The sequence below is a fragment of the Hyperolius riggenbachi genome, chromosome 6 (assembly GCF_040937935.1).
Source record: "Hyperolius riggenbachi isolate aHypRig1 chromosome 6, aHypRig1.pri, whole genome shotgun sequence".
NCBI lineage: Eukaryota > Metazoa > Chordata > Amphibia > Anura > Hyperoliidae > Hyperolius > Hyperolius riggenbachi.
The window spans coordinates 71456272-71600450 of NC_090651.1; the positions used below are offsets into that span (position 1 = coordinate 71456272).

General features: G+C 44.6%; 1 protein-coding gene across 1 annotated transcript; it reads right to left on the reverse strand.

Annotated features, from left to right (window-relative positions):
* Positions 1-24411: 24411 nt before the first annotated feature.
* On the reverse strand, positions 24412-89115 carry LOC137522455 (G-protein coupled receptor 54-like). The gene is made up of 5 exons (XM_068242519.1): positions 88324-89115; positions 40649-40773; positions 32505-32640; positions 30723-30961; positions 24412-25219 (listed from the first exon to the last, which is right to left on the reverse strand). Exons 1-5 carry the CDS (start codon positions 88586-88588, stop codon positions 24845-24847), a joined length of 1140 nt encoding a protein of 379 aa, XP_068098620.1. The 5' UTR covers positions 88589-89115; the 3' UTR covers positions 24412-24844.
* Between the last annotated feature and the right edge of the window lie 55064 nt (positions 89116-144179).

Consider the following 144179-nt stretch of genomic DNA (forward strand, 5'->3'; position numbering starts at 1 on the left):
CAATTTTCACCGTGGCATCACAAATCATCATCTTCCAGGTCCTCCACATGGGTCTCACCTGCTCCCTATCCTACCCTCCACATCATAGTCAACAACAGATGCTGTAGGCAAGAACCAGGCACAATGAAATGAAGCACTAAAACTGTAACGCTTGGTGGTGTATTCTCCACAGTCAGCATGCAACGCATGAGCTGGCGTGGAGGAGGTACACACACTAGCACCAGGAAACAGGCTATCCCTAGTATAGTGGAGGGGAGGACTGACTCCAATAGAAGATTGTGGCGCACAGAGCCGGTACAGATCTGACAGCCACAAACAATGCTTTCGTTATAACGTCTCAGCGCAAAGTAGCGCTGAGCGCATAAACCAGAACTGAGGAGATCAGGACAGGTAGACAGAATGAACGCTTGCTAGCTAGCGGCTACTTAGCGACAGCAAGCGTCCAAAACCAGACAGACTGGAATGAGGCAGCCAATGCGATGCGGCGATGGCGTGCCTCACAAAGACAGGACAGGATAGTCAGAAAATAGCAGGATTAAGATAGATGAACGTAACACAGATAAATATACAATAAGTATGTTTTCCTAGCGCATTACAATTACAGCTATCAATGAAACTATTTGTAACGTCTGACTAACATATGTATATATCGGCAATGAACCGATATATGACATAAGCTGGAACACTGACTTAGACTGGAGCAATACAGGGAACAGGACTCAGAAGGATTCGCTATCTCTTCGCAGAGATGAACGCAATCCACAAACGGTAACAGAACAGGATTCAGAAGGATTCGTTATCTCTTCGCAGAGATGAACGCAATCCACAAACAGTAACAGAACAGGATTCAGAAGGATTCGTTATCTCTTCGCAGAGATGAACGCAATCCACAAGCAGAACCAGGAGCAGGGTAACTACCTCAGCACGGGTGGTCACGGTACGCGCAACCTACCAAAACGTGCTGGAAAGCTGACTAACTGCACACAGGATATAAACAGTTCGTGTACGTATACATCAGCGACACTGATGTATTAACGTAACACAAATACAAGGAAAATAATAAACGTGCTGGTATGCATATATATTGGCAATGAACCAATATATGATGCAAAGACCAGCAAAGTATCTTTATAACAAGAAACACGATCGGGGGCTAAAGCGACAGCAAGGCAGGCTTAAGCTGAAGCTATGAAAACCCAAGGAAACCCTGCAGGAAGCAGATCTTTATACTGAGGTCATCCAATGGGAGCAGACATGCAGATTCCCACACAGGTGAATGATAATCAGTCACAAGCTGACAGCAGGGAAAGACAGACAAAGCTATGCAACTTGCATGGAAATAGATCAGAACTGCCTGAGCTGCAGCACTACTACTTCCAGTAATGGCTGCTGCAGCAGCGATCATTACAAAAACAAAGGCACTATAGTGGAGAAAACACTATAAATAAGGGCCTTATAAGCATAGATGGGTACTTGCTGGATTTGAAGACTCTAGCTGTAGCATGGTTTTGTTGGGTGTCATAGCCACTGCTGATACTCTCCAGATAGCTTCTGAATCCTTCCGCTCTTCTCCTTTCTGTTACTGATGCCGCCGCTGAGAGAGAAAACAAGAGAAGGAGTTCTGGAGACAAAACACATGTGCAGGAGACGTGCCAGCTGCAATTGGAATGGACAACTGTGTGAAGTCTTGTGGTGGGACCAGTGGCGTAGCTAGAAACCTCTGGGCCCCGATGCGGAATCTGGATGTGGGCCCCCCCCCTCCCGGTAACAACAGCCCCCCTCGCAACACCCGAAGCACACACATATCCAAATCCCCATAGCTGTGCATGGCATGGCTATATCAATTCCGCTTTCCAGCAGCATGGCTGCCACGTTCAATTTGCAAACATACGCAGCACCCAGAGGAAATAGGGCAATTAGTAGCAAGATGCCAGTCTGAAGGAAAATAATCGTTATGTGTGCAGCATTCACCCGATAATAATTATTATGTGCGCAGCATTCACCAGAAAATAATCGTTATGTGCGCAGCATTCACCAGATAAAAATTGTTATGTGTGCAGCATTCACCAGAAAATCGTTATGTGCGCAGCATTCACCAGAAAATAATCGTTATGTGCGCAGCATTCACCAGAAAATAATCGCAATGTGGGAGCATTCACCAGAAAATAATTGCAATATGGGAGCATTCACCAGTAAATAAACACAATGTGGGAGCTTTCACCAGAAAATAAACACAATGTGGGAGCTTTCACCAGAAAATAAACGCAATGTGAGGGCATTCACCAGAATATAAACGCAATGTGAGGGCATTCACCAGAATATAAACGCAATGTGAGGGCATTCACCAGAATATAAACGCAATGTGAGGGCATTCACCAGAAAATAAACACAATGTGGGAGCTTTCACCAGAAAATAAACGCAATGTGAGGGCATTTACCAGAAAATAAACGCAATGTGAGGGCATTCCCCAGAATATAAACACAATGTGAGGGCATTCACCAGAAAATAAACACAATGTGGGAGCTTTCACCAGAAAATAAACGCAATGTGGGGGCAGTCACCAGAAAATAATCGTTATGTGGGGGCAGTCACCAGAAAATAATAGTTATGTGGGGGCAGTCACCAGAAAATAATAGTTATGTGGGGAGCAGTCACCAGAAAATAATCATTAGGTGGGGAGCAGTCACCAGAAAATAAACGCTATGTGGGGAGCGGTCACCAGAAAATAAATACTATGTGGGGAGCGGTCACCAGAAAATAAACGCTATGTGGGGAGCAGTCACCAGAAAAAAAACGCTATGTGGGGAGCGGTCACCAGAAAAAAACGCTATGTGGGGAGCGGTCACCAGAAAATAAACGCTATGTGGGGAGCAAAAGTTGAAGAGAAATCGAGAGCCCAATATGGTGTAGTATGTCAAAATTGATTGGATAAATGAAACAGTGAGATGGTAATACTCACAAACACGGGTTACCACCTAGGTAACCACTCATTAGGCAGGTGAGGAGATTAGACCTGTCCTCACTCAGGATTAAGAAGTCGCTCTCTGTAGATAGGAAGAAAGGGGGTAGACCACCCCTCCACCTGGGGTGGACTCAAATATATTGGTAGGTGAACAGAGGCGCCAGAAGGATAAAAGTACATAAAATTTTTAAAAAATTGCTGGGAGGAAGTGGTGGACTCGCCTCCGTTAAAGCAGACACCCAAGGACTGTAAATGTATAGATATACACATTTATTGAAAATACCCCAAAGATGCAACGCGTTTCGCGGGCACAGCCCACTTCTTCAGGCAATAAGCAAGGGATAAACAACAGCAATTCAGTTATAGCAAGCAGAGCACCTCTGGCTATGTGGGGAGCAGTCACCAGAAAATAAATGCTATGTGGGGAGCAGTCACCAGAAAATAAACGCTATGTGGGGACAGTCACCAGAAAATAATCGTTATGTGGGGAGCAGTCACCAGAAAATAAACGCTATGTGGGGACAGTCACCAGAAAATAATCGTTATGTGGGGACAGTCACCAGAAAATAAACGCTATGTGGGGAGCAGTCACCAGAAAATAATCGTTATGTGGGGACAGTCACCAGGAAAAAAACGCTATGTGGGGAGCGGTCACCAGAAAAAAAACGCTACGTGGGGAGCAGTCACCAGAAAAAAAACGCTACGTGGGGAGCAGTCACCAGAAAAAAACGCTATGTGGGGAGCAGTCACCAGAAAAAAACGCTATTTGGGGAGCAGTCACCAGAAAAAAAACGCTATGTGGGGAGCAGTCACCAGAAAAAAAACGCTATGTGGGGAGCAGTCACCAGAAAAAAAACGCTATGTGGGGACAGTCACCAGAAAATAATCGTTATGTGGGGACAGTCACCAGAAAATAAACGCTATGTGGGGAGCAGTCACCAGAAAATAATCGTTATGTGGGGACAGTCACCAGGAAAAAAACGCTATGTGGGGAGCGGTCACCAGAAAAAAAACGCTACGTGGGGAGCAGTCACCAGAAAAAAAACGCTACGTGGGGAGCAGTCACCAGAAAAAAACGCTATGTGGGGAGCAGTCACCAGAAAAAAAACGCTATTTGGGGAGCAGTCACCAGAAAAAAAACGCTATGTGGGGAGCAGTCACCAGAAAAAAAACGCTATGTAGGGAGCAGTCACCAGAAAAAAAACGCTATGTGGGAGCAGTCACCAGAAAAAAAACGCTATGTAGGGAGCAATCACCAGAAAAAAAACGCTACGTGGGGAGCAGTCACCAGAAAAAAAACGCTACGTGGGGAGCAGTCACCAGAACAAAACCTGTACAAGTAAAAAAAAAATTTACTCACCTGGCCAGCCTCTGACGTGAGCTCCCTGACGTGCAGCCAGCCTCCCCCGTGCAGCTCCTCAGCGACGATCCTCTCCTGCAGCCAGTTTCTCCCGCGCTGACAGGCAGAGTGCAGGGCTACGGGAAGATGGCACCCGAAGCCCTGTACTGGAGACACAAATAGTCTCTAGTGCAAGGCTTCGGCAGCCATCTTGCCGTAGCCCTGCTCTGCCTCCGGGAGCCAGTCCCCGCATTGAGCTACGGGGATTTCAACACCTGGGGGGTCCAGTCCCCCGGGCCCCTCCCCCGCCTCTTTAGGAGGCGGCCCGGTCGCCACGGCGACCCCTGCGACCACGGGCCCTACGCCCATGGGTGGGACCAAAAGGATGGAGAACAGAAGAGTAGCTAACAGAAAAACCAAGTCTAGGTAAGTAGACGTGATTGACAGTTCCCCTACTTAAAGTTTACTTGCTAAAAGGTGCACTGAATTGTGGGGGCCATGCTGTATATTGTAGCTGCCATTCTGTATATCTGCGGGCCGAATTATATCTTTTAGGGATCATGTATACCAATGTGAGGGCCATGCAATCTGAGGGGCACGGTGCATATCTAGGGACAATGGTGCATTTGTAGGGGCTATGCTACCTGTATATTGTGGAGGTCATGCTGCATATTGTGGGGGCCATGCTATATCCTGTGGGGACCTTGCTTCCCATATATTGTGGGGCTGGTGATGTTTATATGTTGGGCCATACATATATATTGTGGGGGGTTGGTCACAGTGCCAAAGGCCACAATGCCTATATATTGTGGAATGTATGGTTGCCTATTTCATGTTGTGAAGAGTGGGCCATGCTGCTTTTATGTTATTTTGGTGAACATATTGCCTACTTATGCTTTTATGAGAACATGCTGCTTAAATACGTTATTTGGGGAACATTCTGTCTTACTATGTTGTTTGAGGGACTCATTATCTGATTGTAACGATTGGTGTCAGCAAAGGCAGAATCTGATTATTAGGTGATCTGCAGTATCACCTATAATGCTGGTATATCAGAAGGTGCCGTGACAACAAATACAGAAGGTGTAACAGGTGTAGCCACACACAGGAGATATATAATGAATAATGCTTGGTGCCGCATGAGCTTTAGGTGACCAATTATAGGTATCAGCCCCCTTCTTGGTAAGCTCCGTGAGGGGTGAAATCACAGAAGAAAAAACCTTTGATGAACTTTCTGTAATTATTGGCGAAGCCAATAAATCTCTGGAGTGCCTTCAGACCCAAGGGCTGTGGCCACTCCAGAACGGCAGAAACTTTGTTGGGATCCATAGAAAGACCAGTAGTAGAGATAATGTATCCCAGATAAAGAACCTCAGACACTAACTCTCCTGGCGGTTTGCTAAAAAATCGCCAGGGGGCAGCAAATCTTTTTTTTTTATTTTTTATTTTTTTCATGTAGCGAGACATAGTCTCGCTACATGATAGCCGCTGCTCAGCGGCATCCCCCCAGCCCCTCCGATCGCCGCCGGCGATCGGCGATCAGGAGATCCCGTTCAAAGAACGGGATCTCCTGGAGGGCTTACCCGGTCGCCATGGGGATTCCTATCCACCCCATAGAGCTGCCTGGCACTGATTGGCCAGGCAGCGCACGGGGTCTGGGGGGGCGGCTGCGGCGCGACGGATAGCGGCGGATCGGCGAGTAGCGGCGGCGATCGGGCACTGCACGCAGCTAGCAAAGTGCTAGCTGCGTGCAGCAAAAAAAAATTATGCAAATCGGCCCAGCGGGGCCTGAGCGGTGCCTTCCGGCGGCATAGCCCGAGCTCAGCTCGGGCTTACCGCCAGGAAGGTTAAAAAGGCATTTTTCCAACTTTGCATATAAAGAATTCTGCCTGAGCTTCTTTAGCACAAATCTCACATGCTTTCTATGTTCAGTCATGTTGGGGGAAAAATAAGTATATCATCCAAATATACCAATACAAATCGCCCCAGGACTTCTCTGAAAACCTCATTGATTAGTTCCTGGAAGACGGCTGGAGCATTACACAGCCCAAAGGGCATGACAAGATACTCGTAGTGCCCGTCGGGTGTATTAAACGCCGTCTTCCATCCATCATCCTCCCTTATCCTTACCAGGTTGTATGCCCCTCTCAGATCAAGTTTTGAGAAGATACAAGCATCCGTAACCTGAGAGAAAAAATCGTCAATTTAAGGAAGAGGGTAACGATTTTTTACAGTAATTTTGTTAAACTCTCTGTAATCGATACAAGGCCGCAGGCCACCGTCCTTTTTCTGAATGAAAAAGAATCCTGCTCCGGCCGGAGACCTAGAAGGACGGATAAATCCCTTGGCCAAGTTTTCCTTAATATACTCCTGCATAGCAAGCTTTTCAGGTCCTGAAAGGTTATACAAATGACCTCTAGGGGGCATACAACCAGATCTTAACTTAATGGGGCAGTTCTCCGATGTGGAGGGAGCTTGTCTGCCGCTTTGGGACAAAATACATCAGCAAAATCCGAATACTGAGCAGGCAAACCTTCCATTTGAACCTTGGTAGCACAAACCGTGATTTTCTCCATACAATGATGATGGCAAAAGGAGGACCAGCTAAGCAACTGTCTGGATCTCCAGTCGATCTGAGGGGAGTGTTTTTGCAACCACGGCATACCAAGGATCACTGTGGAAGTAGCCATCTTGAGAACAAAGAACTGTATCTGCTCTTTATGCAGTGCCCCCACCTGACACAACACTACAGCAGGCTGTGACAAAGGTTGTTTCCCCTGCAGTGGTGAATCGTCCACTGCAGTAACGAATATTCTGCAACCCAAGGAAACAAGGGGAAAACCAAACTTAGCAGCAAAGTCATAGTCCATGAAATTAGCTGCTGAGCCCGAGTCTATAAAGGCCTGGGTAGATAGGACTTGATCTTCCCAGGTGATAGAACACGGGAGCAATAACCAATTTTCTTTTAGAGGTAACAAAGGTTCGCCTAGGGTAGTACCTCCAGCTACACCTAGGCGATACAGTTTTCCGCCTTCTGTGGACAATTCTGTACCATATGACCTTTCTCAGCACAGTATAAGCAGAGTCTCTCAGTACGTCTCCTAGTTTTCTCTGCCTCAGTCAATTTTGATTGTCCGATTTGCATCGGCTCATCTTGAGGACGAGAAGAAGTAGGAGCAGAGAACGTGATGGAATTGGTTTTTACTGTTGCTTTACCTCTCATTAGCTTTTGATAGCGAACTCGTCGATCTATCCTTACAGCTAATGAGATTGCATCATCCACAGTTTTGGATTCTGGGTGACTCAACATTAGATCGGCAACAGCATCAGATAACCCTGACAAGAAACAATCTAAAAGAGCAAACTGTCCCCATCTAGCCGAGACTGCCCACCTTCTAAATTCTGCTGCGTATGTTTCAACAGTATTATGCCCTTGTCTGAGGGTTTTTAACTTCCTCTCTGCAGTCACTGCCAAATCGGGATCGTCATATATAATTGCCATAGTCTTAAAGAATTCCTGTACTGAATTTAAAGCCTCATGACCAGTGGGAAGACTGTAGGCCCATGACTGTGAATCTCCAGATATTAACGTCTTTATAAAAGTAACTCTCTGACTTTCAGAACCCGAAGAGGCAAACTCAAAATAGGAAAGGCAACGATTTCTAAAGATTTGGAAATCAGACTTATGCCCTGAAAACCTTTCAGGAAGAGGTATCCGGGGTTCCATAACAAAAGCGGATGACACTAGTGCATTAGGCGGTTGTAAAGTGCGCACCGTCTCAGATAGCTGGTCTATCTGTGTCTGTTGGGTGTTCACCGTGGTGGTTAAATTGTTTACAGCCGTTGTCAGGAGTTCAACCTGACTGCACAGTGTCTCCATAGACATTTTGGTCTGCTGCTCTGTAACGATTGGTGTCAGCAAAGGCAGAATCTGATTATTAGGTGATCTGCAGTATCACCTATAATGCAGATATATACCTGATTATAAGGTGATCTGCAGAATCACCTATAATGCTGGTATGTCAGAAGGTGCCGTGACAACAAATACAGAAGGTGTAACAGGTGTAGCCACACACAGGAGATTTATAATGAATAATGCTTGGTGCAACAGTAGTAAATGATAACTAGCAATTGCCTCACCAGAGGAGCTGGTGAGTATTATCAGTATAGAAACTTTCACCAGAGGAGCTGGTGGGTATATCAGTGCAGAAGCCCTCACCAGAGGAGCTGGTGGGAACTATCTGTATGGCGGCTTTCACCAGAGGAGCTGGAGGATGTAATTAGTACAGTAGCCCTCACCAGAGGAGCTGGTGAGCACTATTAGTACAGAAGCCTATTACCAGAGGAGCTGGTGGATAGTAACAATACAGTAGTCCTCACCAGAGGAGCTGGTGGGTACTATCAGTAATGAACCTCACCAGTGACAAGGGCTCACTGGTGAGTAGAGTAGTCAGACAGATTGGTTTGGCAACAGACAGGAAGATACAGTACAAAATTGGCAGGCAAGAGGATAAAGCTAATTCAGGCAGAGTTAGCAACAGGATCAGATGGGCTAAACTACAGAGACGTTAAGCGAAAGGGAAGTCAGAAGAGAGCCAGAGTCATACACAAGTAATCAAGCAAGATATCAATAACAATGATAATCCTAGTCTGTGTGAAATCCCCGGTATCCTCCTGGATCAAAGCACACCGGATCTATGTAAGGGTCTGAGTGGTAACACGTAGCATTCGCAACAGCAGACAAAGAAGGACTGAATCCTCCGGGCTTAAGAGCCCGAGGAGACCTCGCAGCACGCCCCCCTGCGTCCGGCAAATCAGCGGCGGCGGGCGCATGGCGTTACGTCAGCCGACCCGTAGGTCAGCTGAGCCGCCTCCTCGCCGCATAAAGTCCGTGATGGTGCACGTGCGCACGCGTCACAACAACCCTATGGGCTGCAGACTAACCCGTCCTCGGCGTGCTAGACGCCGGAGGCACGGGTGACATACTGGTCAGCGGAATGGAGGCAGCTGCGGAGGACGCCAGGCTGCTTCCTCCATGTTCCCCTCAGACATACTGGGCAGCAGAATGGAGGCAGCTGCGGAGGACGCTAGACTACCTGCAGCTGCTTCCTCCATATTCCTTATACTGATTATGTTATTTGGGACATATGGGACATATTTGGGGCATATACATGCAGATTGTCACTGAATGACTAACCATACTTGTTTCTTATTGGCTGCTACACTTCAACTCCCTCAGTCTTTAGAATGGCAAGCTATGCATACTGCCTTACCCTACCTCCCAGGTGTAACTATGGGGGAAGGGGGCACTATAACTGAAGGCACTATAAGTGGAGCAGGCAGTGAGCTGTTTTTCAAATATTTTGCTATTAGGCATCTTGCGCTATAAAGGAAGTGCCTTTTGCTAGTGAATTTTTGGACCTTGTTTAATTACCTTTCAAACGCTTGAGCCTTTGAGCAGTTGGAAGAAATGTGATAGGCTGCCAGTTTCCAAGCATTTCCTTTAATTCATTGAATTGCATTCAAAGGATGTACTCTAGAGTCTGATCCCACTGTAACCAAAGATTGAACTTCATCCTAATCAGTAGCAGATACCCTCTTTCCCATGATAAATCTTTACCTTTTCTCGAACAGATGATCAGGATGCTCTGTGTGGCTGATATTGTGGTGAAACCCCTCCCACAGAGTGTGATGTCAGCACCTAGGTACTGACATCACACTGTGGGAGCCTTGCTGGATTGTGGAAAATAACAGCTGTTTCCAACTGCCAAAAAAGCAGCATCTCCTTCCACAGACATCACCTGCCAGCAGTAAAGATGTCACCATGTGATAAATGTCAGAATGTAAATCAGGGAGAGGAAAGATCCATTTTTTATTACATTATTTTCACTGCAGTTTCTCTTTAAACAGTGGTTGATATTTTATTACTCTGCTGTCAGCTAATTGATAATTGCTTGATTGCATGGAAATTTGGATGGGAAGTCAATATTCAAGCTTATGTTTGCACTCCAGTTTCCTCACACATCCCAAAAACATACTGGTGGCAATAAACTGGCCCCCCACCCACGCCCAAAATTGGCCTTTGGCTATGGTAGGGACAGTAGCCTATGACAATGGTAGGGACTAGAGCAGTGGCTGGATGGTGTAATGGTTAAGGGCTCTGCCTCTGACACAGGAGACCTGGGTTCAAATCTCGTCTCTGTCTGTTCAGTAAGCCAGCACCTATTTCAGTAAGGAGTTTCTTGGGCAAGTCTCCCTAACACTGCTACTGCCTACTGAGTGCGCTCTAGTGGCTGCCTCGCAAGTGCTTTGAGTCCGACAGGAGAAAGGCGTTATACAAATACTGCAATTATTATTTGAGGAACAGTTAGCAAAGCACTGCACTGTCAATAATAATTTCTAATCAAAGGGTAGATAACACAGGCTGAAATAAAAATTAACTGTGTACAAGAAGATTAATTGTACATAGAAAAATATACGCGCGGATACTAGTATTGCCTTCTAACTCAAAAATCAACTTGAGAATAAAGTCCCTTTATAGTGGTATGAAGCTCTAAGAGATTGCTCTAAAAGATTGTTTACAGCATAAAAACTACTACACAAAAAAAAAACCTGGCCAATATCACATTGAAACGATCAGCTTTTTCAATTGAGCAGGATGGAAGCTATCGGTCGATTGTACAGGAATCAGCTCGTGTTCACATGATTTCTATTGACAATTAATTTATGTGCATGGAGGCACAGCTAAAATGTGAAGGAGAATCGCAAAGGATCTTGCTTGTAATGTGTTGGTTATTAGTCAATCGACTTTTAATCAACCACACTGAATATGATAGACCAATAAAGTTGATCGCTTTGTCAATCAAATCAAAATTGCTAGATTTATGGCTACATTTAGTTCCGATGCCGAGGTGGTGATTACATTGTCTTATGTTTACATTTCCTTATAAGCCCCAATTAGTAAGCATTCACAGCTGTGGTGAAACTCAGTGGCAGCTAAGCAGAAGTTGAGAAAAGAGACAAATGATCACTAGATACTTTGTAATATAATAAAGACAACAGCTATGCAATAAATGCAATGGCAGCTTTCAGAGCAGATAAACTGTACTGTACTTTGGGAAATTTGTAAACAGACAATATAACTTGTGCACAAAAGCAAATATGATAACCGTAGGTGTAATCAAAAGTAGAAAACACGTTTTTATTGAATGCTATGTCAGAGTTTTATACCGCTTTAAATTGTTAATTTCAAATTCTAACCATGGATGACTTGAGAATGTTGTAACGTCAGTTTTCTGAGATCTTTCTCACATAACATGAAATGAGGTCCTGACACAGCTTAACCCCCAGCCGCTTCCTTGTGTCATGTGACAGCGAAGGCTTAAGAGGAGGACACTGCGCCATATTATATCTTCCTTCAGCTCCATAGGGTCCTATTAAAGCATTCCTGCCGTGAGCAGATTGTGATCTCCAGATACAAAGTTGAGGGATTGTCTGAAACATTCTCAACCTCAATCCTCACCTTTCATTCTTCTAAAATGAAAATGACAATCTTGTCAGATGTGGAGGTTTTGGGATGATTGGGCATTGCCTGCATTGCTTTACAAAAAAAGCAAGAGATCGATTGTAACTTGGCTTTTGCTGTAACCTTTACCAGAGCCGGGCATTAACATGCGGCCCCCGAGGGCACGCTGTGAAAAATACTGGCGTTTTAATTTGTTCTGTGGAGACAAAGCACCGCGTTTATTAGGGAAAGGGTAAGGTCTGCTACGTGACTCACCAGCTGACTCATCTTGGCCGTTTAGGATCCTCCTTTCCTCTGTGGCAGATATTACTCAGGGCCCTGAACTTACTGCCAGCAGACCTATGCCAACCAGTATGCCTGCTGTCCCTGGCATGTGCAATCCTATAATACAACAACTTGCCCTGGGACAGCCGCTGCTGAATCTATGGCTCAGATTGTGCCAGTGTACCACCAAGAGATGAAACTCAACTGCTGGTGGTTATTGGGCAAGTATAAGAGTTTTACCAGCAGCAGCAGGTGATAAAAAACATGATTTTATAGAGAACATCAAATATAATTTAGAAGTAAACTATGTTGCAAAGAAGATGATCAGGATAGCTAAGTACTGTGTACATTTACATACAGGGCTGGATTTCTATAAAGGCCACAAAGGCCTGTGCTTTGGGCGGCTGCAGCCCAAGGGAGGCCCCTGGACATGAAAGAGGAGTTGCTACATATGAAAGGAGGCTGAAAATGGGGAGCAACATATGAAAAAGGAAAACTGATGCTCAAGGCAGATGTTCATGAGAGAAAAGTGCTGCTGCACATGGATGTGACGCATGGAAGAGGGAGCTGCACATGGAATGGGAGGGGTATTGCTGCACAAGAACAGGGAGCATGCATGGCCTAGAGGCACTATTTTATATATGTGTATAGAGCAAGAGGCAGTGCCCAAAAAATTTATATGTTACTGCCCAGGCCAGAAGTCGTTGAAAGTGGGAACTGGCTGGGCATTTCACCAAATCGGCAATTTAGCTGTAACATCACCGACAAAAGTCCAACATTGGCTGGCAAATGTGCAAAATGGCTTTTCTGTCGTTTCACTATTTGCCTGGTGCTCTGTCACTTTCTTGGACATGGCAAGCGATAGTCTGGCTGGCATGGATGCAGACTGGTCAAAGTTCAGGTAGTGTGCGTGACAAGCCTGGCGCCCAAAATCCTGGCTTGGCTGGTGTGTGTGTGTGTGTGTGTGGGTGGGGGGGGGGGGGGGGGTGTTAGAGGTGTGGCCGGACGCAGTAAATATTGCACCTGTGGCTACTGATATGGAGAGGAGGCGTGGAGCAGAGCTGCGTTTCTGCCTCTATTAGCCGGGGGCGAAGGGGGGGTGTATGGAGAGCTGCCTTGTCACCAGTACTGACAGCTGGTTTAAACAGCCCTGAAACTTCTGGTTTGCTGTGGCGCCGCCCTCTAAATACCACCGCCCTGAGCACGTGGTTAACTTTGCTGAATGGAAGATCTGGCCCTGAATGAACCAGTCTTATACCATGTTTAAATGAATGAAAGTGGACATTGTTAAAGAGAACCCGAGGTGGGTTTGCGAAATCATATTAGGACACAGAGGCACGCTTTCTATGCAATCACCTGCCTCTGTGTCCTTTTAGTGTGCTGCCAGTCCCCCCCCCCCCCCCCCCGGGCTATGCTGTCCCCCATTATAAAAAGCGCTAGGCTAACGACACACAGATTGTCGCTAGCCTGTTATTTACTTTAATGTTCCCACTCACCGCCGCTCCCCCTCCTCCTGTATAACGCGGCTCCCCACCTGTGTCCCTTCCCTCCCCGCCTCCGTAAGCTTCCTCCAATCCCCTAATGCAGATTGTCGCTAGTATGATGCTTTTTATAATGGGGGACAGCATAGCCCGGGGGGGGGGGGGGGGGGGGGATCTGGCGGCACACTGAAAGGACACAGAGGCAGATCATTGCATACAAAACGTGCCTCTGTGTCCTAATATGATTTCACAAACGCACCTCTGGTTCTCTTTAAAGTCTTATCTTAGTGTATGTATGTAAATTTAAATACAGTAGGGTTTTCTACTTTACTGAGTATTAGTGTAGAGATAATATATATAGTGGATGGCTAGTGGTGAAGAATGGATTGATTGATGGATGGAGGGATAAATGATTGAATGAGTAGATACGTGGTTAGATTACTGGTGATTACTAAGAAATCAGGTGTTGTGCTGTGTATATTTTTCAAGGATGCACCATTGTGAAAGCTAGCTTTTAGTAAAATGGACAAATGTTTTGGGGTGATGTCACAGTGTATTGCTGACTGCTTGCCAAGGCTTCCATCTGGTGGTCTAGGCAGAAATTCATTACCTGGTTCTGGGGCTTATATATCTTTGCAGGGCTGTTTTGTAGGTTTGTCTGGGCAATGCCAAAGATGTTCTTTGTACAGGACCTGCAGTGGCTGCCATGACAACCAACACTGTTAAGAGAATGTGTGTGCTTTAGGCTTAGTTCACACTGAAAAACACAATCTCAATTGGTAATCGCTTAGCAGTGGCAATTACGATTTTGCAATGCGATTTTTAGAGCAACTTTGGAATAAATGGATATTTTTGCACATTCCTTCAACCTCATTGGGTTAGATTTACAGAACACTTCTTTAATTGTCAAAAAGGGCCCAAAAGCGCTTGCAGCGTGAACCAGTGCAAAGCTTGCAGTGTGAAATGGGACAGGGGGTCAGAAGATATGCCTGGAGTTTGTTCTCAAAGTTTTCTTTGGTGAATTCTTGTGCAGAGACATTAGCTTTTGCAGAGTTTGTTTAGATTAGTTCATAGTCATCCATATTTATGAGACTCTTTTAACTGGGTCTAGGAAATGAATACAGTTTTTAGTGCTCTCTAGTGGCAAGCTGCCTGAAGTGCAGCTGTTCCACTATCCATGCTTCTAGTCCTGCTGCTCAATGTAGCTCAACACTCTGGCTCTGCATCATGGATTAAGACCCTTCAATATTTACAGGTATCTATATTTTACACAGGGACAGATTTACCATAAGGCACAGTAGGCACGTGCCTACAGGCCCTAGATGATGGAAAGGCTGCTCACTCCCCTCCCCAAGTGCCTCTCTTTTGCCTTACCTATGCAGAGCATTGAGCGGAGTGTAAATGAGATGTTACTCACCCGGGTCTCTGAATTCCACTAACCAGATCTCCTTTCAGTCGGGGGCACCTCTAGCTATCTAATACTTGGGGGCACCTCTACCTACCTAATACTGAGGAGCACCTGTTTCTACCTATGACGGGCAAGGGAAGTAAGGGAGAAGTGACAGCTGGGCCAGGCAGTACACTTGCGGTGCGGTTCAGTGGGGGTTTGTACATTCATAGAGGGTGAAGTCTAAGGTGCCAGGACATCAGGGCCTATAGGCTGCTGTGATGTAAATCCAGGCCTGATTTTACATGTTTACTTGAAGTGAAAGGGATATGGAGGCAGCCATATTTATTTCCTTTTAAAAATGCAAATGGCCTGGCTGTACAGCTGATTCCCTAATACTTTTAGCTATAGACTCTGAACAAGCATGCAGATCAGATGTTTGACTGGATTGCTTGTTTCAGGTGTGTGACTTTTTTTTTCTAGTAAAAGAGGGAATGCGACACAGTGGTTAACATACATCTCTCAACCCTTTCACTATTACATAAAAAAAAAAAAACATACTGTAGATTTCAAATGAGTGTGTATGTATGTATATATATATATATATATATATATATATATATATATATATATATATATATATATATATATATATATATATATCTATCTATCTATCTATCTATCTATCTATCTATCTATCTATCTATCTATCTATATATATATATATATATATATATATATATATATATATATATATCAGTTGACCTAAGCCCATTTAAAAACGAGCTCTAGGTCTTTTCACTCCGCCTGTTGCCTGTCAGTGCTACCATCCACTGCACGCACCTGTCCCCCCTACTCCCTGGCACCGTCCTCCTGTCCCAATGGCTGTCCGTCCTGCACATGCGCAGTAGCGCAACACAGGGACACATGGACAGGATGACGCAGGGAAACAGGGATATTATTAGATAGGATATATATATATATATATATATATATTGTGTGTGTGTACGAATGTGTATATATATATATATATATATATATATATATATATATATATATATATTTATATATATACATATATATACACCATATATTCTGGCATATAAGACGATTGGGCATATAAGATGAACCCCCAATTTTTCTATTTTAAATATAGAGTTTGGGATATACTCGCAGTATAAGACTACCCCTCTTTCAACGCACAACAAATAAAAAAAATAAAAAAATCATATTATGGTGCTATTGGATGAATAGATACTGGTGCTGTACTGTATGTGGTACCCAGTATATAACAGTATACAAGTGACTGGTTGGATTGGCCAAATCACCTTCTCCATAAGCGGATTGTTCAGCTCTCCTTGTCTCCCTATTTATCAGAGCGGTATGGAAGAATAGATTGCGCTGTGCCCATAAAACACGCCTCTTTCACCCATCCGGCCCGCCCTTGTATCCTATTTACCTCCTTCTCTGCCTCTCAGATCTCGCACATGCTCGCCTGCGCCGCTTCACTACAGTCTTCTGCAGCGAGATCTGAGAGGCGGTAACAGCATAACGCTGGCCAGACCGGTGGAAGAGGCGTGTTTTGTGAGCACGGCGTGATCTCTTTCTTCCATCCCCTGGGCGAGCCAGAGCTTGTAGCGTAAGCGATCAGCTCCCCCCAGCATATGTGGGAACCGCCGAAAATCACCCAGTAATTAATAATCAGCATGTCACGTATGCGCATCACTTATCAGCATCGTGTATCACCCAGCATCAATAACATCCGGCGTATAAGACGACCCCTGACTTTTCAGAAGATTTTCTAGGGGTAAAAAGTAGTCTTATATGCCAGAATATACAATATACAGTATATATATTTTCAACATTTGCTATGTTATATTTGGTCTATGTTTGATTGAATATAGGGCATACATGTCAAACTCTTGCCAACTTTGGTCCGCAGTGGCAGAAAATTTAGCCCACAAATGGTTTCCCCACTTTGCATTATATTTGGCCATTTGACATGAGCGCTAAGTTTATATGGCTAAGTGCTGAAACTATGAAGTCACGTGGTGAAGGGGGAGTGGGGGTCACTAGATACCATCAGATAGATTTCTGTCAGATGCCTGTCAGGTCGAATCTGACAGGAATCTATATGATGTGTGCCACACATTAGGAACAAATTTCCAATAGATTTCAAAATTAAATCTATTGGAAATCTATTGAAAATTGATCTAAATGATAGTTCCAATGCAACTCTATGGGCCATCAATCTGTTGCCAGCAGCAGATCCACCTAGTTTTTCCATCCTGTCAGATAGATCAAATCAATCTAAATTGGCCGCAAATCGATTGGCCAAGCAATCGTGCATCGATTTGCAGCCGATCAATCGATTTTATCGAATCAATTCGATCAATCGATGGCTGAAATCCACCAGTGTATGGGCCCCTTTAGATTACAGCAATGTGTGTTTATCATCTTTGCTTCTCTTCTTCTTCTTCTTCTAATAATGCCTCTGTAAACAGCGTTTCTCCCTCTCAGCACAGCACCACATAGCAGCCTATAAAGTAGGTGCAGCCTGGAGTGAAAAGTCACAAGCAAGCCAGTCAGTCAGGAATAGTGTATACACATCTCCCTGCTAGTTACATTACAGCAATATAACAGCACATGTAGTTACCTGTTACATCCTCAGATCAGCCCCCTCATGTCTCCTGCATGCTGTGACTCAGTAAAGTATATTTGTGAGCTGTGTGAGGAAGGAAGGATGATTTTTAAGCAGAGAGAGAGAACTGGGTGAATAAATAAAGTGCCCCTAGCACTAGTGGTAATGTGTACCCTAATAATAGTAAATTAAAAAAAGTAGTTTTAATCAATAGTGTTCCTTTAAATTTAAAACACAGAGTATGGGCATGGGAGGCCCCTGATACACTTGAGGGAACACTGGCCGGGGGTCTGCCAGGAATGCCATTACCGCTGTGCACCTGATCGACCCTTTGTTTCCGAGATTTTACCAGCATTCCCGACAGTGGTGTAGCTAAGAAACTGAGGGCCCCAGTGTAAGTTTTACATTGGGGCCCCCAAGCACTCTATACAAAACAATTGATATATGGTGCACCAAAACCTGCCAAGGACAATCCCAGTGTCAGAGGTGTAATAGGGTAGTGATGCTCGGATACTCCCAATCACGGATTCGATTAAATCCGGCCACGGCAGTCCCAAAATCCGGATAAGCCGTGATTGTGATCCTGATTTGAAACTGACTTACGAATTCGACTCAGATTTTTTCCGTAATTGCCTGTAAAATCCGTGATCATGGACGTGATCACGGATTATTATTTATTATTATTTATTTATTATTTAGTATTTATATAGCGCCGACATATTACGCAGCGCTGTACAATGTTTATATATATATATATATATATATATATATATATATATATATATATATATATATCTTGTCACTAACTGTCCCTCAAAGGAGCTCACAATCTAATCCCTACCATTGCCATATGTCTATATTATGTAGTGTATGTACTGTAGTCTAGGGCCAATTTAGGGGGAGCCAATTAACTTATCCGTATGTTTTTGGATTAGACTTTAACGTTAATAGCAAAGCCCTCATACATGCTACAATCATCAAATTTGCCAGGATTATAAAGGTGATCAGTGAGTACAAAATAAAAAAAAATTCAAAAAGACCTAACAGTTTTTGTGAAAATGTATTTTAAAATTTCAAATGAAAAAAGTATTTGTGATTAAAAACCGCCAAAACCCGCCGACTTTAGCGGTTAATCGCAAAGCCCCCTTACATGCTAGAAACACCAAATTTTGTAGGATATTTTAAGTAGAACAGTGGGAACAAGGGGGAAAATGGATTTCAAAAAGACCTTATAGTTTTTGATAAAAACAATTTTAAAGGTTCAAAGGAAGTTTTAAAGGAAAAAAGTATACATGTAAATGCGGTAAATACATTAATTTATTTAAGTATTTATATAGCGCCGACATATTACACAGCGATGTACAGAGTATATTGTATTGCCACTTACTGTCCTTCGGAGGAGATCCCAATTTAATCCCTACCATAGTCATATGTCTATGTATGTATCATGTAGTGCATGTATCATAGTCTAGAGCAGGCATGGGCAAACTTGGCCCTCCAGCTGTTCAGGAACTACAAGTCCCACAATGCATTGCAGGAGTCTGACAGCAACAGTCATCACTCATAAAGGCAAATGCATTGTGGGACTTGTAGTTCTGTAACAGCTGTAGGGCTGAGTTTGCCCATGCCTGGTCTAGAGCCAATTTAGGGGGAAGCCAATTTATCTGTATGTTTTTGGAATGTGGGATGAAACCCACACAGACACAGGGAGAACATACAAACTCCTTGCAGATGTTGACCTGGCTGGGATTTGAATCTGGGACCCAGCGTGCAAGGCGAGAGCGCTAACCACTACACCACCGCATGTAAATGTATACTTTTCCTTTGAACCTTTAAAATCAATTTTCTCAAAAACTATAAGGTCTTTTTGAAAAATAAATGTTTCCCTTGTTCCCACTGTTCTACTTAACATATCCTGCAAATTTGGTGTTTATAGCATTTAAGGGGGCTTTCCTATTAACCACTAAAGTCGGTTTAATCACGGATATTTTTCTGTGATCACGGGCCAAATACGTGGAATAATGGCTGAATCCATGATTGAATTCGGATCACGATGTCGGATAGTGAAAAACTGCTCGTGAATCACAGTTATGCCGTGATCACGGATTGTATCCGACCTACACTATAATAGGGTGATGGGGAACAGTTTGTTAGTGATTACTACTATTCAAAGCATCTATAGAAGCAATTATTATCAGCTCAGGACCAATAAAGAGTTAATACTGTGGTTAAGGGTGGGCCCAAGGGCCCCGGGGCGGTCTCAACCTCTGCACCCACTATTGCTATGCCACTGATTCCTGATCGATCCTTTTGATGTTGCAGCACAAATGTTTCCCCAATTCGATAAAATTATCCAAATTGGGCTGACTATCCACCTGCAAAATCGAGTGATCTTGTATTGGATGTGTATAAAAATTCTACACTGTTTATATTATAGATCTGTATGTGGAATGTGTAAACTGCAGTGCAACGAGCAGTATGCGGCATCGCATCATTTAAAGGAATACTGTAGGGGGGTCGGTGGAAAATGAGTTGAATTTACCCGGGGCTTCTAATGGTCCCCCGCAGACATCCTGTGTCCGCGCAGCCACTCGCCGATGCTCCGGCCACGCCTCCGGTTCTCTTCTGGAATTTCCGACTTTAAAGTCTAAAAACCACAGCGCCTGCATTGCCGTGTCCTCACTCCCGCCAATGTCACCAGGAGAGTACTGCGCAGGCCCAGTATGGTCTGTGTCTGCGCAGTACGCTCCTGGTGACATCAATTTTCCCCCCGAACCCCCCACAGTATTCCTTTAATGTTGTTTGCAACGTGTAAGCACTTCCAGCGGAGCTGAATGTAGAGGCCGGCACGGGGCGATGTACGTCAGTTCTGTAATATAATAATATCTCTTACAATTATGCTGTGACCTCACTTCAGTGACCTTCTATTAAATTAGATGGCGATGTCACAGAGCGTCTGTAATAATTGTGTCTCTAGAAGTCCCACAACACAAAATCGATAATAATTAAATTTTAGCTGCGACCTTTAAGCACAGATAAATCCTGTTCTGCTGCATACCAAGAATAATATACGGAACAGTTTGATTTGCCTCATGAAGCTGAACGATGATCTGTAAGATGAGATGGACCTGTGGCTATTCAGAATGAGTCAGAGCATCATTTCTGCTCCTGCGTAGGAGTGATGATCGCAGACCTCCAAAGCCGGTCGCTCACACTGTCCACCTGCAGGCTACACCGCCGCATCCAGCGGATCATCCTCCATTCTCACAAGAACTGGTGGGTTGGAGACACTGGGGCTCAGTCACAAAACTTTTCTCTTGAATTATCTCACTTTACTTGTTTTTCACCTTAATTATAGGAAGAGCTTGTTCATGAGATTACTAGATAAGGGAGTTAATTCAACAGATAAATACATTAGGGAGTTGATCCACAAAGCTTACTAAAAGTACCCATACATCAGATGATCAGAGGCGTAGCTAGGGTTTTCAGCACCCAAGGACAAAGACAGTTTTGCTCCCCCTCTGGACAAAATGGGCATGGCTACACATCAGAATGTGGTCGTGGTCATGGGTGGTGAATTTTTCTGCTGCTATTAATGCTTCTGCACTCCTCTGCAGAGGGAGGGATAGAAGTAAGGGCACTTTGGGCAGCCAGGGAGCCGCCTCTCACGCATGTGGGTTGCAGTGGTTGTGCCGAGCACCCTAATAGTGCTGCTCCCGGGGACATATGTTCCCCTTGCCCCCCCCCCCCCCCAGCTACGCCTCTGCAGAAGATGTATGGGCAGATCGACCAAGAGACAGATCTCTCTCTGATCCAATCTGATTGGAGTGAGATCTGTCAGCTGCCCATACATTGCAGACCGATTTCAGCATGAAACCTCTTGGGAGTTGGTCTTGTGGCGCCGTATCGCTACCCCTGCGCTGTCCCCCCTAATGTATAATGTTCCCCCCGGGTTCCAGTGCAGTATACTTCACCTGTCCATGTCCACCCACTGGCTCTGGGCTCTGCCCACAATCCGCATACCGGCGCGTTACGTGGTTGTCAGTGTATACATGGGCGTGTGTGTGACAACACACATGCGCCCACGTTACATCATTACTGCTGCGCACCTGATCGAGCATGTTGGCCCTACATCTTGCAGTATGTCTGATCCATACATGCAACCAATTTCAGCCTGAAACTGGTTGCATCACCGATCGGGCACACTGTTGACAGCACCAATTTTAATTTGATCCGATTATAATAATTGAATCGGATGGTTGATTGGCTGCCAAGTCGCCGGATATATGGCCACCTTTAGTTTTCACTAGTGATGGGCGAACACCTGGATGTTCGGGTTCGGGAAAGTTCGCCGAACATGGCCGAGATGTTCGGCATGTTCGGGCCGAACCCCGAACTTCCCGAACATCCTGCTTTTGGGGGCCCTATGGGGTCGCAGGCATAAGGGGGGAGCATGCCCCGATCGCGGGGGGGGGTCGGAAATTCCCCCCACCCCCTCCGCTAGTGCTCCCCCCTCTGCCCGCTTCCCCATACAAAAGTTTAAGCAAAGTACCTGTAATAGTGGATGGCCTGGCAGTGGCACTGTGGAGTGAGGAGGAGGAGTCCGGAGAGTGACGCGTTGAGGGAGGCCGGGCAGCGGGCGGTTCAGCGGTAGTACCCTTGTGGTACTTCCGCCCTTTCTCTGACCTCACGCTCGCTGCCCGGCCTCCCTCAACGCGTCACTCTCCGGACTCCTCCTCCTCACTCCACAGTGCCACTGCCAGGCCATCCACTATTACAGGTACTTTGCTTAAACTTTTGTATGGGGAAGCGGGCAGAGGGGGGAGCGCTAGCGGAGGGGGTGGGGGGAATTTCCGACCCCCCCCGCGATCGGGGCATGCTCCCCCCTTATGCCTGCGACTCTATAGGGGGGCCGTATTCGGCCGAACAGGGCCCTGTTCGGCCGAACAGGGGCCCTGTTCGGCCAGGTTCGGCCAGGAATTGAGCCGTTCGGACGAACGCGAACAGTTCGGCCGAACACCACCAGGTGTTCGGCCGAACTCGAACATCACCCGAACAGGGTGATGTTCTGCAGAACCCCGAACAGTGGCGAACACTGTTCGCCCAACACTAGTTTTCACCTTAACTGTAAGGAGAGTTAATGCATGAAATAACAGATTAGGAAAGATAACTCATGAGTTGATTTAGATGACAAGAGATAGAGCATGAGTTAAGTTAGATAAGGGGCAGTATACACTAACTGACACACATATGAGGTATATTGCCTGGCTTGGATCGGTACTTGATCCCTCGGGTGGCATTGCAGGGCTGAGGCTGTACAGAAGCATTGCCCCCTCGACCCACACAACCCCCCCAAAATGGAGCATTAGGTACCCAGGATAGCTGCATTGCATGGCCCCTTTGTTAATTTCCCACCTTCGTGTAGGTTGCCGCCACCCACAACTCCCCAACTGGCTGATGGGCCCCACAGGTCTCCCCACAGATCTCTCTCTCTGGTCAAATTTGATCAGAGAGATCTGCTGGCTGCGCATCCACTGCAGGCCGATTTCAGATCGATTTTAGCATAAAATCTCTTGGGAATCAGGCTTGTGACACCACCGATTCTACCTACCTGACCAAATGTTAATTCTCCCTCCTCCCGGTGCCCATGCATTGTAATCTCAACTATCCAGCTGCACCAACTCCCGATCTCCTTTGTTGTCTCTCCCGAATGCCTGCGTCACCCTGTACACCACATGGTGCACATACTGAATGACTTCACACACATGCGCCTGGTGGTGCTCGGGGAGACACGCAGAGGAGAGCGGGAGTACACCCAGACAGGTGAGATTTACAATGCACGGGCAAAGGATCGGATATTCACACTTGGGGGGGGGGGGGGGGGCAGGCAAAGGCTCGGGGTATGTTGCATTCATTGGTATTCACAATATAACATGCTGTTACCATTGTGCACCTGATCGACCACGTTGGACCGAGTATTCCCAGCTTTATCAATACATACATTAGAACAATTTTGGCCTGAAAACAGTCCAATCGTAGATTAGGAATGCTTGTTGTGGCACCAGTTTTCATCCGATTTGATAAAATTATTTAATCAGATGATCAATCGGGCCACAATATCAATAGATGTATGACAGCTTTAAAGCGAATCAGAGACGAAGCACCCTCATGTACTTTATTACATTTATCAGTGGGAACACGACAGTAAACACCTACCCTGCTTTTAGTTTCATTCTTATCTGCTTAATTAATCTATTAGCAGCTGTGATAAGAATCCCCGACTGGCTCAGTCTAGGTTTGACCTGGAATCATTATAGCTGAGTCACTCTTCTGTGGAGTCTTTTCAAGCCCAAGCCTGCCACCTCCTGGCTCAGATTTCCTGCTTTGCATACTGAGAGCTGTGATGACATGGGAGGGGCTGCTGCTGCTGAGAGAGAAGCTCTGAAACAGACAAGTGTGGAAACAATATGTGCAATATGATCTGTGTGCTCTGTGGATAATGATGATGACTGCAGTTTCATTCCTATGAGAGACACTTCCTATAGGCAGCTGCACATCATACCAAAATGAAAGCACACATATGAAAGGCTGCAGCAGCCTTTATCATATAGCCTAGATAGCAGCATAGTCTCATATAGCCTAGACAGCACATCCAGAACAACTCATAACCCGGAAACAGAAGGAATATGAGCCGGCGGCCATATTTGATTTTTCCTGGAGCAATAATGGATAAAAAACACTAAAAAATGCACACCAGAGCGGCAAAATTATCAGGTAGAGCATTTATTCATTACAAGCTATCGACTGATATGTTTATTTTGTGTGAAAGGTTCATCTCTGGTTCCCTTTAAATCAGGCCAATTAGTCCATTGGCAGTTTAACATTCTCATTTAATCAACAGACAGTATTAATACAAAATAGAGATTTGTTACAGACAAGACACATGACAAATCTTCAAGTAGAAATCCAAACGGCTGAGATCAATTTCCTGATTAGAAAATCCCCGCTGGGAAAAAAAACAAATCTTCAGAGATTGTCCTGTGTGAACAGAATCACAATTGTCAGTCTGAATCACTTTCCCAGTGGCAATAGAGAGATAATGTCCATCACAAACACGTGGCTGGCTCTTCAGTATTCTGCTGCTCTCGCTCACTCTCTACCGCTGACATTCGTTGTCCTCATCTGTCCCATGATCCTCCTGCACATTGCAAGAGTCGGATTATCAGCTACCTTTCCCAACCCCCTCACTTCAGATCATTGTTTGTGGATTCCATGGCTACAAATTTCATTTCATTATTCACAGTGCCTGACGTGATGCTGCCATCCCTGACTTTATTCCGAAACATGAAAGGAAAGGCCTTCTTGAAGGACTTCCTAAAGCTGGCACCCATGAAACCATAGACGATGGGATTAATGGAGGAGTTGGCGTAGGACATGCAGTTGGCCCAGGTTTTGATCTTGTAAGTGGCGTAGTTGGCTTGGAATCCTGGGTAGAAGCCTTGGAACAAGCTGAAGAGCTGGATGGGGCCCCAACAGATTGTGAACAGAAGGACAATGACAATCACCATCTTGGAGATCTTGCTCCTCATGGCGATGGTTCTCTCTGAAAGGAGCTGCACCTGCAAATGAAAGCAATGGCGTTACTAGTAATATTACCGTAGGGACTAATATTCATAGTGTCCATAGCTGATTCTTTTGCCTTGTGCTCCACCTGGAAAACCAGTGACTTCCATTTTGACATATCTATTTACCTGACAAACATCAACAAACTTTAAACATTTCCTGCAAAACGGCATTTTAAAATGTCCGTTTTTTGCACTTTTCAAAGCAAAACGGGGGCCATATGCAATTGACTTTTTCACCTGAGTTTTCTCCAAGGAGATAATTTTTCATCTTCGATTTAAAATAACTTTCCAACACTTTTCAACTAAAAAAGTACCAAAAAGTAGGTGAAAAAGTGCTATCAAAATGATTTTGAGTATTTTCTTGCTTTCTGGTGGCTTAAAAGGCATTTTATTGACAAGTTTAAAAATATCTCCTAGGAGAAAACTCAGGTGAAAAAGTGAATTGCATCTGGCCCCAGATGTTTTAAAATGATGATTATCGGTATACAGAGGCAGGTGCCGCAGAGCGTGCGCACGTTAACATGCATGCGCGCGCACGTTAAGGTGCATGCGTGTGCACATTCACGTGCACGCGTGTGCATGTATGTCCACACACGCACAAGCGTGCGCCCACTTTCACGCTGTCTATAGGTGGTCAGGAAGTGGTTAAAGGACAACTGACCTGAGAAGGATATGGAGGCTGCTATATTTATTTCTTTTTAAACAATCCCTAAACAAGCATGCACATCAAATGTTTGACTGCATTTGCCGCATGCTTGTTTCAGGTGTGTGACACTAATGGCCTACATAAGTGGCCTGTCGCCAGCACACGTGAGCGTATGCGCGACAGGCCGGCGACAGCTCGTCGCCAGCTCCCTCCGCGTACACACGCGAAAGAGGGATTAGCTGTGCGACGGAAGCTGTCGCCGACGTTCCTCCCCCTTGCCGGAAGTGCCGTCTATTTTCAATTATGTTGCTGTCGCTAGTCCGCATACTCACGTGGACTAGCGACTGTTGCGGCGGCGTTACCGCGCCAATCGCCTGGCGACATCAGCGACGAGCGACGGTTCGGGGTGCGCGCCCGTGCAACGCCTCATACTCACGGGCGACCTGTCGCCACAACACGCGCGCGCCGCATGTTGTGGCGACAGTTGTAGCCCGTGAGTATGGGCCATTAGGGTGCATGAAAGATCAACAGGATGGCAGGCAACTGGTATTGTTTAAAACGAAACAAATAAGGAAGCCTCCATATCCCTCTCAAGTCAGTTGTCCTTTAAGGTTAACTTTCATTAAACATGTGTATGAGGCTTAAGTATTTCTTAAAGAGTACCAGAAGTAAAATGTAACATAATGAGATAAACATCCCAGTTCTACTTGTGTATGTTGTTTTTTTTTTCCACGCTCTAAGCGTTAAGAATCCAGGGTTTTAAATTACATTTTCCCTGCAGTCAAACTGTATGAACTCTCATTAATGACTAATAGATCTTATAAAGTGTGCAGGAGACAGACAAAAAAGTTAAATAGTTCAAGATTTGCCTAAATGGGAGCTGAAAAACCATAAAAAATCTTTTCACATTCACCTGAGACAGTCATAACTTTAACCTTTAGATGCAAAATAAGACTAAAGCTGGCCATACACTAGGCCGATTACCCGCCCGCCGATCGACAGCAGATTCGATCACTGGGATCGAATCTGCTGTCAAATCGTTCACGCAACACGCTAATTTTCGATCTATTTCGGCCCGAAATAGATCGGCCCCGTCGATCGCGCCGTGTGGGAAATTACTGTCGATCGCCGCGGGTAAGGAGCGCATGGTTAGCGGCGTAGGACCGATGCAGGTATACATTACTTGAAGCTGGCTCCTGGCATCTTCTCCACATCACCTCTCGGCTCCCGGCGGGCATCTTCTCCGCATCAGCTTCCGCATCCCAGCATCCAGCATAACTTCCTGTGTCACTGCAGTGACAGCGGAAGTACAAATAGAGGGCGCTCTGTTTGAACTTCCGCTGTCACTGGAGTGACGGAAAGTTATGCCGGATGCCGGGATGCGGAAGCTGATGTGGAGAAGATGCCCGCTGGGAGCCGATGCGGTGAAGATGCCCGGGACCAGGCTTCAGGTAATGTTTGCGGGGGCCCGGGAGGCGACAGCGGCAGCTCAGCAGATGGTGAATCGGTTTCAGGCTGAAATCGATTCACAATCTGTTTGCAGTAAAGGCAGCCATACGATCCCTCTCTGATCAGATTCGATCAGAGAAGGATCTATCTGTTGGTCGAATCTGATGGCAAATAGACCAGTGTATGGCTACCTTTAAGGTGGCCATACACTTATAGATTTACAGCAGATTCGACCATCAGATAGATTTCTGTCAGATACCTGTCAAGTAGAATCTGACAGGAATCTATCTGATGTGTGCCACACACTAGGCACAGATTTCCAATAGATTTCAGAATTAAATCTATTGGAAATCGATCTAAATGCATTATTGGACCATTAGATCCGATGCAACTCCATGGGCCATCGATCTGCTGCCAGCTGCAGATCGACCTAGATCTTCCATCCTGTCAGATAGATCTAATCGATCGAAATCGGCCGCAAATCGATCAAATGGGGAATTTGATAAAATCGGTTGATTGATTCTATAGAATCGATAGATCGATCTATGGCTAAAATCGACCAGTGTATGGACCCCTTAAGGGATTCAGGGTCAGTCCTATCCAGAAGATCTACAGATCCAATTGTTTATCTTTTCTTTTTATTTTCACTTCAGGTTTTCTTTAAACTCATGTGTCTATACCTTCTGCTGTGCTAACAAAGACACCCAAGGTTCCCAGGCAGAGAGCATTGTTTCTCAGGGTGACTCTATTATCTTTGGATACCTGTCTCTCCAAACTAACACCTTGTAAACATGCTGTAAACATACTAGAAGGATCTTGTCCACAAATTTAGCACATGTAAAGCTGCCCTCTGATATTTAAGGTTCCACCATACAAAATAAGTGTAGCTGAGACAGTTGTCCTTCCTGTCTCTGCCGTTGTGCCACTGACAGCCGGAGTGCGCAGTAGTCCGCAACCCAGAGGGATAGCGGACTTCACAGGAGCACAATGGAGTTGACTGGAATGAACTACTGGGGGCTGGAAGAAGCCTTAGGTAAGTAAAAAACCTTTCCACCCTTTGCGCCTCAGGTTTACTTTAAAAGACAGTAACAACAGTGCGCATTGTTCCCCCTCTTTACTCCACCCACCAGAAGCTGCTGTATGCTCTTGTCCCTCCTCTTCTCTCCATAGGAACAATACATGTTGCTCGACTGGGGCCATTGGCTCTGTGGCTTATGCCACTGCTATAACGTAATAATAGCTGAGCATCGGCACTGTTACCTAAAGTAACAGTGACAAATCTATCTTGTTCAGTGAAAGGCACAGCTTGGCCGTATATGAAGAATCACTATGTGAAACAGCAGCTTTCTGTCTCTTCATAAAGCTTGTGCATTCCTCCTTAACTTTTCACACTCTGTAATAATGTCCAAACAGCTGTTTACTGCTGCATCTCTGGGGTTTCTGTCCTAACATCTCCCTCCAGAAGGAATCTTTACACTGTAATACTTCTGCAAGCCAGAGGGACATGTCTGCAATACTGAACAAATGACATCAGTCTAGTAGTGATAATGAAAAGATTGTTCCCTGCGGGGTCAGCCTGCCTGAGGAGGGGAGAGCTACATGGAGGACTGGTTCACTCCTCGTAAATCAGGTGCTCTGTTTTTAAAAGTGATGTACAGTGGTTCTAATCTCTTATACGCATTACTGATTGTTTTGACCTTATGGGACTATTTGGGTTTTTATCTTTAATTTTTAAACAAATTAAAAAAATCTGCAATACAGTCTTTCAAGTAAACCTGTGTCCTCTACTGTAAGCAGTATGTACAAGAAGGGCAAAACAAATGCATAAGCCATAAATGTCAGGGGAATGTCTAATCAACTTCCTTCCCGGGCCCAAAGCCTGGTACGCCCTTTAACCACTTGAGGACCACACTGGTAATCCCCCTAAAGACCAGGCTGTTTTTTTCATAATTGGCCACTGCAGCTTTAAGGCCAAGCTGCAGGGCCGCACAACACAGCACACCTTTTCTCCCCACCAACAGAGCTCTCTGTTGGTGGGGTCTAATTGCCCCCCTTGTGTTTATTTTTTTTTTATAAATATTTATGTACATATATTTATTTTTTTTTACTACAATCCCCTCCCTCCCCCCAGCCGGCCAATCACGCAATCGGCTGTCATAGGCTTCTGCCTATGAGAGCCGATCGCTCTCTTGTCCCCCAGGAAGACAGCCGTGTCACACGGCTGTCCCCAGTAAAGCACTGCTGCTGATCGCAGTGCTGTACTGTGTAAATAGACGGCGAACACGCCGTCTAACAGTCTCCCGAGCGGCAATAGCCGCTCGGAGACTGAAGACGGGGCGGAGCTCTGCCCCCCGAAAAGGAGATGCGCACACAACCTGCGCGCGATCTCCTTCAGTAGCCGGCTCCAGGACCTGACGCCAATTGGCGTTAGGCGGTCCTGGGGCTGCCGCCGCAGGCCACGCCCATTTGCGTGGAGTGGTCTTAGAGTAGTTAAATTATGATTGGCCAATCACTGACCAGTTTTACCACTTCCATGTAGTATGGTATTTTTTTTTAGCTACAGTGACAAGCTTATCTCAAAATGCAAATAACAGAAACTTCCAATTTCAGATAATATAAGGACACTATGACCAGAACGTAATTGAATCCCCATCCCCTCCCTCCTTTGAAGAGTTTACACAGTGATAAAAGCCTGTCATCTGGTGATGTTTACTGTAGGAGTGACAAGCTTATCTTAAAATGCAAATAACAGAAACTTCCAATTTCAGATAGTATAAGGACACTATGACCAGAACGTAATTGAATCCCCATCCCCTCCCTCCTTTGAAGAGTTTACACAGTGATAAAAGCCTGTCATCTGGTGATGTTTACTGTAGGAGGGACAGTAGTCTGTTAAATAAACAGTAAATTAACACTGAGCTGGGTTGAAAAAGAAAAGAACAAAAGTGATGTCACTGTTGACATCACAGATAAACAGTAAAGATGGAAACCGGCAGAATTATTATTTTCTTTTTTCATATCACATTTCTCTTAAATCTTGACAGTGTACGCTAAAAATAACAGGATACACTAAGTAAGCTAAATAAATAATTTCTTATTGGATTATTTATTTTAATTTATTTTAGTAATATGCAGTTTCATCCCACTTTGAGGCCTGGAACCCACTAGCAGTAAATTACTAAGCCATTTCAAGCGCTTGTGGTTTGAAAAGCTCTTGCAAATATAATGCTATGGGTGTGATGCCACTTAAGCAATGTGATTTTACAAAAATCACCCAGTGCACCCATAGCAATGAATTAGCAAAGGCTTTTCAAAACACTAGAGCTTAGAAAAGGCTGCTAGTGCTAAGCCTATGTTTCCAATGTGCAGGCATGTTTCTTCAAGACCTCAGAGTGTTTGTACCTGGTAATTGTTGTCCATGGGCTCCACCACGGGTTGTCCCACCCTCTTCAGCATCAGTGAGTAGCACACACAAATGGTGAGCAATGGCAGTAGGTAGACGGCCAGGAACTGGTACAGGATACAGGCTTTCTTCATTGTTTCAGATGGGAACTGCTCGATGCAGTATGTCCTTGGCCCATACCAATAGCCCTTCTGGATCTTCTGGTAGGGAATGATTGGGGTGGAGAGCAGGAGAGAGCCTATGTGTGAACATCAGAGACTGCTGTGAAGAACATGCATATGAACTGTTTTCTCTTCCAAACATTTCTAAAACCAGGGCAGTTTCTAGGCTAAATTGCACCCAGAGTGAGGGTGTAAAAATCCCCCCCACCCCCGTGGACTCGCAGACCCTTAATCTTTAGGGACAGTCACACAGCCACAGGTCACAAATAGATCTGCCTACTTGCTAGTGACAAGCCACTCATCCAGGAGGAAGCGGGGACCAGGAGAACACGCAGGTGAAGAAATCCTGGAAAGCCGACTCTTCCATGGACAGCTTGCAGTACCGCTACAGGACATCAGGTGTCATCACGCGGTGGTGACGTGATCATGACTTGATGTCTGACGCAGGCAGCCTAGGAGGCATCACCAGCTTACTAGCGGTTATGTCCTTCTGCCTGTGCCCCCCTTCTTCTACTTGCCAATCTGTACACAGGGCGGTCGCACTGCCCAAGAAACGGCCCTGTCTCAAACATTATATACATGGCCTCTCACCACCCCCCACCCACATTGCTTTTTGCTAAGGTGTATGGCTGCAAGAAGGTGGTCAAGGGCTTGTCCACACTTATGCATTGCTGATTTTAACAAGGCTAGTGCAATCTACAAGAACATCAGACAGTGCATATGCAGCATTGTCTGATGTTTCCACTCATGCGCTGCACAGCATTATGGACACGCACTGCTGCATGCATTTTGGTGCATTAAGCAGTGCGAACCCATTCAAAGTAATTAGATGGGATTAGCATTGCAGCAGCCAGCAACGTGGTTATTGTGCATATCTGTATGCATTGCTAGCCAACGCACAAGTGTGGATGGACCCTTAAGGCGTGTACACACATCCAATCTTAATTGGCCAATTTTACCATTCCAAGTAGTATGAGCATTTACCTACACAATCTGTTCATTTTATTCAAAGTCTGTTGGGCCTCATGCTACGTGGAAGTGGTAAAATTGGCCAATCAAGTCTTAAGACCCAATACAGTACTTCTTAAAGGACAACTAAAGTGAAAATAATATGGATGCTGCCATATTGACTTCCTTTTAAACAATACCAATTGCCTGTCAGCCCTGTTGATCTGTTTGACTGCAGTAGTGGCTGAATAACATGCAGAAACAAGCATGGAGCTAATCTGGTCAGATCTGACAATAATGTCAGAAACATCTGATCTGATGTATGCTTGTTCAGGGGTCTATGGCTCAAAGTATTAGAGGCAGAGGGTCAGCAGGACAGCCAGGCAAAAGGAATTGCTTAAAAGGAAATGCATATGGCAGCCCCCATATCCCTCTCACTACAGTTGTGCCTACTAAGGAACCTCTGCATTAGTGGTCCTAACCATATTGGGGAATTCCGGCTATCCATTCTGTATTTACATTTAGGAATTGCCCTTCTCAGCGGCTATAATAATCCTAGTTTCTGTCATACCTTTTGCCGTACATTTCCAAAATGCCACACGCATTAGTAGGTATGATTATATTACGGTTTGTGCTAGAAACCTACATGGAAACATCATTAACAATGCATACCTATCCAGATACAGATGCTGACGATCATGGCCACTCTTGGGGTGCGATGCCGCAGTGACCGCAGTGGATACAATGTGGCATAACACCGATCTGCGCTCATTGCTGTCAGTGTTATACAAGTAGCCTGCACAGTCACCTGGAATCAGAAGATAAACAGAATATTAGCATCTTATTTACACTGATTGCTCACAAACACTAAGCTGGTTAATATGCGCAGAACAGGAAGCATTGTAACTCCACTTATGCTAGGTACACATGATACAATTTTCTGGCAGATTTACCTGCCAGATCGATTTTTTCCAGCATGTCCTGAACAGAAATGGATTGGAAAAATGATCGTAAAATCGATCGAAATTCAGATCGGACATGTTGCCACCAAATACACCACTAGGTCTGCCACCAAATATACCACTAGATAGATCCCTTTCTGAACAGATCTGATCAGAGAGCAATCTATTGCCTGGCCACACACTGCAGACAGATTTCCAGTAGTTTTCAGCATGAAAAACTACTATTGGGAATTGTCATAGTCACACAGCCTACCAAGACACCCCCAAGTGTAAGTGTGTCCCTCTGTGCCCGAGGTGAGTGTTAAAGGCTCACCTATCATCCTCCCCTACTCCGGTGTCTGGCATTTTTATCACAGGCGTCTCACCCACCAGGCAGCTATAAATTATTGCCTAGAGCGGCAGGAGGAAGCAGGAGCGCTGCTGCACTGAGTAGTGAGAGAAGAAATGCCTCTCAGGTATCAGTTTACACTACAGCTGCAGTTAACAGCAGCGCCTGACTGGACTCATAACTGATTCACTGACTGATTCATTCAGTTACTTTAGCTTAGCTCAGTGATTCAAAGAACCACAGTAATGAGTCAGTGAGAGAAGGCTCCTAGTACAGCATCAGCTCCTGAGTCCTGACGCTTCACTCTTAACTGATTCACTGATTCATTGAGTTCCTCTCTCTCTGCTACTGATAACTGCGTGGATGACTGAGTGTAGCAGCCAGGCATGGACTGCCCCCCAGGCCGCCTTTTATTCAATGATTTGGGGCTGGTCTGGTGTATTCAGGTTTGTTGTTGTAAGGCAAAGTGAAATACTAGGCTAGCTGATAAAAGTGCAATTAGAGGGCAGGCAAGCTGGTAAATATACACAGCATGATGCAGAGCTCATCTGGAGGGTCCGTGGGAAAAAAATCTGTCTGGTCTCTCCCCATTGTTATAATGACTGCCTGTGTGGATACGGTGTTAAATAGGTTGAAAAGTTTTGACAGTCCCTAGACTCCAGGAGGGCTGCTTTCTGACTTGTGTGAGATACTGTCTCTGTGTAATGTGGGACTGCAATACAGATAAGCTCTCTGCTCCATCTCTTGCTATTCTCAGTCTCACTCCACTCCTCCTCTCTCTGGGCTAGTGCACGCCAAAATCGCAATAGCAATTGCTAGCAATTTGCAAATGCGACTTGATAATTTGGGCTGAGGCTGCCATGATACCGGGCCTCAAGTCTATGTTTCCCCCCAGGCTAAAAGGTCCCAGTGCTCCCCTGGTAGCAGCATAGTGTGTGTGTATAGTGTATGTCTACTGTGTGCTGTGTGTGTATAGTGTGTATAGTGTGCATGTGTACTGTGTGTACTGTGTATAGTGTGTGTGTTGTGTGTATTTTCTAGTGAACCCATGCCGCAATAAGTGTATTTTGTGATTTTCTGATGAAACGCTGCTGTATTATCATTTTCAGGGGTCTTGGGGGTTAGGTTCACCACGGGGGTGGGGGTATGGGGCTGGGGGGGCAATCACGGGGGGTGGGGGGGCGCCACAGGATTTCTCGCCTGGAGTGACAAAATTGCTAGAGACGCCCCTTGTCACAGTTAGTGCCTGTATCACGCGGCACATCAGGCACATGTACTTACGTCACTACATGTATCAGTGTCACATGGTACAGGCACTCGTGGGGACAATTCAAAAAGTTGCTGGACAGAAGAAGAGGCAAATATTTGCACCAGAGTGACAGGAGAGCATGCTCTCTCTGCCGGATGCATCGCTAATATTTGCTGTGCCAGTGATTTGGTACTGAACTTCATCTGATTGGTACAGATGGTCCATCATATTTATCTGCTTATAAACTGAGCATCTTTTAGTAGGTTGTTTTTTGGTCTAAAGAGAAAAAAATGTTTTTTAATACTTTAAGATCCACCTAGAAAAACTATTTTGCTTACTATTCCAAGACAGAATTTATCTCTGCATTGGCCTCATGAGGATGTAATTGTCGATGTGCTTAGGCTACATCTGTGATCTCTGTGAAGATTGACCGATTGGATTGTCTTAATTATTTTCAATAAGGAATATTTTTGTATTTTGGGCAAATAAAGATTTGATTCAAATTGCAAAACATGGTTATGGTACCTCAAGAAATATATAATCCTTATGAAATCACTGAGTGTTTGACTGGGGTTAAGTGGATTGATCTGTGAAAGATTGTTTTTTTAGCCCTTTGTACCAAAAAGGAGAGTTTCCCAATTTAGAATAATACCTCTGCAGCTAGACTCACCCGCCAGTGCTAATAAATATCAGGGAACACTGCCAGCAAATGGCACCACACACGGGTGAATTCAGGCAGCACAAATCTTTTGGTATTATCATATCTATATTTGCTGACACTGAGGGATAGAGGTGGAAGGCCAGATCTCTGTGTAGGGGGTCACAATGTAGTACCGCCCCTGTCTGAGGTGAGTCACTTAAAAAAGGCTCATCGGGCCATAGTACTCAGCTCTTCCTGTTCAGTAAGCCAGCACCTATTCAGTAGGAGACCTTGGGCAAGACTCCCTAACACTGCTACTGCCTATAGAGCGCACAATAATGGCTGGAGCTCTAGCGCTTTGAGTCTGCCAGGAGAAAAGCACGATATAAATGTTATTTTTATCATAGTTTAGGGACCACAGATTAAAATCCTATTTTTCATAGAGAAATCTATGTATTGTAACAGAGTGATTCCAGAATGGAGAAGAGCTTGTACCCAGGAAGGAAGTACCACCTTAAGATGGAGGGGTCAGGCTCCCTTAAAGGTCCACTGTTGCGAAAATCTTAAAATTAATAATATATATAAACACATACAAATAAGAAGTGCATTTCTCCCAGAGTAAAAAGCCATAAATGACTTTTCTCCTATGTTGCTGTCACTTACAGTAAGTAGTAAAAATCTGACATTTTGGGGAAAGTTCATGTCTATATTGGGGATTCTCAGCATGGCCTTTATTCTTTATAAAGACAGTCCCTGAAAAAGATTTATACAAAGATGCTGAACAGCCTCCCTGCACACTGTACACTTTTTTGGCAGTTGGATGGAGCAACCACCATTCACTAAGTGCTTATGAATATAAAGACATTCCTGAAAATCCCCCATAAGGAAATGGGCTAGTCCACAACCTGTTGGTTCTGTCAGATTTCTAATACCTACTGTAAGAGACAGCAACATAGGAGAAAAGTAATGTATGGCTTATTTTAATCTGTGATAAATGCACTTCTTATCTGTATATGTTTACATACATTTTACATTTTAAGATTTTCGTGATAGTGGTCCTTTAAAAAAGCAGAGAGGGGTGGGAACTACTCCTGAGCAGATAAAAGCTTCCTTCTCCCACCGCCACGGGTCCAGAAGTGCACAGGCTGATGAGAGTGGGTGTTGAGGCATGTTGCACTTCCCAGGTAAGAAGCGTGCTCTCGGCTTCTGGACAAGACAGGGGCAGAGCCGGATTAAGGCTAAATGGGGCCCTAAGCAAAGTAACTGATTTGGGCCCCCATCATGTCGTAAAAGAATCAGAAGATGCAGCTGCACAGCAACATGCTGCACACACCGGGGCAGCCGAGCTACTGGTTGCTATGGGCAATAGCCCGCTTTCCTCTGTGGGTGCACAATGCAGGGAATAGCAGCGGCAAAATGCAGAGTGAGAGATGAATGGCTGGGACATTTGCACTCAGGGACTGGGGCACCCCTGTGAAGAGGGCGCCAGATAGCACAGAAGCTGCACTTTCCCCCTGCATCTCCAGCCTGGCAATAGCAGAAAGCTCTGGACACCGCCAAACCGGAAGCCGTTCCCCAGACAGAATTACATAACCACCCCCACCACCGAACAACCGATTTCCTCCTAAACTAGACAGCCACCATGCAGCCTCCATCCCAGTGAATACGATAGTCCAGCAGAGAAGGCAGCCGCAGCGGGGGAGAAGGACAGCACCAGATGACTCACATTTACCTATTGCGATCCAAGCAATAGAGGTCCGGTCATCCAGAGCCCATCTGTCTCCTCTAGAGTGCTGCCACTCTGTTACTACTACTATTACTACTTCCTGTCTGATCTGAGAATCAGGAAGTTCAGAGCGAGCGGCTGCACTGTAGAAGAGACAGATGGGTTTCAGATGACGGGATCTCTATCGCTTGGATCATGGATAGGTGAGTGAGCATTTGCCATCTGTTGCTATCATTCTTGCTGCAGCTGTGGTTCTCTGTGGGAAGGGAGGGAGGAGTGGGCAGCAGCAGAGCGCACAGTAGCAGGAGGGGGATCTAGGAGGAGAGCCTGGCTCTGAAGACAATCAGCAGCGCTAGGCATCATTTGACAAGACAAGACAAATAACATGTATATCGCACTTTTCTCCTGGCAGACTCAAAGCGCCAGAACTGCAGCCACTAGGACGCGCCCTATAGGCAGTAGCAGTGTTAGAGAGACTTGCCTAAGGTCTCCTACTGAATAGGTGCTGGCTTACTGAACAGGCAGAGCCGAGATTCGAACCCTGGTCTCCTGTGTCAGAGGCAGAGCCCTTAAAGGGACTCCGAGCAGTGCCTGTGGGTATTCCTTTTAAGCATACCCACAACAAATTAATTACATCCTCACACCTACCAGCATGATGTTTGTAATTATATCCCCCTGGGTTCCTTATTTTTCATTGCATTGTGCTGAATCGAGCTGCCGACTTTGGAGAAAAGTCGTCCTGTGGCCGCGATTTCAATCACGAAAATAGCAAAAAACTAAAAGGCATAGGGTGACCGTTTATATATCATTGGAAAGAGGAGAAAGAGAGCTTTAAAATGATATGCATCTTTCCATAGTTACTGCACTGCTCAGAGTCCCTTTAACCATTATACCATCCAGCCACCGCTGACAGGATGGCGAGGGCTGGTTTAGGTGCTGATGGGGCCCCTTTGACTCTGAATGGGGCCCCAAGCAACTGCTTTTGTTGCCTGGTTGGTAATCCGGCCCTGGACAGGGGGCAGCATTACCGCAGACCTTAACTACTTCCCAACTGAGGGGTTTTACCCCCTGACCACCAGAGCAATTTTCACCTTTCAGCGCTCCTTCCATTCACTCGTCTATAATTTTATCATTACTTATCGCAATGAAATGAACTATATCTTGTTTTTTTCGCCACCAATTAGGCTTTCTTTAGGTGGGACATTATGCCAAGAATTATTTTATTCTATATGTGTTTTAATGGGAAAATAGGAAAAAATGTGGGAAAAAATTTATTATTTTTCAGTTTTCGGTCTAGTTTTTAAATAATGCATGCTACTGTAATTAAAACCCATTAAATGTATATGCCTATTTATCCCGGTTATAAAACCGTTTAAATTATGTCCCTATCACAATGTTTGCCGCCAATATTTTAGTTGGAAATAAAGGTGCATTTTTTTCAGTTTTGCGTCCATCCCTAATTACAAGCCTATAGTTTATAAAGTAACAGTGTTATACCCTCTTGACATACATATTTAAAAAGTTCAGTCCCTAAGGTAACTATTTATGTATTTTTTTTTAAATTGTAAATTTTTTATTTTTTTTTTAATTACAAAAAAAAAAAAATTGGGGAGTGTGGGAGGTAAGGAGTTAATTTTTTGTGTTAAACAAGTTTATTTGTGTGTAAAAAATGGTTAGGGTGTAGTTTTACTATTTGGCCACAAGATGGCAACATTACCAATTTGTTTCATGCGACCTGCAAGCGTCCTTCCGGACGCTTGCAGGAAGTAGAAAGAGGCTGGGACTTTGTTATTTTTTCACAATGATCGCGCTGCTCAGCCGAGCGGCAGCAGATCATTGCGGGGCTTAGATCAACGAACGGGAATGGATTTTCCCGTTCGTTGATCTCTGGGCGAGCAGGCGGCGGCGTGTTTACTAGCGGTGGGCGGCGTGTTTACGAGCGGGAGCGCGGACAGCGGCGGGAGTGCGCAAAGTACGGATTTCTCCGTCCCTGGGGGTGAAAGGATGGAAAAAGGGGCGGAGAAATCCGTACGCGCGGGGGTAAAGTGGTTAACTCCTGATTCCTGCTTGGCAGATTATCCAAGTTCTCTCTACAAAGTGGGGTGGAACTCCAGAGAACAGGCCTGTCTGGAGACTCCTAAACAGGGCCGGCGCTAGCATAGAGGCAAAAGGGGCATTTGCCCCAGAGCCCCGACTTCTGCTCAGGCCCCAGCAGCGCCGACCCTGCAATATTTTCTTCTGCCAGCCCACCTGCTCGCAGTGCTCCCCGGGGCACTGCTGCAATGACATTAGCAGCGATAATTACCTTATCCCCATCGGGTGAGCAAGCGGGCAGCGGCTGCACTAGGAGACATGCTGTCTCCCTCCCACTCTATGACCCAGCGCATCATGTGTAAACACGCGCTGGGTCATAGAGTGGGAGGGAGACAACATGTCTCCTAGTGCAGCCGCTGCCCGCTCACTCACCCGACGGGGATAAGGTAATTATCACTGCTAATGTAATTGCAGCAGGGCCCCGGTGAGCAAAGGGGTAATGGGGGGGCCCAACACTTAAGTTTGCCCCGAGGCCACAGGGCCCCTTGAACCGGCCCTGCTCCTAAAGCTGCAGAGAACTGTGTGGAAGCTCTCAGGGAGAAAGAGGCAGAGTCCAGAGTCTGCTGACCCAGTGACAGTATCACAAACGCAAGTACCTGGGAGATTCATCTCCACTCTTGAACTGCCCAGATTTAGGAGTAAATCTGTGTTTTGTTAATCTAGCAGTCAGTGGATTAGTGAGTCAGCATTTTGCAGTTTACTTTTGTAGCTTTAGCTTCTGTAAAACTATTTGCATCTACAGGTTGTTTTAAAGTATATTGCCAAATTGCATTATTATTTCTGATTATTGCACAAACACATCAGTGCAGTGAAACTGTTTCACTTTCACTTTCTTTTCCATATCAAAGCATTACTATTCTGGTGAACTATTGTGTGTCTGCGTTACCTTACCACACTAACCTATGGCTACAGTATTTACAAAGATATGTGCATCAGACCTAATGGAGGGTGAATGGGAAGAAGAAAGAGCGACAGAGGGGTTTCGCTGCAATTTAGGGAGTTTGTAGCTATGTAGAAGCTGCAGCAGGGCTGGATTTACCATAAGGCACTGTAGGCATATGCCTACAGGTGCCTGATGATAGAAAGGCGGCTCACTCTCTTCCCAGAGTGCCTCCCTCCCTCCTTCCCTATGCAGAGTCCTGAGCGAAGTGTAAATGCGAGGTTACTCACCCAGCTCTTTGCATTCCACTCACCAGATCTTCCTTCAGTCAGAAGCACTTCTAGTTACTTATTATTAGGTAGCCAGAGCCATCCTTAGTATTAAGGGGCATCTGTAACTACCTATGACAGGAAAGGGAAATAAGGGAGTAGTGACAGCTGGGCCAGCCAGCACGCTTGGTGAGGTTTGGCCTGGTTTGTAGGTTCATGGAGGCTGACGTCTAAGGTGCCAGGACATCTGTGCCTATAGGCCCCTGTAAGATATATACGGGCCTGAGCTGGGGTGTAACTACAAGGGAGAAGCCCAAGTGACCACAGGGAGGGCCCAGAGCTCTAAGTGGCCCCCAACTACTATTTCACTGCCTCCGATAAAGGGGTCCATCCTTTAGTTCCGGTGTTTTTGTGGCTACACTTCGTATGGCTGTACCAAGATTAAGATGTCCACACTTGTTTTATGACCCTTGCGGGACGGACCCCCCAAGCAATGAGGGTCACCAGCGGTAGGTTAGGCTAAGGGTGCGAGTATTAGGGGACCACATCAAAGTTTTTCTGGGGGCCCCATGATTTGTAATTACGCCTCTGGTAGAAGCCTGCTGCACTTTGAATACTGAGCCCCCTTCTGTTTTGGCAACATACATTTCCCTCCGCCCTGCATGTACCTGCTGCAGATAGGCCACAAGCTTGCACATGAAGTCTCCGAACACCCAGCTAGGCAGTGGATACAGGGTAGCGGTGAAAGGCACGCAGCATACTAAGAACATTATGTCAGTGGACGCCAGGTTGGCTGCAGGTATACAGACAAAGAAAATCAGGATTATTATGAATAACATATCAGAGATAATATCATCATTCGCTTATGTAAATGAGACACCTGAATAATACAAAAACCTTTATTTGTATGCAAATTATATCGCAAACCACTAGAGGGTAGTATGGAACAATCCTCGGGAGAACAATGTTGACTAGTGCCTGCTGTACTTTGCTGGTAATATGATGATCACTTGATCCATATCACAGCACACGTCTCTTCCCAGCGGTCAACTTAGCTCTTTGGAAATTGAATGTTCGGAAAAAGTGCACCTGCCATTAAAAGCCCATTTCACATAAATTAGATTGCATGTCAGCACTACTAAATCACATTGCTCTACTATTTATTTATTTTAGTATTTATATAGCGCTGACATCTTACACAGCACTGTACAGAGTCATAGCTCCCAACTGTCCCTCTTTCGGAGGGACAGCCCCTCTTTGGGAGCCCTGTCCCTCTGTCTATCTTTCCTCCTTATTTGGCCCTCTTTTAAGACTTTGTCCCTCTTTCTATGTAAATATATATATTTTTCTACTAAAACATGTGTTACTAATTTTAAAATGTTAATATGAAGGAAAATGAACTAGGATAGAAAGGACCAGTGTGGTATGAATTATAAAACAACATATATTTCTTATGAAATCTTTATGGTATACGTGACTAGGGGTGTGATGGGGGCATGATCAGGGGTGTGGCAGGGGCGTGGCTTAAGTGTCCCTCTTTCTCATCTCAAAAAGTTGGGAGGTTTGCAGAGTATATGTAGTCTTGTCACTTAACTGTCCCTCAGAGGGGCTCACAGTCTAATTCCTACCATAGTTATATGTGTGTGTGTGTGTGTGTGTGTGTGTGTGTGTGTGTGTGCATGTATCATAGTCTAGGGCCAAATTACAGGGAAGACAATTAACTTAGCTGTATGTTTTTGAGATGTGAGAGGAAACCGGAGTGCCCGGAGGAAACCCACACAGACACGGGGAGAACATACAAACTCCTTGTTGACCTGGCTGGGATTCAAACCAGAGACCCAGGGATCAGGGCAGCCATCGGCAGGGACAACTGACACTGCAGTGAGGGGCCAGGGCTTCCGGGGACCCTTCCCCCCCCCCCCCAGCGCTGGAAGGGCCGCATGTGCTGGCTGCGGGCCTGTGGCTCACTAATTAGCACACCGCGTTCCAGCACTGAGAGAAGAGTGACATCAGCACTTGAACATGGGGAGCAGATGAGTGAGCCCCCTACAGCAAACTTTCTATACTGGGGCACCACCTATATCTGGCTATAGGCTACCTATACTGGGGCAGGAATCACCTATTCCTAGCTACCTATACTGGGGCACCACCTGTACCTGGCTACCTATACTGGGGCACCACCTATACTTGGCTACTTATACTGGGGCGCCTATAGCTTGCCACCTATACTGGGAGCACCTATACCTGGCTAGGGCAGGGGGAGGAGCTGAGACAATGGGGACAAGAGGTAACACAGGGGGATAAAAGAGGCACAGGGGGAACAGAGGCGGACAAAAGAGGCACAGGGAGAAAAGAGATGAGACGGGAACATGAGGCCACACAGAGGGACAAAAAAGAGGCACAAACTGAGGTGAGACAGAGGGGGATAAAATAAGCACAGGAAGAAAAGAGGGGGACAAAAGAGAACGGATAAAGGATAAGAACGGACCTACAAGTCCCTATCTCATTTGTTAACCGGGGACTACCTGTATTTTGCTAGTATTTGGCTCCACCCACAACATATCATGGCCACGCCCACTTTTTGCTGCATCACGCTGTACATGCCACTTTCTTCAGTGTCGGAGCCATGTACATTTTTCACCCCAGCGCACTTCGCAGGCACAGCAACCAGTGGGTGGGCCCAGGGAGAGGGGCCCGAGGCCTGATGATGTGGGAGGGGCCCCAAAATTTCTGATGGCAGCCCTGCCAGGGCTGCAAGGCGAGCATACCTCCCAACTTTTTGAGATAAGAAAGAGGGATACTTAAGCCACGCCCCTCCCAAACCCTAGTCGCGCATACAATAAAGATTTCATAAGAAAAACGTGTTCTTTTATAATTACAATCACACTGGTCCTTTCTATCCTGGTTCATTTTACTTCATATTAACATTTCAAGATTAGATATATATCAATTTAAAGGATGGGAATCAAATTTAGTCAATTAAACACATTTTTCTGTAGTTAAAACACATATATTTACATATATCTGTACATCAGTCCTGAAAGAGGGACAAATGAGGAAGAAAGAGGGACAGGGTTCCCAAAAAGGCACTGTCCCTCCACTGTTGGGAGCTATGGGTAACAGTTCCCTTCAGTTTTAAGTAAAATGACCACCCAAGCATTGATGTTCAGTCTTTGTCGCTTGCTACAAGAAGACCAATCCTCCCACATACCTTGCTAGACTCACTGGAGACCAGGGTGATGCAGCGTGGTGGATATTAACGTTCTGACTGCATCACTCCAACTCAGAAACCATCCTACATCGCATGCCAGTGGCCAGGAGCACTCTGTGCATATGCATGACGCAGTCGGGACGCCCTGCGCATGTGCAGTGCGCTCTCAGCTGCGGGCCTGCGATGTAGAAAGCGCACAGCCAGACCAGCTCCTTAGCAGTAATGCCCGACCCAGCCAACCCGGAGGAGGCTGCCAGGGGGGCATTTTGGTAGGAAAGGAGGAGGACAGAGGAAAATGGGGGGAGAGGTGGGCATCAGGACAGCTTCCAGTACATGCCTGCTCCGCCCATTTTTCCTACTTAGTTCAGCTCTGGTATCCTTTAAAGAGAGTCTGAAGCGAGAATAAATCTCGCTTCAGACCTCATAAATAGCAGGGGCATGTGTGCCCCTGCTAAAACGCCGCTATAGCGCGGCTTAACGGGGGTCCCTTCACCCCCTGCAGCCGTTAGCCCTGCCTCCAGGAAGAGACAGCCAGCGACTTTTTCTACGACACACTTTTGCGGGGGGTGGGTTGGGGGTGAAGGGACCCCCGTTTAGCCGCGGGATAGCGGCGTTTTAGCAGGGGCACACGTGCCCCTGCTATTTATGAGCTCTGAAGCGAGATTTATTCTCGCTTCAGAGTCTCTTTAAGTTCTGCTCCTTACATATGCTAAATGAAACTTAGCTGGGGTGGTCAATAAATATGAATTGAAACAAAAATCTAGCATGCATCTAACACGTGTACAGCGACCACCTGACATCACTTTAAGATCCGGCATGGTGTATCTTTAGTAACCCGTGACATCCGAGCACCGCCCTAAGGCAATATTCTCCCCACTCACCCCCCTGTGGAGAACAGCACTGTCAGGATGGCTGCAGCCCACTGCTGTTTGTGGCCATTTTGGTACCCCAGGAAAGGCACCTTTAGTCTCCCTACCCCAATCTATTGAACAGAAAGCACATAACCTACATCAAATAGTTTTGTGGACACCAATAAGAAATTGATAGTTTACTTAAAAATAAGGTTGTTTCTCAAAAAAAAGTTTGTAAAAGTTACACAAATTATTACCACACCACATATGCTTTAATGGCCCAAACACACTGAACGCATATAACAAACCCTTCCTATAACAAAGGTTGTGTACCCAATTTATAATCATTTTATTATTTATGTAGAGCCTGGGTCTTCACAGGTTAGAATCAGTGCTGGGCCGAAATTACGCATGAGCGTAATTACGCATCGTAATTCAATGTAAATTTACGCGTAAGCGCTACGCGTAAATTATGGTCTTACGCGTATTTATTCACGCGTAAGCAGTAAAGTGGTATCGTAATTACACTGTCTACCGTAATTGCTAGGCATGCGTAATTTTACGAACACTTACGCGTAATTTTACGCGTAATTACTAACGTAAAAACTCACCTTTTCTAAGAGTAGCCAATCAGTCAACATCCTAAGCAACCAATAGTATCTTCTCCCGCCCTTCAGTATAAGCGTACAATTTGACGCATACGAATGATATGTACGCAATAACTGTCATATTGACGGCTATTGCGTACATATCGTCCATATGCGTCAAAAAATACGCATTAATGGGTATTACGGCACTACGCGTAACATTGTAGTGTAAGCGCCTACATTACGGTATCCTTACGCGTAACTGCGTAAGTTTACGCGTAATTACAGTGATGTACCGTAGATAATTTCCTACGCCGTAACCGTAATTGCGTAATGCGTAATAGCGTAAAATTACGCGTAATGATCCGTAAGCGTAGATTTTTCCATTACGACCAGCACTGGTTAGAATATTGTCCTGGAAATCCTATCAGAGATACAACAATTGACATAGCATTGCCCATTTAGGTGTTATAATTACCATCCATTCCATTCCTTATGGAACTAGTAGTTGACTTTGAGAATTTCATGTAGTGCATCATTCTGCAGTTGTCACCTCAGGCATCTGCCTGGTTTGCTTATGCCTAAAAACGTCCCTGCTGCATCTCTGTCTAGGTCTGCCTTCTTACAGTCCAGTTGTTTAAATTAATCGACTTTCTACCTAAAATTAACTGGAGACTATGATAACGTCATATTACTATGTTAAAATGTAGCGTAGTATGGATACAGAGGTGCCAGAAGGATAAAAGTATCTACAAAGTTTAAAACATGAGGAGGCAGTGGTGGACTTCCCTCCTCCAAGCAGACTCAAAATTGCCAATGTGTTTGGCAAATAGAACAAGTTTATTTACATACTCCGGAGGACAATGCAACACGTTTTGCAGGTTTGATCCTGCTTCATCAGGCAATAACAACGGAGTAATAGCAGATGTGGTCAGTAGAAGAGCCAGGCACCTCTCTGCCCACCACTTCCTCCTCATGTTTTAAACTTTTTAGCTACTTTTATCCTTTTTGCACCTCTTGTATCCATACTACGCTATATCAAGTTCACCCCTGGTGGAGGGGTGTTACCCCCTTTTTTACTCCTCTACGGAGAGCAACTTCTTAATCCTGAGTGGGGTCAGGTCTAATCCCCCCACCTGCCTATACAGTGGTTGCCTTTGAGGTACCCCTGCTTTGTAAGTATAGCTTATTACTCTCATACTAATCATACTTCATTTCAACTACCAGTACATACTATACTATATTTGGCTCTTGGTGTCCCTACTCTATGGTAGAACTTATATGGTTGAGCTCCTCTGAGGGACAGTTAGTGACAAGACAATATACCGTGTAAATCGTAATGGAAGATGACAGTGCTATATAAATACAAAATATAAAATACAATGTAACCAAAACCCACTCACCAACAGTGGTCTTCTGGTGATTTTCTGGCTTTTTAAATAAACTTTAGGTCATTACCCAACCAACCCGGTTAGTATCTATATTACCCAACATGGTTAGTATCTGTTAGTTGTTCCTTTGAAGGATCATGACTGAACTTGTATTGAGTATCCTGACTAATAATGTTTTTTCCCCCTTGCCTGTACAGTGTGCAATGTATCTGACAGGTATAAAGCTGCAATTACCTTAGAAATAAGTCATTATTGTGCTGCATGCTGTACCTGGCATCACGATCCTCTTACTCCCATGACAGAGAAAGATGTACGGCTTCTTCTCATTAATAACCCCCCACCTCCACCTTCACAGAGCTTTCACTTAAAAGATGGCAGTTAGGAGGTTTCAGTGAAAATTGCTTGTAATGTGCTCAAAAGCTCAGGGTTGTCACTTTGCCTGGAAGATGCTGGTGAGGCTATTTGCATGTAAAACTCATGACAGTCAACAACTTTTCCAAACAGCTAGCCCCGCAGAAGAATTCAGGGGATGGGCGCCTTACAGACAGTTATTAGCAAATGTGCAAAGCTGCCCCAAGACAGAATGTAGAGAATGTTAGAGATCTAAAAAATGGATTTTAAAATGTTGTTTTAATTGGTTAAAGTGTACTAGAGCTGCGCACGTACTTACCTAAGAAGAGGGAAGCCTCTGGATCTTGTAGAGGCTTTCCACGCCGTCCTCCAGACCACCATTGCGGTATGTGGACCCCTATAAGAAATCCCACAAGAGCTTGTCAGATTTCAGATCTGGCTTGTGCTCCTCTTCATGCATATGTACTGCTGTACTGCCCCTGCGCAAGTACGGCCCTACCTGCGGAGGTGCAGCATGGCTGTGCTTCTGCATGATGAGGAGCACAGCCCTGATCTTCCAGAGAGTCCTGGCAAGAGGCGTTAGGGGGAGGAGGACACGGGAAGCCTGATTGGAGTCATGTTCATTCATTCCTAGGTACTTGAATTTGCTCAGGGAACACATGTTCCCATTTGCCAATTACTGAAGTTTAAGTCCCGCCGCAAACGAGCAGCGCATGCGACAGGACACGTATATATGTCCTGATTGATTTAAAGAGACTCAGACTGGATGCATATAAACGTCCAGTTTGAGTTAAGAGGTTAAAGGGTAATAAAACAGCTTCTGTGTGCAGTTGCCTGTGTACCTGTTATGAGTAATGAGAAATCTCCAAACTAGGCTTATTTAGCTTGGGAAAGAGATGGCTTAAGGTCCGTACACACGCCGGACTTTAGGCAACGACGGGTCCGTCGTTGCCTCCCGCTGGGTGGGCGTGCCAGCGACAGTCCGGCGTCTGTACGCTCTGTCGTCAGACTGATACGGCTGTTTCTGAGCGATCCGCCGGGCGGATCGCTCAGAAACAGCCGTATCAGTCTGACGACAGAGCGTACACACGCCGGACTGTCGCTGGCACGCCCACCCAGCGGGAGGCAACGACGGACCCGTCGTTGCCTAAAGTCCGGCGTGTGTACGGACCTTTAGAGGCAAGCTAATTAATATGTATAAATACACCCCAGGGCTATACAGGAGCTTGGCAAATTAGCTTTTTATCCCTAGGTTTGTACAAAGGATAAGGGGACATGATGAAAGCGGTTCTTCGCAGTAAGACTGGTTAAGATGTGGAATATCTTACCTCGAGAATTACTTAGAGCAAATTCTTAATTTGCATTTAAAACGGGCTTGAATGCTTTAGTTACTTTGAAGGGCATCCACAGCTATAATTAATAGGTAAAGGATTGCGATACCTTAATCCAGTCAGGCTGGAAGATTTCATCCTTCTGACCATCGTGTGTCTGGATTATGGTGCAGTGAGTCTCAAGAGATTTGAAGTTAAAAGAGAGATAGCTTTTTTCAACCTATAACTATGTAACTGCTATTACACTGATATCTCTGTGATCCAGAAAGGGTTACAAACTTTTGCCAATTAACAGCAGACAGCAGGGCCGGCGCCTGTAGGGGCCTGCCAAGATGTCTCCCCCAACTTTACTGTTGCTCTGTGGGGCCACAACAGTCTTTGGCTCATTGGCAGCGTAGCTTCTCACCTGCCGCAGTGGGCGTGCACCTCTATCAAGTCTGTAGCTACATGCACTTCCATCTTCACCAACGGCTAGCTGCATCATCTCTGTGACCTGTGACATGATATTCAGGACCGGATTTGTACTCTTTATCGTCCAAGGCCACTGTTACCAGCCGCCCTCCTTCAGTATAGGTAGCGGGTTGACCCTTCCCCCCAGCATAGGTAGTCTGATGAACCCCCTCCCCCGCCCCCAAGTATAGGTAGCCAGATGACCCCTCTCCCCTTTCCCTCTAGTATAGCCAGGGCCGTTTCTTGCCCCGTTCAGCCAGTTCTGCTGAACGGGGCGCCGATGAGAGACCAGGGGGGGCGCCAGGCAGAAGCAGAAGGATGTGACTGCTAGGAGCCGGTGACGCGCGGATGCGGTGCAGCAAGAGGCAGGAGGAGCTGTGCGCACCAGCGCGATCACCGGCTTCAGTTCGCGTATGTCGCGAACCCCCCCCCCCCCCCCGTGTGCCTCCCGTTGCTGCCTGCCTCTCTTGCAGACCTCAGCGCTGGCAGCGACCCGACCGGAGAGTGTCAGAGCAGAGCGCACACCCGCAGACAATGCACATGCGGAAGTGATGTCATTGACCATGACCACTTCCTGCATGAAGTGATGCTGGTGGTAGTGTGCGCTCTGCTCTGCCGTTCTCCGGTCGGGTCGCCGCCAGCTCTGAGGTCTGTGTAAGCCCTGCATAGCACCCTGCACAGCCCCCAGCATCCCGCCCAGCAAAGCACCCTACAGAGCCCCCAGCATCCAGCCCAGCAAAGCACCCTGCAGAGCCCCCAGCATCCCGCCCAGCATAGCACCCTGCAGAGCACCCAGCACAGCAAGGCACCTTGCACAGCCCCCGGCATCCAGCCCAGCATAGCACCCTGCAGAGCCCCCGGCATCCAGCCCAGCATAGCACCCTGCAGAGCCCCCGGCATCCAGCCCAGCAAAGCACCCTGCAGAGCCCCCAGCATCCAGCCCAGCAAAGCACCCTGCAGAGCCCCCAGCATCCCGCCCAGCATAGCACCCTGCAGAGCACCCAGCACAGCAAGGCACCTTGCACAGCCCCCGGCATCCAGCCCAGCATAGCACCCTGCAGAGCCCCCAGCATCCAGCCCAGCAAAGCACCCTGCAGAGCCCCCAGCATCCTGCCCAGCAAAGCACCCTGCAGAGCACCCAGCATCCCGCCCAGCATAGCACCCTGCAGAGCACCCAGCACAGCAAGGCACCTTGCACAGCCCCCGGCATCCAGCCCAGCATAGCACCCTGCAGAGCCCCCAGCATCCAGCCCAGCAAAGCACCCTGCAGAGCCCCCAGCATCCCGCCCAGCATAGCACCCTGCAGAGCACCCAGCACAGCAAGGCACCTTGCACAGCCCCTGGCATCCAGCCCAGCATAGCACCCTGCAGAGCCCGCCCAGCAAAGCGCCCTATTGCTGCTATTAGTGTGTGTGTCTTGCCCTTGCTGCCGCTGCCCACTAGCACCTCTGGCTCCGTGGTCCCCCGCCCGGACCCCCACCGATCCTGGCCTGGAGCCTTCTTCCAGAACCAGAATCCAATTCCACCTGCCAGGATGGTGGACAACATCATGGTAAGTAGGCAGGCAGTCTATGTACTGCACTGCCTCTCTCTTTCTGACGTGGCTGTTGGGGGAGGGTGGCGCTCTTTTTGCCCTGGGCTGGTGGTCAGACCACCATACCACCATGGTCTGATTTTGACTGTGACTCCCTGGCTGGACTGTTAAGTTATCTAAGGGGGTGGCTGTGGGGTCAGGCCAGTGTGATTGCAACATGTACTGGGGGGGAGGGGGGGGGGGGTTGTGGGGTCAGGCCAGTGGGATTGCAACATGCACTGGGAGGGGGGCTGTGGGGTCAGGCCAGTGGGATTGCAGCATTATTATTATTTAGGATTTATATAGAGCTGACATATTACGCAGCGCTGTACAGAGAATATAGTCTTGTCATTAACTGTCCCTCAGAGGAGCTCACAATCTAATCCCTACTATAGTCCTATGTCTATGTATGTACAGTGTAGTGTATGTATCATAGTCTAGGGCCAATTTTTTAGAGTGAAGCCAAATAACTTATCTGTATGTTTTTGGTATGTGGGAGGAAACCGTAGTGCCCGGAGGAAACCCACGCAGACACGGGGAGAACATACAAACTCCTTGCAGATGTTGACCTGGCTGGGATTCGAACCGGGAACCCAGCGTTGCAAGGCGAGAGCGCTAACCACTATGCCACCGTGCTGTCCCATGTACTGGGAGGGGGGTTGTGGGGTCAGGCCAGTGGGATTGCAACATTTCTCTCAATAAACCTTGTGTTAAGCATAAGTAAAAAATAAAATAAAAATAGTGAGTTGGTTTCAAGAAGCCTTTTGACATGATTTCACTTAGCAGCTCTGATTTTGGGGAAGTAAGGGGGGGGGGGGGCATATTTTTTGACTCTCGAACTGGGTGAAATTTAGCCTAGAAACTGCCCTGAGTATAGCTAGCCAGATGACTCCCTTAATCCCTCCTCCCCCCTTTCAGTATAGGTAGCCAGATGACCCCTCCCCCCTTTCCCTCTAGTATAGGTAGCCAGATGACTCCCTTAACCCCTCCTCCCCCGCTTTCAGTATGGTAGCCAGCTTGCCTTCACACCGCAGCAGCCATCAATGTCACTCATTTCTCCACTCGTCTCCAGTGCAGAAGCTTCCTTTTCCTTTCCGTCTCCAATGCTGCCCAAGTCTATAGCTGCCGGCCACAATGCAAATGTGCACAGAGAGCAAGGTAGCTGCTGCTGCACAGGCGGCTAGCAGCAGAGTACCGCGGTCAGACGCTCACATGTTCTCCCTGCATTTCTGCATTTGCAAGCTTGCAAATGCTGCACCAGTTTAGCCTGCTGCTTTGGTGCCCTTGCTGCTGTGGTGCCCTAGGCCATTGCCTAGGCGGCCTTGGCCTAAATCCAGCCCTGATGATATTACATAATAACATGCGTTGGGTAACGGAGGAGACGTGCCCCCTGTAAGGATGAAGTTGGGAAGTGCATAGAGTCATGGGCTGACAGAGGTGCATGCATGTCAGAACAGGTGAGACGCTGCTCTGCCAAAAACTCTGCAAGGGTCCCAGAGAACACAGTTAAGTTGGGTGGTGGTTGGAGGAAGGGGGGGCAGCAGCCGGCTCAGAGGCCGTGGGGGGAAAATTGGTTGCAACACTTTCATGCCCTTTTCAGGTTTGGAGGCGTCTTTCAGGGGCCCCCGGATTTATTTTGCCTGGGGGCCCCATTTTTACTAGAACCGGCCCTGGCAGACAGTTCAGACATGGTACCTTGTTAGATGCTGTCAAAAAATTCCTTTCTGGTTAGGAGGAGACACTGGTCACTTCCTTCATCACAGGATATCATTTCTATAGACTGCAATCAATGACTGCAATCTGCTAACAGAGTTTCAGCCTGTGCCTTCATCCTTGCCCTCTGAAAAGCTAAGTGATGTAATAAAAACAGAAGCAGCATCTCCGCTTCCACCCAGTGATTCAACTCACCTGATTTTGTTTTTATGATCAACTTTTTAAGACAGGATATTTTTTTTTTTAAACTTGATTTATTTAACAAGCAATAAAATGAGTACATGACAGTTACAGTCAAATGTTTTTGTATCAAAAATATGGTACTAAATCAGCATAAGCTGGTCAAATGATAACCATTGATCAAGTATTATAAGAAATTAGATTACATTAATTTCAAAATCACCAACAACAGTAAATTAACGTAACTGGTCAGTATTCTAAACAAATACATTGAAGTCGACAAACAACATACTATAATGCCTTCTGCTATCTATTTCAGTCTACAACGTCCGTCTATTCTTTGAACGAAAGAAAAGCTTAACTATGTAGGTAAATACTGTCTGTGACTTTTCTACTTTGAGGCCCATACACACAGTGGATTTTTGCGAACGACGGGTCGTTTGAACGTCCCGTCGTTCAGTCGTCTGCATGCGAAATCCAGTGTGTGCACAGACTGTCGTTCGGGTGATAAGACCAGTCTTATCACCCGAATGACAGTCTGTAAACACGCCCGATTTTGCGTGCGGACGACTGAACGACGGGACGTTCAAACGACCCGTCGTTCGCAAAAATCCGCTGTGTGTATGAGCCTTAAGAGGAACTCACCGGGAGAGGGCTTTCTAACCAGGGGTCCCATATCTTAGGAAACTTTTTAGTGCAACGCCTGTTTTTAAATGTTATATTTTAACAGTGAGACGTCATTGTTCATGAGTTGTTTCCACAGTTCTATTTTAGGGGGTTTGGGATTCATCCAATTTAGCATCATGGTCTTATCTGCAATGGAACAGGCTTTCCTTATAAGTAATCTGTGTGATTTTGCCCAGGTTTCCTCATCTAGGATACCTACCGTAATATCGCTTTTAGAGGCGAGGGGGTGATACAACTATCTATTATTTCAGAAAGAGTAACAAAGAGTGCATCCCAGCACTGACTTAACCTCCTTGGCGGTCTGATTCTTTCCAGATTTTAGGGTCTAAAAGCGGTGCAATTTTTTTTTCACTCTTTCAGACCCTAAAACCTGAAAAAAATCATTCTGGCAGTGAGATCTGCAGCAAAATAAAAAAAAAATGTACCTTCCTGGGCTCCTGTGCTGCAGTTTTCTCTTTGTCCACTAGATGGTGCTAATATACATATAAACGAACTTCTCTATATTTCTCTAATATAGAGAAGTTCGTTTTCAATATTAGCCCCGCCCCCGATGACGTCACGCTGCCACCACCGCTCTGCTGCCACCACCACGGCTGCGCTGCTCCAACTGGCTGCCGGGTCCCCGGAAGAATAGCGGGGACATGGGGGATCCCGGCGGCCAGGGAAAGACCCCACACTGCCGGGGAGAGAGGCTGGAGTCCCGCTGTGCAGCGAGATCGCGCGCGGGACTCCACAACCACAAGTAAGGCTCTGCAATGCATACCCCGACCTGAGCTCGGGATCACCGCTAATAGCTTGTTTTTTCTACCCCGAGCTCAGGTCGGGAAAACCGGCAAGGAGGTTAAAGCGGTTTTAAACCCGGACAAAATATTCAATAAAAATGTGTTTCCCTACTTTTTATAACCCATACAATTATCATATTTGCTTTTGTGCACAAGTATTATTATTCATTTAGAAATTATAAATTCCCAAAGTTCAGTTTGTTTAATTTGAAAGCTGCTGGTGCATTTCTATTGTAAATGCAACCAGTAATGATTTCTGAGCAGTGTTTCAGTTCAGGACGCATTAGCAGAAGTTTCTGCACAGTCAGAGAATGTTTGCTTAATTGTATCAAGTGAAGAATGTAAACACAAGATACGGTTATCATCAGTTCGGATGCGGCTGCCCCTGCAGGAGAAAAAGTCAGTCTTGTGATTTAACCCTTTGAATGCTGTTTTACTTAAAAATAAAAATTGTGTTAGTATATTATATGATGTAAATAATCCAGTCCATACATTTTGTGCTCTGTACAAGCCTTGTTTCACTAATCTGTATTACTAATTTTTGAAAATTAAAAAAAAAGCAAAAAAAAAAAAATATTAAACAAAAAATAAAATCCCAAGCCAGATGTGCAGGATCACTTACAGTTTGCCAATGTTCTTTGGCCCACCCTTAGTATATTAGATCATTTAAGTACACTTTCCACAATTTTCACTCTTGATGGCCAAATTGCCTGAGACAATAGTATGCAAATGCATGTAAAATTATAGGCCATAGGTGTGCTACAAACCAGAGGGCTCTGCATGCATGCTTGCCCTACGATAGAATGTAAGAATAATTTGAATGGCTTTACCCTCTGCCCTGAAATAAAGTATCATGTGCAGGCCAGGGATGGAGATTGATTTGGGAATAATGCATTTCTGACCATGCAGATTCATCAACCATTGCACATGCTTATCAGTGGTTAGTTTTTGTTTTATAACTGAAATGGGGAAAAATGTGGCTTTTACTTACCTGGGGCTTCTTCTAGCTCCCTGCAGTCTTTTAGGTGGCCTCCAGGTCCCCTCCTTTGTTCCACTGTCACCCCAATTAAAGTCCACTACTGGCTGAGTTGGGCACTGTGGAACATGCACTCACTCCTCGATCATGCTTCCATGGCCAGGAGCACTCTGCCCATGAGCAGCTCCTACAGACTTGTAACTGCGCATGCACTGAATGTTTCCGGCCATGGGAGAAGAAGTCATGCAGCTGGGATGGTACATGCACCGTAGCGCAAGACTCAGGCGGGTCACAGTCTTTATTGGGCTGACAGCATCACAAAGAAGGGGATCCAGAGGACACAGAGGGACCTGAAAGACTACAGAGGGCTGGAAGAAGCCCAAGGTGAGTAAAACTCAACATTCCCCCTTCTAAGGTTTACTTTAAACTATGGTTGGCTGGGTTGGAATGGTTAATAGGGACCGAGTTTGTGTACATTTTCGCCTTTGCAAACACACACATTCGCAAATTACTGTGTACATGTTAACCTGATAAACTGCACAGCAAGAAGTTTCCCTAATGCTATTAATGGGCTTGGTTTTTCAACATGTGCACAGTTTTAGCAGCAGGATTTAAAGCAAACCTGTAGCTAAAATAAACTTATGTGATAATGAACGGTATGTCTAGTACAGCTAAGAAATAGAACATTAGTAGCAAAGTAAAGAGTCTCATATTGGTTTCCAGTACAGGAAGAGTTAAAAAACTGAAGTTGTTCTCTGTGCAAAAGAGCTTCTCTGAGCTTTTCGACCCGCTGGGTCAAATACAGTCCTGTTTTCTGAAGCACTTACACATCAAAGAAACCGAGAGAGACAGCTCGGGATAAGGTTTTACTGCAGGAAATTGCAAAGGGTTGATTATTTCTGCTTTGTTTTTTAGTTTAAAAGACAGAGTGTGGTTTTAAAACTGCAATTGTGACAAAATGATGTTATTAAAAAAAAAACAGCTACTGTATATAACTAAAAATAAAAATATGAGACTTTTTTCTTTGCTACTAATCTTCTATTTATCCATACTATACATACAAATCATTATATAAGAAGTCTTTTTCGCTTCAGGTTTTCTTTAAAGCAACAACCTGTTAGTTCTCCATAACTTAACTGGCTACTTTAAAGAGAACCCGAGGTGGGTTTGAAGAATATTATCTGCATACAGAGGCTGGATCTGCCTATACAGCCCAGCCTCTGTTGCTATCCCAAACCCCCCTAAGGTCCCCCTGCACTCTGCAATCCCTCATAAATCACAGCCACGCTGCTGACAAACAGCTTGTCAGAGCTGGCTGTGTTTATCTCTATAGTGTCAGTCTGCTGCTCTCCCCGCCTCCTGCAGAACTCCAGTCCCCGCCTGCATCCCTTCCCTCCCTGCTGATTGGAGGGAAGGGACAGGGGCAGGGACCGGAGCTATGCAGGAGGGGGGGGGGGGAGCCACTGAGACTGACACTACAGATGTAAACACAGCCTCACAGCACGGCTGTGATTTATGAGGGATTGCAGAGTGCAGGGGGACCTTAGCGGTGTTTGGGATAGCAACAGAGGCTGGGCTGTATAGGCAGATCCAGCCTCTGTATGCAGATAACATTCTTTAAACACACCTCTTTAAATTTGGAAAGAATTAAAAATTGCACACTATGCGCAGACTTCTATAACTGCTGTAGGTCTCAGATCTATGCCACACTGTAGACTGACTAAAGCACCTGCCCTCCTCTCTCTCCCAGCAAAGTAAGCCAAGAGAGATAATAACATGTTTACGTTAGTGTCACAGAGAGAGCGCTCCTCCAGAAATGAAGACTACTAGGAAACCTATCATGCGTAGCAGAATGTCACGATTGCTGTTAAATAATGTTTTAAGCAAATCATTTAAAATATATTTAATATTAGGTTTTCATACTTTAAAATAACAACATTTATTTAAACCATTGTAATTTCCCTTTAAAAGCTTTTTCATTACACTCATTATCATAATTTCCATCAGTGTGGATACAGCACATTCATTTCATGGTTGAAAAGACTCGATAAGCATAAGTGGCACAGAGACATCACACATTGTATTACTGCACGCACCAGGACATCTGCGGGGGAGTTTATGGCTATTTCGTCCTGGCCTTATAAACCCGTATTCTCGAACCTCCCTATGCTTAATGCATCATCTCATGATGACACTGTAAACAAAGAAGCTTCAAAACCCAGGAGAAATACACTGTGTGCACATGTATGATGTCTATTAGTATCTATTGACTATCTTCTATGCACAGACAATCTGAGCTGAAAACAAACTTGAGATAATTAATTGTATGTGTAGTAGCTATGGTAAACAGGATTTTCCTGGTATCTCATATTCTTATTTTCTATTTAAGCGGGTATATCTTAACTCTGAAGCATAACAGCCATGTCAGTGTGATGTAAATTCTGGTTTATTCATCTCCCAACATAATTAAATAATTAGCTCTGAGGTTTTCTGCTCTCTCCTGTTATCTAGGTTGTTTGCTGAGCTAGATAAAACACTTTTCAGGAGAACTGCCCTGTATTCAGTTGCAATTCCACTGCCTCATTTGCATGCATAAAACACACTTGCAATAAAAAAAAGAGAATACAGGCAAGTTTAAAGTATTCTTGGTAGCATACTTACCCATATTTACCATAAAAATGAACTCGCTTAAACCTTATTTACATTTCAATTGTACGTAATTGTACACACATAACCTCAAATAGTTTGTAAAAATTACTGTAACAACCAATCAAGGAATTGTCATGTACCATATAAGTTTCAACCAAACCTCAAGTAAATCACACAATAAACCTTCAACTTGTCCTTGACTCAGCACACTGACTCAGCCTTCAACTGAAAACTAAACATGAACGGATTAAATTACAGTTTAATTGGCCATTAATCTTTTCCACAACACATTTCCAATTGATTTTACACTGTTTACGAGTTGAGAGCATGATCGTTTGTGGTGGTAAATTGTTTGTCGATTAGGTAGCAATCAAGATTGACAATTGTCTGGTTTTGTCGTGCATGGAACAATCAAGAAGGATGAAAAGTTTGTATGGCTGTGCCACAATCGACTTGTAGAACTATGTTAACTCCTAACTTCATCTCACAATTTAACTTTTCTTTATCCCTTAAAGGGAACCAGCAAAGATCGATGCTGGAAGAATAATACAGCTTTTATACATACCCGGGGCTTCCTCCAGCCCCATAAGCCTGGATCGCTCCCACGCCTCCATCCTCCACTTCCTCTATCGCCGGTACCGGGTCCCGTCACTTCCGGCGGACGCGACCAATTTTCCGCATGAACAGGGGCTCCCTCCATACCCGTACGCATGCGGCTGCGCAGTATGCAGCCGCACGCGTAAGGAAATACAGCGGAGGACGGCGGCGTGGGAGCGATCCAGGTTTATAGGGCTGGAGGAAGCCCCAGATATGTACAAAAGCTGTATCATTCTTCAGCTCTGGCACTCTTTAAACACAACTTCTAATTATATTCCCAATTCTTAATATAACTTCTAAATCTGAACACCAGGTTAACCCATAATTCCAATTCATCTAAAACTAATTTAACAAAGTATTCAACCTCCTAGTTGTGACCACCAACACTCATCTTACTAACCCCAACCCTCAGCCAAAGTTCAAGGTGACCATCAGGGAAATGCAGGAAGAATTCTAGTACCGAGCCCAAGTTGGAGGCCCATATTGTTGCCTTAGATGGTAACCAAGTTCTTTTCTACAAAAGTCACATAATGGTCTAGGGGAGGTGCTGCATAAAGGGAAGAGGCAGAAGAGTGGAGCTGCAGCACACAAAGGCATGGCTGAAAGATAAAGAAGTCTGCTAATTAGAGGCTGCGCATAGAAGAAGATACCTCTATTGGCCACAGTACGGCTGCACAAGGCTGATGTGCAATGAAGAGGGAGTTGATAAAATTGGGACGGAGTAAATTGAATGAGAGCAGGGACCAGGGTGGTGGGTGTGGCACACAAGGAAGGTGGAAGGGTTGGGGTTAAAGGGAACCAGAGAGGAATGGGTTGTTAAAATAGAAAAAGCTTTTATACATACCTGGGGCTTCTTCCAGCCCCATAAGCCTGGATAGCTCCCACGCGGCCATCCTCTGCTTCCTGGAACCGCCGGTACCGGGCCCGTCACTTCCGGCGGACGTGGCCAATTGTCCGCATCACAGGGGCTCCCTCCATACCCATACACATGCGGCTGCGCAGTGGGCAGCCTCATGCGCACTTATATAGAGGGAGCTCCAGGTGATGCGGAGAATCGGCCGCGTCCGCCAGCCGACTTGCTGCAATGACGGAACCCGGTACCGGCGGATCCAGGCAGCAGAGGACGGCGGCGTGGGAGCGATCCGTGCGTATGGGGCTGGAGGAAGCCCCAGGTATGTATAAAACCTTTTTTTGATCCTCTCTGGTTTCCTTTAAGGGTGAAATCAAAATCCAGTTTTGAGAGGGACTCTGAAGTGTACCTTGCATGGGACTGGCACAATTTGTATAGATTTTGATGGCAGTCCTGGCCAACATGCAGTACAAGTAACTGATTCTGAAACAAATAATAATATCTGTTCAAAATGTAATGTTTTAAGAAAGGTTTTCTAAACACTGCATTTCAGGGATCTATTCTGACAACTGTAGTCTGTCCCTGTGACTCTGTCAATTCTTGGTCATTGTCAGTGTAGTAATATCAGCATTTTTCAATTATTAATCGTAGGACTTCTGAGAGCTTTTTTGTGCGAGGCATCATTCACATCAGGAATTGCTTCTTGGGAAAAGCAAACCCAAAACTGATGTGTGTTTTTATAGGGCGGGGCAACTGTAACCAACACCTCCAATCTCATCTCATTGATTGGACTCCAGCTGGCTAACACCTCACTCCAATTAGCTCTTGGAAAAGTCATTAGTCTAGTGGTTCACATACTTTTTCTACCTGTACTGTGAATGTTTACATGTAGTGTTCAATAAAAACATGGAAACATTTAATTATTTGTGTGGTATTCGATTAAGCAGACTGTGACTGTCTATTGTTGTGGCTTAAATGAAGATCAGATCCCATTTTATGACCAATTTCTGCAGAAATCCATACAATTCCAAAGGGTTCACATACTTTTTCTTGCTTCTGTACTGATGGGACCTGCACAGACATTTGAAGAACAGGTAGTGTTCTGGCCACAAACCTGGGATTTAATTGTTGCAAGGCAAGGGAGCTAGCTGCTTAGCCACTGTGTTGCCCAAGTGAAAAATAGAAGCTAATGCATCCTCTGAGCTGTTCAACTCTGTGTTCTACGACTTAAGACTCAGTGTATTCTAATGCAATCCATCGCTCCCTGTAATGAAAGGAAATTCACTTCAGAGAGCTGTGAATACAACCTGATGCTGACTGTGCTGCATAGCAACAGCATGATGAACTCCATTACCTCAAACAAGTGTCCTCAAAATATCGCTACCACTCTGCTTCACTGTGTGTGGCAAATGGTGTCCAATCACCAGCAGGGACCCTTTGTGATGAAAATGATCTGCTGGAACAATTGGAATCTTTGTACGTAATGCACAGCTGCTCAGTCCTGTAGTTTTCAGAGTTTAAAAAGTAATAGCAGTTCATCTCTCTGCGTCGGCAAAATACAATGGCAAAGCCGAGTTCCTGAAATTGGAGCAGGTGCCCATAATAACTTTTGGATAAAGCCTACCTACACTATTGTTGGCAAAAGAAAACTGTCCTCTACAGTTCATCTTTGTGCATTGCAAGGATTCCTCCAAACTTTATTTTTTGGATTCTTACTTTGTCCTGTTGTGCAAAGACAAATATATGCCATTATAGCCAGCTCCTAATGGGACACACTGAAGGGCAGTGTGAGTTAAATTTAAAGTGGCAACGCAATGACATATCGTAAAATGTGATGCATTATACAGTTTATCCAATTTTACATTAATTATCCTGATTTCAGCATCAGAAACACTTCCTATGTTTATATGTTGCTGTATATTTACATCACAGGAGCCTATAGGCACAGATGTCCTGGCACCCTGGACTTCGCCCTCCATGAACCTACAAACTGCACCGCAAGGGTGTTGGCTGTCCCAGTTGTCACTTCTCCCTTACTTCCCTTGGTAAAAACTGAGCATGCATAATAAATGCAAACAATGTTGCTAATTACTCCAATAATTTGAATGTGTGTGTGTGTGTGTGTGTGTGTGTGTGTGTGTGTGTGTGTGTGTGTGTGTGTGTGTGTGTGTGTGTGTGTGTGTGTGTGTGTGTGTGTGTGTGTGTGTGTGTGTGTGTGTGTGTGTGTGTGTGTGTGTGTGTGTGTGTGTGTGTGTGGAGAGGGGGGGGGGTAAGGTCATTGACCCAACACATATATAATTAGCACAAAAAAAAAGAAAGAAAGACCCCTTGTATACCATGATCAAGAGCAAAAAATGATGCAAAGACCAGTCACCAGCTTACAGTACAAAAATTGTGATAACTTTTATTAAGCCAACTACAGAAAATTAAAAACAATTTAAAAGCAAGGCTAGACCGTCTCCAACCACAAAAAAAGCCCATATGATGTTAGGTAATATGTATACAACAAACTCCACAAAAAAGATAATTTGAATGAAAAATAGACACCAAAAAGTATGTGCCTATATATAATACAATATTATGCACCAATCTCAGAAAAGGTGTGGTCTAAGTGTCTACAGCATCACACCCAATATTCACATCTAACAATCATATATACATATATACGGTATGTGATGCCGGACCACAAACCAATAACGAGAGAGGGGCACACATAAATAAACATCATATGAAGTCCACATCCGATACCATACACTTGATTAAATAAATAACATCAGTGCAATCAAATAAGTTACTCCATAATGTGCCAAGTACAATATTAGCGACCCGCAGATAAAGGAAATACACAATAATCAGTGTGTATTATATATTATTAGTGCATATATGAACACTTAAGTCCAGAAATGAGAATAGTGAGTAGAGATGTCCCGAACCTCCGATTTTCGGTTCGCGAACCGGGTTCACGAACTTCCACAACATTTCGGTTTGCGCAATAGACTTCAATGGGGAGGCGAACTTTGAAAACTAGAAACACTTATGCTGGCCAGAAAAGTGATGGAAAAGATGTTTCAAAGGGTCTAACACCTGGAGGGGCTAGCAGCGGCCTTAAAAATTCAGGAATCCGCCTGGAGTCCTGGACCCTGTTGGTGGTGGCGAAGAAGGCAGTCAAGCGGCCTGCAGGCAGAGGTGCTGTGTGGGGAGCGACTTAGTCTTGGGGCAGGCAGTCACACGGCGTGCAGGCAGAGATGCTGTGCTTAGTCTTGGGGCGGGCAGTAGCCCTCTGGGATCAATGCCTCATTCATTTGATAAAGATGAGGTACTGAACACTTTTGTGACTTAGGTGACTTTTCTTATCAGTGACAATGCCTCCAGCTGCGCTGAAGGTCCTTTCTGACAGGATGCCTGAGGCAGGGTAAGACAGAATTTGGATGGCAAATTGGGACAGCTCTGGCCACAGGTCAAGCCTGCGCACCCAATAGTCCAAGGGTTCATCGCTGCTCACAGTGTCTACATCCACACTTAAGGCCAGGTAGTCGGCTACCTGCCGGTCCAGGCATTGGTGGAGGGTGGATCTGGAAGGGCTTAGGCGAGGCGTTTGACTAAAGAATGTCCGCATGTCCAACATCACCATGAGATCGCTGGAGCGTCCTGTCCTTGCCTGCATGGACATGGGAGAAGAATTACTGGCAGTGCTACCTTTATTGCGTTGTGCTGTGACATCACCCTTAAATGCATTGTAAAGCATAGTTGCCAGCTTGTTCTGCAAGTGCTGCATCCTTTCTGCCTTCAGGTGTGTTGGTAACATGTCCGGCACTTTGTGCCTATACCGAGGGTCTAGTAGCGTGGCCACCCAGTAATTGTCATTCCCCTTGAGTTTTTTTTATACGGGGGTCTCTCAACAGGCTGGACAGCATGAAAGATGCCATCTGCACAAAGTTGGATCCAGATGTACTATCCATCTCCTCTTGCTCTTCCTCAGTGACATCAAGTAAGTCCTCCTCCTCCCCCGAGCCACGAACAATACCACGGGAACGTTGAGCAGCACAAGCCCCCTGCGACGCCTGCTGTGGTTGTTCTTCTGCCGGTGCCTTCTCCTCCTCCTCCAAAGAAACACCTTCCTCATCATCCGAGTCTGACTCCTCTTCCCCACGGACTCTTCCTCCTCTTTGTCCTCCCCCCTCTGTGCTGCTGCAGGTGTTAAGGAAACATCTGGTTCTGATGAGAATTGATCACACAACGCTTCCTCCCATAACTATTCCTGTGCACGCTCCTCCACAGCTTGATCCACCACTCTACGCACGGCACACTCCAGGAAGTAACCGTACGGGATCAAGTTGCTGATGGTGCCTTCACTGCGACCCACCAGGTTGGTCACCTCATCAAACGGCCGCATGAGCCTGCATGCATTTCGCATGAGTGTACAGTTGTTGGGCTAGAACATCCCCATCTCCCCAGACTGTGTCCTTCTACTGTAGTTGTAGAGGTACTGGGTGACGGCTTTCTCCTGTTTTAGCAGGTGAGAGAACATAAGGAGGGTCGAATTCCAGCGAGTCGGGCTATCGCAAATCCGCTGAATATCGGCAAAGCGTGCCATGGCCATGTAAGACCACCTGAAATGCCCACACAACTTCCTGGCCTGCTTCAGGACGTCCTCTAAGCCTGGGTACTTTGACACAAATCTATGAATGACTAGATTCAGCACATGTGCCATTCAGGGTACATGTGTCAGCTTTCCCAAATTCAAAGCGGAAATGAGATTGCTGCCATTGTCATACACCACGTTGCCGATCTCCAGCTGGTGCGGGGTCAGCCACTGATCCACTTGTTTGTTAAGAGCAGCCAGGAGAGCTGCTCCAGTGTGACTCTCCGCTTTGAGGCAAGACATGTCTAAGATGGCATGACACCGTCGTACCTGGCATGTAGCATAGGCCCTGGGGACCTGGGGCTGTGTAGCTGGAGAGGTGATCGCAGCCCCAGTAGAGTTGAACTGCCACTCAGCCAAGGAGGAGGACGACAGTGAAGAGGATGTAGCAGGAGGAGAGGGGATGGCAGCAGGCCTGCCTGCAAGCCATGGATGTGTCACAAGTTGGTCCGCTGCACAGCCACGTATTCCCTGCTTGCCATCGGTCACCAGGTTGAGCCAATGGGCTGTGTAAGTAATGTACATGCCCTGACTGTGCTTGGCAGACCATGCATCCGTGGTCAGGTGGACCCTTGACCCAACGCTGTGTGCCAGAGATGACACCACTTGCCTCTCAACTTCACGGTACAGTTTGGGTATTGCCTTTTTAGAAAAATAATTTCGGCCTGGCATCTTCCACTGCGGTGTCCCAATGGCCACAAATTTACGGAAGGCATCAGAGTCCACCAGTTGGTATGGTTACAGCTGGCGAGCTAACAGTTCCGCCAAGCCAGCTGTCAGACGCCGGGCAGGGGGGTGACTGGCAGAAATTGGCTTCTTCCGCTCAAACATTTCCATCACAGACACCTGGCTGCTGTGGACAGAGGAGCAGGAACTGCTCAAGGCCAGAGGCGGAGTGGAGGAGGGTGGCTGTGAAGGTGCAAGGGAGAAAGCGGCTGAAGATGCTGCACCTGAAGGAGGAAGAGGAGAAGGAGGGTGGCTTTTCTTTTGTGTGCTGCTTTTCTTCTGGTGCTCTTGCCATTGCAGTTTGTGCCTTTTCTCCATGTGCCTTCGTAAGGCAGTTGTCCCTACGTGGGTGTTGGCCTTTCCACGGCTCAATTTTTGGAGGCAGAGACAACAGATGGCATTGCTCTGATCTACGGCAGACACACTAAAAAATTTCCAAACCGCTGAGCCCCCCTGGGGTGTGGGCACTATGGTGGCCTCAGCAGCTGACGTTGAAGGGCATGCTTGCTGGCTGTCCATAGGTGGCGATACATGGTGCTGGACACTGCTACCAGCTGTTTCTGACGATGAGCTCCCCCTGCTTCTTTCAGGAACTCGTCTCCTCCTACTTATCTCTGACTCCCCCTCTAAACTGTCCCCCTGTTCATCTCCTCTATTGGGAACATACGTAGCATCCGTATCGTCATCATCATAATCATCCTGCCCAGCTTCGCTTGCCTCAGACACCTCCAAAACTGCACCAACAGCAGGTACTTCATCATTCTCCTCCTCACACGTTACGTCCATAGGGGTGGTGTAACTTGCTTAGCGCCTTCATCTGGTTGTAACAATAATGGCTATGCATCAGTTATTTCCCCACCAAATAACTCCTGCGAACTGTCAAATGCAGTGGATGTGGTGCTTGTAGTAGTGCTGGTGGCTGCGGAAGATGAGGTGTTCTGTGTTAAATAGTCAACCACGTCCTGACAATCTTGGGAGTTGATGGGACGTGCCTTCTTCTGAGCAGTGTACTTTGGGCCAGGGCCGCACGAAATAACATCAGCACAGCCTCGCACAGACTTGCCGGGTGGCCTTCCTCTGGGTCTGCCTCTACCTCTGCCTCTACCTGTTTTGTCTGTTTTTTCATAGCGGGGGGGATGAAGTGAAAGGTATGCCCTGACTTGACTAATACAATGTGCAGTGACACAGGTGCAGTTAACATGTATGCATGGAGTGGTAAATCACACTGCGTGCACTCACGTAGGTAGGTGGGTGCACTGTGAACAACAAGTAGGTATATGCAGTGATGGGTATTATAATGTGCACCTGTCACACACAGACAGGTACCGGACAGGCACAGTGACACTGCATGCGCTCACGTAGGTAGGTGGGTGCACTGTGAACAACAGGTAGGTATATGCAGTGATGGGTATTACAATGTGCACCTGTCACACACAGACAGGTACCGGACAGGCACAGTGACACTGCGTGAGCTCACGTAGGTAGGTGGGTGCACTGAAGTGAACAACAGGTAGGTATATGCAGTGATGGGTATTACAATGTGCACCTGTCACACACAGAGAGGTACCGGACAGGTACAGTGACACTGCGTGCGCTCACGTAGGTAGCTGGGTGCACTGTGAACAACAGGTAGGTATATGCAGTGATGGGTCACAAGAACAAGATTAGCTCTCAAAAGAGCTGTTGAGGGGTGCTTTTTTAGCAATAAGAATGAGCAAGAAGCCTACAAGAGCCTAACTAAGCTTTCCCTATAGGTCTCTGTGAACAGCAGCTCTTCCTTCTCTAATTAATGCAGGCACACGGGTGAGTGAAAAGCCTGACGCTGCCTGCCTTTTATAAGGGGGGGGAGTGGCTCCAGGAGGGAGTGTAGCCTGATTGGCTGAATGTGATGTAGAGGGTCGAAGTTGACCCTCATGATGCACTATGGGGGCGTACCGAACTTCAGGAAAAGTTTGCGGTTCTCAGCGATCGCGAACCCCAGAAGTTCGCCTGGAACCGTTCGCCAGCGAACCGTTCGGGTCATCTCTAATAGTGAGCAGCTAAATATAGCGTGGATAATACAGTGGTGTATACAAGTCCAAGCGGGAAGTGTAAATCAGTATTATCCACTCTCTATCTGCTCACTATTCTCCTTTCTGGACTTATGTGTATCTGAGGATGTTTACATATGGATGTTTACATTTGCATATTGGCCGCATCAGGCGGCCACTTCTCGTTCTGACCGGCCAGAACCCCAAGTGGTCAGTCTTTGGATTCTGGCCGTAACATATACATATTACCTAACATCATAGGGGCTTTTTTGTGGGGGCCTTGCTTTTAAATTGTTTTTAATTTTATGTAATTGGCTTAATAAAAGTTATCACAATTTTTGTACCGTAAGCTAGTCTTTGCATAATTTTTTGCTCTTGTTTATGGTATACATGGGGGTCTTTCTTTCTCCTTTTTTTCTAATTACTTCCCTTGTCCGTCATAGGTAGCTACAGGTGACCCTTAGTATAAGATAGCCAGGGCTATCCTCAGTATTAAGTAGCTAGATGTGCCCCGACTGAAGGGAGATCTCATCAGGGGAATGCCGAGACCCGGTGAGTAACCTCTCATTTAAGCACTGCTTGGGGACTCTGCATAGGTAAGGCAGGAAGAAGGTACTTAAGGAGGGGAGTACAAGCCTTTCCATCACCAGGCACCTGTAGGCATGTTATGATAAATCCGTCCCTGTGCCTTCCGTTCTCCCAGTGATTTTTTAAACTAGGTTATTTAGTTATGCAGCCTTCTGTTCCAGAGCACTCTGAGAGACCAGGGCCCATATGCAATTAACTTTTTTTTTTAAGTTTTCTCCTAGCTGATATACAGTATTTTCACACCCTGTCAATAACATGCCTTTCAAACTAACATGTTCATACAAATGCATTCACAAAAATCAATCATCCAGGAACCACTGCTATCCTTTACAGCTAAGTTAAATGCCGGGGTCTGAGAACAAAATAATATTTTCTCTTGCATAGTCACCTACATCGCGCAGAGGTACCCCAGTATTCATAGGAATTCCTTAAGGTAAGCCACCTCTATTTCAATCTTATTGTTTTTAAATAATTTTATCTTCACCTGGGCACCTCTGAACCCTATCTATCTATGGCTGAGAATTGTGATTGGGAAGTAATTTTAATGACATTAAATTACAAAATGGCTTGTGTTGTATAGGTACGTCTGTTCCATTAACTATTTTCACAGAATTGGAGGTACGCCTTAATTGTTTTCAGGGGTAACAACTCCCCTTTTATGAACACACCTAATGGCTGGGTAGCTGTGTTTTCTATGGGCCTGCTATATGTTGCATAGGTCCATGGGGGTCTTCATTATTCTTGCAGACAAAACTTTTTTTATTACTTTGCATTTTATGTGTGTTGGTGTGTGTGTGTCTGTGTGTGTGTGACCCCTTTAAACCACAAAATGTGCCTGTTGCTGGAAAAAGGTGAACATTAGGGTCATTATATAAGGTAAGACAAGTGGTAGTGCAATACCAAATTTACATTTCGAGAGCCTATAGGCACAGAACTTTGCCCTTCAATGAACACTCTAATATTGACATGAATGTGGGTTTTCCTGCAGAATTGCACCACATGTGCTGCCTGCACCTGTTCCTTGGCGAGCCAGTCATCACCTCTACCCCCTTCCCATGCCTGGCCTACCCATCCATTACTCACCATCATGGAGCCACACTTATATCACCGTGGCAGTGGCGTAGCTAAGGAGCTGTGGGCCCCGGTGCAAGTTTTACATGGGCCCCCTCCCCAAGCACCCTATACATAACAATTGATACGGCGTACCAAAACCTGACTGTTATCTTCGGCCAGTTATCTTCAGACACTGTTGACCTTCCCACTGATGGAAGAGGGGTTACCCAGTAGTGGGATCTAATTGACCACGGGTCTTCACCCACCCCCCCTTGAGGGGAATGTAGGACTACACTCCCTTGACAGTAGACAGAGGTCCAGGACAGGTGCTGATCAACGTAGACGGGTCACAAGGCAGAGGTCGGGGTAGGCAGCAATCAACGGAGGTCGGGGTCACAAGCCAGGAGTCGGGGTAGGCAGAAATCAACGAAGGTCGGGGTCACAAGCCAAGGGTCAAACCAGAAGTCAATCAGAATAGCAAACAGGATCGGTAGAATCACCACGGGGCTTACGCCAAACTGTCAGAACGAGCAGCACTGTCACAGAGGTCAGTGCTGCTTATATACTGTGGGAACCAATCAGCACATTGGAATTTTGCGCTAGTTTTCCGCGCATGCGCCAATGCGACCTTTTTTGGTGCATGCATGAATGCGATGTTTTTCGGTGCACGCGCTGACCTTTTCCGCGCATGCTTTAATGCTGACATTTTGACGGCTGCGCCCAAGGCGTGACACCAGACACCGCCGACCTGGAATTAAACAAAGAAATCCCAGGGAACCCTCGCACGTGCGCACAACACGGCAAGTTCGGGAATGCCGCGGGAGCCTGGGACGGTGAGTGTGACACTGACAAGGATGACCACAGTGTCAGACCTGCAAGAAAGGGAAGGGGAACAGTTTGTTAGGGATTACTACTATTTAAAGTATCTATAGAAGTGATTATTACCAGCACAGGACCCTAATACTGTGGCTGATGGAGAGCCCTCGTGGGTCCCGATGTGGTTGCTACCTCTGCACCCCCTATTTCTACGCCACCGAACCATGGAGAACTGGATAGGTGGGATGCAGAGGACTGCCTATCCACTTCTCCTTGCTTCCTTCGTGGTGACCAGCCTTGCTCCATGCATTTTGCATAGAAAGCCGGAGAAGCGCTGATGAAAGGCTGCATTTAGCCTAGATAGCAGCATAGTCTCATATAGCCTAGACAGCACATCCAGAACAACTCATATAACCCGGAAGGAGAAGGGATATGAGCCGGCGGCCATATTTGATTTTTCCTGGAGCAATAATGGATAAAAAACACTAAAAAAGGCACACCAGAGCGGCAAAATTATCAGGTAGAGCATTTATTCTTTACAAGCTATCAACTGATATGTTTATTTTGTGTGAAACGTTCATCTCTGGTTCCCTTTAAGAAAACATTGGCAATCCTTTGAATAAGTGTTGCTTTGATCACCTCATCTGGATTCCTCAGCTGTCTACTGACCCAGCTTTAGATGACATGTATGGTTCCATGCTTGTTATATGGCAGTGCCATATCCACCAATCTTGGAGAGCTCATTGTCTGGACATTTTGCCTTCCTCTTTTACGGATATTATCATTTGGTCTTTGTGGTGTTATGTTTGAAGTTTTGTCTTATTTTTGCACAGACCATCTGGCATGCAATAAGTCCTCACTATTCTCCAATGCTGTTCTTATTTCCCAAATGAGATGAAGCATGTTGCGATCACAGACACAGGTGTTCCTGTCACCAGATTTATTTATTCCCATCTGAACTATTACCCCAACTCTCTCTCCACCACTGTGACCATATAATGACTAGGCAGACCTCATCAGCAGGAGCACCGACAACCAATTCCATTCCCTTCATCACATCGTCACTCTGAAAAAAACATTCCTTATTTTTCTTGTCAAGCTTTTTTCTTCACTCAAGTGTTAGTTTTGTCATTTTCATGTAGAGAACCAAGTCTATGAAAAATTGGTTTGATGTTTATGCAAGATGCTCTCATCTGTGATGGGGCAAACAGGAGCACCAAAGGAATTACACAACAGAAAGAAATAATTAGAAATCGAACATAGAGAGACAATGGGGGTCACATATACCAGGGGACAATGGGGGTCACATGGACCAGGGGACAATGGGGACCACATAGAACAGGGGACAATGGGAGTCACTTAGAATGGAGGTCAATAAGGGCCACATAAAACAGAGGACAATAGGGTCTACATAGAACAGGGGACAATGGGGACCACATAAAACAGGGGGGAATCAGGACTACATAAAACAGGGGGGAATGGGGGCCACATAGAACGGGGGACAATGGTGGCCAATATAGAACAGGGGACAACAGGGTCCACAAAGAACAGGGCCAACGAGGACCACATAGAACAGTGGACAGTGGGGACCACATAGAACAGGGAACAATAGGGGTCACATGGGACAGTGGGGGGTCACATAGAACAGGGGACAATGGGGTCACATAGAACGGGGACAATAGGAGGCACAAAGACAGGGGACAGTGGAGACCACATACAACAGGAGACAATGGAGGACACATAGAACAGGGGACAATGGGGGGGGGGTCACATAGAGCAGGGGACAATGGGTTGTCACATAGAACAGGGGACAATGGGGGGTCACATAGAACTGAGGGCAGGGGTAGGAGAGAGTTACACAGAACAGTAGATAGTGGGAGAAAGGAGTCACAAATAAAACAGGACCATGGGTGGAACACAGTCTCATAGAGTAGGATGACAGTGGAAGGAGGGAGTCACAGAGAACAGGCGGTAATAGAGGGGGATGACATAAACAGAGGTCAGTGGTACAAGAAGTCACAGAGAAAATGGGATGGTGGGAAAGGATCATGGAATAAATTTGGACCAGAAAGGTATACTGAAGTGGGATGGGGAGGACAGAACAATGTAACAGTAGGAGGAGTGGGTCACATACAACAGTGGGACTATGGACGTAGGGAAGAATAGGTAAAATGGGAGAAATGTCACACAGCACAGAATGTCATGAGGAAGGGATAACATAGTACAAGAGGCATTAGTAGGAGGGGTTACATAGAACAGGAGACAAAGGAAATGGGGTCACAGAAGGAACAAACTGAATTGCCAGAAGGGACTATTTTGTTTTCTTAACTAAAGATGGCAATATACAATCTAATCTTTCAAACGGTTGATTCATACAGGATCTTCTCAAAAAATTAGCATATTGTGATAAAGTTAATTATTTTCTGTAATGTACTGATAAACATTAGACTTTCATATATTTTAGATTCATTACACACAACTGAAGTAGTTCAAGCCTTTTATTGTTTTAATATTGATGATTTTGGCATACAGCTCATGAAAACCCAAATTTCCTATCTCAAAAAATTAGCATATTTCATCCGACCAATTAAAGAAAAGTGTTTTTAAAACAAAAAAGTCAACCTTCAAATAATTATGTTCAGTTATGCACTCAATACTTGGTCGGGAATCCTTTTGCAGAAATGACTGCTTCAATGGGGCGTAGCATGGAGGCAATCAGCCTGTGGCACTGCTCAGGTGTTATGGAGGCCCAGGATGCTTCAATAGCGGCCTTAAGCTCATCCAGAGTGTTGGGTCTTGCGTCTCTCAACTTTCTCTTCACAATATCCCACAGATTCTCTATGGGGTTCAGGTCATTAGAGTTGGCAGGCCAATTGAGCACAGCAATACCATGGTCAGTATACCATTTACCAGTGGTTTTGGCACTGTGAGCAGGTGCCAGGTTGTGCTGAAAAATGAAATCTTCATCTCCATAAAGCTTTTCAGCAGATGGAAGCATGAACCCACTTTTGAACCAGAAACAGCGGCAGAAGCGCCTGACCTGGGCTACAGAGAAGCAGCACTGGACTGTTGCTCAGTGATCCAAAGTACTTTTTTCGGATGAAAGCAACTTTTACATTTCATTCGGAAATCAAGGTGCCAGAGTCTGGAGGAAGACTGGGGAGAGGGAAATGCCAACATGCCTGAAGTCCAGTGTCAAGTACCCACAGTCAGTGATGGTCTGGGGTGCCATGTCAGCTGCTGGTATTGGTCCTCTGTGTTTTATCAAGGGCAGGGTCAATGCGGCTAGCTATCAGGAGATTTTGGAGCACTTCATGCTTTCATCTGCTGAAAAGCTTTGTGGAGATGAAGATTTCATTTTTCAGCACGACCTGGCACCTGTTCACAGTGCCAAAATCACTGGTAAATGGTTTACTGACCATGGTATTATTGTGCTCAATTGGCCTGCCAACTCTCCTGACTTGAACCCCATAGAGAATCTGTGGGATATTGTGAAGAGAGAGTTGAGAGATGCAAGACCCAACACTCTGGATGAGCTTAAGGCCGCTATTGAAGCATCCTGGGCCTCCATAACACCTGAGCAGTGCCACAGGCTGATTGCCTCCATGCCACGCCGCATTGAAGCAGTAATTTCTGCAAAATAATTCTTGACCAAGTATTCAGTGCATAACTGAACATAATTATTTGAAGGTTGACTTTTTTTGTTTTAAAAACACTTTTCTTTTATTGGTCGGATGAAATATGCTAATTTTTGAGATAGGAAATTTGGGTTTTCATGAGCTGTATGCCAAAATCATCAATGTTAAAACCATAAAAGGCTTGAACTACTTCAGTTGTGTGAATTTGAATCTAAAATATATGAAAGTCTAATGTTTATCAATACATTACAGAAAATAATGAACTTTATCACAATATGCAAATTTTTTGAGAAGATCCTGTATATTCAGTCAAAACGATCAAAAATTAAATTGTGATTAATCACGTGTGCTCAGAATAAACAATCATTGTTATTGATTAATTATCGATTTCTGCCTGTTCTGATTGACTACAAGACCTAGATGTATTTGTATCACCTTGCTGTGCTGTGTTTCTTGATATAAACAAGATTTACATCAGAGTACCAGGAAGGAATGAAAAGTTATTCTACACCTCCAGAGGGACGCTCGGGGCAACTTTTTCTTCTGCAGTTTGTAAACTGAAATCTCCAATTTTATCTGGTCCCTCCATACTTTGTTGTCTTTTTTGAAGGGATCCTGAATTTAGAGGGATATGAAGGCTGTCATACTTATTTCCTTTTAACCAGTTAAGGACCACGAGCTTAAACACCTCTAAAGACCAGGCCATTTTTTACAAAATGGGCCACTGCAGCTTTAAGGCCTCACTGCAGGGCCGCACAGCTCAGCACACAGTAACCCCCAGAGCCTTTTCTCCCCACCAACAGAGCTTTCTGTTGATGGGGTCTGATTGCTCCTCCAATGTTTATTAATTTTTTATCAATAGTTATTTCTTTATTTTTTAAATAAAATGACCTACCGTATTTTTTTAAATTTATTTTCTATACCCCCCCCTGTCTTCCTCCTTCCGCCAGCCAATCACTGTGATCGGCTGTCATAGGCTTCAGCCTATGACAGAGGATCACCTCCGAGCCTACCAGGGGGACAGCCGTGTCACACGGCTGTCTCCAGTACAGCGCTGCCTCAGATCTCAGCGCAGTACGGAGTAACTAGATGGTGGTTTCGCCATCTAACAGTCTCCTTGCGGTGATCGCCGCTGGGAGGCTAATGACGGAGCAGAGCTCCGTCATTCAAGTGGAGATGCGCGCGCATCAGTGTGTACGATCTCCTGCAAAACACACCCCCAGGACTGCACGTGTTAGGCGGTCCTGGGGCTGGCGCCGCGTTCCCACCTATCAGCGTGACACGGTACTGGAGAGGTTAAACAATACCAGTTGCCTGGCAGTCCTGCTGACCATTCTGGCATCAGTAATGTCTGAATCACACACCTGACACAAGCATGCACCTAATTTTGTTATCTGCATGCTTTTTCAGGGTTTATGGCTAGAACTAGAGGCAGAGGATCAGCAAGACAGCCTGGGAACTGGTATTATTTACCATGAAATAAACATGTCAGCCTCCATATGCCTCTTCAGGATGCCTTTAAATATAGCACAGAAGAAAACTATACAAAATGTTACCAATTTCCATCTGACAAAAAAACAGCCAAGTTTGTGCCAGTTGGCTTGTATTGCCTGAGCCTAATGACTGAGACCCTAACAGACTGCAATCAGCGAATCCAATTTATGGGTCCTTTACATGAGTAGACAACAGTGGTGCGTCCGTCACCTGTCAGCTGTTCCCCTGAATCTGCTGAGCCACTGCAAACAGCTGCAAGCGTTATCCTTACTGCTTTTTTTTGTTTTGTTTTTTAAGATATTACCATATTTGTATCACTATTTAAAATGCATAGCAAGGAATTAATAACTGTGTAACAAAAACATAGGAGGACCACAATTTATTTGAAGTTATCGATTTTCTATTTACAGTGACTTCTTCTGCAGCGTATTACGCTATCTACAGTCTAACTGTCCCAGAGAGGCTCAGAGTCTAGGATGCATGTAAAAAGGGCGCTGAGATAGCCGCTAGTAGAATATCTGTAAAATTACCAAGCTGTAATTACCGATATTCTACTATTGGACAGTATTGATTCTGCTACTAAAATATTGGTAAATATTACCAATATTTTATCACTAAACTTAACCCTACTCTCACATGAGCCCTGCCTTTACCGATGCCTAACCCTAACTAGCCCCCCCAACTGATGCCCAACCCTAACCTCCCACCACGTCCAGAAAAACTGTTGATATTTAACACTAAGGGCCTGTTTCCACTACACGCAGATCGGATGCAGAAAAACTGACTCCATTGAATGCCTATGAGAAAATCTGCATTTGAAAAATCGCGTTTAGTGGAAACAGGGCCATAGGCATTCATTGGAGTCAGTTTTTCTGCATCCATTCTGCATCCACTCTGCGTGTAGTGGAAACAGGCCCTTAACCTAACCCTATTCTCACATGAGCCCTCCCTCTATTGATGCCTAAGCCCAACTGACCTTCCCAACAGAAGCCTAACCCTAACTGACCCCCACCCCTATGCCTTACTCGAGCCAACCAGCATTGATGGTCACTGTCTGGTCATTTGCTGGGTTTCAGTGTGTCTGTACATGCCTTTTCTTTTTCTTTGGCACTTGCTTTAGGTTTATAGGCATTGAACATTTTGAATGATGTCACTTTCTGCAGAACCCTGGTTTGAGTCTTGGTATCTGGCCACGTGTCTGTAATTTATTGTAGTTGTCACGTGGGTGTGGGAATCTCCAGGCGCAGCAACACTTGATGTTATTTAGTGGTCATCCACTAATTGCACTCTTATCGTTTGTTCTAGATACAGTATTGTTGGATAGACCTTTGATGCCCTGATGAAGGGGCATGTGAGACCCAAAACATCGGCTGCTATCTGCAAAAATTAAACATTACACTGGGAGAGCTTACCTTCCCTGGTTAGTACCTATAGTCTTAAGGTGCATACAACACATGCACAGTTTCCCCTCAGTCTGTGTCCCTCCAAAATCAAACTCAATTCTGCAGGGTTCCAATGCTGTACAAATGCATCGCTAGGCAGCGGTTTCTATGAAGCTTCCACAAGTGAGTTAAGGAGGGGAACAGTGGACTTGGCCAATGATTATCGCTTAAAGATCTGGCATGCAAGATTATTACGTAACCTCATCAGACCTCGGGGGACACCAGCACACACGCTAGATTCTAGGCTGAGGCAGTCAGTAGGAGCCATCTCTGAAGAGACTCTAACTTGTGTATAGGGCTTAAAGAGAAACCGTAACCAAGAATTGAACTTCATCCCAATCAGTAGCTGATACATGGACGGATTTACCATAAGGCACTGTAGGCACGTGCCTACAGACACCTGATGATGAAAAGGCAGCTCACTTCCCTTCCTGAGTGCCTCCCTATTTCCCTATACAGGGTCCTGATGAAAGTGTAAATGAGGGGTTACTCAGCCTGCACTCAGCAGTCCACTGATCAGATCTCCCTTCAGTCAGGAGCACCTCTAGCTACCTAATACTGAGGTTCTTCTATCTACCTGATACTTGGGGGCACCTCTAGATACTTATTGAAGGTACTTCTGGCTACCTAATACTAAGGGGCACCTGTAGCTACCCATGATGGGCAAGTGAAGTAGCGGAGAGGTAACAGCGGGGCCAGCCAGGACACTTGTGGTGCAGCTCAGAGGGGGTTTGTGGGTTCATGGAGGGCAAAGTCTAAGGTGCCATGACATCTGTGCCTATAGGCTCCTGTGATGTAAATCCGGGCCTGAGCTGATACCCGCTTTTACATGAGAAAACTATTCCTTTTCACAAACGGATCATCAGTAGGCCCTGTATGGCTGATTTTGTGGTGAAACCCCTCCCACAAATGATGTCAGCGCCTCACAGCACTGAGGTACTGACATCACACTGTGGGAGCCTTGTTGCATTGTGGGAAATAACAGCTGTCTCCAAATGCCAAAAAAGCAAGCAACATCTACTTCCAGTGACGTCACTTGCCAGCAGTAAAAATGTCACCATGTGATAAACCCCTCCCACAGGAAACTGTGATCACCATGGTCCTGGCAGTTTTCTGTCTGCGAACCTCATTGCATTGTGGGAAATAGCTGTTTACAGCTGTTTCCAACTGCCAAAAAAGCAAGCAGCAGCTACTTCCAGTGACATCACCTGCCAGCAGTAAAAATTTCACCATGGATACATGTCAGAATGTAAATCAGGGAGAGGAAAGATTTTACCATGGGCAAACACTGACTAAATCATTTATACATAATTATTGTAAAAATGAAGCACTTTTTTTTTTTTTACATTATTTTCAGAGGACAATTTTAGTTGAAGCCAGTTGACTTATCTTTCTGTTATTGGAATGTGTTAGGAAACTGCAGTCCCTAAAGGAAACCCACATTAACACGTGGAAAACATATTTCAATTATATAAGGTTGGATGAAACTTTTTTCCTGGATAAATATTTAAATCTAAGGCCTAATTTAAATTCAAGCCTTGTATTTGTGCTAACTGTAACGATCGGTGTAACACAGAGAGGATCTGATTACCGGTGATCTGCAGTATCACCGAGAATACAGATATATACCCGATTATTGATGATCTGCAGTATCACAGATAATCAGATATATCTCTAACCTCTGGACACCTGAGTAATATAAGTGTTTGGTGCAACAGTAATACTTTGAGGAGAGCCCCCCGTATAGAGGGTGCAAGGCAGTAAGATACTGCCCAAAGAACAGGCTCCTTCCAATGGCCTGAGGCTCCCCAAGGGGAGGAGTCAGGCTGAGAGTGGGAAGGACCAGAGTGTAAATGACACTAATGGTGGAGTGTCACTGACAGATCCGTGAACTATCTCTAAACAGAGGAGATAGTTCTCGAGGTCGGACAAGCCAGGTCGGTAACAGACAGAACAGATACAGAGGAAAGAGACTGATACAGAATCCTAAGGCAAGCAGGGTTTGGCAACGGAGTATCAGATATAGCGAAGTACAAAATCAGAGATCAGAAGAGAGGTCAGGAAAGCAGAAGGTCATAACAAATAATCAACAATTGTCTAGTCTAACGGTGTGAGCTCCTTGATCATCAACTCCCTGGAACTAGTCTGAAGTTCTAACAGGATGATGAAGCTAATTCCTAGTCTTGGGTGTGAGCTCCGTAGTCATCAACACCCTGGAACTAGTCTGAAGAATAACACAGATAATATACAGTATTCCTAATCTGAGGTGTGAGGTCCATGATCATCAACACCCTGGAACTGGTCTAGAGAATAACACAAATGATATACAGAATTCCTAATCTGGGGTGTGAGGTCCTTGATCATCAACACCCAGGAACTGGTCTAAAGAATAACACAGAATCTGACAAAAGGTCTGAGTGCTACCACGTAGTGATCACAACGGCAGACAACCAGAGAATGACCAGCACCCAGTATATATAGCAAGGCGCTCTCCAGCGCCTCCCCTAAGTGCTGGACCAATGGGAAGTGGTGGAATTGTCAGCTGACCGGCTTGGTCAGCTGACTCCCTTCTGGCTGTCATAAAAGCTCTGCCTCTCAACGCGCGCGCGCGTCCTTCTGAACCTGTGTGGACTATCAGTCCCAGCCACACCAGACCTGTGCTGTAAAACATCTGATGTGCTGGACACGGAACCAGCCGCACCGCTATCAGAGCATGCGGCGGTTCCTCCGAGTTTAGCTATACTGCCAGATGTAGGCCTATGCGTGTTCCGTCATGCTAGTAGATGCAGGCCCACGCGCGCAACCTGCCGTGTTGGACGCGGAATCAGCCGCCTTGCTCTGAGTACCCGCGGCGGCTTTTCCGCGTTTTCTCACACTAACAAGCCCAAATGGCCTTTACAGTGACCCGTGTACAATGTTTTGTGCTTCTGATGGGCCAATCACCATTCCAGGATCCTCAAAGGCTCCAGCAACGATGTGACACTGTGGCTTCTGGCCGGGCGTCCATTATCTTCGGAAGGTATTTATTATAGCAGCAGTTTGGCCTCCCACTGTCACTTATTTGAGGGAGGCAAGGGAGGTAAGGCTGTTACGGCCACTGACCTTTCCTTAGTAGATCAGAAGCAAGGGATGTGGTTTCAGTGAGAGACACTGCAGGGAAGTTGAAGCGGCACATGCAAACTGTTGCAGCTGCTGTGGAGAGGTCTGAGTCAGGACAGTGCCAGTTAGAGCTAGGGTAACTCTGAGCGCATTGGCTCCATGGCTGTCCAGATGGTGGGGTTAAATGACCCCAAAGTTAAACACCTTCAAAGATAAGTGTAGTAAGTATGGGAGAGGGAGGGGTGGAGGGGGTTTGATAGTACATGGTTAAGTTAGTTAAAGAAGCGTACCTGAGGAGACATGTGACATGATGAGATAAACATGTGTATGTACAGTTGTACAGTGCCAAGCATACAAATAACAAGGCTGCGTTCCTTTTCTTCTTTTTCTGCCTGAAAGAGTTAAATATTCAGGTAAGCTCCAATGGGGACCTAGACAGACAATAGTGTAACCCTCACTGATAAGGAATTACAGCAATAAAGTTATTTTCTGGAGGAGAACAGCTTGTGAGTACAGAGGATACATTAAATAAAAAAGTCAATAGTTCACATAACTGAGACAATAAAACAAGTAACCTACTTTTACAGGTTTTAAACAGAAAATGATATTTGAGGTCCTAAAGTAAAAGTTATTTTTAGGAGTAGAAGGAAAGATACAATTGTTTATCTCATCAACAATTGTTTGTTGGCTTGCATTTTAGTCCAGTAGTTACTGGAGCTCTGCATCTCATGGCAGATAAATCATTCAGGTATAGGTTCACACCACACTAAAGCTGTGCCCCCCCTTGTGCCTGTAAAGAGTGTTGGTGTGTACTTTAGTCTAGTAGTTATTGGAGCTCTACACATCTATGTACATAAAATCATTCAGTTATGAGTTTTGAAAGCGCAGCCATTCCTCCTGCTGTATGAATTGAATGTAAGTATACTAGTGGCCAGCTGCATTCACTGTTTCAAAATCACTTCAAAAAGCTTTACATTAGAATTAGAACACAAATTGCATCTGCTTTGCATTCAGGGCGTGTATTTAGTTCCAGAGGGGCTCTGCATTGCCTCTGTAGGCTCGCAATCAGATACATCCATGAGCGCTGTCACCAGTTTGTATGTATGTTAACTTTGATAAGGCGTGTTATCTATGATAAGGCATGCTATTTGTCTAAAGCTGGCCATACACTGGCCCGATTTGCCGCCGTTTCGACAGCAGATCCAATCACTGGGATCGAATCTGCTGCCAATCGTTCGCGCTAAACGCACCCGCCAATCCGATTTCCTCCCGAAATCGGATCGGTCCGTCGATCGCGCCGTGCGGGAAATTACCGTCGATTGGCCGCGGGTAGGGAGCGCGTCGCTAGCGGCGGCCGATCCGATAGAGGTATACATTACCTTACGCTGGCTCCCGGGCATCTTCTCCGCGCTGCACCGCTCTGTTCCTGCTTCCATCCCAGCGTACATTAACTTCCTGTGTCACTCCAGTGACCAGGAAGTTCAAATAGAGGGCGCTCTATTTTAACTTCCTGGTCACGGAGTGATACAGTGTACGCTGGGATGCGGTGTGGGATGCTGGGATGCGGTGCAGCGCGGAGAAGAGGACCCGGAGCCAGCTTCAGGTAATGTATACGGGGGGGGAAGGGAAGGGGGGACAGGCGGCAGGAGCAGCTCAACAGATTGTGATCGGTTTCAGGCTGAAATCGATTCACAATCTGTTTGCAGTAAAGGCAGCCATACGATCCCTCTCTGATCAGATTCGATCAGATAGGGATCTGTCAGTTGGTCGATCTAATGGCAAATCGACCAGTGTATGGCTACCGATTGGCGTGAGCAGCACGTTAGCTCCAGGACCACTCCACGCCGGTTGACGTGAATGGCTGGGAATGGGGATTGCAGGAGATCGCACGCATCTCCACATGGATGACAGAGCTCCATTCCGCCATCAGTCTCCTAGCAGCGATCGCCGCTTGGAGACTGTTAGACGGCGAAAGTGCCATCTAATAACTCTGTACAGTGCTGGGATCTAAGGCAGCGCTGTACTGGGGTTACTGCCGATCGATGTGATAGGCTGACGGGGGAGGAAGGTATGGTCAAAATAATTTTTAAAAAAAGCAATTTTATTTAAAAAAAAAAAAGAAGAAAAATATTTATTAAAAAAATAAATAAATATTGGGGGAGCGATCAGGCCCCACTAACAGAAAGCTCTGTTGGTGGGGAGAAAAGGGGGGAATCACTTGTGTGCTGAGTTGTATGGCCCTGCAGCTTGGCCTTAAAGCTGCAGTGGCCTGGCTTATTTTAGTAAAAATGGCCTGGTCACTAGGGGGTTTAACACCACGGACCTCAAGTCGTTAAGCGGGACCACACACCTTACAGTGTAACTGGATAAAGCATTGTTTGCCTGTCTACACATAATTTAAGTCGAAAATGGCCAAAAATGTGGGGATCAATGGCATGTCTGAAGTCTCTACTGGTTGAGGTCAGATTCAGTTGGGTGAAAAATAGGCAGGGAAGTTGGAAAACCTCACCCAGTCAGTAGTACCTGACCAATAATTGTAGCTATATATTTGTGCTGCATCTTCCCATCTCTGCTATCAATAGGAGGAACAGGAACACTTGGCTGAGCCTACAACTGCAAACCCCCGAACTGTCACTCTTTGGGAACCAAATCCATCTTTCCCTTTCTTCCTTAATTGTCCCTTTTTCAAGACTGATGTACAGATCTCTGCAAATATATATATATTTCTATTGAAAAATGTGTTTGACTCTAAACTTTATTCCCATCAATTAAATTTATATATTTCTTATTTTTAAATGTTAAAATGAGGAAAAACTAATGATGATAGAGAGGACCAGTGTGGTTTGAAGATAAAACCACATCTTTTGATTCTGAATTCTTTGTGATATACATGGTGAGGGTGTGGTGGGGGCGTGGTTAGAGGTGTGACCAGGGCCGGGCTGAGGCAAGAGAGGCTCCAGCCTCAAGGCGCAGTGCAGGAGGGGGCGCACAACTCACTCAGCTATCATAACCCTATTGTGTTTGAAGCAGAGAGAAATAAGAAAAGGGGATACATGGCAGTGACTGAAAGCCAGATAACGAGATTAAGGTGTCGTGGGCCCTGGGGCACCTCTTAGTCTAATAGCAATCAGTGTGTGACGGCTGGGGTGGGAGGGATGGAGGGGCGCACTTGGGTGCTGGAGGACCTTGTCCCGGCTCTGGATGTGGCAGGGGCATTAGTGTCCCTTTTGCTTATCTCAAAAAGTTGGAGGTATGGACAACTGTTCATTGTACCTTATAGACATGCAAAGACCAGAGAACAGCCAAATAATTCAATTGTCTTTTGGTGCCAATATCTTAGCTAACCTTAAAGGGACCTCATAGTATCTCAAAACTAAATAAACTAAGCATAGCCCTGTGTAGATCACTGCTTGTAGTTACAGTCAGTGCCGTCTGTTACCTGATCTTCATTTGTATGGTGGAGTAAACCCCCCTCCCCACTCCTATGTCATACTGCACAATTAGCGTAGTCACACGGATCTTAACCTGGATGCAGTGACTGTGTCCATCCATCCCTCTCCATCCAATCTGTGATATAACTCCCAACCTATCTTTGCCCTCGCCAGCACTGCCAGGTGCGACACTTCAGTATACTAAAGATGACCTGCCTGTTAACAGGCGGCACTGGCTGTAAGTATAATCAGTAATCTATATGGGCAGGGCCGGATTTAGGCCAAGGCCACCTAGGCCATGGCCTAGGGAACTACAGGAGCAAGGTCACCAAAGCAGCAGGCTAAAATGGTGCAGCATTTGCAAGCTTGCAAATGCTACAATGCAAGGAGATCAGCGAGCACCTGACCGCGGTACTCTATTGCTAGCCGCCTGTGCAGCTGCCACCTTGCTTTCTGTGCTCATTTGCATTGTGGCCGGCAGCTATGGACTGCCGCACCATTGGAGGCAGAGAGGAAAATGAAGCTTCTGCACTAGAGACGAGTGGAGAAATGAGTGACACTGTGTAATGTTTGGGAATCGTTTTCGTGGTCAGCGCACAAGGTGCACACTGACACAGCGAAAACCCTCCACAAGCTTATAATTAGGTGAATCCAGGCTAGGTGCAATGCACCAGCAGAGGGCAATTCCCACCGGCAGATGGCGCTGTGGAGTGCAGACGAGCACAGCTCTGCACGGCCACAAATGCCAGATGGGAATTGTACAGATCTAAGACAATGCAGGGCTGAACAGCCCTTAAAGAGAAAGAGCAAAGAAACAGGATGAATGTGTGTCCACCAATCTAGTCGCTACCTAGCGACGGTGAACACACATCAGCAGAAACAAAAGCCAGAACGCAATCGCAGGAGATGCGTTTGCCAAAAGTGACAGAAAGACAGAACAAAACAGGAGAATAGCAAAGGCACAGCAAATAACAATAAGAAGATAATGAAAACAACAAACGCTAGCTAAACACGAACACCGCACTCATTCGCAACAGCGAACGCGTTTTCGGCGTGGTCTCCGCACGAAAAGCGCAACAGGGACAAGCACGCCACCCTGACTGACCAAAGACAGACCAACACGAAAAGAGAGAATGTGAACGCTTGCTAAACGTTTACCTCACCGAGCCTACAGCAAGCGTTTGTATCAGACAAGATAGACAAACGGAAAACAGGAATATGAGAGGAAAGATACACTGCTCTTTCCGCCAGAGTGAGTGCGATCTGGGTTCAGGAACAGGATAGGAAAGATCCACTGCTCTTTCCGTCAGAGCGAGTGCGATCCGGGTTCAGGAACAGGATAGGGAAGATCCACTGCTCTTTCCGCCAGAGCGAGTGCGATCTGGGTACAGGAACAGGATAGCAGTTTAGAAGGATCCACAGCCGCTACCGCTAGGGGCCAGTGCGATCCAAGCACGACAGACAGATGAGGTAGCCGGTAGCAACCGCTGCTCCAGCTTACACTCCAAGAACATAGATCAGAAGGATCCACAGCCGCTACCGCTAGAGGCTAGTGCGATACAAACAAGACGGACAGATGAACAGAAGGGGCTACCAGTAGCAACCGCTGCTCTGGATAGCACCCCCCAGACAGACAGAATGATTTACTGACGACCACCGTCGGCGACACGACAAAAACAGATAAACAAGCTAACTGCACTAGAGAAGCTGCCTAGTGTAGTCCTGAGAATTACTCTAAGATAACTTTAACAACCAACAGAGAAGGCTGACACTCAAGGAGTGTTTCTCAGTAACAAACCACGAAAGGATGACCAGCAAAGGATTCTGGGAAAACATGGCTTTTATACTGCCAGCCTTCAAAGGAGGCAGCTAGGTGATTTGCATAACCAATGTATGCAAATTCCTCAGCAGCAGAGCAGATCAGAAACTTGCAAAGGAAAGTCAGGTTTCTCTTCCAGAGACCTGCAGCCCACAGACTAGAGGAATGGTCAAACAGCTGTGTAGCCAGCTGAGCGGATCATTACACACTGATGGCTGCTGCTGTTTGAAGGCAAACTGGCTACCTATACTGAAAGGGGGGGGGAGGGGATTAAGAGAGTCATCTGACTACCTATAGTGGAAGGAAAGGGGGGAGGGATCATCTGTCTACCTATACTGGGGGGCATCAGGCTACCTATACTAGAGGGAATGGGGAGAGGGGTCATCTGGCTACCTATACTGGAGTGAAGGGAGAGAGGGGTTATCTGGCTACCTATACTGAAGGGGGGGCGGCTGGTGACTGTGGCCTTGGGCGGTAAAACGTACAAACCCGGCCCTGTATATAGGGCTGTGTTTGGTTTAGGATTAATAAAGAGTCACTTTCAAGCAAACCTTATCCAATCCTCCCTTTGCTTGATCTCATCTCCGGCATGTTTCACATTTTTAAATAATATTATAAATTGTGCACAATGTTATCCCCAGAGGCACATCTGCCTCAATGTATGACAGTGGCGTACCTACCACAAGGCTGCAGGTGCTCACAGCACCGGGTGTTGCCATGGCTAGGGGTGCCGCTGTGGTGCTCAGCCACTGTGTTCTTCCACCTGGGACCTTTTTTCATAGTTTGGGCAAAATTCGGGAAAATAGCAGCAGGCAGTGCAGGGGACTGCACTACTTCCTGCACTATATGTAGCACCCCTCCCTGTTTCTGTCCCATGGGCAATGTGTATCCTCGCTCTCTACACACAGCCTGCAGTGAGTGAATGTGCAGAGCAGCAGGGTGAGTAGAGAGAATGACTGCTGTGCTGCAGCTGGGACATTCGCAGGGATAGGTGGCAAGATGTGTTAAGTGCTTCAGAAGTTGCCTGTCATTAGTAGCCATGTGCACTGGCTGCTGTAATACCAGAGTGCCTAGGACTATTGATTATTTATCCTGATCAGAGTAATTAATCAATAATGCACGGCAGTCTGCTGTTACAGAAGCCAGTGATACAGGTGCTGACAACCGACTTCTGTAATGAGCAGAGAAGCAAGCTCCAGGCAATTTAGATTAGCTTGATTGCAGGTAATCTTATCTCTTTTGCCAGCTTCCCCTCTTACCCTGTTGTCTTCCCCCATAACCCTTTCCCCTTTCAGATTTCAGTGTCCTCTTTTACCAGCATGTCCCTGCCAAACAGCACTGGTGATGTCTGCAGCCCTGGTGAGAGATCTTCCTGCCATTTCTCCTCTCCCACCAGGCTCTTTATCTTGTGCCTCTACCTCTTTATCTCACCCACACCTCCCTCCTCCTATGTATTCCCCTCTTTCATATGTCCCCCTTTTCTGACCATCCTCAGAGGAGCTCACAATCTAATCCTACCATAGACATGGCCTAATGTCCAACCACATTATTATTATGTATTTATATAGCACTGAAATCTTCTGCAGCACTGTATAGAGTACAGAGTTTCATAACGGTTAGCTCTGTCCACATCCTGATGATTCCTTTTCGCCCCAAATCCCCCAAAATTTGCAGCGTCAATCGGAAAGAAGCAGCTATGACCTCAAAAAAACGCACCAAATCAGTACAATAATAGTAATACAAAAATCCAGCCTTTATTGAAATGTAACACAGACGACTAAAAACAGTTAAAACCAGGTGGGGGAATGCATATGAACCCCAAATATCGGAGAACCTGTTACTTGGGTCTGTAATAGAGTGCTGTCTGTTACAGTGGGCTGCGGTGAGACAATGTTAATTGAGGTATGCCATGAGGGGTAGGCTGTTACTTGGGTCTGTCATGGAGTTCTGCCTGTTACTGGGGTCTGTTATGGGGGACTGTCGAAATACAGAAGAGCTGTTATGCGGGGCTGTCTGTTACAAATTCTTCCTGTTATGAAGGATCTGTCATAGGGTGCTGTCTGTCGCAGGGGGTTGTCATGGGGTGGCTGTCTGCTGCAGGGGGGCTATCATGGGGGCTGTATATTGCTGGGTCTGTAAAGGGGGTCTTTTTGTTACAGAGGGCTGCCATGGCAGGTTATCTGTTCCTGGGTTCTGCATTAAATTCTGTCTATTGTAGAAGGATCTGTCATGGGGTGATGGTAAGCCTGTCATTCACAGGAGAGCTATCAGGGGTTGGTGCCTTAGACAAGGGCTCTGTCATGGAGCAGCTGTTTGTTACTCTGTTACAGAAGAGCTGTCTTGGAGGGGGGGGGGGGGTGTCATGGGGTGCTGCCTGTTGTTGGAGTCTACCATGGGTGTGGTTTGTTACAAGGGGGCGGACATGGGTGGGGGGAGGGATGGACCGCTATTTGGAAAGACCCCCGGATTATTTTATTATTTAGAGGACTTACTGCTAAGTTATTATTGTATTTGGAAAATGTGTACTCTAAACTAGTTATAATTCACAGTGCAACTGACCTACTGCCACACACACAGTTCAATCTAACTGGCCATGCCTCACATCAGGCATTGCCAGATCCCAAGCCCCCACCCTATACCCACACAGTTAGTGCACACCATAGGTGCTATTTTGTCTAGACACGCCACTGGTGGTCACCTCACTGTGCTGGACAGAGCTGCAGCATGTGCTATCTATGTTTCACAGGGCTGCCATTTTGCTTTCTGCAAATTCAGAAGTTTATAATACTTATAGCGCTTATGATGTTACATTTAGTTCTTGCTTTGAAACATTAAGGGTCCTTTTACACAGTTGCTGTCAGTTGTAACTGAAAGGACAACTGATGTGCAGCCCAATGTCCATTTTCCCTATGTCCTCTTTCACACTTTACGCTGAAAAACTGAAGCTTTTTCCTAATGCACTGCTATGAAGTAAATAAAAGCATGAAAACACAACTCAGCACGTTAAGTATAAAAGGGCCCTAAAGGGTTATCTCTTGAGAGCTCACTTGAGAAGAAAATGCTTGTTCTGGAGGGTCACAGTACGTTCCCCCACTTAGTGTACTCTGTACACATTCACAGCTCTTCAATATATGGGTCAACAACAGTAAAGGGGTCACTATCGTCTAAAAATGAGTTGGAGTTCTTCAAACAAAAGGTATGTATGTACTACTACTTTATCTGTGTAAGAGGGACTCACACACAGCATTTGTTTGCAAAAGTATTCCTGAATTAAGTTATACTTCTCACTTAGTCCTAAAGATAACCTTTCTCTTTAAATTATCATCCGTTTACTGATTGTACCTCTAACCACCTTCTAATCTATCGCTAATACTAACCCCCACCCATTAACCTATACCCAAAACTAACCTCCTCTTAATCTATAACCTATCCTTAATAATAACTTTTCTCCATCCCCAACACTAGCCCTACCCCAACCTATCCCTTAAACTAAACACCTCCTAACTTCTCTCTAACCTATCCTTTATTCTGACATCTGCCCCCACCTATCACTAACATTAATCAGCCCCAACTGGAACCCTAATGGTGCCCATACATGATACAATAAAAATGTTTGATTTTCCCGTTTATTCGACCAAAATGATCGAATTGAATTAAAGTTTAAAAGAATCTTTTTTTTTTTCAATCAAGAAAAATGAACGATCATCCCCGTTTTATCAATAAACATCCGATCGGACATGTTGGAATAATCAAACTAAATTATCTAATAAAAAAAAAAATGAAAAAATGGTACCATGTACTGACCTATCCCTAACAAATCCTTAACTTTGACCTCCCCCTACACTATCTTGAACACTAACAACTCCCCTACCTACCACTTACCACTAACCTCCTCTCCAACCTATCCTCTGCACTAGTCTCCCCTTAACACTAACATCTCCCTAATGCTAACCACATTGCTAACATAAACACTAACTCCAGTCTTAAAAGCCACCAATTTATCTAATACTAATCTCCATCTAATCTATTCTTAGAACTAACCTACCCCAACAAATCCATAAATGATAAATACTATGCTTATCACTAACACTACCTTTACGCTTTACCTAGTCTTTACAATAACCTTTCAACTTATTCCTTCTTCTAAACATCCCTTAACCCACCCCCACCCCACCCAACCTGTCCCTACAACAACCTACCCCAATCTATCTCCTAATCCTCCGACCAACCTGCCTGTAACACTATGCTTCCCAAAACTATCTCTATTGCTAACTTTCCTTCAAGCTTATTCCTAACCCTAACTTCCCCTTAACCCTTCATTGACATTGATCTCCCCATAACCCTATCTATAACCTATGCCTTCCTCCCTTTTCAATGTCAAGAGCACAGTTCTTCTCTGTGATCATGTTTCTTTTTATAATGAGAACACTACCTTCAACCACTCAATATTAACATACAACTTAACAAAGCGTGACCCTATCCTCAAATTATTACTAACCCTGGGGTAAACAATACTTCATTGTAAGTAATACTTCACTAGTAAGAGTAAACCTCGACTGACTTCTCCATGCAAACCATCTAATTTCTGAAGAGTAATCAATGACAACCTGTACTCTTGACACTTATATACTACTTATGTGTTGTTATGATGTTATGATGTTCTTAGGAGTTTTAATAAAAAAAAACATTGAAAAGAAAAGTAAACCTCAATCTGAACACTAACTAAACAAATGTAGTAAACCTCCCTATCCCTAATCAGACCTTCCTTCCTGACTTCTAAAACTGGTAAGACATACCTATCAGCATCTTGGCACTGGATTATCATTTCACCCAGCAAAGAAAAACTGCCCAGTATTCAGACTGTGCCAACATAACCTCATGTCTGCGGTGGCTCACATAGGTTATGGTACCTTGGTAAAATCAGGATAAGGTTGTGTGGTGTTTTTCTTGCATAATTTACCAGACATTTAATAGACTGTACAAATAGATTGTACGATCAGATTGTACAATGAGCTGACCACATGCAGTGCAGAACTGCATTTTAATGTGATCATTTTTATCCGATTGATCATTTTAAAGCAGTTGCAAAACAACATAAAGCATCATCTCATTGCTTTAAACTATCTCATTTCTTTTTCATTCAGTTCACCCTGATCAAAATTTTCGCCAGCAGTTCGGTAATCTGTTTGAACTCAGTTGGGGAAATGATTCCATCCAACTGATTGTTCTGGCGTTACAATTACGTTATAATTACATTTTGTATAGACGTCATGGTTTTTTCATAGATATCAGTCATTTCCATACTGTGGCCAGAATAGATATGAAATCTGAAAAAGGGGTTAGTCGCCCTCTGATAAATCTGTATTGCTGACTCCCGGCTACTCACCGATATAGAAGTTGGTTGCAGTCCGCATTTGTCTGTGCTTTGATATGACATAGATGACAAGAGAGTTTCCTATCAGCCCCACCAACATGATCAGAGCAAAGAAGAGAGGCACCAGCCAGGCATCGGTCAAGAAGGGAGGACGATCGGTCTCAGTGCGGTTCACAAAGGATTCGTTAATTCTGCTTGCGTTCCCTACTATAGTGCCATTCAGGTATTCCCACGACAAGTTTAACATCTCGTCCAGCATTCCCTCACCCAGCTCCATCGACGGCAACAAGACAAACCCTAAATCTGTCAGCCGATTCAGCGACCCAGTGGTGATCCTACTGTGGGATCCTCTAGGATATAATCTTAGCTGGTCTTACAAAAGAAATTTCCTTAACGTCAACAGAAAAGTGATGGTTAGCCTTCATGACTGTAGATGGTTCCAAATGGTAAAGTATCTCTTTTGTGCTGTCAGTATCCCTCCTGTGCTGCCAAGTAGTCAGTATCCCTCCTGTGCTGCCATGCACTCCTGTGCTGTCAAGTAGTCAGTATCACTCCTGCATTTAAAGACACAAGTCACAGCAGATTCATTTGCACACACAGATCACGGACTGGATGTCATTGCTCTGTGTCCCTTCTCCCAGACACATTTCTTTGTCTTTCTCACAGTCCGCAGAGCCTTCCTTACCTACGTCCTTGTTCAACTGAGCACTTAACTTCGCAGGGCACTTCTCTAGACAACAGCGCAGACAAGAAATTGCTGAAATGAGTGGCTTTGTCAGGAGGCAGTCAGGAGTGATGCAGTTTCTCCCGCGCTCTCAGTACAGGAGGGACTGTCAACTCTCCAGTGCTTTATAGTGACAGATGCACGTGGAATGTGAGCGGCAAGAGAGAGAGAGAGAGAGACCCTCACATACTGTTGCCCGGCAACACATTAGCATCCCAGAGGCTCAATAATTTATTTTTTTTAGTCTTCACGGGACGTGTTTCAGTTCGAAGCACGTCAGAAATGTATCTGGAGGGTCCAATCAGCGAATATAATGTTGTTGTTTATTGTTTCACAGGGAAAGCAGGCACAGAGCGCACCACGCTGGAGAAATAATCACATTCAGCTTCACTCTGAAGTTCTTTTCCCTGCATGCTGAGGTTATAAAACACAACTTTACAGAGCCAACAGAGAGAGATCAAATAAATTTGTACTGGTGGGACTAGACTCGATGCCCTCAGTGAAAAACTTTTTCTCTGGTTGTATTGGTGTGTATTGCTTTGAAGTGGAGCCAATCTGTACAAATCCGTCCTCCCTGATAGGTAGAGATAGTCATTGAAATGCACATAATGCAGGGTTCACACGATACTACTCACCGTCCAATCGACGGGATCGAACCAATTATTTCTGACATGTCTGATCGGCTCCCAAAATGCACATAATGCTAGGTACACACGATACAAGTTCCCACCCATTTGTCTGGATCAAACCAATTAATCCCTACATGTCCAATCAGCTCCCGCTTGATAATGGGATCAATTTTGGAAAGATATTATAGGAAAATTGATACTGGTATGGATCGGGAGCAGTTTGGACATGTACACATGATGTAACTTCCTGTCAGATTGCCTATCGATCTGACGGGAAATTGAATTGTGATTACCCAGCATAAGGCTAGGATCACAGTGGTGCGTTGAGATGTAATTGTAATGAGGCTTGCCGCATTGCAATTTACCACCTCTGCGACATTAACAGTGCAGCGGGATATAATGGCATGCGGCATTGTAACGCACTGCATGCAGAGTGTTTCCGCAAAACTCGGGCATTAACAGTGATTGTGAAGCATACTTTTCTTTTTTAAAACATTTTTATTGAGTGGTATAGTTGGTACAGATATAGTACGTTCCATAATGTGGTGAGCATACCACTGCTTTTATAACTTATAAAGAGAAATAAACATAAAACAAACTAACATGTAGAGAAATAAAAAAATAAAAAATAACAAGAAAAATGGTATGAACCAAGCAATAGTAGGGTTAAAGCTATATCTCTAGTATTCCATTAAAGGATACCCGAAGTGACATGTGACAAGATGAGATAGACATGTGTATGTACAGTGCCTAGCACACAAATAACTAGACTGTGCTCCTTTTTTTCTTTCTCTGTCTGAAAGAGTTAAATATCAGGCATGTAAGTGGCTGACTCAGTCCTGACTCAGACAGGAAGTGACTACAGTGTGACCCTCACTGATAAGAAATTCCAACTATTACACTCCCTCCTGGAGCCACTTCCCCCCTTATAAAAGGCAGGCAGCGTCAGGCATTGGACTCGCTCATGTGCCTGCAGTAATTAGAGAAGGGAGAGCTGCTGCAGAGAGAGCTATAGGGAAAGCTTAGTTAGGCTCTTGTAGGCTTGTTAGCTTGCTCCTTGTTGATACTTATTGCTAAAAAAGCACCCCTCAACAGCTCTTTTGAGAGCTGATCTATTTTTTTTTTCTTGTGTGTGTGGCCCACTTGCATTATATACAGCCCTGTCAGTCAGTCGCAGCTGGCCTTTGGTGTAATTCCTACTGTGCCACTGCCAGGCCCAGCACATTCAGTGACTACCTGTGCGTGTGTGTGGCCCACTTGCATTATATACAGCCCTGTCAGTCAGTCGCAGCTGGCCTTTGGTGTAATTCCTACTGTGCCACTGCCAGGCCCAGCACATTCAGTGACTACCTGTGCGTGTGTGTGATAGGCAGCTGCAGATTTGTAATCCCATCCCAATCACTGCACCTGTTCACTGTTCAGTGCACCTACCTACCTACCTACCTACCTACCTATGTGAGTGCACGTATTGTTAATACCACCAGTCTTTGCACCTGTTCACGGCGGTACCTGTGTGTGTGTGTGTGTGTGTGTGTGTGTGTGTGTGTGTGTGTGTGTGTGTGTGTGTGTTTGTGACAGGTGCACATTTGTAATACCCATCACTGCATATACCTACCTGTTGTGTTCAGTGCACCCATCTACCTACGTGAGCGCACGCAGTGTGATATACCACTCCGTGCATACCTGTTAACTGCACCTGTGTGACTGCACATTGTATTAGTCAAGTCAGTGCATACCTTTCACTTAAATGGATGTCAGACTTACCCTCCATAACAGATTCTTGTTAAAGGATTTAAAGTTGAATCATCTCATATACAGCAGGACCTCGACAGTCCTCCTGTATTGGTATTTTTGGTCACTACCTCGGGACGTGCATGCCATGCCTGCTGCCTTCCTTGGATGTGTGGTAGCCGTTCCTGCTCCTTTGCCCACAGCGTGCCTGCTGCCTTCCTTGGATGTGTGGTGGTGGTAGCCGTTTCTTAGGCTCCCACTTCAGACCGGAATCCAACCATGGTACTGAGAAAGTACCATCGAAAGTTTCACATAGTTGAATGAATGGCAGACTTGCCCTCCATAACACATTCTTGGCAAATGCTTTCAATTTGGTTCGTCTTGCGCTGGGTCAAGGGTCCATCTGACCACAGATGTCTGGTCTGCAAAGCACGGTCAGGGCAGGTACACTACTTATACAGCAAATGGGTCCTCACTTGGATGTGTGGTGGTAGCCGGTTCTCAGGCTCCCACTCTGGACCGGAATCGAACCCTGATTCCCCAGCCATTACCCATGGTCACAATGGCAGACTTGCCCTCCATAATAGATTCTCGTTTAAGGTACTGAACAGCAAGCAGAATATGTAATTAAAAACAATAGATGTAAGCTTTAACAATAGTAGAGAAAGAACCATCGAAAGTTGATAAGGCAGTCAGACATTACCTGATATCACTGAGAAAGAGCAATTTTGCCATGGTGCGCACCAGTATAGCATGGCCGTCACTACACAAACAGCTGTTTGTGGTGCATTACACAGTGAGTTTGGTGTGTCAGTGTGAAGCAGTACTCTAATTACACTCCCTGATTGATGTATACACATGCAAGATGTTTTGAAGCACGTTAGGCCTGCAATTTAGCATGCCATCTGATTTCTGCCCTTAAAACGCTGCTTTGCGTCAAATCCAGATTTTTCCCTGGGACTTTAGGTGTCTATCCCACTCATCCATGCAAAAACTCAGATTTTAGACCCCTTGAAACATCTTTTCCATCACTTTTCTGGCCAGCATAAGTGTTTCTAGTTTTCAAAGTTAGCCTCCCCATTGAAGTCTATTGCGGTTCGCGAAAGTTCGTGCGAACCGAACTTTTGCGGAAGTTTGCGTTCGTGGTTCGTGAACTGAAAATCGGAGGTTCGGCCATCTCTACTGGAGATAGTCTAGGGCCCTGGTGAATGCTAGCCACTACCAAATCTTACTAAAAATGCCAGATGATCATCAGCAGTAGATAACAAATGCTATCTTGCCTAGGACCCCATTTCATTGTAATCCTTCTCCTTTTCTGCCTCTGTGCTTACCTTAGATATACTTTTTTTTATTTATTTTTTTAAGCTAGTATTTATTGTTATTTAAGAAAATATATATTTTTCCGAACCCTTTGTGGGAATGGTTGAGGGGCACTACTGTACTCACACACATGGCTGAATGACATAACTATTGATGGTCAGTCTTACTGAAAACATTTAGGTTACACTTCAGCACTTTCCATACCTTATATTCCCCCTTGTAGTTTGATGGAGATTGATGGAGATTTTTGCTAGTTGTGCAGCAATGTTCATACTAATTCCTCCCTACTTTCTAAGGTAAGAAAGAAGGACACCTTTAAGACACGTCCCTCCAGACATACTTCCACCATACCTTTAGTCACGCATGCCAGAAAGAATTAATAATTAAAAGACATAGGCCTCTATTCATAAAGCATTACCGCATTCGGTAATGCAGAAAACAGCTGACTTTACCGAGCACTTAGGAAAATGCAAATTCATAAAGGCTGTTACCGCATGAAAAGCTGAAATTACAGAGCAGTGAGGTAAATTTCTGACTTGTGCGGTAAATATCTCAACACATGCCAGTAAATATACTAGGATGCATAACAGAGGCGCTAAAACGTAGTATAAAAACTTTTTAAAAAAGTTTAAAGAAGGAGGTAGTGGAGGACTTACCTCCTCCAAGACGATACCAAAAATTGTTGGTTTTATTTATTCACAATACTCCAAAAGTGAAACGCTTTTCGAAGGTTTAATCCTGTTTCATCAGGCAATAACAACACAGTAATAGCATATAGAGTCAGTAGAAGAAACAAGCGCCTCTGTGCCTCTGTAAATTACCAAACTTCTACTGCACCTGAAAATATTGATGAATTAGCAAAAAAAAAAGTTTAAAATACCGAAAGCGGTATTTTCCTGACTTTTTTTTTATCGAACAGCCTTTGATGAATTGACACCATAGTTTTATAATTCAAATCAACTGGTCCTTTTTTATCATCATTAAAGGGATACTGTAGGGGGGGTCGGGGGAAAATGAGTTGAAGTTACCCGGGGCTTCTAATGGTCCCCCGCAGGCATCCTGCGCCCGCGCAGCCACTGACAGATGCTCTGGACCCGCCTCCGGTTCACTTCTGGAATTTCAGACTTTAAAGTCTGAAAACCACTGCGGCTGCGTTGCCGTGTCCTCCCTTCCCCTGATGTCACCAGGAGCGTACTGCGCAGTCACAGACCATATTGGGCCTGTGCTATTCACTCCTGGTGACATCAGCGAAAGTGAGGACACGGCAACGCAGGCACAGTGGTTTTCAGACTTTAAAGTCTGAAATTCCAGAAGTGAACCGGAGGCGGGGCCGGAGCATCGGTGAGTGGCTGCTCGGGCACAGGATGTCTGTGGGGGACCATTAGAAGCCCCGGGTAACTTCAACTCATTTTCCCCCGACCCCCCTACAGTATCCCTTTAAGTTTCATGCATATTAACATTTGACAACAAAAATATTTCAATGTAAAAGGATGGGAATAATCAGAGTTAATTACATACATTTTCAACAGAAAAAAAACAAAAATATTTTCCTAGATCTTTACACCAGTCCTAATTCCTAAAAGAGGGAAAAAAGAGGAAGAAATAGGGCCAGAGGGATTTGGTTACCAAAGAGGGAATGTTCCCTCCAAAAGAGGGAAATCTATGAGATGCTAATAATTTGTGCATGCAAATGAAATGCAAAATGATTTCATCTTGGCGTTGGACCAATCAAATGTACCTTGTGTTGTGTTGATTTGATTGGCCAAGGTCCAGGGTGCATGCAATCTACATTAGATTTGCATGCAATTTAGAATTATTAGCATCTCATTTACCATTCTTTACCATTTCCGGAGCCACAGGCTCTGCCCCCTTAAGGACCAGAGCTATTTATTCACTTTATAATTGTGATTACTATGATTGGCTTGGCTCACATTGGTTCCTCCTGACCAGCGCACAGAGCTCAGCTATTGAGCAGCGTCAGGAGATTCAAAGCTACACCCTGGAAGGAATTAGAGGCGCCAAAACAGCTATAGCTTAATCACTACTAATCACAATGAAATGATCTACATCTTGTTTTTTTCACCACCAATTAGACTTTTTGGGGTTGATATTTGTTTTCAGCAATTAGGTAAAACAAGGAAAAAATGAAGGTGACAATATATTATTTGGAAATAAGGTTGTATTTTTTCTATGGTGTTTTTTTCCCCCACTAATCTCACGTACACGCACGCGGAAACACACGTGTACGAGCGTGCGGGAGCGTACACACATGCACGTGCACAGCGGCAGCAGCATTGTTTGACTTATAAAAACATCCTGGAGCTGTTAAGAGGCTCTAGCAGGACGTTTTTATACGTCTGCTTGTCATTAACCCACATTTAATATTGGGATAAAATAATTCTTCAGTTATAACTGTGTTAGCATATGTCATTTTTCCAGCTTACCACAAGGTGAAGCTGGTTCCTCATAAGTAGGGATGTAGGGATGATCAAAGAGATGCAAATACTTCTGAAATTATGCACATTTTTATGCACATATATGCAGTTTGGAAATTGACCAATCAGTTTTAAACCCAGGTTTAAATTGATTGGTCAATTTTGAAACTGCATACATTTGCATCAACTCAGAATAATTTGCATCTCATTTATCATCCCTACTCATAAGTGTTGGTGTTTGTTTGTTTTCCTCTTGTTGGCTCTCTCCAATAGTATCTTTTTGGCCACTGGGAAAAAAGTGGGTAGGTCAAAGCTGTAAATTTGATTTCTTCAAGGTAAAAATACATTTTTACATGTAAACTGTAATGATCCGCTCAGCTGGCTGCACAGGCAGACAGCTGTTTGACCATTCCTTGAGTCTGTGGGATGCAGGTCTCTAGATAATAGACCTGTCTTTGCTTTGCAAGCTTCAGACCTGCTCTGCTGCTGAGGAATTTGCATATACTGATTATGCAAATTGCCTAGTCGCCTCCCTTGAAGGCTTGCAGTATAAATACCATGTGATCCCACAATCCTTTGCTGGTCATCATGGTTTGTTACTGTTGAAACACTCCTGGAGTGTCAGCCTTGCTATTGTTTGCTAAAGATTATCTAAGAGTATTCCTGGGGACTGTATTAGGCATCCCTCTAGTACAGTCAGGTTGTATTATTTGTATTGCCTGTTCTGTCTTCTGTTTGTCCTTGCGATTGCACTGTCGCCAGCAGTTGGCAATGGTGAATCGTTTGTTCCAGAACCTGGATCACACTTGCTCTGGCGGAAAGAGCAGTGGATCCTGCTAACTCTGTTTTCCTATTTGGTTCACACTCGCTCTGGGGGAAAGAGCAGTGGATCCTTACTGTCCTGTCCCTGAACCTAGATCGCACTCGCTCTGGCGGAAGAGCGGTGGATCTTATCTGACCTAATCTTGTCTCTGTTCGTTTGTCTGTCTGGATGGCACTCGCTCTAGCGGTAGCAGCGGTGGTTCCTTTTGAATTCTGACTGGGAATGTAGGTCAGAGCTGTGGTTGCTGCTAGCTGCTACTTCTCTCTGTCAAGCGTTCTCGTTCTCTGTTTCGTGTTTGTGTGGCGTTGGTTAATTAGGGTGGCGTGCTTGTCTCTGTTGCGCTTATCGTGCAGAGACCGCGCCGTAAACGAGTTCGCTGTTGCGAATGAGTGCGGTGTTCGCGTTTAGCTACCGTTTGTTATTTTCCTTATCTTCTCATTGTTGTTTGCTGTGCCTTTGCTACTTTGCTCAGTCTTGTGTCACTTCTGGCAATCGTCTCTCTCGCGATTGCGTTCCTACTTTGTTTCTGCTGTTGTGTGTTCACCATCGCGGGTTGGCGACTAGATTGGTGCACACACATACATTCTGTCCCTGTGCTCATTCTCATTGGCAATCGCATCTCTTGCGATTGCGTTCTCACTTGGTTTTCACTGTTGTGTGTTCACCGTCGCAGGTTTGCGACGAGATTGGTGGACATACATACATTCCTTCTCTGTGCTTATTCAGTCTTGTGTCGCTGTTAGCAATCGCCATCTCTAGCGATTGCTTTCCCACCTGATCTTCACGGTTGTGGGTTCATCGTCGCTGGATGGCGACTAGATTGGTGGACACACATACACCCTGTCGCTGTGCTCTCTCTCTTTAAGGGCTATCTTGCCCTGGATTGCTTCCCCTCGTACAATTCCTATCTGGCATCTGTGGCTGTGCAGAGGATCTGTTCCTCTGCACTCCACGGCTCCATCTGTCGGCAGGAATTCCCCTCTACAGGTGCTTTGCACCTTTTGCTGGGTTCTCTCAGATTATACGCTTGGGGAGGATTTCCGCAGTGTAAGCGCGCATCCTGTGCGCTGACCACGGAAAGAATTCCACAATCGTTACATAAACATTACAGATTATTGTGTAAGCAAGTAATTGTGCCCTCAAAGGAAATTAAGTTTATAAACTGGTTTTAATCCAATTTTAATTGTAATATCATTAAATTTGATTCAAGCCAAACACAGAACATTTACAAGAACAAAAATGATAATTTTGCGGATGTTGCAGTGGCTAGCTCACTTACTTTATTGCTATACAGCCTAGATTTGAAACTCCGCCACAGCAATATCTGCACGAAGTATGTATGTTTTTCCTGTGTTTGAGTGGCTACTGCAGTTTCATCCTAAATTCCAAAAACATAGGGCTCTTTTCCACTGTGAAACGATAGCAAGCGTGTTCCAAACCAATTTCCACGAATGTGATTGCGATTGAGCTACTATTGAGCTACTATATTCAAAACGCAGCAGGATTGCGCTTGGGACAGAATCGCAGCGCAGCCAGATAGAACCTATGGAAATGGCCGCTGCCATTTCCATTCATTTTACTGTACCCTGTGTTTTACAATCCGTTACCGATCGGAATCAATTTGCAAAATACAGGGTAGTGAAAAAGGGCCCTGAGAGACCTAAATTGTTCAATATACTACATAAACTGCTGCAAAGATTGTGTCAGTACTACTGCATTAATACATATACAGTATGTAGGGATGTTGCAGGTTGCATTTAGCAAGCTGGACACAAGGTGTCAGTATTGTGCTCCATCTTCACAGAGAGGGCTCGCCGGGAGATTATAAAGCCGCGGTAAACCCAACACTGAACAAGGTAAATTCTCAAGGCAAGCATGTTCATTAGTGTAAATTACCTTTGCAAATAAAAGTTGCCTGCAGCTGTACACCTATTCCTGCTGACTTAAGACCTCTAGAACCTGAGTAAACCATGTTAGTTTAATTAAAAGACCACTATCGCAAAAATAAAAAAAATTAAAATACATGTAAAGACATACAAATAAAGAGTGTGTTTCTCCCTGAGTAAAATGAGCCATAAATTACTTTTCTCCTATGTTGCTTTCACTTACAGTAAGTAGTAGAAATCTGACATTACCGACAGGTTTTGGGGACTGTGCGCGCGGTTGTGTGGGCAGATGCCCGCAATCGCAATATTGGCGGCAACATGGGGGATTGGCTGCAGGGGACAAAATTCCCCTGAGCCAATCCGTACATGTCTGCCGAGAATGAACACTTAAATAGAGCTGTCACGCTTCCTCCCGCTCGCCAATTTCTGCCGCTTACCTCCGCCAATCGGTAGATTTATGAATGGGAGCAAAGTTGTAGCAACACGTTACTTCCTAAAGCGTACTTATTGTACACGAATAGGAAGTAATCAGCAGGGACATCTTGTGGCCAAATAGTAAAATTACACCTACTGACTTTAGGGAATAAAATTTTAATATGTATGTCAAGAGAGCATATTATTATTAAATTATGGGCTAAAAATAAGTGATGGATGTAAAACTGAAAAAATGCACCTTTATTTCCAGATAAAATATTGTCAACATACATTATACTAGGGATATCATTTTAACGTTGCAATAACCAGGCCAAATGGCCAAATAAAATGTGTGGATTTTAATTACGGTAGCATGTATTATTTTAAAATTATAATGACTGAAAACTGAGAAATATAGAATTTTTACCATTTTTTTCTTATTTTTCCCATTATAATGCATTTAGAATAAATTAATTATTAGCATAATGTACCACCCAAAGAAAGCCTAATTGGTTACAGAAAAAACAAGGTATAGATGTAATGATCTGCTCAGCTGTCTGCACGGGCAGACAGCTGTTTGTCCATTCTTTAGGTCTGAGTGTTGCAGGTCTCTGGAAAAGAGACCTGTCTTCGCTTTGCAACTTTCAGCGTTGCTCTGCTGGTGAGGAATTTGCATATACTTGTCATGCAAATTGTTTAGCTGCCTCCTTTGATGGCTTGCAGTATAAATACCTTTTGCTCCCAGAATTCCTTGCTGGTCATGATGTTTTGTTCCTGCTAACTCTCCTGGAAGTATCAGCCTTGCTATTCTTTGCTAAGATTATCTTAGAGTAATTCCTTGGGATTGCACTAGGCATCCCTTCTAGTGCAGTCAGATTGTATTATCTGTTTTGCCTTGTACTGTCTCTCTGTTGCGATTGTCTTGTCACTAGCGGCAGGGGTGCAGCTAAGGTTTTTGTGGCCCCAAGCGGACTGTAGGAAGTGGCCCATCCGCAGCGAAAAATGGGTGTGGCTATCCCACATAAGTAAGCGTGGCCATGGCATGTGGGTGGAGCTGGCGGGCAGATTGGGGCGGGGCTGTTTGCGGGGGAAAATGGATGTGGAGGTGATTGAGGCGCGCGCCGAAAGATGGTTTTGGCCATGACATTGTATGGGCGGAGCTTAACCGTAGCACAGCAAATATAGCCAACTATGACCATTAAATAATAAATGCAGCAACAGTTACCCCAGACACCAGAAAATAAAAACGCAATTTGTGCAACATTTCAGCAGAAAACAAACGCAATTTGTGCAACATTTCAACAGAAAACAATCAGAATTTGGGCCACATTTTAGCAGAAATCAAAATCAATTTGGGCCACATTTCAGCAGAAATCAAACGCAATTTGGGCCACATTTCAGCAGAAATCAAACGCAATTTGGGCACATTTTCAGCAGAAATCAAACGCAATTAGGGCACATTTTCAGCAGAAATCAAATGCAATTAGGGCACATTTATAGCAGAAATCAAACGCAATTAGGGCACATTTTCAGCAGAAATCAAACGCAATTTGGGCACATTTTCATCAGAAATCAAACGCAATTAGGGCACATTTTCAGCAGGAATCAAACGCAATTTGGGCCACATTTCAGCAGAAATCAAACGCAATTTGGGCACATTTTCAGCAGAAATCAAACGCAATTTGGGCCACACTTCAGCAGAAATCAAACGCAATTTGGGCACATTTTCAGCAGAAATCAAACGCAATTTGGGCCACATTTCAGCAGAAATCAAACGCAATTTGGGCACATTTTCAGCAGAAATCAAATGCAATTAGGGCACATTTTCAGCAGAAATCAAACGCAAATTGGGCCACATTTCAGCAGAAATCAAACGCAATTTGGGCACATTTTCAGCAGAAATCAAACGCAATTTGGGCCACATTTCAGCAGAAATCAAACGCAATTAGGGCACATTTTCAGCAGAAATCAAACGCAATTAGGGCACATTTTCAGCAGATATCAAGCGCAATTAGGGCACATTTTCAGCAGAAATAAAACGCAATTAGGGCACATTTTCAGCAGAAATAAAACGCAATAAGGGCACACAGTTCAGCAGAAATCAAACGCAATTAGGGCACATTTTCAGCAGATATCAAACACAATTAGGGCACATTTTCAGCAGATAAACGCAATTAGAGCTGCAAAAAGAAAAGAATTTACTCACCTGGCAGGCTGGCACTGGCAGAAGTCTTCTCTCCCCGTCTCCTCTCCTGGCCGGCTCCTCAAGCGCGCAGTTCCCATGGAGCTCCCTCCTCCAATCTCTCGCGCTGATTGAATGCAGGACTACGGGAAGATGGCCACCCGAAGCCCTGTACTGGAGGCATAAATAGTCTCCAGAGCAGGGCTTCGGCGGCGGCCATCTTCCCGTAGCCCTGCTCTGCTCTGCCAGCCCCGTGGGGCTGCGGGAAAACAGTGACGTCATGCCGACGTCACGGAGCCGCCGAGGCCCCTAAGACCTTGAGGCCCCAAGCGGCCGCGTGGTCTGCTTGGTGCCTCGCGGCGCCACTGACTAGCAGCAGTCGACAGGAAATCGTTCTGTCTGTCTGGGAGTGTAGGCCAGAGCTGCGGTTGCTACTGGCTGCTCCATCTGTCTGTCTGTCTGGATCGCATCCGCTCTAGCGTTAGCAGCGGTGGTTCCTTCTGTGCTCTGTCTGGGAGTGTAGGCCAGAGCTTCAGATGCTGCTGGCTACTCCTTATCTTTGTCTTGACTGTTACGAACGCTTGCTGTAGGCTCGCTGAGGTAACCGTTTAGCAAGCGTTCGCATTCTCTTTTCATGTTTGTGTTACTTGGGTAGTTAGGGTGGCACGCTTATCACTGGGCGCCTATCGCGCGGTGATCGTGTCTTAAACGCGTTCGCTGTTGCGAATAAGCGCGGTGTTCGCATTTAGTTAGCGTTTGTTATTTTCCTTGATGTTCTGATCGGTGTTATTTGCTGTGTCTTTCTTGCTACACTTGTGCTCTGTCTGATTCGGTCTTGTGTCGCTGTTAGCAATTGCCACTCTTGCGATTGCGTTCCCACTTGGTTTCTGCTGTTGTGTGTTTCACCGTCGCCGGGTGTCGACTAGATTGGTGGACATACATACATTCTATATCTGTGCTCTTTTGGTCTTGTGTCGGTGTTAGCAATCGCCACTCTTGCGATTGCGTTCCCACTTGGTTCCCGTTGTTGTGTGTTCACCGTAGCTGGGTGGCGACTAGATTGGTGGACACACATACATTCTGTCTCTGTGCTCTCTCTCTCTCTTTAAGGGCTATCTTGCCCTGCATTGCTTCAACTCGTACAATTCCCATCTGGCATCTGTGGCCGTGTAGAGGCTGTGTTCATCTGCACTCCACAGCTCCATCTGCCGGTGGGAATTGCCCTCTACAGGTGCATAGCACCCAAGCTGGGTTCTGACAAATTACACGCTTGTGGAGGATTTCCGCAGTGTCAGCGCGTGTCCTGTGCGCTGACCATGGAAATAATTCCGCAATCGTTAAAGTATGACCAGCCAAACTGAAATCCCCAGTGTAGATGGAATGTTCGATTTGTCTCAGATTTCATTGCCCAAGGCAAAAGCATATGTGGATCCTATTATAGGCAGAATTATCCATTATATTAAAGCTATAAGAAAGTCCATGCATGTTTCTGATCCCAACCCGTATGAGTGTTTCTTTGATACAGGGTTGTTTGAGCCTCCATTCGCTCCATGGGAGATTGGGTCTTTAATTGAGGAGTTTGAATTTAATTGGAAGGCGTTTTGTGATTTTTACATCGCAAAAAGCGAAGTGATTCTTAATGCTTGTATTGATTCTATGTACACTTTGATTGAATATGATGAGTGTGACGAGTGTTTTGTGGACCCGATGATTTGTGTGTGGCAGACGATTTTGGATGAATTGCACACACACCAACCAATTGATTCCAATAAAGAGACACCGTTATCAGATGATTGTTCCTGCCTTTCTGGGGTAAAGCAAGTGAGTTTAGACACTGTGTGACCTGAAATGAATGGGTGTACCTCGATTGTGGACACCTGTGTGAATTCTGATAGATTCTCTTCTGCTTGTGTGAAGTTTGAGTCTGTGCGATCTGATGCCTGTTTCTCAGATTATCCTGCTATGGGGGAAATTCCTAAACCATGCAGCCTCAAGAGTAATGTTAATATGACTGATAAGGTTCCTCATGTTGTTGTCACAACCTATTCTGCGAATAAATCTATGCGAATAAATCTATGTCTCGCTCTGTTCACACCTGTAAAGGCACGTTGCCAGATAACAGTTGTGCCAGCATTTCTGTTTTAAACACTTTGCAGTCTGCTCTACAGATTGCGGAGGCTTGCGCTTTGGAAACCTCAGTTTCACAACCTAAAGCGATCTTGGATTCGCAAATTTTGCATTCTGTCTCCTCGGATTTGACATTGTTAGCCGAGTCTAGGGGTGAGACAGCGCTTTGGTTTTGCGAATCTGATACTGAGGGAAGTAATGATTTTACACCCTGTACTCTGGATGAGTCAATATTACCTTGCAATGAACCTCCTGCAGGGAGCCCAGAGGCTCCTCTAGGTATTGCAGCTAATTGCATCTGTTCTGCCATTTCAGAATTGCAGTCTGGTTTGACTGCTATGAAGGATTTTGCCTGCAGTGAAACGAGACTCAGGGAGTCAGAGTTAGTTTCACTAGATATTCCTGTGCATCCTATTTTTGATGATGAAATTCAGTCTCAGCATAATGTAGAACCATTCCTGGGACATCTGCCCTGTCTGCAGAAGGTATTTGATGTTCGGCCCTGTAACATGGATAGTTCAGAATCCTTTCAGAAAACTTGAGAAATGATACTTCGGAGGTCTTGTTTGATGTTTTGGAGGTTTCCAAGTTCCTCCCAAAGGGTGCAGAACTTTTAGGAGATGCCTCCTGCCCCCAGGTCCGTCTGAGGTACTGCCCACTTCAGTAGGCATTGCTATTATGCTGACTTCCTTTGCAGCTCTTGTGGAGCTTCAGTCATGCTTAGTCAATGATGAGTTTTGGTTAGATACAATTACAGTCACAGAAACTTCTAAGTTTGAGTCCAAGTCTTCTTTTGAAACACCAGTACCTGTGACCACTACTCGTGATGATTTTCTGCCCGGTCCTGGTTTTGGTCTTGTCGTGTCGGACTCTGAGGTTGGCAGTTCCCCGACATGTCCTGAGATTTCTCTTGTGCTAGTGTACCCCGATGTGCTCTGTGACCCAGAAAGCCCAAGTGTGCCTCAGTTACCAGCATGCCCAGATGCTTCCTCGGTGGAGACATGTTCTGATATTGCCTGCCTGCCTGCATGCCCAGAAGTGGTCCCTGAAAGCCCTGATCTTGATGGTTGTCCAGGTAATCCTGAATCCGGAATTGTCATAGGTTCCATAGGGGTTCTTGATAGTTCTCCATGTGAGCCTGGTGAGCATTCTGGCCTCTTGGGATCTCTGCGGAGCTTTAAAGTGTTTTGGGAGATTCCGGGAGAAATTTTGCTTGGTACCCTGGATAGGATCAACAGTGGCTTTTGTGTTGAAAGGGACACTTCGAATAGGCATTGTGGCAGGTTTGGTATTTTTGGACGGTCCCTGGAATGTGGTGGGTATTGCTTGGAGGGTGTCGATGGGTTCTTCTCTGGCATTCACAGTTCTGATGGGTGAAAAATACCAGCGGTCTGAAATGATTAAATCAACCCCTAAGATAGCTACCCCTTTTGTCTTTGTATCAGGAAAGTTACTGAGAAATATGTGGAGATAGTATTTATTCATTAATCTAGGGTGGTCTGAGCTCCTAAAATTAGTTGTCCTCTAGATTTTTAATATTTGGTGACTGGCTAGGGAGGGATGCACGTCTGGCTAATACTTGGAAGCACCTCTGACTACCTAATACTTGGGGGCACTTTTAGCTACTTAATACTGAGGATACCTCTAGCTACCTAATAGTGGGAGGAACATCTGGCAATCTATGCAGGGCTGGGTAAGTTGGGGAGAGGTGACAGCCTAGCCAGCACATTCGTGGTGCAGTTTGACGAGTGTCCTGTTGGGATTTGTGGGTTCATGAAAGGCGGAGTCTAGGGGGCCAGAACATCTGTGCCTATAGGCTCCTGTGAGGTAAATCCGGACATTATCGTAAGCCTGTGCCTTTTTATCTTCATTATTTCACTCCATTACCACCAAAGAGAGAAGACATTAATGTTGCCAAAAGACGAACATCATCCTGTGATATCAAATGAAATGCAAAATCCAAGTTTGCTTAATAGGCAGAGAGGGGAAGAACTTAGAAGCATCACGAATAAAACACTGGTAAATAATTTGGGATATTAGAAATGCTGTTTAACTCTTAATCCCAGGAATCACGTTCAGCCTGAGCAGCATCAATACCTGCCTATTGACATAACATACAACATTAGCCGATTGCATACTCCAACTGCATAATAATGAACAATGCTACAAGGAAAGCATTAATGCAGACGTAAACACGCAGCCTGGAAGCCATTGTATAAATATCCTCAGCTGATAAATTTATCTTCATAAACTGGACTAAACAAGCATTAGTCTGATGAGGAATAACTATTAATAATGATTATAGTGACCATATCTATAGAGCAGAGTTCTATGAGAGAATGACCACACAGCATCTCCAAATCACTGAACGAGACGACCTTCATTATGGGCTGTCACTGGCCTGTAGAAAACTGGGAGTGGAAGCCACTGTTCATCATTAAATTCCACCATCATTCAATATGAAACTTTGTCGCGGGGTAGTTACCACTCACTGATGAAGACAAATTACTTACAGTAAAATATTTCTGCATATTCTTACCTATTAGTGGAGCAAGCGCAAGGTGCCAGGAGTATTCACTGTGTCTTAATTTCTGTAATATCTTGAATTTTCTCCTACAGTTACAGCACAATCTTTTACAGTAATAGCACAATCTCTCTCATCTGTACATCTCCTCACTAGTTTCCAGATACCTTGTTTCCCTGAAATTAAGACATCCCCCGAAAATATGCCCTAGCAGGAATTTCGAGGATGTTCAAAATATCAGCCCTACCCTGAAAGTAAGCCCTAGCTGCAGTAAGGGGGAAAAGTGTGGCAACTTGTGTTTCTACTGGAGCCAATGGTCTCGCAGGTGGGACCATGGCTCTGTTATTTGGCCAATTATTGCAATCGCTGCTACTAAGCGAGTACAGTGGTTGGCCCAAAAATGTAACCATGGTCCCACCTGCGATACCATCGGCTCCAGTAGAAACACATGTTGACGTACTTCCTTCCCACAGGCTGAAATTCAGAGACACAGCAGCATGGACATGGGGGAAAGAAGAGGATGCACAGGGACATGGGAGGACCAGGAGAACACTAAAGGTACAAGGGGGGCACAGGGGCACACATGAGGTGGATCCAGCAGAGGAAGAGGTGGCATAGTGGAGAAGGCAGGAGGACACACAGCGCAGGAACCTGTGTGTTCATAGAAATATAAGACATCCCCTGAAAATAAGCGCTAGCACATCTTTTGCAGCAAAAATCTGAGATCTGCACAAGACCTTCTTTTGTCCTCCCCTAGAATCACCTCCTCACATTTAATTTTTCTACAAGTTCTCTCTTAGGTGATATTTTTTTTCGTCATAATTTTTTTTATTGATTTTAAGCAAGGAAATCAAACATTAACAGTTTTGTTGGGTGTATAGCCGTCATACATCACAAACTTGGATCTGTTACACAAACCATACATTAAATCAAGCATAAATTAGATTATGTATATAATAAACAGGTACAACGCCATTTTCTGATGCTAACTTTTAACAGGTCTTCAAACTGGTGTTTACAAAATCCTATAGAAAAGTTTTCCTAACGGAACCAGTGGGTCTATACGCCCTCCGTTAGACTTTTCCAATGCAGCTTAATATGGTCTAATGGAGATCATACCTGGATCTCTGCTTAATTGAACGCAGCTAAGGTTCCCTCCACACTGCATGCGATTCCGATTCCGCTTTTTAATCGGTGTTTACATCTGATTCAGATTCCGATTTGCAGTTTGCTCCCTGCACACTGCAAATCGGAATCTGAATCGGATGTAAAATCTGATTAAAAAGCGGAATCTGAATCGGAATCACTTGGTGTGCAAGAGGCCTCATATTGATGATACTGGCTTTAGAAAATAAAAATCAGTGAGTTTAGTAGTACACTAGACTGGATAGTCTTAGTGGAAACAAATCTAGTCTACAAAAGAAAGTAACCAAAATTGTATTCTTGAACCTCATATTGGAGCATTTAAGGAGGGTTAATGATAAGTCACATATATAGTGAGGAGGAACTCATAACCTAGTCTGTGATTTGGTATACTGGGAGATATAATGGCCTGAGGACAAGGAAGTGCAGGTTAATTGAGTAACTTAAGTCATCAAGAATAGAAAAGTTTTTAGTTTTGAGGCCTAGTCTCATTCTAATTCTATCTTCCATTTGAAGATGAAGGTTGGTATTGGCTAATAGTTGGGAAAGTAAAAGTTTCTCAGTGGATTTCCAGTTCATTGTGATCATATGTAAAGTACTAAGAATAATATGGCAGATGGAAGGGCGAACCTTAGCTGGTAAATGTGAGGCACCTCTTAGAAATAGAGCTAATTTGGGATATAATTGCCTAATGATGTTGATCCAGGGATTTTATCTGATTGCCATCTGGAGTCGGGAAGGAATTTTTCCCTTTAGGGGCTAATTGGACCATGCCTTGTAAGGGTTTTTTCGCCTTCCTCTGGATCAACAGGGATATGTGAGGGAGCAGGCTGGTGTTGTACTTTATACTGGTTGAACTCGATGGACGTATGTCTTTTTTCAACCAAAATAACTATGTAACTATGTAATTTGAATCTTAGGTGATATTTTTATGTGATCACTTTTAAACCACCAGCAAGCAAGAAAATACACAGAATAATTTTGGCAGTTCTTTTTCACCTACTTTTTGGTACTTTATCAATTGCAGAGTGCTGAAAAGTTATTGAAAGAGAACCTTAACTGAGAGGGATATGGATGTTTCATTTTAAACCATACCAGTTGCTTGGCAGTCCTGCTGATCTCTTTGGCTGCAGTAGTGGCTGAATCACACACCTGAAACAAGCATGCACCTAATCCAGTCTGACTTCAGTCACAGCACCTGATCTGCATGCTTGTTGAGGGGCTGTGGCTAAAAGCATTAAGCCGAGTGCACACATGGCAGAAACGCTTGCGGAGCGGGAAATGCTGCGTTTTATGCAGCAATGTTAGTCTAGGGGATGCAGAAAGACCAGCGTTGCACTTGCGATTTACAGTAAGCGTTCTGCAGACGCTTGCAGTGTTGCATAATATGCAGGCTGGTTGCCAAAACGCACATAATGAAAGTCTATGGTATTGCATATGCATTGCATTTTTAATGTGTTTATTAATTCGTTTTTAATTAAAAATTAAAGATCTCTGACGTATTTCCGCTTCCTGTTGTCTTCCTATTTATTTGCATATATTGTATGTAAATGTCAAAACGCATACAAAACGCATATGCATTTTGCATTAGTGAACCGCAAGGATTAGCAGAAGAGTCAGGCAACTGGTATTACTTTAAAAGGAAAAATCCACATCCTTCTCAGTTTAGGTTCCCTTTAACTACTTGCCGACCCCTCCACGCCTATTGGCGTGAGTGCGGCGGCAGCCCCAGGACCGCTCCACGCCTATTGGCGTGAACGGCTTTCAATGGGGCTAGTACGAGATCGCGCATCTCCGTTTGGAAGTCTCCCAGCGGTGATCACCACTAGGGGACTGTTAGAAGGCAAAACCGCCGTCTATTAACACAGTACAGCGCTGCGATCTAAGGCAGCGCTGTACTGGGGACAGCCGCGTGACACGACTGTCCCCCTGGGACACAGGAGGTTGATCGGCTCTCATAGGCTATAGCCTATGACAGCCATTCGCCGTGATTGGCTGGCTGGGGGGAGGGAGGGATTTAAGAAATAAATAAAAAAAGAAATAGTAGAAATTATTTTTTTTTTTTTAAAAAGAACAAATATTTATTAAAAAATGAACACTGGGGGAGCGATCAGACTCCACCAACAGAGAGCTCTGTTGGTGGGGAGCAAAGGGAGGGAATCACTTGTGTGCTGAGTTGTGCGGCCCTGCAGCGAGCCCTTAAAGCCGCAGTGGTCCAATTTAAGAAACATTTGCCTGGTCTTTAGGGGGGTTTAACACCGCGGTCCTCAACTGGTTAAACATAAGATAAAAAATTAGGTCCTAGGTGAAAACTTAGGAGAAAAAGTGAATTGGATCAGGCCCATAGTGTCTACAAAATTGCACACAGAACATCAGTGCTGCAATAATGCTAATCAATCAGCTATTATGCAACAGATATTTGAATTAGATAACATGGTGCCTGACTGAGGGATAAACGCAACACCTTCTCTTTTTTTCCTGGAGATTTTACAGATTGTTTCATGCCTGATGTCTGCTCTTCACAATCTGCAGTTGTAGCAAACGGGACTGTTGTCTGAAGACTACAGCCCCTCATCCATGGGAAGGGAAAGCATTACCACCAGCACTGAATAATCCAATCTCATCATATATGGCCAATTCTCTCTCCCATCTCCAAGATTTGTTCTTGGGGTTCAACAACTCACCCCAAACAGTTTAACTTGTGCAATTAGGTCCCTCATAGCGGTGCTGAACAAATGACATTCCTATAATAAAATTGTGTGTTTTCTTGCATTTGTCTTTCTTCTTTTTATGCTAATATTATTCATTGGCATTTTCGTTCAGTTAGCCCTTGTTTTTCAGGCCATTTCACTGGAAAGAAAAAGTGTGCAGTAACACAAAATTTGTGATTACCTGATTAGGGAGGTGAACAACAGAAGCAGGACTATTTGCATAAAGTAATTGGTGTAGTCAGGCCTACATATCAGTCATACATAAAAAATGGTCATTTGGTTGCCTGTAAGCTCTGTGGCCTGAAAAATTGACTTCAAGCTTGGTGAGCTGGGAACAGAATAAGGAGTGATATTCTGCATATGTAAGCATCACCACCAGGCTATAGATACGCAGAACAAGAGTTCTCACTTACTGGTTGTGGGGGAGGCAGCCTCGAAAGTTATGTAAAAACCAGACCAGTGTGATAGGCTGAAAGTTCTCCCCGATACAGTGACTGAATCCTTTCATATTTTTTATTGTTCTCTTAAAGAAAGGACCAGAGCTGCAGTTTATTTTCCCATTTCAAAGCCATTTTGAGCCATTTTGTTGGGGAAAAAACAACCCACTGTCTTTAAAATCAAAGAATAACAATTTGAATACTATTTTCAAGATGATAGAAACTTCTCAAGATGATAGCAAGGCAAGGAAAGGATTGTTAATCTGGGAAGGCAGATGCTCACGCTCCTAATGCACGGAACAGCTCAGCTCGTTGGCTACAGCCGGCGCTGCCATAGACTGCAATGTGAGTTTGCAGCTATGGTGCTTTAGTTGGATGCTGGCAATAGTCTAACGGCTATGGAGTTTGGCTCTGATTAGCTGAGCTGTGGATATTGGTAGTTCGGCTATCATTAGCCGAGCACCAGATTTTGTTTACAGAGTTTGATTACTGCTGGCTATGGCACTGGTCTTCAGTGCCTAATGTTGCGTATAGTCTTGGAGAGGGAGCTGCACCGGGTTTGGCTGAAGAGTGGAATACACTACCTGGTCTATCAGCTATGTCCTTTCAGCCTCCTGCATGCCTTAGCTTTTCTCCACAGCTGCTCCCTTACTTTAATGGATCACTGGGTCCTGCTGTCCTCATCCGTATACTAATGGCCAACGGGACTTCCAGCACTGCCTCTTTAAACCTTTGTAACATCACCACTGGACTTTCTTGTACTATGAGCATGGTCTCCTATGTTGCAGGGCATGTAGTCAGAGGTGTAGCTACAGCAGGAAGGCCCAGGATTGTGTGGTTCCCCAACCTCTTACCCTCCTTCTGATGCAGGTCATCTCTCCAGAACAAGGGCTGTTGTGAATACACTTGTTATGGCTAAATGGTATCGTGGTGGCTGCACTGTTGTGGGGTGGGGCATGGTGGCTAGATATGCCAGTGGGGAAGGTGGTCTGAATGTTGAGGGGGTGGGGGCACCAACATTTTGCTGAGAGGAAGGCCATCATTTATATGTAAATCCCTGCGTGTGGCTGGCTGCTTCAGTGTGAGAAAAATATGGGCATTTCTGTCACCCTTGTGGGTGCGGCTTGGGCCATGGCTATGATCTCCATATCATAGTACTGAAATAGATAGGAACAATCAGGTAACAGGGTTAAGAATGGGGTAGTGAGAAATTGACTTTTATCTGTACACTGCCCCCAATTCCCCAAAAAAGGTTGTCCACTACTTCAATGACACAATAAAATCCCCCCTGACCAACTGTTACATTCCACCATCTTCACCTTTTCCCCTTTGTGCATCTGGGAGGCAGAAATCTACATCTCAGAGACAATGGAGGCTGCCATTGCTAATCTACTTTTCAACATGCTGGTGCCCTAGATGACATGTCGATGCTTTTTGTATCATCTACCTGGAACATGGATTAGTGATAAGCACAAATTTCGCATAATCATAATTTTTCATCATAATTCGCAATTTCCAAGCAAAATTGAAATGCGAAATTTCAGGAAAAAAATAATAATTTTTGTTTTTAATTTCTGGTCCGAGTTTAATAATAGCGGCTAATAGCATAGCCACCATATGTGCCATCATCACCAAATTGCTAGATATGTTAAGGAAATTAGTAGGAACAAGTAAAAAAAAGGATTTTTTTTTTAAATTGGAGTTTGTAAGAAACTCAATTTCAAAATGCTAAGAAAAATGTTTTTTAAACTAATTTTTCAGAGTTTAAAAACAATTTTCCTTTGCATATTTAAAATCGATTTTCTCAAAAACTATAAGGTCTTTTTGTAAAATAATTTGTTGTCTTATTTCTTCTATTCCCCTTTAACACATGCCTAGCAATTTGGTGATGAGAGAATGTATGGGAGCTTTGCTAAGCTGCGCAAAATTACATGAAAATGACTGGAATAACAAATGGATTACATGAAATCAATTGAATGTCCAAATCTTAATTGCCTATGGCCGTAATTGCAAAAATTTAGATGAAATTTAGCGTAATTACGATCATCGCTAACATGGATACAGATCCGGAAAGTTGGAAAAGTGACAATTAGAAGGAGGTCAGAAAAGGCAGCCCTTACATATCTCTATCTAATGTGTTGATGGATGCTGAATAGCAGAACCTCCTGAAGTCTGTCCCAACTTAAGCCATTATGGAATGGATTAAATAACAGCTTAGAGTTCTTTAGCGTTCCCTAACGAACATCTCCGTCTGAAAAACAAGCTCATTAATGTAGACAAAGAGCAGCGCTCATTTAATCTTCTGTATTCATCTTCATACTTAGCAGTCTGTATTGTTCAAAATTGTTGAAATCAGTACAGAACATTTTATTTTTCGGGCAGAGAAGAAGAGCGTGTGAGGTAAGTGTATTATAAAATGTTCTGGATGTACAATAACAACGAGAGTTAGCAAAGTACAGCTTATTGCCAAGTACAGACCCCCTCCCCAACCCCTCCCTGTGGTTTCTAAGAAAAAAGGCCGAGCATGAAAGATTGGGGAAATCAGTGATTTTCTTGGAAATACATCCAAAGAAAAATAAGGCAAGTTCAACTTTTCATTACTATTAAATACATTTAGGTCCCTTTCACACTTTCCAATTTGCGATACTCTCTCCCATAGCAGCTTGTCGCAAGGGCCATGTAAGTCAATGGAACATGTTACAGTTTCTGCGTTTGTGATGTGATTACCCAGAAGTAGTCTGGCTGACACATTGAGGGCTGGGCTGGAAGTTGTAACTAAGGCACCTGACAAATCTCAATGAAATAACAAATGGGGAGTACTGATTGACTCCCTATGCCACAACTACCACCAGGGCTGGATTTAAGCCAAGGCCACATAGGCTACTGCCTAGGGCACCACAGGATCAAGGGAAGGTGGGCGGCAGGCTATACTGGGGTCTCCCCCCTAGTATAGCCTGCCGCCCACCTTCCCTTGATCCTGTGGTGCCCTAGGCCGTAGCCTATGTGGCCTTGGCTTAAATCCAGCTACCTATACTGGAGGGCGGAGTCATCAGACTATCTATAAGGAAGGGGGAGGGTCATCTGGATTCTTATACTGAAGGAAGGGGGGGAGGGTCATCAGGCTACCTACACTAAAGGAAAGGGGTTCCTCAGGGCAGGCTAAACTGGAGGAGGGGTGTTATCTGGCTACCTATACTGGAGGTGTGGGGGGGAGGGAGGGTCATCTGGCAGCTTATACTAGAGAGAATGGTCAGTGGGCTACACTGGAGAGAGGGGGAAGGATCATCTAGCTACCTATACTGAAGGGGAGAGGGGTCATCTGGCTACCTATGCTGAAGGGGAGCAGCTGCTTACAGTGGCCTTGGGTGGTAAAGAGTACAAATCCGGCCCTGACTACGACAACTGCCAATAAATCAAATCCACAAGGATGCATTGTTTTATACTTTTTCAAGAAAGATTTTGTGCAGATCCTAATTCAATGTTTGATCCATTTGGCTCTCAAATATGATTGAATGTACCTGATTGTAGTGATGTTCATGTCTGTCAGAACTCATGAACAAGCCAGTGATCAGTTTGATGAGGTGAGGGAATTGTAATGCTCGGATTTGCTGGTCATGATAATGATTATGTGTAGCGGAACTATATTAAAAATATTTCATACAGTATGTATTAGTGTTCAGGGCAAGGCAAGACGAATGACCACTCTCCCTGCTGCCGCTAAACTTCCCGGTGGCATAAAATACTGTTTCCCCTCTGAGTCGTCGCAACTCAGAGGGAGGAGTAATTCGGGGTCTCATATTAGCTGGAGCCTCAAATTACTCTTACGTGCCCCATGCAGCATAACATTGCTCTTTGGGGCACCTAGTTTCAGCACTCAGTGCCCAGCGCCAAAACCACCTGCTTCGAAAATATCCCCTTGGCTCCAATAAGTTAGTCACAGCATAAGAACATTTATGAAATGTACAGTTATTGGCTAGGTAGTTACTTAGGGCAGGGCCGCCATCAGAAATTTTGGGGCCCCTCACACATCATCAGGCCTGGGCCCCCCCTCCCTGGGTCCACCCACTGGTTGCTGTGCCCGCCCACTAGCCACCCAACCCTTGTGTCCATGTGCGAAGTGCACTGTGGCAAAAAATGTGCATGGCTCCGACACTGAAGAAAGCGGAATGCACAGCGTGATGCGGCAAAAAGTGGGCATGGCCATGGAATGTTTTGGGTGGAGCCAAATACTAGCAAAATACAAGTAAGCCCCGGTTAACAAATGCGATAGGGACTTGTAGGTCCGTTCTTATCCTTTATCCGTTTTATTTTGTACCCCTCTTTTCTTCCTCTGCCTCCTTTGTCCCCCTTTGTCTCACCTCAGTTTATGCCACTTTTGTGTCCCTCTGTGTGACCTCATGTTCTCATTTCATCTCTTTTCTCCCTGTGCCTCTTTTGTCCGCCTCTGTTCCCCGTGCCTCTTTTATCCCCCTGTGTTACCTCTTGTCCCCTTCTGTCTCAGCTTGTCCCCCTGCCCTAGCCAGGTATAGGTGCCCCCAGTATAGGTATCCAGGCATAGGTGCCTCCAGTATAGGTATCCAGGCATAGGTGCCCCCAGTATAGGTAGCCAGGTATAGGTTCCCCCAGTATAAGTAGAGTAGCCAGCTATAGGTGGTGCCCCAGTATAGGTAGCCTGATGTAGATGCCCCCAGTATAGGTAAACTGGTATAGCTGGTGCCCCAGTATAGGCCAGCAAGATACAGGTGCCCCCAGTATAGGTATTCAACTGTAGGTGGTGCCCCGGTATAGGTACCCTGGTATAGTAGCCCCCAGTATAGGTAGCCTGGTATGGGTGGTGCACCAATATAGTTTAGCCAGGTACAGGTGCCCCCATTATACAGTAGGTAGCAAGCTATAGGCACCCCAGTATAAGTAGCCACGTATAGGTGGTGCCTCGATTCTCTTATCTTCCATTTGGTTTTCTTTTCCCATTGTTCCCCATACAAAATCGAGCACAGAAACGATCAGGCGCGATCAGAAACGATCGGACATGACGGAAATTATCTATCCAGCCATCTAAAAAGGCTCAAAATCGAACCGTGTATTCCCAGCATTAGGGAGCATATCTCGCCAATCAATTTAGTTGGCGTATAGGTGGTCACATACAGCCAGCCAGATCTGGCACAGCTGGTAACAGGCATTAAAAACTGCCTTTTTTAAATATCTGAAAAGGTTAGTGCGCTGCTCCTTTCTTGTTTTTTTTCCATAACACAATCTGATCTTCAAAACTTGTTTGAAGGTCAAGCTTCCCATTCCACTGTAATGACTACATTATTACAATAGTGTCTACAACTGCAACAACTGCTTGCTCTAAGTCTATGCACTCTGCAACTGCATTGTCTAAAGGCTGCCATACACCGGTCGATTGCCACCACATCGACCAGCAGATAGATCCCTCTTTGATGAAATCTGATCAAAGAGGGATCTATTGGCTGCCTACACTGCAATTCTGAAAACAGATTTTGAATCGATTTCACTATGAAACCGATTCACAATCTGTGGAGCTGCCGGTGCCGCCGCCCCCCAGCATACATTACCTGATCTGGCCGGCGCGAGTCCCCCCCCCCCCGGTCTCCGCTGTCCCTTCTCCGCTCTGGGCTCCAGCTTCACTTTACTTCCTGTGGGGGTAAGTTTAAACAGTAGAGGGCGCTCTACTGTTTAAACTTCCTGTCGGGACAGGAAGAAGTGAAGCCAGTCGGAGCCCAGTGCGGAGAAGGGACAGCGGGGACACGTGCCGGCGGAACAGTTAATGTATTGCCGCTAGCATCGGTCGTCGGACATTCGAACGCCGCTATCAACGCACTCCCAACCCGCCGGCGATCAAGCAAAATCTTCAGCGCGGACAGATCAACGGAAACGATTAATTTCGGATGGAAATCGGTTGTTCGGTTAGTGTTTGCGCATTGATTTCACAGCAGATTCGATCACAGTGATCAAATCTGCTGTCTATCGGCGGGAAATCGTTTAAGTGTATGGGCACCTTTATGGCTAGTTCACAAGGGCAATTGAGGGTTGTTTTACACCAGATGCGGTGCTTATCGGTTAAGCGCTGCCCATTCAAGTGAATGGCAGTGCTTGTTCTGTACTTTTATGGTTGTTTGCGTGAGCGCTGTGTTCTGATCCCAATCTTCCTGACGTTTCACCTGACCCTGGAAGCCACATGCAGTATCCAAGGTCGCATACCGCCACAGCTCCGTGCGGGGGTGAAAAACATAGATTGCCGCAGAAAGATGCCAAAAGCCTTATATTTGACAAGTTAAATGTTTTGTTTGCCAGCAGGTAACACCACTGCCTGTGGAACGATGACACGCATGATGTTACTACACATTGCCAATTTGCTGCATGAAATGGCCGGCAGCTGGGAGGCCCGACAAGCGCACAATTCAGCCATCATTGAAAACTGGCCTAAAGGTAGCCATACTTCTATAGATGATGGGCAGATTCAACCAAGAGACAAATCTCTCTCTATCTGTTGGCAGCCTATACACCGCAGGCCGATTCCCGAACGATTTCAGCATGAAATCTCTCGGGAATTAGCCAATCCTGCCTCGCCCACTGCTTTGCCACTGTTCTTCTCATGTATTAATGTGCTGTTAGTGTGCATTTATACATTATGTGCGCTTGTATGCGGAAGACATACGGGCACCACGACACAGCACAGGTAATGTATAAACGCACACTTACAGCACATTTATACAGAGGAGAACAGCGCCGGGGGTTTAATCTCGCTTTTCACTTGACCCAATATTGTTAGTCGTTACCACACCGGATCGAGTAAGTCGGCCTTACAACTTGCAGCATGTCCGACCAATTAATGTAACCAATTTTGGCCCAAAATTGGTCGCATCATCCATCGGACATGCACTTGGCAGCACTGATTTTCATCTGATTCTAATTATAATAATCAAAGTGGATGGTCAATTGGCCGCCAAGTCGCTCGATGTATATATGTGTAAATGAATATAACCGCAAATGCTAACCACAATATCATTTCCTGCGTCATACACCCTCTACCAGGGCTGGGAAAGGACTGTGATGAATCGCCTGTCCAAAGATCAGACTTGATACTCCATTATAAAAAATAATGGTGTTTTATCAGGAAACAATGAGAAGATTATAGCAATGCCAGAACAATGGCCAGAGGGATAATCTGCCACTGCTTAGAGCCTTTTGTGTGAGCTCCGTCCATTGTCTGGAGAAAAATTAAGGACCAGATTGTCTTGTATGTAGGGACAACAATACACAGGAAAGACAATCTCTTGACATTTATAACCTGCGTGCTCTGGAATGTAGAATATACTAAGCATGTTGCCTAACGTAGTTACACAAACAATGTGACAGTTATAGAAATAGAGTGCCTAAGAAAGTGATTGATGGTATTTACAGTACATACTGTTAGTCTCAGATTTCATTTCTCTGCACTAGCATTGTAATAAATCCACTTCTGGATTTAGTGTTTTCCCTGAAACAAATTTTCAGGTGAAAACGAAAAGGCCAATTTGTATTGTCCAAGCCGTCCTATTCTGGGAATCCCACGGCACTGGTGGACCAAAGAAAAAAACAAAGGTATTAGAGTTTTTGTGCTGTGAAAGGCTTGCCGGTGATTTTGTTGTTTTGGTTTGATTTGGCACAAACAGTAGGCTAGCTCCCAGTAGAGAGGATTTTCTCACATTTTAGTTAGTCAGCCATCTAGTGGCAAGGTTTTTTGCTAATGTTTTGTTACCTGTTTTCTGTAAATATTGTTAATAGACTACTATAAATACTCCCTACAGCAGACATAAATACTGGTGTTGATGAAGACTTGTTTCACACGGTGCCTGTCCCAGATGGCAACAGCACCCACTACCTATCCCTAATTACACTGTGTATAAACCTTTTCTTACCTGATTTTTTTCTATTTTTGGTTTTAACAAACAATCACATTTCACTATTGAACGGGTAAGCTTCAAATACAAATATTGTTATATAAGTTTCATAATCCTCTTGTATGATTAACATTGAAGGCTGCCCAATAAAATGGGCACTGGCATAACAGGCTGCACTGGTGGAGAGTACAAAGTCGTCTGGTGTCACTAAATAGCAAAGTACAAAGAAAGTGACACAGACAGCCCAATATAGTGTAGTATGTACTGCTAATTGGGTAATGATAAGAGTACAACTATATATACTCACAAACCAGAGTTACCTCCAAGGCAACCACTGTACAGGCAGATGATGAGATTAACCTGTCCCCACTCAGGATTAAGAAGTCGCTCTCTGTAGATAGGAAAAAAGGGGGGTATGCCCCTCCACTAGGGGAGAATACCAGAACTGCGTTGAAAACAGAGGCACCAGAAGTATAAAATAATTAAAAATAGTTAAAAATGCTTGGAAGGCAGTGGTGAAGTTACCTCTTATAAGCAGACACAAAAACTGTCAATTTCAACAGACATACATTTATTGGTATACTCCACAAGGAAGCACACAACAGTTATCGGTCAGGGATGCACCAGGCGCCTGACCGAACTGTTGTGTGCTCCACTTTTTCAGTGACTGAAGAAGCTACACCTGTGAAACGCGTTGCAACACTTTGTGGAGTATACCAATACATTTATGTCTGTTGAAATTGACAGTTTTTGTGTCTGCTTATAGGAGGTAAGTCCACCACTGCCTTCCATGAATTATTAACTATTTTAAATGATTTTATACTTCTGGCGCCTCTATTTACAACACAGTAAATAGCATAGTGTTCTCTATTGGTAAATTGGTGACCAAGAGGAACAGCAAAATAGTATACAAAGAGGAAGAGAAATAAAGTAAGTTAAGGGGGCCATACACTAGGCGACCAACCAACCAATCGACCATCCAATTCGATTATTATAATCCAATTGGATGAAACTTGGTGCTGCCAAGTGCGTGCCCGACCGACAAAGCGACCAATTTCGGGACAGAAGTCCCGACCGCACAGTCGATCGCACATGTTGGTAAATTTCGGGCCGAGGTTGGTTGGTCTGGTGCGCTGCGGTACGGCGGCCAATTTACAAACGAGCGACGAGACGACGAAACCCCCGCCGCATTGTATAAATGTGTGTAGTGCATTTATACATTACCTGTCCGGTGTCAGCCTCCACACGGTTTCCGTCCATCTCGCCGGGTTCCGCATACATGCCTGATGTCACAAAGGCGCATAGCGGCTGACGTCAGACGATATGCGCTGCTAGCGTGTATGATGGACGGATGGACCCGGCGAGCTGCTTCAGGACAGGTAATGTTTAAATGCACTTTTACATATATTTATACATTTTGGGGGCAGCGGCGGGGCGGACAGCGGCGGCTCAGCCGATTCCCTGAAGATTACATGCTGAAATCGGAAGGGAATCGGCCAGCAGTGTATGGGCAGATTCGATTAGAGACATATTTATCTCTAATCAGATTCGATTAGAGATAAATTTGTCTCTTGGTTGAATCTGCCCATATTCGTTCTAGTGTATGGGTACCTTAAGTGTTACACCCACACTGCTCAGTTGGCCTTCCATACCCTCCCACCCGCATAGCAACAGAATACGTCTGTACAGTATTGGCCCTGCAATGTCCCGATCAGGTCCCGATCTCTGCCATGCAACAGGTATCTAGGGTGTGTAAGTTTAGGAAGTTGTTGTGATTCTGTAATAATGATGTGATCCGATCCAATGCTTCAGTTGGAGAAATCGAAATAGTTAAATCTCAGAGATTTGAAATTGTTCTCTTAAAGAGAACCTGTACTGAGTAAAAATATTTAAAATAAACACATGAGGTAACTTCAAATGAACATTACATAGTTACCTTGCCATCAGTTCCTCTCAGAAGCTCACCATTTTCTTCTGATAATAATCCCTTCCAGTTCTGACAATATTTTGTCAGATCTGAAATATATCAGTTGCAGTCAGTAAAATATCAGTTGCTGTCAGTTATAGCTGAGAGGAAAACTGATGCACCAGGCAATGTCCATGTTTCCCTATGGCTCAAGTGGGCGATGTTACAGTTTAACTGTGTGCTGACCAGAAAGCTGTTATGGGTAATGGCCATTCTCAAAATGGAGGACGGAAAATTCCCTTGATCACAGTGAACAAACAGGACGCGGGACAGGAGACAGACACTGAGGAGTAGACTACATGGAAGGTAAGTATGACTTGTGTTTGCTTATTTTGACTTTTAATTTTCAGTTCAGGTTTTCTTTAAGTTTTCCCAACTGACTATAGCTGAATTATCAATTAAATGGTAAACAAGCAGACATCTATGCCACCTCTCAGAGCCGGATCATCCACAAGACAAACCCTGGCCATTGTCTAGGGCCTTGAGAGAGTCTAGGGGCCTGGTGGATGCTAGCCCCCACCAAGTCTTACTAAAAAAAAACAACCAGGTGACCATCATTAGTGGGCAAAAACTGCTATCTTGCTTAGGGCCTCATTTCCTCCTATCGTAATCCTTTTTTGCAACCTTTACCAACTGAAGGGTACTGGACTCTCCCACGCAGTGGGAACCGTGGATTGTCCAGAACTGGAAGTAACATCTTAGCTTATTTATTTATTTAAAAAAAAAATCAGTGTTAAAGTATTTTTAAAGACTCCAGCCATCGAGTCACCTGTTATTGCCTTCATCTTGGCTTTCTCAGATCATGTGACCAGTTCTTTCAAGTAAATCTGAAGCGGTTAAAAAAAAATGAAAAAAGATACTTACCTAAGGAAAGGGAAGGCTCTGGGTCCGAATGAGCCTTCCCGTTCCCTTTTATCGATCCCCGCGTTACAGCGCTGGATCCCCAGTTCAAATCTCCCACCGCAGGGGGCTTTGGAAGTCTTTGAGAGCCCGAGTGCTCCCCGAAGAGGGGTGGCTTCGTACTGCGCATGCGTGAGGCTCGAGAAAGCATGCTCATGCATGTTTAGTATGGAGTGGCCTGTCTTCGGGAGCACTCAGGCTTCCGAAAACTTCTGAAGCCTCGGGCAGCGGCAGAGAACAGTTTTCAACTGATTGGTCCCAGACTGCTAACAGTGGGGCCAGTGCAAGAACGATGGGACCAGGAGCCGGAACCAGGAGAGGAAAGGGATGGCTTATTGGGACCCAGTGCCTTGCCTCTCCTTAGATGAGTATTTTTTTTTTGTTGTTTTTTTATATTCGCTCCCTTTAAAATGGGATTTTCAGCTACGAAACACTTTATAAAACATTTGGCCAGTCTGCTGACAAAGGCATCCGGTGATACATTTACACTGTGCCTAGGGGGATGTGAGTGTAGCTGTTACTGTGAATTGGTGACTGTTCAGTGAGAAGATAAGTTGCCTTGTTTCAACACCTCATTCTTTATCTCCTCTCCTCTATTTACCAGGGGTCCCTGCAGAAATTTCTTCTCCTGTGGTTTGTATTCTTCCTCAATTTGCTTTCTGTCACTTCCACAATCGCACAATCCATCGCCGGCTTCTGACAAGCCATTTGTAATATTAATGTAACATTAATTCCCACTTCATTCCTGCCCCGACATCTTTAAAATTCATTTCCTATAGTCCATAGAGAAGGGAATAATGGCATGAGCTGCTATTGTTGCGGCCCTCCTGCATATTATTTCTGCTATGAAGGAGGATATTTTTCACACGCTGTTCGCTGTGTAACCTCATCCTTGCGGTGTAAATGTGACGGGCAGTGAATACAATATGTAAGTACTGTTATATATATAATCCAAAGTGTAATAGTGGCTGTATAGTGTTTTATATTGGTTTTTATTATGCGTAATACAAAACATTTTTTGAAAGTTTTTTTTTTATGACTTCTATATTATATTAAATGTTAGAGGTGACTGTTAGAGATTTGTTTAGTGCTCCAGCTATTGGTACAACTGGCAGTTTTTTAAATAGAAAAGATTCTTAGTTTATAGCTATAGTAGTATGAAAGTTCCATGACCTTGGTTAACGCAAAGGCAAGGCCAATTATTCTACCGAGCAGCAGATATCACACAGACCTGAGATTTCTGTTAAGGTGCGTACACATCTGTGATGGATGTCACCCATCGGGGTTCGGGACCCGATCCCCTTGGGGCTGGGCTGTACAGATGTTAGTCAGCTGTGTAGCTGACTAAACATACGGCTGCTATGCGGGGGGGCGATGATGCGGCGTGTGCGTGACATCATGCAGTGGGCGGGGAATGGCATGCTCAAAGGAATCGGCCGTCACTGGGGGTTAGTCGATCCACCAGGCTCTGTACACACACCTGATTATGGTTGGATGTTATCGGGAGCCCCAGCTGACTTTGGTCAAGGGTGTGTGAGAGGCATTAGCCACACCCTCTACCATCTGCCATACCATAATACAATAACATATAGCCTTTATTGAAAACTAGATAATAGGGCACAAATATATAAATAGAAATAAACCACCTTGTAAGCAGATATACAGTATATAGAAAGATCTTAGAATCGTACAAGAGGATACAAACACAGTGTTGCATCAGTAGAAGGGTCGTGGAACATATTCACCAGACCCCCACCTAGTAGGGGTACATACTCCTCCCCCTCCTCCCCTCCACCGCTGGATCGCAGCGATTTAAGTCAATATATCAAAAATATATCAAGCAACTAGAGGGAATAAAGGAAAAAGTGCAATTGCTGTACATGGTGCTATGTAACCAACATGTTTCAGAATATCTGAGGATATTTGCCAGAAACACCAGGTTCATCACAAGGAAGCATGTAGCAAACCTATGGAACCTGGTGTTTCTGGTGAATACCGTTGGTTATACTAATTGGAAGTGGGGTGGATGTCATTTAGAGATGCCTGGGGGGATGGTGTGGACTGGTATTGGGGCTGATGTGCCCTAGACTATTATACATCATTGAGTTTGTTTGTAACTTATGGGAGAGTGAGACAGACGAAAGTGCGATCGTGCACCAAACTCTGAGGTATGCATGTTCTCTGGTGCTGATTTTTTGTAATACAAGAAACTCTCTGTGACTGTGATGATAAGTGTATTTAATTGATAGTATATAAATTAGAATATGCTGGTGGGAAGCCCATTAGGGTTCCACAGTATGGATATGTGGAATTTTCTATGGGCTCATGATGTCAGTGGGAGGAGCCTGGCAGGGAAATTTTAAATTTAAAGAGCAGCTCTTGAGGTGGCCGGCAGCTCTGATACTATGCGTGCAAAAATGTATATTTGTACATAATTTGCTACTGTGGTTATGCTGAGTGGCAGTTGTTAATGTTTTCTGTGCACCCTGACAAAGCCGTATAGGTGAAACATGTTGGTCCCTTAGCACCTTGTACAGCACTTGCACTTTTTTCCTTCATTTCCCCCAGTTGTTTGACATATTTTTGATATAGTGACTATGATCCAGCAGTGGGGTGCAACGCTACCTGGTGGGGTTCCTGTGGATAAGTTCAGCAACCCTTCTACTGAGGCCACACTGTATTTGTATCCTCTCACATTATCCTAAGATCTTTCTATATATATATATGTCCTTATAATGGGGTTTCATACTATCCAGATATTTGTTCCTTTACCCTAGTCTTTATAGAAAAAAAGAGTTATACTAGTCTCCCTCCAGTCATAGCGATTGGTAGACTGGTAGTAAGCACAGAGAAGAAGGTTGAGGGTCCCCCTCAACTCCTGTTACCAGCTCTCTATGGCTGCTAATAATGAGTGTGTGACTTGTAAGAGCAGTAGAAAAACTTTCTCCCCACCCTAGAAAGTAACATGCCCACTGCGGGTAAGCACAGGAATTTTTTGGACACCCGGTGGGTGCCATCTGGTTGCCTCAATAATGGAACAAACAGTAGAATTCCATTTCCGACAGCAGCCTGGGCTGTGGTAGAACATTTGCTTACTATATAGCTGCAGTAACACTCTATAGCAGGCAGGGGCGTACCTAGAAATCCCCGGGCCCCTTGCAAAAAAAAAATCCAGCCCCCCTCCCTAGGGCCCGCTCAGGGACTTTTGGGGGGCAGGAGGGGTCGCAGCATAAGAGGAGAGTGTGGCAGATCGGTGGGGAGGGGGGACATTCCCCCCCTCCCTCACCTTGGGCTCTCCTCTCAGCGCTCCCCCTTCTGCAATCACTGATGGCAGCGGGCAGCAGTGGCGGCAGGCTGAACACATTACCTCCTTCTCGCCGGAGGTCTTCCGTTCTCTAAGAGCAACTTCCTGTTTACACAGGAAGTTGTACAAAGCTCTTAGAGATCAAAGACCTCCATTGAGAAAGAGGTAATGTGTTCAGCCTGCCACCGCCGCCACTGCTGCCACCAATGATTGCAGGAGGGGGAGCGCTGAGAGGCGAGCCCGAGGTGAGGGGGGGGGGATGTCCCCCCTCCCCACCGATCTGCCACACTCTCCTCTTATGCTGACACCCCTCCTGCCCCGGGCCCTCCCGCGACGGCAGGGGTCACATCCCCTATTGTTACGCCAGTGATAGCAGGGATGTCAAACCGGTCCTACGAGGGCCGGGATCCTCACACATTTTTGACACAGCTCAAATTAATTGAAGAGTCTGGAAAGATGTGGTCCATCAGGTAGGAAACATTCCTCTCTTTCTCAGTCCATCCTAAACATTGGCATGGATCTGACCCTCCAGGCATGGAGTTCGACACTAGTGCTCTATAGGCACACTTTAAAGTGAACCTCCAGACTAAAAATCTACTCAGCAGCACTGAAAGGCTTGGTATTCCTTTAACAGTTTCACAGCATCAGAACTTTGTTTTTCTTACCAAAGCCTAATTTTTAGCTGCTTAGAAGCTAAGCTTCGCCCCATCAAAAAAAAACTGCCCGGGTATTTTTCCCCTGATGCTGTGCAAATCATGATGGGATTTCTGATGTTTGTTGTTCTTGTTGCCTAGCAACTGAGAGGGGTGATAAGGACACAGGACAGTTGGAACTGTGTCTCATGCTCCCTGTCACCTCCTTTCAACCAAAACAATTGCTGCCCTCATGAAATCACAAACATTTGCCTGTTCTTTTAAAACAGGGTGGGTAAGAGATTATATTTACCTATCTATTTTAATTAACATAACTAATGTAACTTAATGGCAGTATGTTTGTTTAGGCTGAAGTTCCTCTTTAAGGGTGCATTGATAGTCTTGATTGATGTTCTGCATTCAAAATAGAGATTTCACAGAGGATATTGGTCAATGTATCATAGTGCCCATTCCATTCTGCTTGCATATTTATATTAGTAATTTACTTACAGCTCAAGGAGGTGGTTTAATTTATTGAGACTAGTGAGCAAATTTCGGGGAGAGAATAAAACTGGTTTGCAAAAGGCATGAAATGTTAAGTGTTTATGTTAAGCTCAAACAGCCATACCTAAAGGAAAAGGATACGGCATCCAACAACATTTATCATCATCATCATTTAATTTTAATACATTTACCCAGACATTTAAAGACTTAAATTAATATGCTCCCAATCATTGAACAATCTACATCTGCATAGCTAGACAATGAGTGTCAGTTACTTCAGACTCTTTGTTGTCTGGAGTAAGCAAATTAAATGTCCATAGAAATGTATGAATATTAATTCGCTTTATTGGAACTGAGGAACTTCTAGCCTGTAGTGTTCATGAAACATTTTCTTGATAGAATTCAGAAAGGTTGCAATTAACTTATTTCTTTGCATTTTAGATTTGTTTAAAGCAACCTTGAACAGAAAATAAACTGATAAGATAAACAATTGTATCTATCAGCCGACAAATAACTTATTTAGAATTTGAAAAAAGTAGGTTTATTGTTTTACTGTCTCAGCTGAAGGACCCCACTTTTTTAGTATCTATGAACTATTGATCTTTTTTTTTTATCAATTTCCTGCACTCAGAAGTTGTTTTTTGTCAGACCACAGTTGTATGGCTGTAATTAGTTATCATTTAGGGTTACCTATAGCCTGAGTTAGTCTTTACTAGAAAGAAACTGTCACTTGCATACCTGAATGTTTAACCATTTCAGTGACAAAAAGAAAAAAAAGGAACGCAGGCTAGTTATATGCAGGAATGACACAGTACATACACCTGTTTCTCTCATCATGTTGCATCTCAGTCCAGGTATCCTTTAAGTAATTTCTGAGCATTTCTCTGTTGCTTGAAAGCAACAATCAATCAAGCATAAAATAACACATGAGATCAGCCGCTGGACCATCCCTGCCTGCCTGCAGTTTGGCATGTACTGTAGGTATATTGGTCTGAGCAGTATATAAATCTTCCACCTTATTATGAGGCTGCCTGAAATTCATCCTCTCCCACTCTGCAACCTCCTGTTATTGCTTTTGTCATTTCAAGATCTTCTATTTGATTTGTGAAGTACTTAAGTAAATATCATTCCTAATGTGGCAGCTTTTACCTGTTCTTTTATTCATGGGCAGCAGCGCTTCTGTAGCGTCTCTCGGGCTGTTACGCTCTGAACATATACTGGGAGAGCTGTTTGTGCTCTGTGATCTCTGAGCTTTGATCAAACAGGAAAACATGACTTACCAGTGTGGTGGCCTGCAGGGGGTGTCTAGACATCACACCAGTGACCCCTGTGCTCTCTTAGCAACTCAACAGTGCCTTCTTCACTTTGTTGGCTTCTATGGAGTCATCTCTGTGTTGTGTGTTTCGCAGATATGCCAGGGATTGAATCTGCTATTCCTTGTCATAACCACAGAGGAAATAAATTACCTAGCCTGTGCCTTGGAGGGTTAAAATAATTGATAATTTAATAAATATGATTGCATGCTAATATTGATAATTTAGGAGAAAGTCTGATATGACTATTATGATCTTGTCAAAGCAGCAGGGACAGCCATATTATCCCAGGAAAAAAATAAATAAATACTTGTTCTATATACATGACATATGTATTGTACTGTCCATGTTTTGATTTCAGTGAATTTCATATAGTAAATAAAGAGAAAACTGTTCCAGGAAGTTTCCATCTTTACTGCCTCTGACTGAAACCAAGCCTTATGTTATATCCTCCCTTACTCTTTTTTTTTCTCCTAGAAACTGCACTGTCATATCTATCTTGCTTTGTAAAGACATGTGATCACAGCACAGATCATATTTTCAGCAGCTCCTGCAGAGGGGTGAGATATATATCCCTTCTCAGCCTCCTGTCATACTGAACTGCCCTCAGCCAATCAGTGAGAGCAGGAGTGTGGGAGGGGAGATAACAAGCTTCTCTTTTCTTGCCAATGCACCAAATAGAGCCAGGCTGACTGAGATAAGATTTATTACAGCAGAAACCTTTATGACTATATTGTAATGCTTGCAATGCAGGGTCAGGTTGTAGACTGCATAATAAACACAGAGCAGTGGGTAAATGGAATTTTATTTTATGTCTGACGATTTAAGTCTGCTCTACGTGCTATATACTTTGTTGTTATACTTAAATTTCTTTTAACATATTTTGTATAATTGAACAGATGCAATCGGGCATATGTGATATTCATATAATTTGAATAAAAACCTTATACTGCAGAAGACTTTGATCCATATCTAGATGTTAGTGTGATAGTTCATGGAGCCAGAGCGCGTAACAAAAAATCAGCATAAATTCAATAGAAGTCACATAAAACTTTAGGCTGTTATTCAAAGTCTAAAGGTGCCCATACACTATTCACATGTTTTTATAGATTAGAAATCAGGTTCAAATTTGATGAACATTTATTACAACTTTTGTATTTTTTATGTTTGATCACAAACAAAATATCCATCATACAGTATATGCAGGGGTCATCCAAGAAGTAACACCCATTCACTTTTATCTGCCACACAAGGGGCCATATGCAATTCACGTTTTGACCTGACTTTTCTCCTGGGAGATAATTTTTCATCTTCAATTTAGAATACGTTTTCAGCACTTTGCTAAAAGTACCAAAAAGTAAGAGAAAAGGTACTATCAAAATTATTTTGAGTATGTTTTTGATTGCTGGGGGTTTAAAACGTATTTTATTTACAAGTTTCAAAATATCACTTAGGAGAAAACTCAGGAGAAAAAGGTAATTGCACATTGGCCAAGGTATTCTTTCAGTGTCATTTAACTTCTGAACATCTTTCAGGTTAGCTTTTCTCTACCTGTGCCACTTGTCATGTGACTGCAGAATGCTGGTAACTGTTTGTTCAGGGGTGTGAACAGGAAACCTCCCCATGCCCAATCCCTCCAACTCATAAGTGAGGAGTATCATGCTAATACAATAAAGGGATTGAAAAGCCTTGTCAAAAGATATGATAAATGCTTAAAGGAGATGGTTATGTGGATAAATAATCAGAAGATACCGAAGCCGATATGCAATTAACTTTTCCTCCTGAGTTTCCTATTTGATATTGTCCCATCTTGTCAATAAAAAAAAAACACCAGCAAGCAAGAAAATACTTAGAATAGTATTGGCACTACCCTTTCATCTACCTTTACATTTTTTTACATTTGCAAAGTGCTGAAAAATTGTTTTAAACAAGATTCTCCTAGGAGAATCTCCTGAGTTTTCTCCTAGGTAATATTTTCACACCATGGCCCATATGCAATTCCCCTTTTCTCCTAAGTTTTCTCCTAGGTGATAATTTTAAACTTGTCAATAAAATGCCTTTTAAGCAACCAGCAAGCAAGAAAATACTCAACATAATTTTGATAGCACTTTTTCACCTACTTTTTAGAATTCTTTTAGTTGAAAAGTGCTGGAAAGTTATTTTAAATCAAAGATGAAAAATGATCTCCTAGGAGAAAACTCAGGTGAAAAAGTGAATTGTATATGGGCCCATGGCCCATATGCAGTTCACTTTTTCTCCTAACATTTCTCTTAGGAGATCATTTTTCATCTTCTTGTATTTAAAATAGTGTTGAACTGAAATTTTCGAAATTTCGTGTTTCCTTAATTACGGATGCAAATTTTGCCGCTACGACACAAATACGTAATTTCGTCATTGCCATACAAACCGTTATTTGGAATTCCATAAGCAAAATTTCGGTTTCATAATTTCGCATTTCGTCACAAATTCGTGTTTAACTCGAAATTTAGTAATTTCCTGTTTTTTATAGAAACAGTTATTGTAGTTACAAAAATTAACGTAATTTCATTTCTAATAGTAATTATGCATATTTAGGTAATGACTAAACTCAGGCAAGTCACTCATTGATTACAATTACTGATAATGCAAAGGCCCCTGCATGTGCTGTCACTTTAAATGTATCAGGAGGCTCTATCTGCAGCCACTTCTAAGACAGGTGCTCTTTGCCATGGTGCACTTAGCTGTCATGTTGAGACACTTGGTTTTGGCCCTTGTAATATCTGATAATGCAAAGGTCCCTGCACTTGCTGTCACTTTAAATGCATCAGGAGGCTCTACCTGCAGCCACTTTTAAGACAGGGGCTCTTTGTCAAGGTGCACTTAGCAGTGTTGCTGAGACACTTGGTTTTGTGCCTTGCAATATCTGATAATGCAAAAGTCCCTGCATGTGCTGTTGCTTTAAATGTATCAGGAGGCTTTACCTGCAGCCACTTTTAAGACAGGTGCTCTTTGTCAAGGTACACTTAGCAGTCATGCTGAGACACTTGGTTTTGGGCCTTGCAATATCTGATAATGCAAAGGTACCTGCAAGTGCTGTCGCTTTAAATGTATCAGGAGCCTCTGGACTGGAACACAATTTTTAGAGAGGTCGAATGTGCGTGTTAAACACGAAATTCTGATTTGTTTGTGTTACGTAAATGATCATAATTACGAAAAAGATTGTAATTACGAAATTCCCCATAAACACGAAATTTCGCGTAATTCACAAAATTACGATTATGGCCATAATCGAAATTTCACAAATTACGCTGAAATTCGTGAAATTTCGCATAATCATAATTGGGTCAGTACACTGATTTAAAATAACTTTTCAGCATTTTGCAATTAAAAAGTACTAAAAAGTAGTTGAAAAACTACCATCAAAATTTTTGAAAATATCACCTAGGAGAAAACTTGGGTGATAAAGTTAATTTCAGATAGGCCCATGGTCCATATGCAATAAACTTTTTCTCCTGCGTTTTCTCTAAGGAGATAATTTTCATATTCTCTTTAAAATAACTTTTAAGCATGTTACAAATAAAAAGGTTAAAAAAAAGTACTATCACAATTATTACTTTTTACAATTGTGAAAATCATCAAAAGTTGTTTTAAAGAGAATATGGAAAATATCTCCTAGGAGATAACTCAGGAGGAAAAGTGAATTGCATATGGGCCCTTGACAATAAAATTCCCTTTAAACCACCAGCAAACAAAAAATACTAAAATAATAGTAAATAGTATAATATAATACTTTCAATAGTACTTTTTCACCAACTTTTTGGTACTTTTTCAATTGCAAAATGCTGAAAAAAGAGAAGATGAAAAATTATCTCTTGGGAGAAAACTCATGAAAAAAGTGAATTGCATATGGGCCAGTGTGTCTGAAATAAAACAAATAAAATGTTATCTTAATTTATTAAAGAGACTCTGTAACAAATTTTTCAGCCTTAGTTCTTCTATCCTATAAGTTCCTATGCCTGTTCTAATGTGCTCTGGCTTACTGCAGCCTTTCCTAATTGCACTGTCTCTGTAATAAATCTTATCTCCTTTCCTCTGTCGTTTCTGTCGGGCTAAGGCTTGAATGTGTGGAATGTGCTTGTGATTGGATAGAAGCGATACACACCCTCTGCAGGCCCCCTGCACACTCTGTATGACTCACACACTCTGTTTATGTGAGCCTATCACAAGCTGGTTAGTTTGTTTGTAAACACTGCCTAAAACTGTTAATTACAAGCCAGGATTGCAGCAGAGAGTGGCAGAAACAGCACAGAGGGGCACAGGAGAAAATAAGGAATAGAATGGTATGCTTTTTAGTGTAAGAATATTAGAGTACAGATTCTCTTTAAATAAAAATAGCTGTTACTTTCCGGATGACCCTCAGAGATTGGACTTGCCGTTTTTTGTTTTGCTAGATTAACCCAGTGGATACTGGCGGGAGTGTGGTGGGTGGCACACATAGCATTAGTGGGCGACTGGAAGAAGCCAGCACTGTATAGGATGCAGTTAAATAGGTACCCATATACACAAGGTTACAGGTGTCCCATGCAAATGAAGAACAAAGAAGTGGGTGTCGCTACTGGAGGACTGACCAGGATGGACATTTTACCTATCACATGATCCTCCAATTCCACCCACTTGCTAGCTTTTCATTTTCACACAACACCTGTAGCCTCACGTAAATCTGCCCCTATTTTACGTAAAAGCAACGTTAATCTCTAAAAACACAAATAATACTAAAAGGTGAAAAAAAAGCTGTTACATCCACCTGTCTGCTAAAGAAAAGAGGACTATTTGCCGCAGCTGCCTCGTCCAGCCAGACTATGTATTTCATAGTAGATCCAGTGAGTGTATTTTGTATTCTGATTGGAGCCCTGGGTTGTTAACTAAGTGATTTCATTTTTGTATTTTTTGTATCTCCTTTTCTTCATCTGCCTCCTGTTCATCTGCTCGGCTTGAGTCCTACCACTGTGAATGATGTGAGTTGAATCAATCACTAGGGGTTAAAATACAAGGGCACATAAGCTGGGGGGGGGGGGAGAATACCTGTGCCCAGTCCCTCTCTATCCAAGGGATAGGTTTAGGTTCAAAACTGTCTTTTTTAAAGACCATTCACAGGTAATTCCATTCTACATAGTCAAAGGTTTTTTCAACACCCAACAAAACTATCCTTTTTGTGGACTCTGTATGCTGTATCTTCTATGACTATGGCAATAAAGTGTCATGTACAATTTTATCCCCAAATAAGTAAAAAAAAAAAAGTTTGGTTGGTGTACGTTTTAAAGTTGAAGTTAATTGGTTGTGATCACCCCCAATAAAACAGGCATCGGCCTGTTTAAACGCCAACAGTTGTGGTGGTCTGGACTTATTTAGTTTAGAGAATAATTAGGATATTGTGAAAATGTGAAATGCATTCCCATGCCTCTGATGGTAATTACTGGCCTTTTCAGTAAATGCAGAGTTATGCTTTCATTCTGGTTTAAGTGAAGTCAACTTCTAAATTGCAACTAATAATGTTGCAAGGTTAGTAAAATTAAAAAATAGTTTGATGTGCAGAATATGAAACAGTCCCACAAGTGTTGTTCTGCTAACTGAAGCGTTAAGTTTGTTAATTAAGGGACCAGAGGTGACAAGCAGAGAGATGGTGGCAGTCTTGGCTCACCTCACTTGTAAACAGAATTAATGATGTGTACGTTTCGGAGACAGCGTCTCTGCGCAGGACGATAAGAAGCCAAAGACGTCACACTTCCAAAACAGAACCCAGCGCAGTTTCTTACAGCCTGCATTTAGTGTGTCGGGGGCAGAATTTATATGGAGATAACATAATTTTCATGAATTTGTTTTACATTACAGAAACTTTCATTTGAATCCTGGCTGAATTAGCAAATGTTTTAGGAATGAATCAAAAGGTGAAGATAGTTCAGTGGAGAACAGTACTTTGTGAGACACAGCTGACTTCCTGTCCAGTGATAGAAGTAAAGAGGAGACCCTCAACAGCCATTTCCTGCAGCACAACTTACCAAAGTGGTAGTCTTGCTCTCGTCGGGCTGTTCAGCAGAGGTGGATCTAGGGTATGGCACACCATGGCATGTGCCGTTCAGGGGTGTAACTACAAACCTTGGGGCCAACCTGCAAAATTCCATTTGCCCCCCTACCCCAAGTTGTACTTACCCCCCTTCCTCCCCAGTGTACAAATGTGGCCAATCCTTCCTCCTCCTCCCCCTCCCCATGCCCTACAATACATGCAGCTACCATTTCCCTCCCCCAACTAAACTAACGAAGGGTACCTGTATTTACCCAAAATGTCCCTAAATAAACATGTATATTATCGAGTCCTGATACTTCAGGTATCCTGGTTATGCAGGCCTACCCTCCATTCCACCACTTTCTTTCCCATTTGTGGATCAAACTAATTCAAATCAAACAGTCTAAGATTCTCTGTCCTATTCCAACCTCCCTGTTTGTCCACACACCCGTTTGGCTGTGGAGTGTTTTGGGCATGTGTGCTTCGGAAAAGCCAAATGTGCATGTGTGGTAGCAGTCAGGTGAGGACTAGAAAGACAAGTGTGTCATGCCTACAGTCAAGCTTGGGGGTGGGAGTGTCATGGTTTGGGGCTGCATGAGTGCTTGAGAGAACCATGATAAATGCAAACATGTACTGTGACACAATGAAACTGAGCATGATCTCCTCCCTTTGTAAAACTCATCTCCAAGATGACCACTGCTTTAGTAGAAAAAAAAATCTACGGGACATCCTCAAAAGGAAGTTAGAGGAGCACAAGGTTTGTAACATCCACAAGCTCCGTCATGGAGGAGTGGAAGAGGATTCCATTAGCAACCTGTGAAGGTCTTGTGAACTCCATGCTCAAGAGAGTGAAGGCATTGCTGGAAAATAATGGTGAGCATTAGTATAATATAGTATTAATTATTATTATTGTGTGAAGAAACGTGGAAAAGCCGCCGCATGGACGCAGGATGAAGCGGCTGTTTCCGCGGCTGGCATAGCAGAACGCGGAGAAACCGCCGCGTCCGACGCGTCGGTTTGTACGCATAGGCCTGCTTCTCTCAGTGGGGCGGGATGCGGAGGAAACGGCGCACGCTCGGACAGCGTGGCGGCGGATTCCGCATCCCATACAGCAACAACATTACAACACATGACTGGTGTGGCTGGGACTGATAGTCCACACTAGTTTAGGAGGACGCGTGCGCGCACAGAGAGGCAGGGCCTTTATGGCAGTCAGAGGAGGGTCAGCTGACCAGGCCAGTCAGCTGACAATTGCAGCAACTTTCATTGGTCCAGCACTTAAGGGAGGTGCTGGAGAGCACTGGTGTATATATACTGGATGCTGGTCATTCTCTGGTTGTCTGTCGTTGCGATCACTACGTGGTAGCACTCAGGCCTTGTCTGTATCTGTGTTCTAGCATAGTTTCCAAAGGTGTTGACGATCACGGACCTCACACCTTAGCGTTAGGAATATTGAACTGTATTATTTGTTATGACCTTCTGCCTGTCTGACTATTCTCCTGTACTCTGATCCTGTACCTTGCTATCTCTGATATCCTGTTGCCAAACTCTGCTCGTTCCTGGACTCTGTATTTGCCTCCTGATTCTGTACCCCGCTATTCTGATACTCCGTTGCCAAACCCTGCCTGTTTATTGGATTTCGTATCTGTCTCCTGAATCTGTACCGTATCTGTTTGTGTGTTAACGACCTGGATTGCCCGACCTCGAGAACTGGCCTTACTGTTAGAAGCAGTTCCCAGACCTGTTAGTGACACATTCTTCCTGGTGTCACTCACACTCTGTCCTTCCTACTCTCAGCCTAGCTCCTCCCCCCGGGAGAGTCTAGGCCTTCGGAAGGAACTACTACTGTGCTATACTCAATATATTACTGTTGCACTTAACACTCACTATCTCAGGTGTCCAGAGGTTAGTAGATATATCTGATTATCGGTGATACTGCAGATCATCAATAATCGGGTATATTCTGTATTCTCGGTGATACTGCAGTTCACCGGTAATCAGACCCTCTCTGTGTTACACCGATCGTTACATATTGCATTAATATAGATACTTTGGGCACAATTTTTACATTCTTCACTTAAGGCTGTACGCACTTTTGTTGCCAGCAATTTAGACATTAATGGCTGTGTGTTGAGTTATTTTGATGGGACAGCAAATTTACACTGCTATACAAGCTGCATAGTGACTGACTATTTCACATGGTATCAAAGTGTCATATCTGCAGTTTTGTCCCATGAAAAGATATACCGTATATACTCGCATACAAGCCAAAAAGGGGGTCAAAAGTTGGGGGGTCGGCTTGTATGCGAGTCTTCCCTGGTGGTCTAGTGGTGGGTGGTCGGGTGGTCCGCGCCCCGCTCCCCCCCCTCCCCGCTCCCCCCGTGGCCGCTGCTGCTATTACCTTGTTAGACAGCGGCCGCTTCCTAATCCGCGTTCCTCCTCTTTCTCAGAGTGTATCACAGCAGCGCGCCCGGCGCTGCTGCTGTGACGATGCAGGGGGCAGGAAAGAGCGGTTCCCTTGGTAACGGCGATACAGATCGCCGCTATAGGGAGACGCGCTCTTTCCTGCCCCCTGCATCGTCACAGCAGCAGCGCCGGGCGCGCTGCTGTGATACACTCTGAGAAAGAAGAGGAACGCGGATTAGGAAGCGGCCGCTGTCTAACAAGGTAATAGCAGCAGCGGCGGCCGCGGGGGGAGCGGGGGGGAGCACTACCCACCTATGCTGGGCACTATACTGGCTAAACTGGGCACTTTACTAGCCATACTTGGGTACTATACTAGCTAAACTGGGCACTATACTGGCTAAACTGGGCACTATACTGGCTAAACTGGGCACTATACTGGCTAAACTGGGCACTTTACTAGCCATACTGGGGCACTATACTAGCTAAACTGGGCACTATACTGGCTAAACTGGGCACTTTACTAGCCATACTTGGGTACTATACTAGCTAAACTGGGCACTATACTGGCTAAACTGGGCACTATACTGGCTAAACTGGGCACTATACTAGCTAAACTGGGCACTTTACTAGCCATACTGGGGCACTATACTAGCTAAACTGGGCACTATACTAGCTAAACTGGGCACTTTACTAGCCATACTGGGGCACTATACTAGCTAAACTGAGCACTATACTAGCTAAACTGGGCACTATACTGGCTAAACTGGGCACTATACTGGCTAAACTGGGCACTATACTAGCTAAACTGGGCACTATACTAACTAAACTGGGCACTTTACTAGCCATACTGGGACACTATACTAGCTAAACTGGGCACTATACTAGCTAAACTGAGGCACTACCTACCCATACTGGGCACTATACTGGCTATACTGGGCACTTTACTAGCTATACTGGGCACTATACTAGCTATACTGGACACTACCTACCTATACTGGGCACTATACTAGCTATATTGGGACACACTGGGGGGCTGCACCAATCCAGCATTTCCAACCCCCGGCTTATATGGGGGTCAATCATTTTTCCCTGTTTTTTCAGGGAAAAGTTGGGGGGTCGGCTTATATGCGGGTCGGCTTATATGCGAGTATATACGGTAATAAAACATTTACAAAAATGTGAGAGGTGTACTCACTTTTATGAGATACTGTGGCCCATATGCAATTCACTTTTTCTCCTGAGTTTTCTCCTATGTGATATTTTTACAACTTATTAATTAAATGCCTTTTAAACCACCAGAAAGCAAGAAAATACTGAAAATAAATTCTTTAGTAGTTTCTCATCTACTTTTTGGAACTTTTTCAGTTGCAAAGTGCTACACAAATTACTTAGAAGATAAAAAATTATCTTCTAGAAAAAAATGCAGGAGAAAAAGTGAATTGTTTATGGGCCTGTACATCCACAAAGCTAAGCTAATAATGAATTCTCAGTTGATATAAATTTATAGTAGCTGAGGTAGAAGTAGCAAACAGTTGTGCTTTGGCTCAACTTGGATTTAAGGTCCAATTCGTGGAAAAAAATTGTTTGGTAAGGGTTTTCTTTTTTTTATTACCAAGGTAAGAGTTTTCTTTTAAAGCACACCTGAAATGGTGAAAAGGTATTTTTTTATTTACTTGGGGATTCTTCCAGCCCCTGGTAGTCTTTAAAGGGAAGGTCCAAGCAAAATAAAAAAATGAGTTTCACTTACCTGGGGCTTCTACCAGCCCCATGCAGCCACCCTGTGCCCTCATAGCCACTCACTGCTGCTCCAGTCCCCCACTGGCAGCATGCTGACCTCGGAGGTCGGCGGGCCGCATTGCGTACATTTTTACGCATTCCAGTTAGTGCAGGAACATTAACACATACATTTTTACGCGTTAGTGGTTTAATGTGTAAATTTTTACGCATTGATCCACTAACGCGTAAAAATGTATGTGTTAATGTTCCTGCACTAACTGGAATGCGTAAAAATGTACGCAATGCGGCCCGCCGACCTCCGAGGTCGGCATGATGCCAATCGGGGACTGGAGCAGCAGTAAGTGACTACGAGGGCACAGGATGGCTGCATGGGGCTGCTAGAAGCCCCAGGTAAGTGAAACTCATTTTTTTATTTTGCTTGGACCTTCCCTTTAAGATTCCTCAGTGAGTACATATTATACAAGCACCAAGCAACTGGGCGCAGGGTGGGCCGAACGACGGCTCTCCCTGCTGCTGCTAAACTCCCCGGCGGCGTTAAATACTATTCCCCCTCCAAGATGAAGCAACTCGGAGGGAGATGTAATTTGAGGTCTGGTGATCGCTGGATCCCCAAATTACTCCTACGTACCCCGCTCAGCATAGCACTAGAGCTATGGCTACACCCACCTTCTGGTGCTCAGCGCTGAGCGCCGGGTGCCAAAATGAGCTGATTCACCCTCAGTGTCTTCATGGTCCCCTACATTGTGCTGCTGTCACCCCAATTCCAGTCTCCGACCCAGTCGGGTTACGGTGCATTCGCTGTCCCGGGTACACGCCTCCTCGGGCTGCGCTTGCACGGTTACGGCAGCGTGCTTTAATGCTGTTCTGTGCCCCAAGTGAGAGAGCTTTCATCATTTTCTGAACAGACAGAAACTGGTGATAAATCTTGCAACCAAGACAGTCACAAATAGACATTTTTGTAAGGTGAAGAAACTGTTCTTCTCCCTAATTGTATTGCTGTACATAATTTCCTCCTGGACTACCAGTATTTCTGCTAAGTCCCACAAATCTCAATGGAGGTCCTAGAGACAGGACTACTGGGGACATGGAGGAAAAAGTCACCAGCAAGGCTGTCATTTTTCATATTTTATCTATAAAATCCACAACAAATTCTGCAATACATACAGAATAATTATACGCTTTGTCCAGGCACAGAGAAGTGGCTGCATCTTCCTAGAACTTTATGAGGTTTCAGAACTCTAGGAGGAAGCTGGAGCCCTACTGCACAACAGCACTAAGTATGCACTGAATAAACAATACGTTTTGTTAAATTGTTTCACATGCTCTGTAACGTGATCACGCTTCATGTGCGTCAGACTCTCTTTACAAGACACAAGATGAAAAAGACGTCTTCATATCCTCTCAGGCACTCACCGATAAGACGGGTGCGTGACCACGGAACCCACATCTCATTATTATCATAATTAAACTCCTCTCTTTACAACAATCAGCAGGCCAAATGTCAACATTTAATGACTAAATTAGCCTGTTTATATTTCACTGCACATGTCCCTGGAGATGCAATTAATGATGCAGCCATATGAGGGGATTTATATAATAATGGAGAGCAAGGAACGCACAGACGTGAAGACAGTTGCCTGAGGTGACTACTAGCACATAAAGCTGCTCGTCTACGCTCGGAGATTAGCAAATCTTTAAGAATCTGCTCTACCCGCCAGCCGATTTACGCCTGTCATCCTGTCTGAATCAAAATGAATATGTTTCTAAAATAATCTACCTACTTCAAAAAAATATGGTTCAACGTGATCATGCCTGGACTTACAGCATCTGTGTGTTCAGCGCTGCGTAATATGTTGGCGCTTTATAAATACAATAAATAATAATAATAATAATAATCTCAATCTTATAAACAATCATCACACGTTTGTTGTTTCCACAAATAAGGTGAAGGAGAAATAGAGCCAGGCACCGATGGGTTACTGCTTCAGTGCTTTAATCCCTAAGATACATCAGTTACAGCAAGGGTGTGAGGAGCGTCCTGAAAGCAGTTTCACAGGTATTACCCGCTTCCTCAGACCTTTGGCCTCTGATGAAGAGGGTTACACCCATGAAACGGTTGTCAGGCCGCTCCTCACACTCTTGCTGTAACTGATATATCTTAAGGAATAAAAGCACTGAAGCAGTAACCCATTGGTGCACTGCTCTACTTCTACCTTATTTGTGGAAATTGCTATTGCTGAGAGCCCACTGGAGCTTCTTAATTTCTTGTGAGTTTGTACCAAGACAATGCAAAATGTCCTTTCACCATTCAGGCCATTCCGGCACAGTTATCTGTTTCTGTTTCCTGATGGCTGCCATGCAGACAGCTGTTCCAGGCACTGCTGTGTCTATTTCACAGATAATTAAATAGTGAAAGAGAGGAATGCCTACTGAACAGTTGAGCAAACTAAAGATATGTGTAAAATTATTTTTGCAAGGGAAACTCAGACTAAAGGGCCATAATAAACACCTGTCACCCAGTGATTGTTGGTGATCATTTTGGTTGATAGATTTTTTTTGAATGATCTATATTTTTTTGAATGATCACTGTGCAGATGTCCTGTTTTATAGAGAGAAAAATGAGGTAGATAAGTCTGATGGCCACACATGTTACAATTTTTCTGTTCGATTTCACCCCAGCTTCATTAAAATAATTGATTGTGTGAAAAAAATCAAGTCAATTTTTTTCTTTTTGATCAAAAAATTTGATTGAAATTGTCGTTTTTCTTGATGAAAAATGATCGGAAAGGTTGGAGAAATCAGATCAATTTTGTCAAAAATGTAATAGTGTGTGGTGGGTTGTATGAAAGTCATTCGACCTGATAAATTTTAAGTTTACATTCAAGATCAAGAATAAAGAAACGTTATTTGTCAAAGTGACACTGAAATAAATGTATTGTTGTTGAATACAAGAAATGAGGAATACATTTATTAATGTAAGGTAAATTGGCACAGACAGCACCCCCTACACATTTCTAAATGAAAATTCATATACTATTACATTTCATTTTTATCTTTTAATTGATCATTTTTGTTGTGATTGTGCCAAAATCTAACATATGTGTGGTACATTGGTCTAATTTTTCACTTGAGCGAAAAAAAACTATTGAAATTGTCAAAACTAAATTTTCTTTATAAAAATTGTAATGTGTGTGGCCAATAATAAGCCCAGTAAAAGATTGTTCAAGGTCCACACACGGGTATTCATTTTCAATCACTGCGTAGTCCAGTAGAGGCGAAAACTCAATTGTTGCACGAGGGAGTAATGGAAGGAAGGAATGTACCAACATTCATACTAGTTACCCACAGGGTGATACACTATGAGCAGCTGCTACATCTTGTGTATCCGGCAAGTGAGTGGGCGGATCTGCAGCTCCATCACTAACTAAAGAGGCCACGAGAAGCCCACTGGTTTCGTAAGTACATTAACCAAGCTGTTTACATTCACATCATATTTTTCACTTATTTCACACTTCTGTCACATAAGTGATCTATTTTGTCTGTTACTAAAAATGGGGTTTGTTCACAATAGTTCCCCTTTAAATGGGTTTTATTAATAGATGTAATCAATTAAATGATCTTTGACAATGGCATAGTAATAATGGATGTAGAGGATGGGATGGCGCCAGGGCCCCAGTACCTAAGGGGCCCATTGCTCTGTAGCTACACTGCAAATCGCAAAACGCAATGTGATTTCCTTGCGATTTAACACTGCAGTTTTGCTGCGATTTCCACTGGATGCTTGGAACACAAGGAGAAAACACAGAAACAATGCATCATGCAGGCCTTTTGCGATCAGACAAAATCACATCACACTGTACCAGTAGAAAAGGGTGATTGTCATTATTTTGCTGATGTGACTTGCATGCCATTGGAAAGCACAGTCAAATTGTTTGTAGTATAAAAGAGCACTAAATCTGAAAAATAAATAGGGTCATATGCAATTCACTTTTTCTCCGAAGTCTTCATCTAGGTGATATTTTCACACCTTCATCAAGAAAATGCCTTTAAGGCCGGTTTTACACTTTTTTTGCATTGCACCGCAATACAAAGCTCCTGCCGCATCACACCGCCATGCAAAAAACAGCACTCATATGACCTTGCTGCAGAGTGCGCCGAGAGGATCATATGCATAGCACCGCCCCCTGCTCAGTGATGTACTCTCTGCTGAACAGGAAGTACATCATTGGGATTCCAATTGGTCCACGCATGCGCACCGTGGTGCACCGGGCTCCGTCATTACGCTTACTGTGTTGCTCATAGACTTCCATCACCCCAAGCACCGAGCATTAAAGCGGAGTGAAACCCAGCATTTCTTCATTGCTCTAATATATTATTTACGGCATATTATACACAACCAGCATTTTTTTTTCTAGAACAGCATTCAAAGGGTTACACACAGGACTTAGAAGCTTCCCTGGCAGCAAAGCTGGACGCATCCGAAATGTAGATAATGTTATCTTTGTTTAATTGTATCAAGTGAGGAATGTAAATAAACACTTCTCTGACACTGCAGGCTCAGAAAGCATTTCTGCTTACATTAGAACATGAATAAAGCAGTTATAAATAAAATGCAAAGTCAGCTTTCAGAGCAAAAAAAGTGTACTTTGGGAACCTATAATTTCTAAATGAATACTAATACTTATGCACAAAAGCAAATATGAGAACCGTATGGCATATAAAAAGTAGGAAAACATGTTTTTATTAATTATTATTTTAGAGTTTTATACCGCTTTAAGAGCCGTGATTGCAGTAACATGCTGCTGCCCTTGCGTTATCTCGGATTCTTCCAGCACACCGCAACGCAATGCAATACGTGTGACAGTCTCCATAGACGTTCATTGCTTTTGGGCCCCCTTAAGGTAAAATAGGGTAACACAACACAGGAATTATCTGTAGTGTAAGAGGGGCCTGAAGGCCACCAGCAAGCAAGAAATTCTCAGGATAATTTTGACATTACTTTTCACCTACTTTTTAGTACTATTTTAATTGCAGAGCACTAAAAAATTATTTTAGTAGAAAAACTTAATTCTATAGGGGCCCATAGTGTCTATATGCACTGTAGCCTATGCACACTGCATATGCAGAAAGCACACAGACTGACATAGCCAGAATCATTGTCAGAAGCCACAGAGGATGTGGAGAAAGTGTTAGAACTAGGGCATGGCCATCAGCGGCATGACTCCTGCATGATCTATGCAGTATACAGCCAGAGGCAATGAATGACAGGTTCTCTTGCCCTTCATCCCCTGCAGTAATGAGTTTATTATTAATCCCCTGTAGGGATGAAATCTGGTTCTGTACCATTTGCATTGTGTCATTTCTCTAATCCCATCACAGCTGCCCCTGATCTGCGGATTATTGTTATCTTGGAGCGCTAACAGATAACGTGCAGCTGTGATCTGCCAATTCTCTGGAGCAGAGCGTGGGATGAGGAGGGCACACTGACACAAGCACGGTGGTGCACGACGCGCCCGGTTGTCACTGTCATAATGAGGGAAAAGGACAACAAGTGGAGAGAAGCGACTGATGCTGGTGTAACATCAGTTCTGCTCATTACTACTCTGTGTGAACCGCAAGCGCTGCGCTCTCTCTCCTGGGGGAATCACGGGGATTGTAATTAAATCTCACACTCATCTCTCACATCACCCTGCTGTAGCTCTAACAAGGCATACATTATACCTGGTAGCAGAGCGTTTGTTTGTTTTTTATATTTGCTAATCGGTTTAATAAGACATTGTATCTACGGAGACTTCATGTTTAGTGTTTGTGCGCAGCAGGTGCAGCTCCCAGACAGAGACCTGAGGTCATTACTGTAGACCTGTTGTGAGACCTGATGAGAGACTATGCGGACTAATGAGTGATTCACTAAGTCAATGAGTGATTTACTAAGTCATTTCAAAGCAATTGAAGAGCCAGAAGGGTGAAGGGCAAACTGCAGTCCAACAACAGACTTGAACAGAGTATAAAGACGACCGGGGCTCATTACAGACAGGGGCGTAACTAGATATGTAGACATACTGCGCTCCACTTCGCTTTCACAGCAATAAATGAAGGAAGTGCCCCCTTAGGGACCGCACTCACCTATCCTTATTGACCACTGTCAGAGTGGTCAAAGATCGCTCAATGTATCCTCCCGGCTCAGTGGACCCGTTCTGCCAGCAGATCTCCTGTTGTCCGGTCTGTGGTTTCAAGGGGTAGTTCCACCTCCAGCAATAATGTAGTTTGTATGCACCTCATAAAAGAATTAACATCCCATAGCGTAATTCCGTTAAAATTATATTCAGCTTTATTCTAATAAAATACCCACAAACATGTGGTGAGTGAACAGCATTCAGAGTATTAACGGGCTCTGCCCTGTGCCTCCCGGACAGGCCTGAAGGGAATCCGCACCGCCGCTGTCTCGTTCTCCGCCGTAGAATACTTCCTGGTTGTCCGCTGGCTCCACCCTACGTGTTTCGTCACATGCGTGACTCATCACGCGATTCAGTCCCCGCATGGTGATTGGCTGGCTGCAGGACTCTTGCAAACTAAACAGGAAGTAGAGAGAAGACGGGATCGCCGGGACCAGGTAATTTATGAGAGATGCTGATAATGACATCTTATTACCAAAGTTATTTAACGTTTCAGGACATTTCTAAAAACGCTAAATAACTTTAGTAGCAAGATGCCATTATCGGCATCACCCTGTGCCATTTTTCACATGCGCCATTTTTAACTGTACCCGTTTGTTTTACATATTATACATCTGATATACAAATACTGTTTGCATTGATCATGACGCATCTATGTTGGCAGGTTGGCTTTGTTGAGTGCTTTTTAAACGCAATCTGAAGTGTAAAAAAAGACCTTATGATAAAATGAATTGTATGTGTAGTACAGCTAAGAAATAGAATACTAGCAAAGTTATGAGTCTCATATTGTTTCCAGTACAGGAAGAGTAACAATGGGAATTATGTGGAATCGGTACAATTATCCGTTTGATGCCAATTCGCAGCAGGTGCACTTTAAACCAAACGGTAGCTTGTATAAAAGAGCACCTTTTCATATCTGCATCCGCTGATGCCCATTACTTTCTGTTTTCAGTTGATCCAGGTAGAGGAGAGTTTAATTACAGCTTTCCACAATGCCTGTAATAACAGGAAGTCAGCAGCTAGGCCGAGTTCGGGATCAGATCATTTTATCTCCATTATATTCCTGTCTGAAGAATCTTTTACACGTATATCTGAATGTGTTATTACCTGCTATTTTACACCAGGCACGCTGTACTGTTATAATTTGCATATTCAGAGGAGTGAAATGTCATGCTGATCTCCACGTGGATGTGAAAATATTTGCCGTGCTCTTGCGAAAAGTCTACAGAACGGATTTTGGTGAATTATTCTCCTATTTTGTCACAGAGTATAATGAACATTAAGAGAAGAGATGTCTCTGTGCCTTTAATGTAAGTGCTTCGTGACCTGGGTCGGGTTCCCTTGGAAGCTGTGAGATGGCAGCTAGGATTGGGGGATTTGGAGTGAGAGGTTTGGTTGCATGTCGATGTGTAATGCCTTGGTTTAGTAGATTAGACTCTCAGTGTCTCTGGACACAATAAACCTGAGGATTTCGCCTTAACCGCCTTGTGACAGGACAAAAATACAGTGCATCCTCCTACGGTACTTACTGAAGTATAGACAGCTATAGACTAGCTGACAGACAGCTCAGGGAATAATATCCTGTTAAACAGAGGAAAAACTTAAAGTGTAAGATGAAAGACATCTCAGGTTCTGTACATAATTGGGGCTTCCTTAAGCCCCCTTGGGGCAGTTTTTTCTCTCGCTGTCTCCCCTGGTGGCTCCTGACCAATTCGGGCCAAAGGCCTGGACGAGTCACGTTTCATTGCACATGCGCGCCCAGCCGCGCAGGCTCCTGGGAGTGTTTTGCACTTGTGCAGTGCTAGCAGACACAGAAAGCTCCTAGCCACTGGGGAGCACGACGGGGGACACCAGTGGGAAAATACAGTATCTATACTATAGATATCATCATGTTTTTCAACGT

What these genes read in the sequence shown, in the direction of transcription:
- LOC137522455 (XM_068242519.1), bottom strand. Translation starts at nt 88,588, where the DNA reads ATGGAGCTGGGTGAGGGAATGCTGGACGAGATGTTAAACTTGTCGTGG. An exon ending in TGCAACCAACTTCTATATCG is followed by an intron (nt 40,774 to 88,323) that starts GTGAGTAGCCGG and finishes GTATACCTGCAG; the next exon opens with CCAACCTGGCGTCCACTGAC. An exon ending in CAGCATCTGTATCTGGATAG is followed by an intron (nt 30,962 to 32,504) that starts GTATGCATTGTT and finishes GTTCACACATAG; the next exon opens with GCTCTCTCCTGCTCTCCACC.